This window comes from Thalassophryne amazonica, chromosome 15 (assembly GCF_902500255.1).
Source record: "Thalassophryne amazonica chromosome 15, fThaAma1.1, whole genome shotgun sequence".
NCBI classification, from domain to species: Eukaryota; Metazoa; Chordata; class Actinopteri; order Batrachoidiformes; family Batrachoididae; genus Thalassophryne; species Thalassophryne amazonica.
In genome coordinates, this window is record NC_047117.1 from 26,466,695 (window position 1) to 26,587,810 (window position 121,116).

The window sequence follows — 121,116 nt, forward strand, 5'->3', positions numbered from 1 at the left end:
CACTTTCTCAGCATGAACTCATATTGCTGCTCACAGAGCTTCACCTCCTTTCTAAGCCAAGCTTTTACTACCCTTTTCCCATAACTTCATGCTGTGGCTGATCACCTTTATGCCTCTGTAGTTACTGCAGATCTATACATCACCCTTGTTCTTAACAAATGGAATCCAAACACTCCTTCTCCAGTTCTCAGGTATCATCTCACTTTCCAAGACAATCTAGTTAGAAACTCCACTGCCATTTCTCCTATACATTTCCATGTCTCTACTTTAATGTCATCTGGACCAACTACCTTTTCACTCTTCGTGGCTATCTTATTTCATCTTTACACTAATCTCGTGTACTTCCTGATTTACTCTCTCCACATCATCCAGCCTTCTCTCTCTCTCATTTGATTCACTAATCATCTCCTCAAAGTACTCCCTCCACCTTCTCAACACACTCTCGTCCCTTGTCAGCACATCACCATCTGCATCCTTTATATCACCCTAACCTGCTGCACATCTTTTCCAGCTTGGTCCCTTTGTCTGGCCAATCGGTACAAATTTTCTCCTTCCTTGGTGTTTAGCTTCTTATAACAGCTCACTATATGCCTTTTCCTTAGCCTTTGCCACTTCTTTCACCTTATGCCAAATCTCTTTGCATTCCTGTTTACTTTCTTCATCTCAATGATTATCCCAATTCTTTGTCACTGACCTCTTTCTCCTTATACTTTCCTGAACATCTTAATTCCTCCACTAAGTTTCCTTGTCTTCCTTCCACTGTCCAGGTGTCACACCTAGCACCTTCCTAGCTGTCTCCCTCATCACATCTGCAGTCCTTTAACAATTGTCTAAACTCGCATCACCTCCAATCAGTGCCTGTCTCACCTCCTCCCCTGAATTTCACACAGAGAGTCTTCCTCCTTCAGCTTCCACCATTTGATCTTTTGTTGAGTTCCCACTCTTCTCTTCTTCCTCTTCTTCACTTCTAAAGTCATCCTACAAACCACCATCCAATGCTGTCTCGCTACAGTCTCCCCTGTCGCCACCTTACAGTCTCCAATTTTTTTAGGCTGTATCTCTTACAAAAAATGTAGTCCACCTGCGTGCATCTTCCTCCACTCTTATCTTATGTCACCCTGTGCTCCTCCTTTTTCTGAAAGTAAGCATTCACAACAGCCATTTCCATCCTTTCTGCAAAATCTACTGATATCTGCCCTTCCACATTCCTTTCCTTGACATCATGTCTACCTCTTACTTCCTCATCACCGCTGTTCCCTTCACCAACATGGCCATTGAAGTTAGCTATAGTCACCTCTCATTCATGCTTGGGTACACTCCACCACCTCATCTAACTCACTTCAGAAATCTTTTTTCTCCTTCAACTCACAACCTACCTGTGGGGCATATCTGCTGATGACATTGCCCCTTCAATTTCCAACTTCACACTCATCACCCAGACAGACACTTGCTGAACCTCCAACACACTCTTAACATACTTTTTCCACATTTTGTTTTGTTACAGCCATATTCCAAAATGGAGTAATTCTTTCCCCTCAAAATTCTACTCACTACACCCCATAATGACAACATGAAAGTTTTTATTATTATTATTATTATTGAAAATTTATAAAAAATAAAAAAAACTAAGAAAGCACATCTATTCATGCCCTTTGCTCAATACTTTGTTGATGCACCTTTGGCAGCAGTTACAGCCTCAAGTCTTGAATATGATGTCACAAGCTTGGCGGACCTATCTTTGGGCAGTTTTGCCCATTCCATTGCAGCACCTCTCAAGCCCCATCAGGTTGAATTGGGGACTGTCAGTGCACAGCCATTTTCAGGTCTCTCCGGAGATGTTCAATCAGATTCAGGTCTGGGCTCTGGCTGGGCCACTCAAGGACATTCACAGAGGTTGTCCTGAAGCCACTCCTTTGATATCTTGGCTGTGTGCTTAGGGTCATTGTCCTGCTGAAAGATGAACCGTTGCCCCAGTCTGAGGTCAAGAGCGCTCTGGAGCAGGTTTTCATCCAGGATATCTCTGTACATTGCTTCATTCATCTTTCCCTCAGTCCAGTCTCCCAGTTCCTGCCACTGAAAAACATCCCCACAGTATGATGCTGCCACCACCATGCTTCAGTGTAGGAGTGGTTCCTGGTTTCCACCAAACATAACGCCTGGCATTCACACCAAGAGTTCAATCTTTGTCTCATCTGACCAGAGAATTTTGTTTCTCATGGTCTGAGAGTCCTTCAGGTGCTTTTTGGCAAACTCCAGGTGGGCTGCCATGTAGTTTTCACTAAGGAGTGGCTTCCGTCTGGCTACTGAATTATACAGACCTGATTGGTGGATTGCTGCAAAGATGGTTGTCCTTCCTCATTCTTATTTTAATTTAATTTCATCCATGTTTTAAGGCCTTGTCCACACTGAAACTAAATTTCTGCTATACAGACTTTTTCTTTGTCATTTCTAAAAGTGTTCCTTCAAGAAATATCTCCGTTCTCACAGATCCAGTGAAACCGCATTAAAATGCTGTAGTAACATATGCCAGGCCTGTATGTGGCGCTGTAATGCTTCTACAAAAAAAATGGAGAAGAAGACGTGGGGCTAACAACATAACCTAACACTTTAGAAGCCAGCTCACAAATTAAATAAAGTCTTTTAATCTGACCTATTGCGAAGATTCCTTCATTACAGATGAAAACTATTCTCCACATGACACCCTTGTTTTGGAAGATGACATCTGGAAATGCGTCAGTAGCGGCTCCAGAGATTTTTTTCTGCAGGTGCTATGGGGGAGCTTGGTATTTTTATGAGGGTGCTATGGGCTCATGTGTCACGATGGCTTTCTACTACACCTCTGTCACATTCACAGGTGTGCGTACACATAGCACATTCTGATCTGCGACAGTCATTAATGACATACAGAATGACCAAAATCACACACACAAACCTAGGCTACTGTTCAGCACAAATATTCACAGACCTCACACATGTGGCCTATAGCCTCAGGAGAAAATGCTAAAAGGCAGGCAGAAAGAAAATCTTTCAACCTACCATTGATGCCTTTATAACAGCACAATGCTGTTGGGAAAGTGTAGGTACACGGACCCACAACAGGGGCGCAAAATGAACGGACAATGGAGTAGGTCAAATAACAACACTTACTGTTGTGAATGTGCACAACAGATACAACAGATTACAACAATAGACAAAAGTCAATTCTCAAAGGTGTCGTGTGGGCAGGCTCGAAGATAGGAGACGTCTGTCCAAAGCAGAACCGGAACCACACGATTTCCTCCGCCACCAGACCCCGGGAATACTGGAGCCGCCAAGTCCCGAACTCCCAGGCAGTGGCCACCTGCCTCCGCGTGTCGGACCTGGTACTGCTGGCGAGGAACACAAAAAGCAATTAAACGAGGGCGCGTTTTGCACCCAGGAATCCGTACGGCAGGAAAGCTACCTCCAACTCTCGTTGGAAAAGTAGTTCACAATACAACGCACAAAAAACAATCAGCTGAGGTACGTTACCTTCCAGGTAAGAACCGATATCTCGGCAAAGAGGTGGAGATGGACGTCTTGCTGTTTATTACCGATGCTGATCAGCTGAGTGGTGACAGCTGTCATAGGTGATGGAGTGTCAGCTGTCACCCCCGGTGCTTCCTGTGAGGCGGGCAGCGCCCTCTGGTGCCTGGAGCCCGCACTCCAGGCAGGGCGTCCTCTGGTGGGTGGTGGGCCAGCAGTACCTCCTCTTCAGCGGCCCCACACACAAATGCGCCTGTTGTTGTGGTTAAGAGCAAAAGCATCAATGATTTGGTTGCTGTCCAGAGGCTGTGTTCTCTGAGGGGTAATTGCCAGGAGTGACACCAGGTCAATGGTTTTTTTTAGTGCCTTCTGCTGTTCCTCAGGTAGTTCTTTAGGTGACACAGACTTCACTTCTTCCCAAATCTACTCATGGATATTTGAGCAGCAAAAACTGAAACATTTCAGCAACTGAATCTACACTCACTGCAGTACAACGTCATCATTGATTCTGGAAAAACTCGTCCATGCCTTGTCTCCTCTGGGCTTGACTACTGTAACTCCCTGCTCTTTGGGATCTCTGGAATAAACCTTCAAAGGCTTCAATTCATTTGAAACAGCGCAGCTAGAATTCTGATGAGAGTACGTAAACAGAAGCACATTACACCTATACTCCATAACCTTCATCACATACAGAAATCCATTTTAAGATTGCTCTCATCACCCACCAGTGCCTCCAGGCAATGCTCCCACATACCCTCAAAGACCTTCTCACTCCCCACAGATACTCCTGTTCCCTCCATTCATACAACACTAATCTTCTCTCCGTCCCCCTCGCACCAGACGTCACACCATGGAAGACAGGGCCCTTCTGTTCAGCTGTCCCTCATGTTTGGAACTTCCTCCCTGACCACCAGAGGGCTCCACAAACTGTGGAAGCTTTTAAAAAAAAAGCCTTGAGACATACCTTTTTAGACAGGCCTATCACAGGTCTCAATAATTTGAATCTGTTGCATCTTAAGCTGCGTTTACACATAACAACGGCAAGTCACGAATGCCACAAAGTATACATTCTTGGCCGCTGATCACAAATATGATGATATTAGGCAGAGGCGCCAGGTGTCCTCAGGAACTGATGCAACCTGTTACCAGGTTCTGTAGGTGATGGGGAGCCAGTGAAGGTTATGGAGTATAGGCTGACAAAAGTGACTCACGATTGACATTTTTCAATGGCTTTGAGAGGGTTAAGAAGTGGACTTGTTGCTTCTGAAAAGCAGCAAAGCAATGAACCAACAAAGCAGTAGATCAGAGCACTACTTCGTTGTTTCAAGCTTCAAAGTGGAGCCGTTACAGAAGCAGTTGATTACAGACCCACTGTAATCAATGTAAAGAAATGATCATTTTCCCGATAAAACACCCTCATAAAACAACAGCCGCTCTGAAGGACTGATTAAGGGAATTGTTAAGCAAAAAGGCTATTGATGTCGGTGATGAAATAATTTCTAATGATTCTGAAAAGAACCGGTTCATGATACCCCCCCTTGCGGTGTGTTAAATCCTCTTAAGTCATTCTAAAGTCAGTTTTAAACAGAAACTAGGCTGTTTTGAGCAGAAACAAGCCGATACTCTGTGACGCCTTGAAATTACCAACGCGCATTGAACACATCAGCCAGCAGCTTGTGTAGGTGCGGCACTCTGATTGCTTCCTCCATCTTTTATGATGAAATAATGCTACATTTATGTGGAAATGTTCGTTGTGCAAACTCTTCAGGTATCTGTTGCTGAGATAGATGATGACTGGAGTGTAGTTTTAAACAGAAACAACGTGATAGTTAGTGAACTGCAGCTAATGGCGCATGCGCAAGTGAAGGCAACGCGGGACTGATTTTTAGGGGGAGACCATTCGGTCAGCGACACCGGCACTCAGAATGTACTGGCTGCACACCCACGTTGCTGAGTTCTGGAGCACAGTCAGTACTTCATTAAAAACATTTTTTTTAACTGAACACTCCAAGATGTATGTTTTCTTTTCTTTTTTTCTTTTTTTTTTGGAGAAAATTTTACAGCTAGGTTTTAATGAAAACCACAATTTTCTTTTTCTTTTAAGAAGTCATTTATCAAATCATATGTGGTATTTTGCTGATGCACTGATAAAAAACAAACAAACAAACAAAAGCACATTTATCCAGTGGAGTGCTGGAGACTTACACAGGACTGTAGGTAGTGTCATTTCAAAACGTGCCAGAAAAAAAAGTGGAAATAAAATGTGAGAAAAGAAAGTATGATTTTGATTAATAAAACCAGCAAAAACAACAACAAAAAAAAGCCTGCTGTAATGATGTAGAACCAGAGTTTGTGTATGTTGTATCACAGATTTTTATATAATGTTAAAGGGCTTCTAATGAAAGGTTTGGTTGTTCAGATCTGCCCGTGTGAAATCTTTCAAATTAGTCTCTTTCTCTCTCTCTCTCTCCCTCTCTCTCCCCCTCTCGTGCCGCATGTGCGTGCGCGCGCTTTCCGCTATACGCTGGAATGCAGCCAGTCTCGGCTCTTTTGAATCCACACACTGCTTCCAAAACCCTTTGATCTTTTTTTCACGGAAGAACCCCTCTCTCTCTCTCTCTCTCCTCCTCTCTCTCTCTCTCTCTCTCTCTCCTCTCCTCTCTCAGCTGGATAAACGCACGCGTGGAAATGTTGGCTGGGCTCCACACTCGGACCAAATGTAGTCATAAAAGGAGAATGAGGGTGAGGAGGAGGGGGAGTCAGGGATGAAAGAAGCAGCCGCGCAAGATCAAAAGCAGCCGCGGCTCCGCCCCGCTAACCCCACCTCCTCGCTTTATAAAGATCTGCTTCCACATCCCAACTTTGATTCTCACGCAATCTCTGACAGTCGTACAGTGCGCTGCCACCGCTTCTCGTTCGACTTCTTCTTCCACACTGACTCAAACTTGGATTTTTTTTTTAAAATAGTATTTTCTTTTTTTCTTATTCTTTTTTTTTTGGCAGTACCTCTCCTGTTAAATATCGGTTCGTGTATGGAACTTGTTCAGAATACAAATATCCCACATTTAATAAATAAATAAATCACTTTTAGATGAATTTTTTTAATGTATAATCATTAAATTAGTTTTTTAAACAGCAAAAATAATACTTATTTTCAGTGCATCCCTCACAGTTATCATCTTTAGCAATTTTATACACAATTGTATTTTGGCTTTTTCACTAATTTGAATGAACCTTTATTTTTTATTATTATTATTGTTATTATTATTCAACATACTAAGTGTATATAGCTGTGTGTCTTATAGATGTGATTCAGACTCATTGAAACAAAAGGTGAGATTTCGTGAAGCATTCAGTTGTCTCTTAATTGGATATTTGCACCCCTGTTTTACACACACACACACACACACACACACACACACACACACACACACACACGCGTGTGTATATATATATGTGTGTGTGTGTGTGTGTGTGTGTGTGTGTGTGGTGTGTGAGTGGACTAGTGAATGTAATAATCTGAACATTTCCATCATTCAAAAGACAACCAATGAAAATTGAAAAAAATGAAAAAAATTGTTTGTTATTAATGGGGGTGGTGGTGGGATGATATGGAAAATTTATCACATTATTGTCATTTCGATAATAGGAGGAGCTCATTCTTAATTTGTTGGCTAGTAATGGAAAATTATTACAATAATGTAAAAGACAACCTATTAGCAGAGCAGGCATATCATAAATAAATCTCCCATGCTATGCATAAGGTTTAGACACATTTAAGATGCCTAAAATGTATTAAAAAGTAATTAAAAACGACTAAATATTTAAAATTTACAAGTAAGCAAAATGTGTGATACATTCTGTCTTTAAAACATATTTTTTACAGGTGCCCTTACAATTTATAAGAAAAACAGGTTCTATTTAATCACATTTTTGCATTTATTTTATTATTCAGTCATCATCAGCAACTATCTTTGTGTTGGCATGTAAAAGATAAAACACCTAAAATAAATTATAATTTATTTTTATTTAAAAATGAGGTTTGCAATTTAATAATGGATTGGTTTCTCTGATTAAATGATCATTTTTATTTTTAGGGAATGGGAGTTTTCAAGTTTAAAAGGAGATATTCTATACATGAAGGGAAAAAAATCACGTTTATCAAAATCTGACATGCTTAAAACGTATGTCGACTTTGAATTAATCAAAAAGCAATTAAATAAATGATGCAGCTTTTCTGAAAGTGGCTGAATTTTAAAATCCACTATTGTGGATTTTAAAATAACAATTTTCAACAGATGTTAAAATGTTTTTATTTGATTTGATTTGATTTCTTATTCTTCTGAATTAAGTATTTTCTGTTTATACTGAAATTACCACAAAATACTGCGTTTTTTATATAATTTTCCTCAGTAACCAGCCAAAGCTCCGGTCTGTCATGTTTTGTTTATTTTTTAATAATTATTATTATGATTTTTATTTTATCACTTTACTGAAGCTGTGCGTCAGTCTCCTCTTTTCTCCTCTCTTGCCCTTTTTTTGTTGTGTGAGCTGTGGATAAATCTCTCTCTCTCAGGGGAGTGTCAGTCGGTGCACTGTCAATCACAGCCTCGGCTTCCCTTTCATCTCTCCTTCAGAGGAGGCGGAGGAGGAAAGAGAGAGAGAGACGAGAGAGAGAGAGGAGAGAGAGAGAGAGAGAGAGAGAGAGAGAGAGAGAGAGAGGAGAGAGAGAGAGCCGCTACATTACTCACACCGGTTTCATTACTCCGTGGGAGCAGGGGAAGTCGGTCCACGGCGTTTTTCTCGCTGACTGTTTTCTGACTTTTATCCCTCTCTTCCGGCCACCTTTGAGGATGTATTTTGAAGTATGAACGGCGTTTTCCTTAGTGGGTTTTCGTCTTCTTTAAGTCTTACTTCCTCCACTTCCATCTGTTAAATTTTCACCTTCACTTTTTTTAATGCTAGCTCACATTTTTTCCTCATTTTTGTTCGCAGGACCACCGAGGAAATATTTTCGTAATTTTAATAGATGCACTTAAAAAAATCCGCATCGAACCAGTTTGTGAGCGTTTCGACTCATAATTTTAACTTTACTTTTTCTTCTTCATGACACAGACGCAAATTTATGACCTTTTGGCTTTCCATAGCAGACATCCATTCTGATTGTTTACATGTTTCACTTTGATCTGGTTTAGTTTTTTTTTTTTTTAAATCCCTTGTTTAGTTAAAAAAACAAAAATCCCAGCGTGTTTTTCCGCCGGGAAACAAGCCGGACACGTTTCGGTGGATTTTTAAGTTCTCTCCGTGTAGTTTCGTGTGTTTTAGTTTTTTTGAGAGCTAAAATGCCACAGTTGTCGGGCGGCGGAGGAGACCCGGAGCTCTGCGCTACCGACGAAATGATCCCGTTCAAAGACGAAGGAGACCCGCAGAAGGAGCAGATCTTCGCCGAACTCAGTCACTCAGAGAGGAAGGAGACCTGGCAGACATCAAGTCCTCTCTGGTCAACGAGTCGGAGATCAGCCCCAACAGCAACAGCCACGATGTGAGTACAAACAACGTGACCAGCAGGAAGCGTGGTCGTCAACAAAGACAAAGTTCATCGCTTTCACTTTTTAACTTTCATATGGAATCTGTCAGAAATGCTCAAAAATTAGACTGAGCATCATCTGACAGCCAAAATACAGCCGTTTTTGTGCTTCACGATTTTATTTATCAACTTATTTTCAAACGATGCTGGTTTGGTCTATTTAAAAATATATATGTTTTATATTAAGTGATGCTGCTGAAGCTTTGCAGCTCTGCAGGATGCGCTCAAAACACACAAAACCCTTAAAACACATTACAGTCGTCTTTATTGTTAGGCGTAAATCAAGTTTGTCGTTAAAATTAGATATATTTTTTAATGTATTGTAAGAATTGAGGCCTTGTCTAACTGATAAATGCCAGCGTAGATGCATTTAGGAAGCACACGTGGTTTTAATCTGTTGATAAATAACGTGATGCTAAAAATATTAACAATGTGACAAAAAATGCTTAAGTTATTTGGGTGTGGGTTTTGCATTTTCATGATCTTCTAATAACTATTACAAACATGGCCAGATCATGATTTTCATGAATGTGATAATTCCAAAATAATATTTTAATTTCTTTATCTCATTGACAAAGTCACTGCAAAATGACATTGAGACAGTTTAAAAATCTAATTTTAAAAGTAAGTTGTACACATTCATGGATAAAATTCCTTTTTTTAATACAATGTTTTCAAAAATGTTCAAAAAGCATCCGGACTTGCACTTAATATTCTGGTGCTGCAGTGACAAATGACATTTTATTAACGTGCACAGTCACAGAAAGCAGGCGTGGAATATCACGGAAATAAATTTGCATTTATTTATTTATTTTTTCCAGCATCCACTTTTCTCCTGTACTGACCTAAGGATGCAAGTCGCACTTTCCCTTTCCCAAAGATAACTGGCTGTTTTGTCATTAACCACGGTGTTAATGGAATTTTGGATACATCTTGAGCGAGACTGTACATATTCACCACCAAATATCCTGGAGACATATGAGACAGGGGCTGAATGTTAATTTGGAATCTGGTGAAGTTCCCTCTCTCAGCTTGAAGCCATCCTGAGGGGTCTGAACTCCAAAAAAAGGGGTCCTCTTCCCAATTCTGATTTGAAAAGGGAAATGAAATAGATTTGCAAATAGTAGAGGATTTTTTTTTTCTTTTTGAAGTAGAAAATGAAATCGTTTCTCCTTTTCATAGAATATTTATTGAGCATCTGACATAGCCTTTTAATTTAATAGGAACAAATACACCCTGTTTAAATTTAGGATGCTTCAGCTGAGATGAAATGAGAGTGGACTAGTGGAACTGAAAACAAGTTAATTTGTGCACTCCTTAAGGACATGGAGCTTAACTAAGTGGTTGTTTTGACACTTTTATGCAGGCTGCACTATCACCCTCTGCATAGATCGAGGCGCCTGTGTGTGACCTTGTTCTGTTTTTAGTGATGCACAAAAAGCCAGCATTCGTCCCAGCACCGTTTGGGTGTGTCTTCCTCCGTTAAGTGCATTTGATGGCCTTCCTAATTAACTCACCATCATTTCTTTTCTTTTCCTTTGTTTTTTTTTTTTGTTTGTTTTTTACAGGCAGCAACGCAGTCCCAAATACCGCAAGATTCATATCATGAAAAACAGAGATCATCCAGATGACAGTAAGTGACACAGTTTTAACGGGAGCAAAATGAACATAAAATTCAGATTTTCAAAATACTCTTTTGTGATGCCGTGAAGAAGCACTGCTTTGTTTTCTCCTTACAGAAGTGATCACTGTTGGCTTTGATTCTTATCAGATTGTATTTTCCTGCTGCCCAGACACAGATAATCTCTGAGCCAACTCGAGTCAGGACACGTTTTGCCTTTGTGGATAGTATTACCTCCCTCATAGATGGCGGTTCCTGCAGAAAGATTAAATACACACTTTTGTGATGTTTTAATTGATCATTCCATCATTGCGGCATTTTTGGCATGTTTCATCTACTTTGGTGTTTGTCATGAGAGACCAACTCCATTCATCTCCCTAAATTCACGAGGCGTCTGCTTCCACTGACGTGCAACATGTTGTTGCAGCTTGGGCTTCTTTAGACTGTTATAGCCTGACCCCTCTGCTGCAGGTCATGATTAGGGCTTTAAGGAGGCATGTGTCCTCTCTTTGTTCCCTTTCACTCGTGAATATAATCCCCTCAGACCAACACTGGCTTTCTTCAAACAACATTCATGTTTCTGCACCACAAACACCCCACACCAACCCCCGTTGCGCAGTGTGCAGTTCAGTGGTGAGTGTCGCTGTATTGAGGCCTCTTTTATAAAGCCACACTTAGGTCAAAGGCGTAGGAACAATTGGGCGTCTCCTGTTTTGACACAGTCTGTTGTTCTCCTAATTGGTGCTAATTGGCACAGAGGGGCTCCATTGTTCCTCAGTATAATGCAGACCTCCTCTCCAAGACGGGAAGAAAGGGTGCGAACAAAAGTCCGAGGCAAAATAGGGCACGGGTTAAAGTGTTCGACAGCGATATCATTACTGCGTCCAAGCAGGCAGGTGAACTTTGTGCTCAGCCTTGTCATTGTTTGTGGTTCAATTCACAGATGAAAAACTTTTAGAATTTCTACCACATGAAAATGCACTTGTGTTGGGTGTGTGTATATACATATATTTCTTTTATCTGTTTGCTAAGCTGTTGGTTTTTCTGGTCAGCATATCTGAGCTTTCTTTTTCTCTCCTTTACAAGGAAAGCACCAAGACCTCTACAGTAAAGGCCATCCATACCCAGGCTACCCAGGCTACATCATGATGAGCAACATGAACGACTCCTACATGAACAATGGCTCCCTCTCACCTCCTATACCCAGAACGGTCTGTAACAATATTTTTCTTCTAGATATTATTGCATCAGTAGAGTGGCATCATGACATGAAATGCTGTTGGTGTAACAATTCACATACCACAGACAAAGCAACATCAAACCTTTCCCAGTAGGAACAGGGGGAGAATCACAACAGAATCTGCAAGTCTTTTGCCATATTTTGAGCATGTATGTTTTATTTGCTTGTTGGGAATTGCTTTGACAGTACACTGCTTTATAACATTACATTATCATGTAGGGCAGTAACCGAAAACAAACAGTGTCACAGACTTTAACTTCACAGCAGACTTGCAGGTTTACACAAGTTCTGGCCCTATTGTAAATTTCACAGCTTAAAAACCAAAGTGTCTAAAACCATAAACCTTGACGGACCAAAACCACATCTGCAGGCACATCCTGTGCCCGAAATACAGAGTTGGAGGCTGAGGGAGAAGAGAGACATAAGCTGCATTTTATATGAAGGATTCCAGTCTGTGTGGAATCATTTTGATTGGTGGATACGGTCGGCCATGTATACGTAATGCATACATGGCTGTAATGAAAATGATCAGACGGATCAGATATCTATAGTAGTTGCACAAAACAACTGGATTGGCTATTTTGACATGTGCACCAAGCAGTGCCCCTGCCACACAATTTTATTGTTGTTTTGATACTCAAACTGCAGCAGTAGAAATTTTATTTTCAAAAAGAGAAAAGCAAAGCCACATTATTGTGCATTTTCTACTTCTTCCTCCCCCTCAGACCAGATTCGGTGACAGGGTTTGGGGATTCAGGCAAATTGTGGTACAGTTTCTCCTTCTTTGTTTCTGGTCATGGAAATAGTCAGTTGTATTTTTTAAACCTCTTTTGACATCTCCATATTCTCTTCCGTTTCCAATTCAGGGGGGAAAAAAAATCAGAGGACTTTTCAGGTATTTAATTGTCTGAAAAATTGTTGCATGTGCAGAGCGTTCTGCATGTCGGGAAGAATCTGATCAGGTGCTTACATGGCTCATATAATTCCATCTAAAGGATTATGAAAGAACTGAACAACCCTTGTTGATCTAGCTGGATGTTTGATCAGATCCACTTATTTCAATCTGATTACAGAATTTATGAGACATTTCCATTCAGATTCTCAGTCATTCTGTAAATTCTATTGTGGTTTTACACAACTTGTATGCAACAATCAACTATTCTAAACAGCTATTTCTGTGTTATGCATATATTGAGTTTAGGGGTGTAATAGTGGTCTTTTGTTATTGCGTTTGTTTAGTTTGAACTGTTAGCAAGAGGCTGCTTAAATGCCGTTTGGAGCTTGGTTTACACTGCATTCACCTTTTGTTGCAACTACTGATGCTCACTTTTGATGATGCTGAACAGGTTCGAAGTACAACCAGGAGGTACCTGACCTGCAGATAAATGATAGCTTTTGTCTGATTCATGGTCTTTGTCCATCGTTATAATTATTAGACGAGGAGCCGTAGTGTTCACAAACAGCAAACGCTGGTGCTGCCACATGGGCTGTGTCCTAATTCAGCGCTGCAACTCTTCTAAGGCTTCATTTGTTAGGCCGCATACAATCATCCGTGGCGCAACTAGGTCGTCCCATTTTGAAAGCTCCTTGGAATGCAGCCGACATGTTGCAGCCCCCAACCCCCCCCCCCGAAAACAAGCAAAAAAAAAAGAAAAAAAAAAATGCAATAGCTGATGTTTCTTCATGGCCAATCTCATGAGTTATTGCATGGTAGTACAGACAAATGGTAGTAAATTTAAACTAAAATAAATAAATGAAAGGACACTTTTATGTTCCATGTGTATATTACAAATAATGACTGTTTCAGTGTACTAGTAAGAAGAATGTTTGCATGAAGCTGAAAGATGGAATGTACCATTTAACAAGACATCAGCCGAGTTGCGTGGTACATTCCAAATGTCAACAATTCAAACGAAATCTTCCAGTGCACGAATAGATGACATTATTTGTTTTATATAACACCAAAATGGATCTGCACATTTTATTTATTTTATTGATATTAAATTTAGAGAGGCTTTTCATCTCAGAGCAGGAATGGGAGGGGCAGCAGGACCCAGACGTTCAGCTCTACCGACATACCACTGAGCAGTGTGAGAACCCGAGAGGCTAGCTGTGTCTGTGGAAACATGCATCTCCTTTCTTAAATTCAAGAAAGCAGATGTGCTGCACCTTCCTGAATGAAACATTTCATCTTTCACTTCATGAAATATTTTTTCCGTTGCATGTTTGAAAAAAGCATTCATTATTTGTGTTATATAACACCTAAAATAGATGCTTGTCATTTGATATTTTATTAATTTATAAACGAGAAAAGGGATTAAGTTTTTGTGTGCGTCAGTGGTCCAATGAGGTCAAGAGGTTCCAAACAGTCCAACACAAACTTTAAATAGCAGTCCCAATCCAAAATTGTTCATTATAGCAGTAAATTCCTTTGCGTAAATTGGCAAACATGATGATGTAGTCCATACCTGATGCCATGCATTGACTTCTGTGTGTACAGAGTGCCGTCTGGCTTTCATCAGTCCAACGAAAAATCACAACAGAAATTGAGTTTTTCATCTGACAGCGTCTCTACTTAAAGTAGAGACATCCCAGCGAATACTGAAAATTGCCTCCAGATGGCTTACGGCGTACTGGAATTGTGTTTTTGTTGGTAGAAGATGAGCACCATCAATAAGCTTGTTCAAATTGTACTCTGTCACCAAGACAAACCCCCACCATGGTTGTTTTTAAACTAAGCACTGTAGCCCTGGTCAAAGGGTGCAAGAGTGCTTGTGTGAGGTTTCAGTCCATCAGTGCTTGAATGCTTCATGCACGCAAATGCAATACGTACTGTTTTTTACATTAAGGTAGGTCGCGGCGTGCAATGATGAAAAGGTATGGAACCATATTGCAAATTGGAACAATGATCATATCTCTGACATACACACCACCAAGCCAAATGACAAGGATCTATTTTGGTGTTACATAAAAGCTAATGAAGGCATGCATAGAGTGAAACTGATGGACAAAAAAAAATGCACGGTAGTGATATCACCCATAAAATTGGACAAAATAATGAAATGTCATACAGTTCACCAGTCAAATGACAAGGATCTATTTAGGTGTCATATAATTCTAAATAAGAATTTTTCTAAGTATAAATAAGTACTGAAAAATGACTAAACTACTTGTTACACCCACTGCATTAGCTTGTTGCAGGTAAACGCTAATGACGCAACAGCAAAATTCTCTCTGGGCTAGACAGTTTCATTGAGGACTGCTGGTTCAGCTTCTGTTTGTCTATGAAGACCACATCTTCATGGGACGCGGGCTTAGAAGGGTGCAGCCCCTGAATTGGGACACAACCATGTGCTGAACGTCCGGGTTTCTTTGCTAAAGTTGCTCAGGGAAAACATGTTTACAGTGAGTTCCGCACACAGAGAAAAGTTTCACACGTGCATTGGTCGAATTTGTTTGGCGTAAATGCGTACCAAACTGAAAGGCCCATACCAAAATATTTCTGTACAAATATGTCTGCTGTTACTCCCAGAAATGAAATGACTGAAAATTACAGACATGTAGGTCTTTGATGCGTCTTGTGATAAACCTGAGGCTCATTTTCACATTTTTCCTTAACATCTGTTCTCTGAGACTGATGAAACAACAGACCAGAAGTGTTGTTGCAGTCTTTTCAGTCACACTCACTGAAGCTTATAAGTCTTTCAGAGTTATCAAGAAATTCTTAGTCGCTGCATTCATTAATCTTCCTCATACTCGGGCACAGTTTTTGAGGTTGCACTGCTGTCTGTGGATTCCCACACTGCCATTCTCTTTAGATTTCTTGATAATTGCTTTAACCTGAATTGTGAGGGATATTTAACAGCTAAATTCCACTCTTTGCCTTTTGTCCACTGACATAACAATAAAATACTGAGGGATTAACACACAACTCACTATCATATAGTTTGAAGTTGATTATCCAGTTATGTTTGGTCCCATTAAATATGTGAGACAACACACAAATGGTGTTGTAATGTGTGTGTATATATATGTGTATATATATTTATATATATATATATATATATATATATATATATATATAAGTGTGAGTGCTTGTGTGTGTGATTTTATTTAATAAGTTCAATGCAAGTACATAATATAATTGTAAATAGGTTAAATGTTACAAGAAGTGAAAACATTTATTTCCATTGTGTTCATTTTAAAAATCAAATGACAGAATAGAAGTAAAAATAAAATAATAATAATAATAATACTGAGAATAATAATTATAATTATGATAATAATAATAGTGGTGTATATGTTAACAAGAGCCTAAACAATGTAGAAATACATAAAACAGTAAATTGCCATTTAAAAAATTAAGGTAATTAACAGGAAATAAAAGGTGTTCTTCAAAAAACGGTTGATGTCTCAGGCTCTAAAATCATTATGGAATCACGCGCCATTTCCAACGCAATTATAGAAACTTTGCACAATTTATTACCACCCTTGAAAAATGTCAGCTACCTTTTTTTTTTTTTTTTTTTTTTTTAACCCTGCCCAATCTAGAGCCTGTGGATCCCCACGGGGCAATACACTAGTTACCTGTAATGATTGATTAATTACGAGGTCTGTTAAAAAAAGTATCCGACCTTTTTAGTTTTTGCAAAAAACCATATGGATTTGAATCACGTGTGATTGCGTGAGACAAGCTTGAACCCTCGTGCGCATGTGTGAGTTTTTCCACGCCTGTCGGTTGCGTCATTCGCTAGTCAGACGACATAACCGGATCTAAGACAGCGTCCCAGTTAGAAATGAACGGCACATTCCACTGTTACAGGAGTTTTTGTCATGGAAAGAGGAGCGGCTCCACCGCGCGTCGTGGTGGAGCTACATGGCGCAAAGCAACGCTGTGATGAAGCCTTCCAGGACATGTTGGGGCAGGTCCAGCTCATGCACAATCACAATCGGATAATCACACGACTGAAAAGCAACGACAGCCATCTGAAATCCACTTTTAAGCCGTCCTGTGAACCAACACCGAGGTGGTTTGTCCCGCGTAATGAATGGTTCCGTGGCGCGTCCCTCGCTCCTCTTTCCATGACAAAAACTCCTGTACAGTGGAATGTGCCGTCATTTCTAAACTGGACACTGTCTTGATCCGGTATGTCGTCTGACTAGCACAGGAATTGTGAAAAGAGTGGACATCAGCATTTTTTTTGGCACATTGAGACAAGACGTGCAGAGGAATTCCGCGCGTCGCGGTGGAGCTGCATGGCGCAAAGCAACGCCGTGATGAAGCCTTCCAGGACATGTTGGGGCAGGTCCAGCTCATGCACAATCACATATGGATAATCATACGACTAGAAAAGCAACCGGAATCCATCTGAAATCCACCTTTAAGAAGCCATCCTGTGAGACCAACACCAGGTGGTTTTGTCCCCACGTAATGAACGGCTCCGTGGCGCGTCCCTCCGCAAAACTCCTGTAATGGTGGAATGTACCGAAAAAATGCTGATGTCCACATCTTCAGCCTTTTTGTGAAAGGTCAGACGAGGGTCCCAATCAACAAAGCTTTCACGTTGGAAATTGATCGTGGTGTTCCAGCGGGGTCTCAGCCTGTCGATGGGGGCTGGAGCGCGCCGCAACTCTCAGCGTTGTGGGCGGTCTTTAAAACCGTCGGATCACTCCTTAATCTGTGTAATCCCCATAAAATCATCCCTGAAAGCCATATTAATTTTCCGAATGGGGTCCACCTGGCGGTCTCTCACAGTTTCTGAAAAAATTCTGATGGGAAAAAAAAGCCAAATCATTCCCGCCATTTCCTGACAATGAAAGTCCGCGAGGGGGTGGACCACTCCTCACTCAAAGCCTGCTCACAGGCGAATGATGCAACCGACAGGCGTGGAAAAAACTCACGCATGTGCACAAGGGTTCAAGCTTGTCTGACGCAATCACACTGATTCAAATCCATATGATTTTTGAAAAAAATAAAAAGGTCGGATACTTTCTAACAGACCTCGTAATTGATGTTTCAATAAGATGACAGTTCTTGGTTACAAGTTTGTAAAGAAACCTGACATTCCATCACATAATAAACAGAAAGTCAAATGGTTATGTCTATAAATGTAATATATGTTCTTAATCACCCTGACCTAAAAAAAAAAAAAAAAAAAACGGGGCTGCTGAAAGATAAACAAGAAGTTATTACCCCTCATTTTCAGCAGTTGTAACGATGACGCCTTGACAGTTTTAATATCATGCTCAAAAATCAAAATGCCTACCACATTCCCCAGAACATAACAAGAAATTTACAGTATTTCTCAAGTAGTAAAATTTTGTAGTCCCACATCTCATGTAAGATGTGTAACTAGCTTAGCGTGAACAATACTCCCTAAAAGCTATGTCACATTTCTGAGGCCCTCTTGCAGAGGAGTTTGTATTTCTGTCCAGAGGTGGCGTCCTGCATGTTGTTGCGTATGTTGTTCCTGTAATGGTATTAATTTCACACAGCTGCAGGTCTCTCACTGGCGGCTTCCTTTGTCTGCCCCATTTGCAAATTTGTCCTCATAATAGACATAAGTGTATGTGTACGAACAGCTGTCCAATCTAATCCTGTTTTGTGATTGTGTATGTCTCTGTATCACACTTGTAAAGACAGCCACTCTGGCTGTGGTGTGGTGTGGTACCTTGAAAAAACCTGTTCAATACAATCTCCTGGTCCCCAGACTAGACTGACACCCCCTCCCCTTCCCATTTTTTTTTTTTTTTTTTTTTTTTTTAATTTTAATTTTCTTGGACTATATGTTTTTAGTTTATTTCATCAGGTTAAAGTTGTGAAATATGGGTACTGTGCTATTAAAAGAACCAGTTTCTGAAGCAGATGTGATTGTTGGGGGGGCAGATGCCACATGCTGTGTGTAAAGGATTTCTCTCCACACGCAACTCTATCACAAAATGATGTTAGCATTGCACTGCTTTCCCTCTGCCAAAGTTGCAGAGGGTGAAAGTGACAGTGTGAAGAAAATTTAAGCCCAGTTCCTCTGCATTACACTCATCAGTTTCCAAATAGAGTGCCTTGTGAAATATGGGATATGATGCTTTCCAAATGATCTTTTATGGCTTGTTTTCTGGTTTCTGTTTGATCAATTATTCCGACATAGGCGCTGAAATAAGTGTAGAGGCCTGTATGGAGACCAGCTGCCTGTATGAGAGGAAATTACCCTTCACTGCAGATGAATTAGGCCATGCAGTTAGGCCCTGCCAAAAGTTTTAAAGAGTCCGTTTCATTTCGTTTATCATGGCTGCTTTCCTTTCGCCCAATTTCTCTCGAACCCTACTTCAATAAAAACGGTAGTCATTTTATATATGTTTTTGTCAATTATCCAATAAAAAGATCCAGGCTTGGTGGAAGGATCACAGAACAAGAGTCCTCTGGCTTTCTCACTGATGTCAGCTTGCTGCCTACTGCTGCTGGCCACCACAGCCCCAGTATCTGCAGGCCTGGGATCAGTTTTCGCTGAGATCAAAGACACATTCTCTTTCATTCTCTTCCATCTCCAACTCTACCACCGCCCTCGATCCAGTAGTTTAGATTGATTTCCATTGACCATGACATTCCCGCACATGCCGGCCAGTCATGACGGAGCTGTTGGGAATTGCTGATTGTCGGCAGATTTGACCAGTTCCAGCTTCATAGTTGGTTTCAAGTAGATATAAGAGCTGAAATTTTATGATTCACAACTAGATAGTTTGAACATAAAGTTAACGTATTAAATGGGGTTGGGTACCCCAAAGACTCGTGTCTTTAACATATATTAGTATTTAGTTAAATTTATAGCTGTTGTTTTTGGCTGACTCTGCAGTGCGTAATAACCAAAGGCTCAGCAAGCTGAAATCTGAAGTAGGTGATTTCATCATTATGAAGAAATGACCCACATCACCGCAATTTCTTATAAGCGGTTTAGGAACTATAACCGCTGTATTAACTTTCCTGATGTTTGGAATTCGTGTCATATTTGCAGAATTTTTTCACAAGCTTTGCATTTTGTGTGGCAGTAGATTTATTTAACTTACAGTTGGTAGTAGCACCTTGACTGACTGATGTGAAAGCTTAAGGACAAAGACGACATAGCCAAAGCCTGATTAATGGCTGAGGCTCAAATCAACATCCAGAAAACATCACAGTGTATAATTTAATAATGCTGCCAGTAACGCTGTGCAGCAAAGTTTCACTAAATGCTAATTGGTGTTCACACAACTGAGCCTTCATGTCTTTATTTTTATTTAGTTTCTAGACAACTAGACAAATCCATAATAGTCATGCTTTAAGTACCTGTAAGCATCAGTGTAACCCTAATCCTTGGCCAGAGGGGGTTCTAGGTTATGACACCCTGAGCAAGCACCCCCCCCCCCCCACCCTACACACATATTTGTTATCATCATGCTACAACCTCCATCACCACAAACTGTAACTCTTGATATACAGTGAGGAAATAAGTATTTGAACACCCTGCGGTTTTGCAAGTTCTCCCACTTAGAAATCATGGAGGGGTCTGAAATTTTCATCTTAGGTGCATGTCCACTGTGAGAGACATAATCTAAAACAAAAAATCCGGAAATCACAATGTATGATTTTTTTTTTTTTTTTTTTTTTTTATGTTACTGCTGCAAATAAGTATTTGAACACCTACCAACCAACAAGAATTCTGGCTCACACAGACCTGTTAATTTTTCTTTAAGAAGTCCTCTTATTCTGCACTCTTTACCTGTATTAATTGCACCTGTTTGAACTTATTACCTGTATAAAAGACACCTGTTCACACACTCAATCAATCACACTCCAACCTATCCACCATAGTCAAGACCAAAGAGCTGTCTAAGGACACCAGGGACAAAACTGTAGACCTGCACAAGGCTGGGATGGACTACAGGACAACAGGCAAGCAGCTTGGTAGAAGACAACTGTTATGATTATTTATTAGAAAGTGGAAGAAACACAAGATGACTGTCAATCTCCCTCGGTCTGGGATTCCATGCAAGATCTCATTTGTGGGGTAAGGATGATTCTGAGAAAGCTCAGAACTACACAGGAGAGATGACCTGAAGAGAGCTGGGACCACAGTCACAAAGATTACATTAGTAACACATGATGCTGTCATGGTTTAAAATCCTGCAGGGCAGCAAGGTCCCCTGCTCAAGCCAGCACATGTCCAGACCTGTTTGAAGTTCACCAGTGACCATCTGGATGATCCAGAGGAGGCATGGGAGAAGGTCATGTGGTCATATGAGACCAGAATAGAGCTTTTTGGAATCAGCTCCACTTACCATGTTTAGAGGATGAGAACAACCCCAAGAAAACCATCCCAACCATGAAGCATGGGGGTGGAAACATCATACTCTGGGGGTGCTCTTCTGCAAAGGGGACAGGACGACTGCACCGTATTGAAGGGAGGATGGATGGGTCATGTATTGCGAGATTTTGGCAAACAACCTCCTTCCCTCAGTAAGAGCATTGAAGATGGGTCATGGCTGGGTCTTCCAACATGACAATGACCCCAAACACACAGCCAGGGCGACTAAGGAGGGGCTCCGTAAGAAGCATTTCAAGGTCCTGGAGTGGCCTGGCCAGTCTCCAGACCTGAACTCGATAGAAAATCTTTGGAGGAAGCTGAAACTCCAAACCTGAAAGATTTGGAGAAGATCTGTATGGAGGAGTGGACCAAAATCCCTGCTGCAGTGTGTGCAAACTTGGTCAAGAACTACAGGAAACGTTTGACCTCTGTAATTACAAACAAAGGCTATTGTACCAAATATTAACATTGATTTTCACAGGTGTTCAAATACTCGTACTTATTTGCAGCAGTAACATACAAATAAATTATTAAAAATATCATACATTGTGATTTCCGGAATTTTTTTTAAAGATTATGTCTCTCACAGTGGACATGCACCTAAGATGAACATTTCAGACCCCTCCATGATTTCTAAGTGGGATTACTTGCAAATTGCAGGGTTTTCAAATACTTATTTTCCTCACTGTAATTTTTGACATCTGATGGCCAAATGTGTAGATCTAATATTTGCTATTTCAGTTGGCCTGAAAAACTGTCATCTCATGTATAAGCAACACATTTGCACAGCAAACAACATATCAAGAGCTGGTTAACATTAGCCCATCTTATTACCTACATCAAGTCAAGTCTGGGAGCATGCGCTGATGGTGCGCTTTGCCGCATCCACGACACCACGGAAGTGCCTTGAGTCCTGGATGGCAACCACCCAGGCAGAGAGCCATTTCATTCCCACATCTCTAATATAACCATATATCTACTGCAGCCAGGTGAAACGTGGCCTAACCTGTCATTATATACATTCTATCCCAGGGTGAGAATTCCTAGGCAGTTCATAATTAGATTTTTTTTTTCTACATGATTTTTTTTTTCTACATGATATCTCTCTCTCTCTCTCTCTGTGTATAAGTACGTGGTACTTTTTAAAGTGAAGTACTTGTAATAATCTGTAAAGAAGTTTTCCAATATACTTTTAACAGCTCAGCCATATTTGCACCTGTGTGGCTCTCATGCACTGATTCTAAAACCCTGGGGAGCTGTTGTAACCACTCCAGACAAATAAAACGTGCACTAATGCACTTTTTACTTGTTTCAGGATAACTCAAACAGAAACGCACCTTGTGATAAAAGCAAACTGCTGCTGATGTATCGACTCTCCACCTGGAACATACTGCACACAAACAGTCGTGTCACATCAGACATGCACTGCTCACTCTGTCCACATTATTTGTCTTTTTAAAGTAAATCTTTTACCACACTGTGATAGTTTCACAGTGCAGAATCAGTTTGGACTTTTTGTGTGTGTGTGTGTATGCGGTGTGTGTACGGGTGAGTTTATTTTTTGTGAATCTGCAGTGTGCCTGATGGCACCTACCTGAAGGCACCTTGTGTGAAGCGTTTTTACATATAAACTTAAGGATACATTAGGACTCACCGCAACTTTGTCCTTTGACATCATTTGTATAATCCAGAGCTGGAGTCATGGAGCTCTGTGTTGTGCTCGCCTGGTTGGAAAGAGGAGAAAGTGAGTTCTCTTAACTGCAGTGCAGCTTTTTAGTATAAGAAAGGAAAGGTCTCAGAAAGGAGCCTAAGATTCTGAATTTTACAGTTTACTAAAGAAAAAAAACTAAATTAACGGGCACTGGAACATAATTTAGATCTCTTACAAGTTTACTGTATTTTTCAGAGTATAAGTCGTGTGTTGTTGTTGTTTTATTTATTTATTTATTTTACTAGGTTGGGAGGTCCTGTGACTTACACTCAGGTGCACCTTATATACCGAAAAATCATGTTTTTGTATTCAAGAATAAATGCCAATAATAAGAAGTACACAACAATGCACAATGCTTTTTTTCTAACAGTTTTTTATTATCTAAAAAACATACAGTAAATAATTTCCTCATTCATGGGTGAATTTGTAAACTTTAACCATATAATCACAAATGTATAATCTCTGAATGGTACATTTAGGATGGTATCAAACGTTATTTGTCATATTTGTGTTTTTATCTCCAGTAGGCCATCACAGTAAGAGTAAGACACTGAAAAAAAAAGTCAAATGTCTGCCAGGAAAGGCTGCCAAACAGAAACATTTAAGTAAAATCCTACAAATTTAGTGAAAATAATAAATTTAGCATACATTTTCATTAATATTTTACAGAAACAGTTATTCTACCGATTTTTCTTATTATGATCACGCAACCTTCAATATAGCTATGGCACTACAAGTTCAACCACCTTAAATTACAATTTAAAAAATGTAAATTTATATATGAACACAAACATTTATATGATGAGATGCATATCTAATTTTACATAAATTGTATATAATTAAGAAAGCTGGTTTAAAATAAAAATGTAGTACTTTTTATATAAAATGGAAATTAGTTTGTCATAATGGTAACTTACAATAAAGTAATTAATGTACAGGTAATGACTATTTTCCCCAGCGTTTTAATCCAGTTAAAATAAAAAAGAAAGCTGCTATAAAAGTTATTTTGAGTGAAACTAGCATTTTATTTTCAGTACAGTGTAAAGACTATGGGAAAGAACACTACAAATCCATAGAGATAAAATATCAATAGAAGAAAATGGAAATGGATTAAATATATATTTCAGGAGACAGACTGGCGTCCTGTACCGGGTGTACCTGCCTCACGCCCTATGACTGCTGGAATAGGCTCCAGCTCCCCCCCACCACCACTGTGACCTTAATTGGAGTAAGCGGTTGAAGATGCGTGAGTGAGTGATATATTTCACAAACCTGAGAATATTTTCCTCAAGCATCTGCAGACAGTGCTGTCCAAGCAAGATCTGGAGGCACAGTATGCTAGATGAGCTTGGTAAGAACATAATGGATGGAAGCAAAAAGAACTGCCAGAAATAAAGACTGGCGAGGACCACGGTTGATGTCCTGTGGTCCTTCGATGGAACAAAGACTTCATGCAAGCCCATCACCTGACTACAGCAGTAAATTCAACCAGATGGGCTCTTTTGGCATGCAGCAGATACAGTGCACTGTTGTAAAAGCTGCTCATCAGAAAGTCCTTACTTTGTATGATTACCTATAATATCTCTGCTCTGTATCAGCCAGAGGTCACACAGAGTTGTAGCAGCACAGAAGGGAAACCTGGCCTTAAGACACCACATGAGGCCTGCTTCCACCACAGGAAGGCCTGCTACTCCCCACATTTTACAAATGTGTACAGAAACAGCCTGGTAATTAGTCTTCTCAGCTGTTGTGTCTCCACTGTAGTGAAGATCAGTGATGCCGGTAACGTGTTACTCTAATCTAACCACTTTTTTTTAGTAACGAGTAATCTAACAGCGTTAATCTTCCAAATCAGTATCAGAATTAAAGTTACTTCTCCAAGGTCACTGTGCGTTACTATTATTTTACATTGTGGGTCGATAGCAGCATTAAACTTGGTCCGTAGGGCAGGAGGTTGGGGTTCGACTGAACTGCCCAGTTTAAGCGAGCTGTGAGCTTTCATCCGCGGTTTTTTGCAGCAGCTACAACTTGTCCTCACCATCTTAAAGCATGGTGGACAACAGCACACCTGCACTGAGCTTTACAAAGACATTTTTATGCGTTTTTTTTTTTCTCCTCTATTTAGAATTCTGAGCTGAGCTGCTCTGTATCTGCTGCTAAAACAGCTGATCCTCCGCGACGCTGTCAACAACTAACACTATTTTCCACTGATATGCCCTAAAACTCTCTTTCTGAGGACCACATGTGAAAAACACAATAAAACTTTCTTAACCCGTAAATCTGGTCATGTTTTCTGCATAAATAAATGTTCATTCTTTGTGCTCAAATGCCAAAGCAGGGGCGAATCCAGATAGAATGGGAGTGTGGGGGCAGGGATGTGCCCCCCCCCCCCCAACACCCCTAGATTAAAGGTCCAGTTTTGAAGTTGTTTTTTTTTACTACGACTACTAATACTACTTAAAATAATAATAATTTCGACAAGTAAAATATTTAGAGAGAATTTAAATGTTAGAATGAATTTAATAGTTACATTTATAAACAATGTAGGTTAGAAATTGCAAGTTTTACTGTTACAGTGCTGTCAACAGTTAAATATGAGGGCAAGAAAGAGGTCTTTATTTTACTTTTGATAAAACAAGTATTTATTTTCATTGAAGTCAAGAAAGGGTGACTATAAAGTGAGTTTTGGCAAAACAGGTATCATTATCATTTTGAGGTGGCAGAGGGTTGTTGTCGGGGAAGTAACTAGTAATCTAACTTAGTTACTTTTCCAATTGAGTAATCAGTAAAGTAACTAAGTTACTTTTTCAAGGACTAATCAGTAATTGGATTACTTTTTCAAAGTAACTGTGGCAACACTGGTGAAGATGCACCAAACTCCCAGAGGCAGCAAGCATCTAATGCTAGTGATGGCTAGCAAACAATCTTTTAACCTTAACATGAGTGGCAGGGCCACATAAAAAACTGTTTGCTAGCTATCGCCTGTATCCAGTGTAAGGTGCTTGCCAGAAGGCCAAAGCTGGAGTAATTTGTTTTTGTTTTTTGCTTCCCATTAAATTGCTAGGTAATGCAAACTCTCAAAACATCCATATTTCATAAATTGTTTACCTGACTGCGGACTTCTTGAGTGCAACATTTTCAGTGAAATGTGCATTGTTGAACAAAAAAAGCAGTGTTTTTGTCCCCACATCGCTGGCACGCATAGGTCTGTGGCACTGTATTCTGTTAGTTTTGCGGTCGAGCCACTTTCATTGTTGTGATCGTTCAGATGTTAGCAATTCTGCATCAATACTTTTTTCCACTTGGCAGTTAAAAAAACTTTCTGGTATATATTCATTATGGGAGTATCCAGGTAAAGCGCTGCATTGGGATTGGGTCCCAACGCAAATATCGCAGGAGTGGGAGGTTAAAACTTTGCTGTGGGGCGGAATGAGGGCTAAAAAACACTAGGGGAAGCGGGAGCGACAGGATAACTTGGTTAACTGACATCGTGGTGAATGTGAGGCATAATTGTAAAGCGCTTTGAGCGTCTGATTCAGATGGAAAAGCGCTATATAAATGCAGTCCATTTACCATTTAAGAAAGGAGAATATGAAAGAAGTATGCTGTGTCCACATGCTATTTCACCACTTAAATACAGTGCATTTAACAGGAATGGCAGACGGAACAGCAACATGTACACATACAGAGACAGCCGCAGTGGGAGATACTGTAGCAACCCAACAGTCCCACTGTACTGCAATGCCCATCTATGGCACACATATATGACAAATAGAATATGAAACTGTCTTTAAACTAAATGAAAACAACGAAATAGGAGCGCTATTCCTGACCAGTGGGTTAAAAGACATACAGGGCAGGGCAACAAACAAACAGCCCCATGAATTTCTTTATTAATATTGTGCGGGCATAAATTCTCAGAGTTTTGGTACCAGTAGGCTCTTGCTTGCCCTCTACTGGTGGTGGCTCTCACTGCGGTATTGTATCACTTCCTGTTCCGGAGCACAGCGGTGTTTTGCTGTATCTGTTAGCTGTTTAAATCTGCGCAGTTAGATTGATCTAGATAACGATTTGTTTCACAGTGTAATCTTCACATGCCTTAACTAAAGCACTCCGTCTGCTGAATCACCTCTAATTATTTACACATATTCACTTTGTGTGTTTTTATGAATCCGCTAGGCTTAGCGCAGCTACTAGCTCTTAGCCGGTTTAGCATGGCGGCTTCTCCTGTCTCTCCCGCACTTTTCTGCTCTGGGTGTGAAATGTTTAGTTATTCCTCGGCCTCCTTTAGCAGTAATGGTACTTGTAATAAGTGTAGCTTATTCGTAGCTTTTGGAGGCCAGGGGCTGGCGAATTGGAGACTCGGCTCCGCACCGTGGAAAATTCTACAGCTAGCCAGGCCCCTGTAGTCGGTGCGGACCAAGGTAGCCTAGCCGCCGTTAGTTTCCCTTTCCTGCAGATCTCAAGCAGCCGGGGAAAGCAAAGCCGACTGGGTGACTGTGAGGGGAAGTGTAGCCCTAAACAGAAGCCCTGTGTACACCGCCAACTCCGTTCACATTTCTATTTAAGCTAAAAAGAAAAATAATATAGCACCTTCAACTGCACCACAGACTAAAACAGTTAAATGTGGTCTATTAAACATTAGGTATCTCTCTTCTAAGTCCCTGTTAGTAAATGATATAATAATTGATCAACATATTGATTTTATCTGCCTTACAGAAACCTGGTTACAGCGGATGAATATGTTAGTTTAAATGAGTCAACACCCCCGAGTCACACTAACTGCCAGAACGCTCGTAGCACGGGCCGAGGCGGAGGGATTAGCAGCAATCTTCCATTCCAGCTTATTAATTAATCCAAAACCCAGACAGAGCTTTAATTCATTTGAAAGGCTTGACTCTTAGTCTTGTCCATCCAAATTGGAAGGTCCCAAAAACCCAGTTTTATTTGTTATTATCTATCGTCCACCTGGTCGTTACTGTGAGTTTTCTCTGTGAATTTCATACCTTTTGTCTGACTTAGTGCTTAGCTCAGATAAGATAATATAGTGGGCGATTTTAACATCCACACAGATGCTGAGAATGACAGCCTCAACACTGCATTAATCTATTATTAGACTCAATTGGCTTTGCTCAAAATGTAAATGAGTCCACCCACCACTTTAATCATATCTTAGATCTTGTTCTGACTTATGGTATGGAAATTGAAGACTTAACAGTATTCCCTGAAACTCCCTTCTGTCTGATCATTCTTAATAACATTTACATTTACTCTGATGGACTACCCAGCAGTGAGGAATAAGTTTCATTACACTAGAAGTCTTTCAGAAAGCGCTGTAACTAGGTTTAAGGATATGATTCTTCTTTATGTTCTCTAATGCCATATACCAACACAGTGCAGAGTAGCTACCTAAACTCTGTGAGTGAGATAGAGTATCTCGTCAGTAGTTTTACATCCTCATTGAGACAACTTTGGATGCTGTAGCTCCTCTGAAAAAGAGAGCCTTAAATCAGAAGTGCCTGACTCCGTGGTATAACTCACAAACTCGGCAGCTTAAAGCAGATAACCCGTAAGTGGAGAGGAAATGGCGTCTCACTAATTTAGAAGATCTTCACTTAGCCTGGAAAAAGAGTCTGTTGCTCTATAAAAAAGCCCTCCGTAAAGCTAGGACATCTTACTACTCATCACTAATTGAAGAAATAAGAACAACCCCAGGTTTCTTTTCAGCACTGTAGCCAGGCTGACAAAGAGTCAGAGCTCTATTGAGCCGAGTATTCCTTTAACTTTAACTAGTAATGACTTCATGACTTTTCTTTGCTAATAAAATTCTAACTATTAGAGAAAAAATTACTCATAACCTTCCCAAAGACATATCGTTATCTTTGGCTGCTTTCAGTGATGCCGGTATTTGGTTAAGACTCTTTCTCCTCTGATTGTTCTGTCTGAGTTATTTTCATTAGTTACTTCCTCCAAACCATCAACATGTCTATTAGACCCCATTCCTACCAGGCTGCTCAAGGAAGCCCTACCATTAATTAATGCTTTGATCTTAAATATGATCAATCTATCTTTATTAGTTGGCTATGTACCACAGGCTTTTAAGGTGGCAGTAATTAAACCATTACTTAAAAAGCCATCACTTGACCCAACTATCTTAGCTAATTATAGGCCAATCTCCAACCTTCCTTTTCTCTCAAAAATTCTTGAAAGGGTAGTTGTAAAACAGCTAACTGATCATCTGCAGAGGAATGGTCTATTTGAAGTATTTCAGTCAGGTTTTAGAATCCATCATAATACAGAAACAGCATTAGTGAAGGTTACAAATGATCTTCTTATGGCCTCAGACAGTGGACTCATCTCTGTGCTTGTTCTGTTAGACCTCAGTGCTGCTTTGATACTGTTGACCATAAAATTTTATTACAGAGATTAGAGCATGCCGTAGGTATTAAAGGCACTGCGCTGCAGTGGTTTGAATCATATTCATCTAATAGATTACAATTTGTTCATGTAAATGGGGAATCTTCTTCACAGACTAAGGTTAATTATGGAGTTCCACAAGGTTCTGTGCTAGGACCAATTTTATTCACTTTATACATGTTTCCCTTAGGCAGTATTATTAGACCGCATTGCTTAAATTTTCATTGTTACGCAGATGATACCCAGCTTTATCTATCCATGAAGCCAGAGGACACACACCAATTAGCTAAACTGCAGGATTGTCTTACAGACATAAAGACATGGATGACCTCTAATTTCCTGCTTTTAACTCAGATAAAACTGAAGTTATCGTACTTGGCCCCACAAATCTTAGAAACATGGTGTCTAACCAGATCCTTACTCTGGATGGCATTACTCTGACCTCTAGTAATACTGTGAGAAATCTTGGAGTCATTTTTGATCAGGATATGTCATTCAATGCGCATATTAAACAAATATGTAGGACTGCTTTTTTGCATTTGCGCAATATCTCTAAAATTAGAAAGGTCTTGTCTCAGAGTGATTCTGAAAAACTAATTCATGCATTTATTTCCTCTAGGCTGGACTATTGTAATTCATTATTATCAGGTTGTCCTAAAAGTTCCCTGAAAAGCCTTCAGTTAATTCAAAATGCTGCAGCTAGAGTACTGACAGGGACTAGAAGGAGAGAGCATATCTCACCCATATTGGCCTCTCTTCATTGGCTTCCTGTTAATTCTAGAATAGAATTTAAAATTCTTCTTCTTACTTATAAGGTTTTGAATAATCAGGTCCCATCTTATCTTAGGGACCTCATAGTACCATATCACCGCAATAGAGCGCTTCGCTCTCAGACTGCAGGCTTACTTGTAGTTCCTAGGGTTTGTAAGAGTAGAATGGGAGGCAGAGCCTTCAGCTTTCAGGCTCCTCTCCTCTGGAACCAGCTCCCAATTCGGATCAGGGAGACAGACACCCTCTCTACTTTTAAGATTAGGCTTAAAAACTTTCCTTTTTGCTAAAGTTTATAGTTAGGGCTGGATCAGGTGACCCTGAACCATCCCTTAGTTATGCTGCTATATACTTAGACTGCTGGGGGGTTCCCATGATGCACTGAGTGTTTCTTTCTCTTTTTGCTCTGTATGCACCACTCTGCATTTAATCATTAGTGATTGATCTCTGCTCTCTTCCACAGCATGTCTTTTTCCTGGTTCTCTCCCCTCAGCCCAACCAGTCCCAGCAGAAGACTGCCCCTCCCTGAGCCTGGTTCTGCTGGAGGTTTCTTCCTGTTAAAAGGGAGTTTTTCCTTCCCACTGTCGCCAAGTGCTTGCTCACAGGGGGTCGTTTTGACCGTTGGGGTTTTCCGTAATTATTGTATGGCCTTGCCTTACAATGTAAAGCGCCTTGGGCAGCTGTTTGTTGTGATTTTGGCGCTATATAATAAAATTGATTTGATTTGATTTTGCGGGTGTGTGGGGGAGTGGACATACATGTCGCAGGTACGGGCGGCAATGCTCCGAATTCAGAGGGAGTGGTATGAAGAAAATAATCCCACGCAGGGCTCTAAATCCAGGTGGGCTGATGTCGATTTTCACATTCCTCTTGAGGATTCTAATCCTTGCTGTCCCTTATCTGTCCGCCTGTACCCCCCATCAGTCCAACTATCGGCTTTTCTCTCTATTGCGGTGCTTCTGCTAGTTTCTGCTTTTTCTCACAATTGCCGCTTAGTGTTGTCACCTTTGCTAACAGCGTTGTTCTATATCCACTCCCTTTGGAGAGGCAGGTGGAAAGCAGCAGCAGCCTCTTTCCATTTACAGCAACATGTTTTACAAAACAAAAAATGTATATATTATTTTTGGTTACTTTGCCTTAGTGTCTATGGTGTGTTTTTGGCTACAAGCTTTAATGTGTTGACATAAAGTCACGTTGTGATGACATTAACGTGCTTGGGCCCAGAATGTTTAACACCGTGTGAGGGCAGGCCAGAGGTGGAGTTGGGGGGGGGGTCAGTTGTACTTTGGCACGATACAAGGCAACTGGGCCTAGTGTGCGCACAGCCTTGGTGACTTGCACGCTTATTCTTTAGGACACCCTGGAAGAAGAAATTAAACGAACAAACAAATGATAGTCTCAACCTGCTGACGTCATAGCACTACTATCACCTAACTGACCGGTACATGATGCTGATGCAGCTGGCAAAGATGAAAAATGACAAGATTATAATGGGTCTTTCATCACATAGAACACTGGATGAACATATTGCGTGTTTGCCTGTTTAATTAAAGATGAGTTTTGCTGTTGTGACTGGAGAGCTCGCTCTCTTTTCCCCATGCATGCTCCCCCCCCCCAGTTGCAGACACTCACAGTGAGAGGAAAAAAAAGGGCAATGGTGGTGAGGTTTTGCTGTTCTTTACTTTTCCTTTGATGTAATAAGAACGTGACGGATCTGCTAGCCACTGTCTCACAGCGTGGAATCACTAACCCAGGCTTACCTAACTGGATTTGGTAAGACCGCTCTGGTGTCCCTCAGTGCCATGTGTGTCCTGAGCTCATGCCCTCAGCATTACCGTGGAAGATCCCTGTTAAAGAGAACACTACATTTACCAGCAGCCATCCATGTCCGCATATAACGTTCTAGATGACAGCTTATGGCACTTTGTGTAGGGTTTTTTCACGTCTCACTCCAGGGTGGACATGGTTTGTGAAGTTTACTAGAGTCCAATGCAGCTTTTTAGCTTTAAGCAGCTGAACTTCACGTGATCACTGTTCCTCCTGTTGTCACCTCGTTCATTATCTGTAGTAAACATAGCATATATGCACATTAAAGTCTAAAAATACTGTAGCTGTCAGAAGGCTCTATAATTACGCTGTTTTATGTCAAATACCAAATGAGTAAGTTTCTTTACTCAGGCAGCATATGTATCAAAGACGTATGCTAGCGTTGATGTCATCTGCCGTGCAGCTCGAACAAACGCTGACATATCTGGGTACATATGAAGTACAGCACGTAGACCTCACATAGAAGAAACACTTGCATCCTAGGCTCTTTGTAGTGCTGCTGGGTCTCAAGTGCTTTTGAACAGTCTCGTTTACACCAAGGTTTCTGTTGCTTGTTGACACATTTACTCCACATGCACCGTGCTCATGACACCTGGTGGTTGCAGTCACCTTAACACTGTTTCATCTCCACTGGAGCTCAGTAAAATAATTGTCTGCTCAAATCAATAGTTTGTTTTAAAATGAAAATCGTGCATCACATTTATGGGAGATTTTTTTTTGTGTGTTGTTACTGTAAATGCAGCTGCACGTAACAGCCTGCTCATATTGTTGAAAAGAGCCCAAAGCGATTGTCTCAGTTCGTTTCAGTAAGGTGGGAGTCCTGCAGAATTTGTTACTTTTGATTACCAATATTTTGTCAGCCACACAATTCTCATGTAGTGATTGATCAGCATGAGCACATTCTTTGACATTATTTCTTCCATCAGATACACATTTGAAATGAAAACAAACAAAAATTGATCACATTTGTTGTCCATCAATATTTTCATGTAGTGTAACACATTCCATGAGGGCAGGATGTTTTGTTCCAGATATGAGCTTGGGCCATTGAAAGAATCATACTTTTTTTTTCCAACCTGGTTCCACAGGGCTCATTTGATCCCACTTAGGTGAAGCATGTTGCTTATTTGCATGATTTCACATTAGATAAGGGCCCAGTCTGGGCGAAGGATAAAAAGTCAAAACATCACAAATCGTTGAGAAAAGGTGGAGGAAAGATCTTGTACTTTTCCCATCACCGAAAGCCTGCGGATCAAGAGCAAAAAAGGAACAAAACAAAATTTAAACTAACAAAAGAAAAAAGAAGCAAATGTCTACCTCAGCGCACGAAATCAAAATGAAACATCCACAATAACGTGACCAAAAGCGGGTATAAAACCGAGCACAGCCAGCCTTATCCTCATGTCCGTAGTACTTGCAGGTGCGGGATTTTGTTTGCCTTGACAGCAGGTGCGGGGTTTTGTTTGCCTTGACAGCAGGTGCGGGGTTTTGTTTGTCTTCACAACAACCATGTGTCTGCACACACAGGCCAGCCACAAATGATTGAAACGTGTGTACATAGTTAAAATAGTTGATAAAACATTCTTAACACTATTGTTTTTGTGTATGAAAATGTTGCTTTTTCATCCTAAACATGGACAATTCATTAGCAATACAAGGATGTTTCCTTCAGCTCGTCGAAGCTTTCGTTATCGATTCGTTCAAATATTGTCAGACTTGGGAGGTTGAATGAAGTTGGACGGACATCAGACGAAACGCTGACGTTACGAAAACTAAGCAAATGATAGGAAACCGTCAAGAAAGAAAGCAAGATGACATACGGACGAATTGAGGTCATTGTCTGTATTGGTTCAAATTTTTCAACAGTTTAAAAGAACGAAGCTGGACGAAGGTTAAAACAGTGTCTCTGAAAGTCAACAAAAATCCAGATTTCTTGTTTGTTTGGGCTTCGTTGTCCTTTGTTAGTGCTTCATTGTCCTTCGTTAGTGCCATAGTGACTGGGACTTTAAATTTGTTCATGCCCGTCCCCAAGACCATCTTTTGCGCTGTAACGTTGTTCTGTACTTGAGTCCACTTGCGCCATCCTGCCTCACAGTAGTTGTAACTGTACGTGCTTTTACTTACTTGTGAAATATTCCAGAGATCAGAGATGTTTTCTGTTTAATGTAGAGTTGTGATTTAGTTTCTTCAGCAGAACACAGAGATCTTTTCCCTGCCATGTTTGAAACAAGACTCTTGCAGAGTAATTGCATCACATCCCAAAAAAAAGTGGTCCACTTCCATGTTTTGGTACAGTTTGATTTACACTGTGAACTTATTGTACCCAAGTACATGTGAACTGCACTCAAGACCACCTTTTCAAGTGGACTCTGGCGCAGTTCCCTGATCCATGATCAAGTAGTACAGTGTTCACGCTAGTGGACTTTGAGGTCAAGTGTTCTTGATCCAGGCCTGAGCACCTGATGAAAGCCCCTCTGACTGCAGGCTGATTTGCTTTAAGCTGTTGAGGTTTTGGTATTAGTTTAAAATAATGTTTGTCTAGCTCACATTCTTTTGGTTTAAACCGTTCCACTGTACAGAAAGTAAGGTTGCAATTTTAAGATGTTGCCATTACATGAAAATTGAAAAACCGATGTCTTCTGTTGCTTTTTTAAAAGTGAACTACGTGGATGGAAAAGTAGCCGTAGAAAAAGGTAAAGTCATTAACAAGCGTTAAAAGTGTAACAAATGCGTGTTGCTATATGCGTTTGAGAAAACGAATTGAGAGCGTTATGGTTGTGAGCGTGACACTCGGCGTGCGCTTAACCTCTGTTGATGTTTATTTGAGTACGTATTACAGCTTAAAGCGAAGCACTCGTAGATGATGACACTTTCTTAGCTCCCTATCCTCCCACTGAATTGGATGAAGCTTAACCAATCAAGCTGTGCTGCCTGCAGCGTGCCAGGCTTCCATGAAATGAGCGTGCTGAAGTCACAACACCTGCTCACAGGGCTTCACTCTTCACTAGCAGCCTGCCGCTGATCTCCAGGGGTCAGCGTAGGGCTGTGCCAAGGTTGGCCCTTATGCACAGTTTTGTTTGACTGGGCTGGGCTGCACATCCTTTAAAAAAAAAGGAGGGTTAGAAATTCAGGTTGATGTGTTTGTAGTTATTTGTCTTGATGGTGCTGTTAGTTGGGACAGTGCATGAAAGTGGTGTCGATTTCTGAAGATGTCTTGTTAATATTAGGAAACTAAGGCCCGTTTCTGAGCTACAAAGCAGTGATTAGACCCTCAGAATCCTACGACTCCTTGTTTTGTATACATTCACTGAATATCTCCAAAGAACATCCAGCTTTCGAACCATTTTCATAATCGTAGAAACAATTTCTTGTGCTACACTCAGGTTGTATGCAGCACACATTATTCTTCAATAATTGGTTTTGTCTTTAAGCCATAAATGATCTGGACTGTAGTCCCTTAAGCGAAACGTATTCCTTTGGTGACCTTCATAGTCATGAGTAAAGACATAACTATTTTTATGGGAATGTTCCAGATAGAGCATTGGGAGAGCAGCAATTTGAGATGGTGCAGGCATATTTCAGATGGCTTCAGCACGGGGGAACAGTGGGACACAGGAGGTGCAACATGTGTGCAAATCTGCCGGCTGGGCCAGACGTCAGAGAAGCTGAAACAGTTCCCATTTTGTCCAGCTAAGGAACACAGCTTGGATCAACTAGCTGCTCTGTTGCATGACATTGGTCAGTCTGTGGCATGCTCCCTCCCTCTTTTTGCTCTTTCATATTTTTAGAAGCTCATTATTTCGTCCTGTTGTGGGTGTGATTGCTGGAGTCTCACATGCAGTGTGTATCTGACAGCGCTGAAAAATTAATGGTCTCCAGTGTAGGAGGTTGTGTAAGGCTCGCGTCGTTGCAGTACAAAGAGAGTCTTCTTGCCACCAGGCTTTATTAGCCAAGCTGTTAAATGAATAGATGGCTATAGCTCGTGCGGTTTCCTCATGCTTTCTTTTGTGTTTTCACACGAAAACATCAAACCGCTTTTCTTCATGTGACACTTTCCAGCATGTACAGTAAATGGCGTTAAACACACTCATACTCTGGATTGTAACGCGTGTGTGTGTGTACACACACACTTTGCATGTGCATGCAAAGCCTTCTGTAGGAGGATAAAGAGGAGGGCTCTGCTATCACTTCATTTTGTGTGGTCTTGGCCATAAAAACACCCAGTTTTTTTGACTGTGAAAAACTCCTGTCTTTAATTTTTGGGAAACCCATAAACGTTTGTCACTCCTTTCATATTGACTGTGCAATTGAAACAAATGCTACATTTTCCCCTCCTCGCCTTTGAACTGCCCAATTATGAGTTGTGAAAATAAAATCAGCCTGTAGATTCCTCCCTCCCATCTTTTTCTTCCTTCCTTCTCTCTACCCCCATTCTCCCTCTCTTTCCTCATTTGCCCCGTTTCCCCCCCTCCTCCAGCTCTTGTTTTTGAAGAAACCGAGGGGGGATCACTGATGTCAAAGTCAAAACCAAGAGCATTAAGAAAACTGGCGAAATGCAATACAGCTGCAATCCGACATGACGCTAGAAAATAGGGCTGAGGAGCAGAAAGCCTCTCTCCCGTATTCCCAGGGCACGCAACTGCTCCCGGCCTTGGCTTTGATCTCTTCAAAGCCTCCTGCCTCCTACTAGATGGAGAGTCTTGGCTGCTGCTCATGAGCGTCGGAGAGAGGCAGGGAGGGAGATGGGGTGTTTGAAGGGGTGCCGTCGCCTTTTCCTTTCCCGGCTGAAATCAATCACAGTGCCGTGGCAATTATGTGTAATTCAACCCCAGCCAGATTAGTGACTCTTGTTACCTGAGCGACCGGAGCTCTGTAATCTGTGAGACACACCGGCCGTCACTAGCAGAGGAGTAGCCAGGAAACAGGCGAGGGCACATGAGGGAAGAGGAGATTGATGTGGGGGGGTGTTGAAAAGCAGGCTGTCATGCTGCCGTCCAGCAGAGCAGAAAATCGGAGTACAATAGAGTGATTACACTTGCAGATTTAGTTGTATTTATGACGAGGTGGAGGAGAGCTCAGAATTAAAAGTCCTGATTGCCATGGAGCCGACTAGTTAGTGTGCTGACAGGGCCGGGCTTGTGTGTGTGTGTGGTGGTGTGTGTGTGTGTGTGTGGTGTGTGTGTTGAAACGTACGTGATGTCGCCTCCGGTGTGCTTCCCAGTCTTCCCCCACCATCCACCACCGCATCCCCCCACCAGTGTCATATCTCTATCTCTCATGCCCTACACAGTCGGCTCCGAAATGCAGGTTTGGCCGAGGCTCCTGCCCCAGGCGCCCAATTTAGTACGGCTGGAGAAAAACTCAGTGGCCCAAAGTCACAGAGGAAAACCGTTGAGGTTGAACGCTGCTCTTTCTCTGCTGTTACAGTTGGTCTCATTTGTGTAACTGTTGTGTTTTGACTCACGTCAGTGAAACACCCTCATGCTTCTTTATGGGACTGATGTCGAGCTCATAATTTATATCAATTTAGTATGTGTGGTAGGATGAGGGTTTGTGGACAGATACCACCGAGCACGCATTGGCGGATTATTGATTTGTGGTGTTTGTTTTTGGATTTCAGGAATGGGTCCATGAGAGTTTATCTGGGGTAGAGGAAAAATTGGAAATACATGATCAATCTGGCTTTGGTTCCTCCTCCTGCATTGCTCTCTCACGATAGAAAAATAAGGCTTGGTTTTTTTTTTTTTGTTTTTTTTTACCCTTCTTCAGCAGTCATTTGATGCAGGGATGATGAAACCCACAACTATATCTAGCAAGAATGTGTTTGCTTCTCTGATGGCTCGCCTTGTGCTCCTTTGCTTCTGATCATTGAACCATGATATTGGTGATGGGAAGCACTTAACTCATGGGAAACACATTAAATATATTGGATATTTTGCCCTGTTTTTATAACACAGTGGGTTGGTGTTTACTGTAGTTTTAGTAAAGAAGCCTGATGGGTAAAGGACACTGACTCTAAAAATATAACGGTCATGCTTAATGGATTATGTGGCATCAGGGAGACACTGTAAAGTTCAACAGGAGCCTTTAAATCCATGAGCGGCCATAACCCTCAACTCGGGGGCCAGGTGACGCTTTTTCATGTTCTCCAGTGGACAGACATCACAGAGGCAGCCTCACTTTGAGTTCCCTATCATCAAACAATGCATCAGAACATCAAATCAGTCCACCCCCACTGTACCCATATCTCCTGAGATGAAAGATCCGGCATTGTAAGAGCTTACCCCACTGCTGCACCTTAAATCTACATTGTCTCTGTTCCTCTGACAAACACTGGTGGTATTTTGACATAGATGCAACAAAATATTTGCGGTTGTTTGAGTACTTCAATAGTAGTTACCTGACAAGTGGGTTCACGACACGATTTGTGACCAGACTTTGACCTTTTTGTTGTTAAAGTGTAAAAATTTGCTTCTGTCATAGCATTACTATTGGATACTAACCCATTTTTCCTGTCTTGTGCCACTTGTTCATAATTCATAGGGGGCAACGGTGTCTTTGTTATGGTGTTGTTTACACTCACGTTGCTTGCATTTATTGCTAATCAATGTTGCCCTGCAGTTTTTATTTTATTTTTAAATCACAGATCAAACCTAAAGTATTGTTCAATGAAAACAAAAACCATTTTAAAACTTTGTGAGGATGACCGACGTTCCTGACTGACTAGAAGATATGAATCACTGACTGTACTTAAGCTGCTGTAGTCTCGGTGAACTGCTTTTTTTTTTTTACAAGGGATGTTGGAAAGAATGTATTATTGCAGTGAAAAAAATAATTGTATAATTGCATGAGTGAAAGTGTCACTAATTAAGAGTAGTTACCTTATTAGGCCTTCAGTCTGCAGCTTAGTTGCTGCTCAACAGGAGTTCTTTGTTTTTCTTGGTACTGGTGTAGCTCTCGATTGGGGTTAACATCTTTTTCCATTTATTCACAAAGTACAGAACACACTCTAGTGTACTTTAATCGCATCATCGTTAGTCAGGCTAACTTCTCCTTTCATGAATGAATGGAATGCATGTTACACTGCTCCCTGGTGTTTGGGTGAAATCCAGCTTGGCCTATGGGTATGATTGAGGTGCGAGTGGTCCTGGCCTGTAATCCTGGAGAAGCCCCCACATTTATGAAATCTGACTTGGAAACATAATAATTCAGTAAATCAGAATTGAATTTAGTAATAAAGTAAGTTCTCACATACAAGGAATTTGATCTGGTGTCATCGGTGCAAAACAATAAATGAAAATAGAGTAGAGTAACTTTATTGATCCCCAGGGGGAAATGAAGATGTCAAGTAGCTTACACAATACACATAATGCCCACATCAACATTTCAAGACACACATATACACAACAAGCATTAACACAGGTCAAAGTCAAGGGGAGGAAAAAAAAAGCAATTGTGCAAAAACATATCCCGTGAGTTGAGGTAGACAAGAGATTAACATGACCAAGAAGCAATGAGTGTTGACAGATAAGTCTATGATGTAGTATTGTGATGTAGAAGTTAGAAGAACTAAGACATAAATAGTATTCAACAAATCCTGGTAAGGTGCATGAAGACATTCAGCAAAAAGTTAAAGTGATCAAAAAGCAGTGTTAAGTGTACTAAGCAATGATAGGAGTGAAGATTTGTCAACCGTCACAACTTCACAGTCCAGTAAAAAGTGTATTGCACAGTCCACACACACACATGCCTAGAGGTATCCCGGGACTGGGCCAGCTAAGCAAGGAAGAAGTATGTCCAGTGTTCATGAGAGTTCCATAGTGCAGTGGTTATCCTAGATAGTGCAGTGCAGCCGACCCTGGTGGTGAAAATAGTGGGGTAAAAACTGTTCTAGTGTCTTGTAGTGAAAACTTAGCATCCTTGAATAACTGGAGGACATGGGGTCTTAGGCAGTCCAGTCCCCAATGATGATGTCCTTCTTAGTGTCCTGTGTGTTGTTAAACAGTTGAATGGCCCATGGACAAAGGACCTTCGTAGCCTGTCTGTCCTGCAGGAGAGGGCACGGAGTCTGTGGCTAAACAGACTCAGCTGGTTAGTGAAGATGGTGTGAAGGGGGTGTTTCTGATTGTCCAGTCTGTTCAGGGTTCTGTCCTCAGCTGTTGATACTTCTGTAATACTTCTGTAAGAAGTAATAGGTGCATAAACAACAGTTAAAAAGAAAAGGAAAAATACTTCTGTAAGAAGTAAAGGAGTCAAATAGACAAATGGTCAACACTAAGTTTACTGTCGATTTATCATTTCTTAGGTTTTTTTTTTTATAAATTTGCAAAAAATCTCCCAAATTTTTCCACATTTTCGTTATGGGGTATTGTGTGCAGAATTTTGGGGAGTAAGAGGATAATTTCAACCATTTAGGAATAAGGCTATAAAATAAAATGTGGAAAAAGTGAAGTCCTGTGAATACTTTCCAGATGCAGTGTATATTAATAATACCATGTAAACATACATTTCAGTCTTTTCTGGAAAATGATTTTTCTGTTTATTTCAAGTATGGAGGCACCTAAAGATGAATTTGGAAAGCAGTCACTGTGCCAACAGCAGAGAATTTGCATTCACACTTGAATTTTATTCACATAGAATTTCTGTATCAATCTGTTCACACATTATGCTTACAAAATCATGTGATGTCAGGGCCCTCACCTTTGTGTTTTCCCTCACTGTGTGTCTTTGGAACCCCTGCTCTGTTTATGGTGCACTGAGAAAAGCGCACTGCGAACAAAGTGTGCATGCCTGCACACAGATTAAAAATTCAAGCCACAAAGTTGTTTGCATGAGAGGTGTATGGGAGGTGTTGGAAAGACAGTGAGTTCACTGAGAGATATACCAGAGCTAGAAAGCTATAGTCCTTGAGCCTAAGTTGTTGCTATTGAACAGGAGGTATTTAGACTATCTGCTTTGGTACACTGAGCACGTAGTGCTGCGATGTACTGAGCCCACACTATTGCACACAGATGAAATGGCAGTCAAAAAAGTGATGGTAAATGATAATGACTAGACCGAAACTGTTTTGTAAGAAGTAATGGACTTGTGTCAGACCTGTTTAATTATTAGCCACTCCCATCTTTGTCTTTTATAGTGAGTGTCTTATCCAATGCGAATTGGCTACAAAAATGACAATTTCCTGTGGGAAAATTACATTATGCCACCTTCTCATATAAAATTAATTCAAGAATAGGGCATAATGCTGTAGCCAATCCTTTTATGGCAATGTTTCCATGCAGTGTCTGGACACAATTGGTGACAGAAATGATCCACAGGGCTGTGACAGATGTTGGAGGAAATATTGTTTCCATTAAACCTTTATAAAGTGAGAGAATAAAAACACCTTTTCCAGAAATTGTTGCTGGTATTTCTAAAACACTCCAACAATAATCTTATATTAACCTTCTGCATATAACTGTCATTTTGTGTGAGAACACTCAAATAAACACTATATAAGTTTGGTCATTGTCGGGTTGTGTGTGTGTGTGTGTGTGTGTGTGTGTGTGTGTGTGTGTGTAATGTATTAGGCAAATCTGTTTGATTCAAATGCAGTATGCCGCTGTGTTCGGTAAGGTACGTGGTATGACTCCTTCAGTCCCTGTTTGAGAAATTTGTGCCAAGATTGTCCTTCCTCAAGTTTCTTGTTTGCTTTTGTTTGGGTGTTACTTGTTGTCCAAGTCTTTTGAAATTCAGTAAATAAATATCCTGCTTGCGTCATCTTAACATAAACTGTAGTGATGGAACGACTTTGTCCAAATGCAAGAGTAAAGAGGCTGTTGAGGCTTGCTGGTGAGATGTAACAGCGACAGGTTGCCTGAGGACTCACTCCTGTTTTAGGTTGTGCAGTCAATACAACGCAGTTAGCATTGATGGATTGAGCAAGAGTGATTTCACTGATATGTAAGCATGCTTTAAAGACTAAGAAAGCTCATTCTGAACAAATAGCAATTATTTCTGAAGTTTTGTTTATAATGACTGTACCAAGCTAGGTTAAATATAAGAACATCCTGTCCATGAACCCCTCATCAGAGTGTGTTTACTGGAAGTTTTCCATCTGTTCATTTTCGATACCTACTTACTCCGTTAAGGGTCGGGGGGGGGGGGGGGGGGGTTTGCAGGGGAGCTGAAGCTTATCATAGGGTGTGAGGCAGGGTACCCCCTGGACAGGACGCCAGGCTGCCACGGGGCTACTGGAAGTTTTTGTCAGTATATTTTCCAAAACTTGTGAATTTGCATTTTTGTAGTCCAATCAATCAATCAACTTTTTTCTTGTATAGCGCCAAATCACAACCAAACAGTTGCCCCAAGGCGCTCCACATTGCAAGGCAAGGCATACAATAATTATGAAAACACAGTCTACGTCTAAAGCAACATAACCAAGGGATGGTCCAGGGGTCACCCGATCCAGCCCTAACTATAAGCCTTAGCGAAAAGGAAAGTTTTAAGCCTAATCTTAAAAGTAGAGAGGGTATCTGTCTCCCTGATCTGAATTGGGAGCTGGTTCCACAGGGAGGAGCCTGAAAGCTGAAGGCTCTGCCTCCCATTCTACTCTTACAAACCTAGGAACTACAGTAGCCCGCAGTCTGAGGAGCGAAGCGCTCTAATGGGGTAATATGGTACTATGAGGTCCCTAAGATAAGATGGGACCTGATATTCAAAACCTTATAAGTAAGAAGAAGAATTTTAAATTCTATTCTAGCATTAACAGGAAGCCAATGAAGGGAGGCCAACACGGGTGAGATATGCTCTCTCCTGCTAGTCCCCCGTCAGTACCTAGCTGCAGCATTCTGAACCAACTGAAGGCTTTTTAGGGAACTTTTAGGACAACCTGATATAATGAATTACAATAGTCCAGCCTAGAGGAAACAAATGCATGAATTAGTTTTTCAGCATCACTCTGAGACAAGACCTTTCTGATTTTAGAGATATTGCGTAATGCAAAAGGCAGTCCTACATATTTGTTTAATATGCGCTTGAATGACATATCCTGATCAAAAATAACTCCAAGATTTCTCACAGTATTACAGAGATCAGGGAAATGCCATCCAGAGTAACGATCTGGTTAGACACCTCTTCTAAGATTTGTGGGCAAGTACAATAACTTCAGTTTTATCTGAGTTAAAAGCAGGAAATTAGAGGTCATCCATGTCTTTATGTCTGTAAGACATCCTGCAGTTAGCTAATTGGTGCGTATCCTCTGGCTTCATGGATAGATAAAGCTGGGTATCATCTGCGTAAGCAATGAAATTTAAGCAATACCGTCTAATAATACTGCCCAAGGGAAGCATGTATAAAGTGAATAAAATTGGTCCTAGCACAGAACCGTTGTGAACTCCATAATTAACTTTAGTCTGTGAAGAAGATTCCCCATTTACATGAACAAACTGTAATCTATTAGACAAATATGATCAAACCACCGCAGCGCAATGCCTTTAATACCTATGACATGCTCTAATCTCTGTATTAAAATTTATTGTCAACAGTATCAAAAGCAGACACTGAGGTCCAACAGAACAAGCACAGAGATAAGTCCACTGTCCGAAGCCAAAGAAGATCATTTTTAACCTTCACTAATGCTGTTTTCTGTACTATGATGATTCTAAAACCTGACTGAAACTCTTCAAATAGACCATTCCTCTGCGGTTATCAGTTAGCTGTTTACAACTACCCCTCAATAATCTTTGAGAGAAAAGGAAGGTTGGAGATTGGCCTATAATTAGCTAAGATAGCTGGGTCAAGTGATGGCTTTTTAAGTAATGGTTTAATTACTGCCACCTAAAGGCCTGTGGTACATAACCAACTAACAAAGATAGATTGATCATATTAAGATTGAAGCATTAAATAATGGTAGGACTTCCTTGAGCAGCCTGGCAGGAAGGGGTCTAATAGCATGTTGATGGTTTGGAGAAGTAACTAATGAAAATAACTCAGACAGAACAATCGGAGAGAAAGAGTCTAACCAAATACCGGCATCACTGAAAGAGCCAAAGATAACGATACATCTTGGGATGGGATGAGTAATTTTTTCTCTAATAGTCAAAATTTTGTTAGCAAAGAAAGTCATGAAGTCATTACTATTAAAGTAATGGAATACTCAGCTCAATAGAGCTCTGACTCTTTGTCAGCTGGCTACAGTGCTGAAAAGAAACCTGGGGTGTTTTATTTCTTCAATTAGTGATGAGTAGAAAGTGTCCTAGCTTCACGAAGGGCTTTCTATAGAGCAAACAAACTCTTTTCCAGGCTAAGTGAAGATCTTCTAAATTAGTGAGACGCCATTTCCTCTCAACTTACGGGTTATCTGCTTTAAGCTACGAGTTGTGAGTTATACCCACGGAGTCAGACACTTCTGATTTAAAGCTCTCTTTTTCAGAGGAGCTACAGCATCCAAAGTTGTTTCAATGAGGATGTAAAACTATTGACAAGATACTCTAACTCCCTTAAGAGTTTAGGTAGCTACTCTGCTCTGTGTTGGTATATGACATTAGAGAACATAAAGAAGAATCATATCCTAGTATCATATCATAGTCTACCACTTCTTCCAGGTCTTTGAAATATTAAATTTAATCTCAAATAAACCTGTTCAAAGAATTTTAGGGCACTTTTAAAGAATGAATCATTCACGCCAACATCGGCTTTTTTTTTTCTGAACAAGAATGTAATGTATACAAGACTTTACAACAAACAGGCCCTATATTAGAACTGACCCTTAAGGTACCCTGACACTTGCACGACTTTGATCCACGCACCTGCACGCACATCGTTGTGATGATCTACCCGCTGTGTTCCCAGCCAGATGTCGTGCTTTGTTCCATTCGATGCCACGCACTATGTGCTGGACGCTGCATAAATAAAATAACTATTTTGTAGTGGATTAATCATTTTCTCTTTGAGTTGGCTCTTGAAAACGACTCTAATTGCTTCCAGAATCACAGAGGAGCACTCCAGCTGTGATTAATGAGGTGCGAATGTATTTGGGCAGTCTAAAAAGGTAATTATTTGTCATGTTTATGTTGTAAAGGCTGGTAAACAGTTGCATGTTCTTTTCTTCTTGCGTGCAGCTTAAAGTATTTATGATAGATTTATCTCATTATATCATTCAGATGAGCTGCACTCTGATGCAGTGCTGACGCAATCACACGTACTCATACAAGTGTTTTTGACTTGTTTGCGTAATGTTTATGTGAAGTTCACAATTAATGTTTGATGGGGACTTTGAACATTTCAAACTTTTCTTTGGGCACTTGCATGAAGCTGCGCACAATATACAATGGTTTACAATAGGTTTGAGACGAGTTTACTCTTGTGCACGGTAGAGTGCATGCAAGCGCGCGTGGATCAAAGTCGTGCAAGTGTCGGGGGGCCTTACGCAGTGTGCTCATTGTGTGGCTGATCATTTCAGATTCGTGGCATCAGGTGCCACAAGTGCGCTGAGGAGGTTGTCGGAGCCATATGTCCTGAGCATTAAAGAGTTCCTTTTGTGTTACAAAATTTCCTATTACCATTCTTTAGAGGTATCAAGGGATAAGTAGCCATTGTGTTACCATGTTGTACATGGTCATGTTTGTGATTTAAAGCTCCCAAAACCCTGCCACAAAGCTAATTTGGGGCGGAGATTTCCTGTGACCGTCCAGATCCTTGGAGAGCTTCTTGAAGTGTCCCTGCTTCTGTGGGATGAGAGAAAAGCCATTTGTTCAGAGGGATCAGAAATCTGAATAGCTTTGTGCTTCATTCAGATTTTGGAAGGGGCGTGTGTGTGTGTGGTGTGTGTGTGTTGTGTGTGTGTGTGTGTGTGTGTGTGTGAGAGACTAGCTAGAAAAACACTCTAAAATGTGTCGGTTTGATTAATGACTAATTCTGGGCTGAAAGGTGGTTGATGGTAGTCTTTACTAGTTAATCCCTTAAAAATGAGAACTGCACCCAAACAGCGGACTGTTGGAGTTGTTGCACAGTCTGCAATGTGAATGAGCCTTTAAAGTTTGCAGTGGGATGGCATCCCATGAATGGTTCGATTTGAGAAGGTTGCCTCATGTACCATGCATCCAGTACCACTTACTAGTTTAACTTCTTGTCAGATTGTACTCAGCCTGAGGAAGAGGGGGCAGGATGTGAACCGAGCTGAAAACATTATTTGTCATGTGACTTTAGAGTCAGAAGTTCAAATCAAGGCTAGGACACAGGTGTCATAACACCTGAGGGACCAACTTTGACCTCCTGCATCTTAAAAGACTGCATAACAAAGCTATGTGGCTAATACATAAATTGGTGGTACCGTCTAACCAAGCTGTCAATATTTGTGTCATGTCTATTCTTATGAGTATGGGTGGGTGTGCATCTGTGGAAACACAGAAGGAAAAACTAGGTCAATACTCTCCAGCTGAAGCAGAAACAACTCTTATTCAAATAACCGCTTTGTTCACATATTGTGTTGTACTACTGAAAATCTCTCTCTTATAGATGGTAACGACACCTCAGTTTACAGCTGATGCCTTGGTCCAGCTCTCACTGGCGAACATTTACCCCTTGCGTTCCGTGGGTGCAGTGGTGCTCTTTGGGGCTTAACGAAAAGAACACTGTCTCCAGCTCTCTCCACAGGTAGAGATGCACAAAGACCCCCACCAGACTCTATTTTCCCCCTCAGCTCTGAGCTCCCAAATCTAAACTGACAGCCATTCATGCCCAGAATACCTGGTCGAAAGCTGAGGTGGATCGGGAGGGGGGATTGGGGGGGTACTATCTAGGTGCAGCAGGCAAATCCGCTGTTGTTCAGCGGCTCTATGAAGCGCCTGCATAGTGCAACTCCTCAGCACTTTCTCCTCATTCTGTACTGTTTTCTCTCATGTTTTCTTCCCATTTCCAGTGTTGTGCCAAGGTGAAGGTTTTATAGCACTGGATGCACAGTTAGCTTGTGCTGCATTTTTATTTGTGTGCATCTCTCTGGGCCCGAGTGTTGTTGTTGAATGTGATTGTTGGAATGAATGTAACTACTCAGCAGACGAAAGCTGCCTGCTAATGATAAATCATGCAGTGTGTTAATGCAGCAGTGGGACAACTATAAATAGTGCTGGAGATGGATGCTGATTGAATCTGGAAGAAAAATAAAAGTGTGTGTGTCCCAACTTTCTGTTCGTGGTCAGCTTTAAAGCATGAGTTTCAAAATGTGATGCATAGCTAATTTGTTAAACAAGCCAATTGTGAAAATTACAAATGTACTTATTTTTAAAATAAGTACATAAAGTCTGCGTATAAATCAGGGTTCGATTTTAGCGGTTACCTGGGAACCCGTGGCACCCTACTTTGGGGGCGGGCACACAACTCTTTAGACTTGCATTCCCGACTGGAATCCACCTTTTTTATTTCATAACTGTACAGAAATCTATCAAATTTGTACAAAATTTGCGCAGAATTTGACTTTCTGAGAGCGACACATACACAAAACGTCATCAAAAAATGTTCTTCTCCTCTGTTTGTAATGCCGCGTTTTATTATACACAGATCAAATGGAGCATTTTTGAGGGAAGAGCAAACAGCAGCCAGCGGAGAGTTTTTTTATATTTCTCTACGTGCGCGCGCGAGCAAATCATCCGTGAAGATTATTTTATTTATTAACTACACAGATGTATAATAAAAGCAAATGGTGACTGGTTTATAAACACAATTATGACAGAGTTTTTGAGGGAAGAGCTGCTTTAGATTCTGAGCTTAATTCTGATTCTGAGTTAGAACACCTTGAAGTGCTGCAGAGAATGGCAAATGACCATGATGACTGCTAATAGATTTTCTGTAATCACAAGTGTAATCAACACTCATGGCAGCCATGATTGTTAATGGGCTGGATGTTTAAGAAAACATCGGCAGCTGAGATGACCCCATGCCAATCTGCCTGTGCATATTGGCATGGGGTCATCTCAGCTTCTGACAAGGTTAGAAAATTTTGAAATTTCAGAAAATATTACTCCAAAACACAAAAATTCCCTTCCATAATTTCATCCTGTCGTTGGTGTGTTATTAAAGGCTTGTTTGGGAGCTAACTGGCTGTGCGGATCTCTTTCGTTTTTTGTTCTTCCATAATTTCACCCCAAATCTGCCCCAGATATCACCAGAATGCACAATTTGCATCCTTTTATATCAAAATTTTGTGGGGGCATGCTCCCCCCTAGTTGCTTTGCCGCTATGCTGCGTAGCGGTAGGTTTGGTACCGAACTTTTCTGAGGGGCACCAAACCTTTCAGATTTTGGTGCCCTTAAGGCACACAACTATTTATTCTAAAAGGCAAACCCTGGTTATATCAGAGGTCTCAACATGCCTGTCAACTGGGCACCACAGTCTCATTTGAGGGTGGGCACTAAAGGGGTAAAATATGACACATATGATGTAATTTCTCTATTTCCGGGGGAAAAAAACACAGCATTTTCTATGAATTTTTGGGCAAATTTCATGCAAACAAAGTGAAAATGCAAAGAAAAGGTGACAATGTGGTGGAAAGTAGACACGTGTTGCGGTTTGTTTGTGACCTGGAACACAAATGTGTTGAGGCGGTTTTGCAGGCGAGAGAATGAAGCTACTCTGGTTAGCGGTGTAGGCTAACACAGACACGACCTCTCCCATTCGCCTCGTCTTTCCTTCTCCACCGGGAACTGAAAAAACACTTTTCACGACTGCTTCGGTGATTGCAGCCATGTGAAGTTATGCTGTGTATATATTGCACAATGGGAGCAGCTGTCCCTATAAGTGGTCAAATCCCGTGATATCACGCAAAGTTCATACGAGACTGCGGTGCCCTGTTCTCCATAAAACTAGATAAAGTTGGGCTAGTGCCGTAACTAAAATGGTATGGTTTGATAGGTTGAGGGGTTTTTAATTTGTTTATATAGTTTTATGATGGGCTCCAACCATTTCTCTGTTATGAAGCTTGTAAAGTTGAATCCCTACCTGTAAAGTAAGTCCCTTTGGCATCTCCCTTGTTTTTACGAAGGTCACCACAGCAGGTCAAAGGTGGAGGTGCATGTTGATTTGGCACAAGTTTTACACTGGATGCCCTTCCTGATGCAACTTCGTATTGGGAATGGGCAGGGGTGAGTTTCAACCGGGAATTTCTGCACTGGAAACAAGCACACTGAACCACTTGGCCACCACCCATAGTACATAATAGAGTAATGGCTGGGTAGTAGGCAGTGTTGGGCACAGCTAACCAAAAATTAGCTTCGATAACCATTAATCAGATAACTGAAAAGTTATCTTTTATGACGATAAACCGATAAACTGCTAAAAAATTTATCTTTATTACAAATAACCGCAGGGGCTTCTGGGTAAATTCAAGGATCACAAACACAAAGAACACACAAAAAAGCGGACTGTAAAAAATTAAGGCTTACAGGGATTGTTTCAAGGGCTTTAAGCCTTAAGCGACACATACAATAGTGACAGGTGCGCATTGTGCTTTTCAAATGCTCGAACGGAATTTATAGGCTTGAAAGTTGGCTGAAAACACACGATTGCAAGGCTCCGCCGAGTCCACCCACAGACGGAAAGAAGAAGAAATGTGGTTGTAAACCTCCATTCATGCTACACAATTTCCCCACAGAAAAGAAAGATCCAGATGGACGAAAAGACGGACTAAAATTGTAAGTTTCTTGCACACATTTATTTTGTCAATATCCTGAAACTGTGCCGAATTATAATGTGGCTGATGACGCCGTTTTTGTGCATCGGCTTATCAATCAATCAATCAATCAATTTTTTTTATATTGCGCCAAATCACAACAAACAGTTGCCCCAAGGCGCTTTATATTGTAAGGCAAGGCCATACAATAATTATGTAAAACCCCAACGGTCAAAACGACCCCCTGTGAGCAAGCACTTGGCTACAGTGGGAAGGAAAAACTCCTTTTTAACAGGAAGAAACCTCCAGCAGAACCAGGCTCAGGGAGGGGCAGTCTTCTGCTGGGACTGGTTGGGGCTGAGGGAGAGAACCAGGAAAAAGACATGCTGTGGAGGGGAGCAGAGATCAATCACTAATGATTAAATGCAGAGTGGTGCATACAGAGCAAAAAGAGAAAGAAACAGTGCATCATGGGAACCCCCCAGCAGTCTACGTCTATAGCAGCATAACTAAGGGATGGTTCAGGGTCACCTGATCCAGCCCTAACTATAAGCTTTAGCAAAAAGGAAAGTTTTAAGCCTAATCTTAAAAGTAGAGAGGGTGTCTGTCTCCCTGATCTGAATTGGGAGCTGGTTCCACAGGAGAGGAGCCTGAAAGCTGAAGGCTCTGCCTCCCATTCTACTCTTACAAACCCTAGGAACTACAAGTAAGCCTGCAGTCTGAGAGCGAAGCGCTCTATTGGGGTGATATGGTACTATGAGGTCCCTAAGATAAGATGGGACCTGATTATTCAAAACCTTATAAGTAAGAAGAAGAATTTTAAATTCTATTCTAGAATTAACAGGAAGCCAATGAAGAGAGGCCAATATGGGTGAGATATGCTCTCTCCTTCTAGTCCCCGTTAGTACTCTAGCTGCAGCATTTTGAATTAACTGAAGGCTTTTTAGGGAACTTTTAGGACAACCTGATAATAATGAATTACAATAGTCCAGCCTAGAGGAAATAAATGCATGAATTAGTTTTTCAGCATCACTCTGAGACAAGACCTTTCTAATTTTTAGAGATATTGCGTAAATGCAAAAAAGCAGTCCTACATATTTGTTTAATATGCGCTTTGAATGACATATCCTGATCAAAAATGACTCCAAGATTTCTCACAATATTACTAGAGGTCAGGGTAATGCCATCCAGAGTAAGGATCTGGTTAGACACCATGTTTCTAAGATTTGTTTTGTGGGGCCAAAATTTTATGGTCAACAGTATCAAAAGCAGCACTGAGGTCTAACAGAACAAGCACAGAGATGAGTCCACTGTCCGAGGCCATAAGAAGATCATTTGTAACCTTCACTAATGCTGTTTCTGTACTATGATGAATTCTAAAACCTGACTGAAACTCTTCAAATAGGCCATTCCTCTGCAGATGATCAGTTAGCTGTTTTACAACTACCCTTTCAAGAATTTTTGAGAGAAAAGGAAGGTTGGAGATTGGCCTATAATTAGCTAAGATAGCTGGGTCAAGTGATGGCTTTTTAAGTAATGGTTTAATTACTGCCACCTTAAAAGCCTGTGGTACATAGCCAACTAACAAAGATATTATGACTGTAATGTCGCGCCATGAATGATGTGGCGCGTAATATTGACAGGTTCTATAAACGAACTGCATGCATGCACATATCGAATGTCTGTCAAATTATCAAAACAAACGTGACACCACAGAGGTTATATGTGAGACCCACCTTCCTTGTAGTCATTACGAAGCTGGCGGAGTAGCGATTTGTTTCATCCCTGCTTAGCAAATATTCTGTGGTATTCACAGTTTCAGACTCTGGACTTCGTCTAACCATCTGTCAGTTGCCTTCAAGGGGTCAGAAATTTGTCTCCAACTATCAACAAGGACTGGTCATTTTCGACAGCAGCTCTCCCTTCCTTCTTTGTTGGCACAAATGGTAGTTTCTGTAACGATGCAGCATACGCAAGCGCAGCCAGCTCTTCTTTCTGTTTCTGTCCACTGCCGTACGTAGTACTGGTTGTAAGAGGCAATCCGTGGAGCTTACAAAAACGCTTTAAATCGTCAACTTTCCAGCGGTTGAAATGATCCAAATCATAGCACTCCTCACTGCTTTCCGCCGTCATAGCATGTGGATTGGTAGCCGAAACATTTAGTGTACCCATAATGCACCGCGCGGCCCGAGATGTGCACTTCGTTATTATCTGCTATTGGATTAGCTGAATTGTGCCCACCACTGGTAGTAGGTTCCTAACTGGTGTTAGTCCATACTAAATACTCGGGTACAGGGATTATCTAAAGTTTCCTTTTCACCCATGTAGCTGTTTGTGTCAGATCAGATCCCACCCACTGGAAATGTCCTATTTTTTATTATGGGAGGGGTGGCACTTTGCTATTGTGCAGGAGGTAGGACATGATGCAGAAAGTACAGTGCAGAAGTCTTACCTATCCAGTTTGAGATTTTTGTCTATTTTAATAAAAATAGCCCTCCTTCTTCTTTACTCTTGGATGTTTGCATTCTTCTGGATATGGACCAGTCACATGACAGAAACATCAACAAACCCTCTTGATTGCTGTGAATTCTCTGCACAATAACATGCTGTCTTTACGTGGGGGCTCATCCAGATATTTCACGGACTTGTGCTCAGATCCTGGCAGGGTAACAATGGTTTAATGGCTGGTCCAGTTGACTCGGACATTTGCTGCTCGGGGTAACGTGTAGACAAGTTCACGGTTCCAGTGCATGCATGAAAGAGACTTTGTATGCATTTTTCCCACATATTGCACATGTCACACTTGCTTGTTTTTTGTCAAATGTCCCCTTTTTGTCTGGAATACAGACTTGAGTATAAAAGTAGCATCTAAGGTTAGTGCATCTCATTTTATCTATCGCATGTGTGGAAAGTCTGGTTAGCTGCTGGAGTGGACTCCCAGGAAATGGGAGGGGGTTTTTTCGTTAATGTTGTTGGATTTGAGTAGGTTTAGGTTCCATATTCCATCCTTAGGGCTAACATTGCTTTTGTGACACAAATGAGCAAAATGGTTTTCCTTCAAGGCATTACGTAGTTTTCAGCCAGATTGTCTCCGAAGAACAGAGACGAATGATGGCACTGCATAAAGCAGCCAAGTGGCTGCTATGGCTGTGTACTTACTTGTGAGTGGCATTGTGTGTACAGGCCTGCTGACAGTGGCACTTCAGCAGAATGTTTGCCCTTTCCTCAGTCCTTTGATGTGACCAGGTCCTGCTGTGATAATGAGCCCTGTCCCTCGCTGCAAGGTGAACATCCTGCAGTTCGCCCGGGGCTCTGCCAGAGCAGCAGCCCAGCCCCCACCTCACACTCTGCCACACAACAGTGGAAGTGCCCGACCTCCTTTCAGCACTGATAAACTTCCATACGTGGCAACCCATCTTTTACACGGCGCAGCCATCCTTTGAGCTGTAAGATTCAGTCTTATATAGTCTTGCCGTTCCTACAAGCAGCACATTTGGCTCTACTGACGGCTTGTTACATATAAAGGCTTTAAAATGATGGCTAATTTGGTCCTGCAAAAGAACATGCTATTTACAGCTGTAACTCTAAAAGAACAAGCAGACTGATAAACTGAATCATTTGTGTGTAATGTTCTGTTGCTCCTTTTTAAAATAGCTCAGCACCATATAGAAATTAAGAGTTGAACACCTTAAAAAGCGGATAAAGTCTTTTCATCTTGGGCAAGCATATTTTACACAAATTATCCTCTTTGCACCTACAAAACGTCTGCATAACAGCTAGCGTGATCGGTTTGCTTGGAGCACACGTGCTTCATGCCAAGTGAAGGATGATGGGTAATCCATCCAGTTTTATTCAGCTCTGCAGTTGGTGGTAAAAAAAAAAGCAGACTCTTTGCTGTTAATAGCTGCCGTATATTCATTTGTAGCTTGTTAAATTGATCAAATGCATGATTATTGGGTTATCTGATCACTGTGTACCATGGCGCATTTTACAGTGTGTGTGTTGTTGAAGGGTTTTGTGTGTGTGCACGCATGCTCTAATGTGGATTGTGTTTATTGCCACACCTCACCTCACCTTTGGTGTCGTTGCTTCCCGTCACCTCCTGAACTCTGACTATCCTGGTGGGATTTATGATTTAAATGGAAGGAGGCAGAGAGAATTTGGTGAGCTTCACAGATGTTAATTTTTCTCCTGGGCAGGCTTTTCCTGTTATTCATAGCCTCCTCCACTTCTTCTGTCCCTGCAGTTGGCTTCGCCTTCTCATTTCATTACCCTGGGCGCACGGCGCGCCTTTGGTTACTGGCGGCCGCTCTTTCTTCTCAATTAATTGGGTTTCGTTACATTAAGCCCTCTGGCCAAAGGGCCATCCTGCCAATAAAACATTCCATTTTTAGCACTCCACTCATAGCTGGCAGAGTTCAACCCCACTCTGCGAATGGTAATTGGTTATTTATTTAAGCTTCCTCAGGTTGGTCTCTGCTGATTTTTGGAGAAGAGGGAGGTGCAGAGTAGTTTTTCTTCTGTGCACAGTGAAGCAGCAGAATGTTTGGTTTTATTCTGGAAAAAAATTGGACAACTCAAATAAATTCACCTGAGAATGCACAGGTGGCTTGGGTGCGTTTTTCATGCACTCCTGGTTAGTTTGCTCTGCAGTAGGACTTTCAGATTTATGGGGCTATTCCACAGAACGCTGTTCCTTTCCATTAAATCCCGAATAGCAAATCGGGTCATGCTTTATTTAAGTATTGTATTTATTATTTAAGTATTTAATTTTGATTACAACTTTATTTTTCTGTAAGACAATGTGAATGTCATTTGATTCTATTTTGTATTTGGATATTGAACATTTTGCACACCATTGCACATCTGAAAGAAATTAAACTATTTAATGTGTTTTATAAATGCAGTCTCCTGCCTGCTGATGTTACTTTCAAATAGTTAAATTAATGAGCCATACTTATACATCACTCTGTATGTAGAAGTTAATTAAAACATATTTATGAGTTTGCTACCCCTTTAAGGTTAAAAACTAGAATGACACCTGTATGATGTAAGATAATTACAAATAATGCTAATGATTGTGGGTACGTTACACACATAACAGTGTAGCCTATAGAATAATGAGGCATCTGGTGCTGAGGTGATGGTAGGGGGGCCCCCAAATGAAATTCTGCTTAAGGCCCCATAAAGGCTTGTGCCGGCCCTGGGGTACCTTCTGTGTGTTCGTAGTCTTAACAACTTCAGTTATGTTTGAACATTTTTAAACTGAGTATTCCTAGTAAGTACAGCTTGAAACTTGTTTGATCATGCTCCATCATGGTAAAAATTTGAAGCAGAAGCAGTTTGTTGCAGTTCTGGTCGAGGGTGCAGGCGGGCGCAGCTCCTTATGTTTGTTTTCGGGCGGGTTGCCAGGTCTGCACTTTATAAGCCAGCCTGTTAGGAGGCAAGCAGTTTTAAACAGTTTCATCCCGTTTTTGCTTTTTTTTTGGATCATGGGCAATCATAAGCCATTTTCAAGTTTAAGCGCCGCAGGGGCTGGGGTAAGTTCATAAGTCAAGTCATACAAACCACACATTCCCAGGATCACACAAAGCAAATGCATGAGAAAAAATAAAAAACCCAAACACGGTCATCATCTTTATCAAAAGCAGTAAATCGCAGTATTAGAAGTCACAGTTTATCTCTATTATATTTATAAACCTTAATGGAGCTAATGGCTCACTTATGTTACGTTCACAAACTCACTAAAAGTAAATACAAAATCAAATTGCAAACACTGTCATCATCTTTATCAAAAGTAGTAAATCACATAATTAATAGTCAGTTTATTGCTGTATTGTATTTATAAACCATTAATGTAACTAACGGATCACCTGTATTGCGTTCACAAACACATAACAAATGCACGCAAATAATAAATAAATAAAAATACTGACTATTGAACTGTGTACATACTGTTTTTGTCCACAGTGTAACTTATTTTGGCTCTTTAAGCTGTTGTGTTGCTTCAGAAACAGCATCTTCTTACCAGCGTTGGCAGTTCGATTGTATGCATTGACCTGTGAAGTGGAAGTGTTAGTTAGCTCTCCGCGCATGCGCACTGATAAACTCAAAACTGGCTTATAGAACAAGGCCCTGTAGAATAGGGGTGCTGGGGACCACATTATGTACACCAGCTTTTCTTCTCTATAACTGCATCCTCAGCAGAAACTAGGGATGAGGACAAAACCCCCTATATTGAGTGTGAGCCAAGACCAAGACCTTAATGAGTTGTGGCTGACTCAAGACCAAGACTTTAGGATTTTGGAGTGGTTGAAACCAAGTCAAGACTTTGGAGGAGTTGAACCAAAGTCTAGACCAAGATCCAAAAACCACAAGGCCGTACTTAGAAAATTTAGATTCTGCACTTTACTTTCTTTTGTTTTTGTGATTCATGAACCCAAATTTAATGGCAGCAGATTGTTTGTTTGCTCATTCTTGGCACTCAGTAGCACTAACGGATTCAAGAGAATTTTGCACTATGGTACCACCTATCAAATATAGAGATAACCTAACACAGTGTGAATTAATTTATTAATTTTGTTACTTTTAATTAATGTGTATACTTATTTTTAATCTGAGAATGAAGATCGAGTAGAACTGCTTCATCTCTGAGATGTGAGAGTCAGTGAAAAGTTGGTGTCAAGACCAAGACCTGACAATTAGTACTACAGTACTAGTGGAAACGTAGCCAGTGACCACACTTGAGGTCAGTTAGTCCTGTCAAGGTTTTTACAGATATGTTATTTATAAATGATTTTCCTGTTGGAATCCTGACATTTACGAGAGATGTACAAGGAAACGTTTGATGTTACTGTCTGGCACAGGTGTGCTGTCTTTTTCCTCGATTTTATTCACTGAATTTCTTGGGTCCTTATTTTCTCTGTGCCTCCTTTTCCTGTAGTGTAGAAAATCCTGTAAGCAGGTGAGGTTGGGTTTTGGAGGAGACTGGTGTGAGAAGGGTTTTCTTTAGTGAAGTGATTTAGCAGCATGGGAATCCATAGCGACTGCTTAAACAGCCATCTACCCAGCTGTTTGTGAACCACATGGTTTCTACACACTTGATTGTAGCGCAGGCATGAAGAGTCCTCATGCATATAATTACAGAAGTGGGAAGTGATTATTATAAAATTCCCCGCTTTCCTTTTTTTTCCCCCACTGTGCAGAAGTGGTATAATTGAGTGGAGGTACAAAGCTGTGCTGTGAGGGGGAGAAAAGGCGAGATGCTGAAAGGCCGTATGGATGGTTGTTCTATATATCACACAGACAGACTTGTGTTCGATAGCCACTGCAGAATGGTGATGGAATTTGACAGAACCCGAGCTCAAGTACAGTGGCATGCTTTTCACAAAAATATGCCATTACATTACAAAAAAGAAACAAAAATCCAACATTCCATTTCACACTCCCACCCCCCATTTTCAGACTTCACGCCAAGTCGCTGGCTCTCCCTGCTTATAACACACAACACACCGCAGAGTGGCTCCTCCACTGAGGGCTCTCTGCAGCTCCAGTTCTGCACAATGAATTTTTCTTAAAACCACATCTGAGGAGTTCTTTTAAAGGGCGGGCTAAAGCTGGATGTGAATTTTTAAGTCGAATATTCTTCTTTCAATCCTCTCTACCTCTCCTTTTTCACCATTCTTAAAATAAATATGAATAAAGCAACCCTAAGCCTATTATTCTCCCCTACAATAAAGAGGACTGCCAATATGGCCGGTCACAGGTACAACACTGCTTTTGCTGCAGGCTTTTAGACTCACATTGCTGTGGCATGTCATGGCCCGTATGGTTATGGTTAATTAAGTGTCGCCAACTAATTCTTCTGCCAAGTCATAAAATGTTAACTGGCCTTTTGTGTGTAAATGTGCCAAATTTGCAGAATGAGAAGGAGGGAACAGGAAGTCAACTCGTCACCATTTAGAAGACTTAAAATGATAGCGTCATGGTGCTTGCTTGCATGCAACAACTGGTAAGATTGAGGAGAATAATTTAAAATATATATTGGACATGATACAGCTTATCTAAATGTAGTATTTAGAACTATAAAGTTTTAGCTACTTGACAGAGAGAACACAGTATGTTAGGTTGGGGCAGGCAATTTCTGGAACTGTGCAAATGAGCAAATGGGAACGGCCCTCTCCCCTTTTCTTTTCACACTGTATATATCTGACTTCACCTACAGGACTCCAACATGTCATATGCAGAAATATTCTGATGACACAGCTGTGGTGGCCTGTGTGAGGGGAGGGGACGAGACAGAGTACAGGGCAGTTATCAAGGAGTTCACCAACTGGAGCAGGGTGCAACGGGCTGGTATTGAACACCAGCAAAACCAAAGGAAATGATAGTTGACTTTGGCAAGAGGAAAGCACAACACCTACCAGTCAGTATAGACAATGTGGGCATTGACGGTGGTCTCCACATACAAGTACCTCGGTGTCCACATTGACAATAGATTGGATGGTCGGTGCAGGTAAATGCAGCGTATAAAAGGGGACAGAGCAGATTGTTCTTCCTCAGAAGACTGAATCTGTTGATGTTGTAGCGATATGCTTTTCCTTTTTTATCAATCTGTCATGGTCAGCACTGTATTATTTCCTGTTGTGTGTTGGGGGAACAGCCTGTCTGTTAGGGACAGTAACAGACTGGACAAATTTGTCAGGAAGTGTGTGTCAGTGATGGGGAGGGAGGCCGGCCTCTGTGGTGTGAACTGGTGGAGTGTAGGTTGAGGTTGTATTATGAATTCCGTTAATAACAAATCTTATCCTCTACACGACACTGTGGTTGCTCAGAAAAGCAACGCAGCAGTGACAGATTCCTCTCCATGAGATGCAGGACTGAGAGGTATAGAAGATCATTTGTCCCGTCCGCCATGAGACTGTTTAATGCTTCTGTTAATGTAGTTTTATTCCATGTGTTTTTATATTTGTCTTATTTATTGGTATTTTATTGTATGGACGAATTGTGTATGTATGTATGCTCTCAGGCAGATGAATTTCCCCTTACAGGGGTATGAATAAAGAGTATTTTATCTATCTATCTATCTTTACATATTGCGTTTTTGCTCTTGCTCACATGGAAGTCATTGTGAATTGGTTTCATCCTTAGATCAACTGATCTTCACTCTACACCAACAAATCCTTCAACACCATAAACCATGGGCAGCATCTGTGGCAACACTTGTGTACCTGTAGTAAAACATGCCCTACTTTGGAGCATGTGCTAGTGGCTTGTACAAGTTCACTTCAGATGTACACTTGAGCCTTGTTTCCACCGAGCGTCGGGTCGGTATGGCACGGTATGGTATAGTTAGGAACGGTTAAGCTTTGCTTGTGTTTCCACTACCACCAGCAGTACCCTTTATTTTGTAGGTGCCGCATGGTAGATGTCGACATGCACGTCATCGAGGTGTAAGCTGTTGCGCAGCCCTGCCCCATCCACATGGAAACGGGTTTATACAGTTTGTGGATTAGCCATATCTGCATAAGATTTGTATTGTATTGGCATTTCATCCACCAAAGTATAATTTAAGGTAATTTATTTATTTATTTTTTGTCTTGTGGTTCATTAATGGGATTTGTTTTCATGGCAAACAGATGCTGAAGACACGTCAGATACTTGTGGGGAACACTGGTGTGAATAAATGGTGTTGTGAAGCTTTCAGCTTTTTAAAATGTTTTTTTTTTTTTTCTTGTTGGTGGGACAAAGCGCTTGGCGTCCAATGGTTCAAGCTGAGAAACACGCTGGAGTGTACAAAGGGACTTCTTTTAAAAATGTTGCATGTATTAAGTAATTTCCATGATAAGTAATTAAAGTATTTCCAGACATCATAACAGTTTTTGCAGACTGTGATGATCAATCTGGTTGAAACAATGCAACAGGTAAGAAGACTTTATATTTACTCATTGTGCAAATGGTTTTAGTATTTGAAACCATATAAGTTGTAACTGTGTGAATGGTCATGTGAGAACTTCACTGAAAGAATATAGGGTCTCTGTATTTATGTAGACCATCCTGAATAAGGATAATAAAATATATAATTATGTGTGCCTCTTTGTTGTGTAGCTTTTAGCTTTTGCTGCTGAGCCAATCAATTGGCAGCCGTGGGTTAGCACCTCCTTTTTGTCACCGTTCCATTATTTTGATACCCCAAGCAAATGTGGTATGGTCTAGGTTGGTTATTTTGGTACCTGTCCTTAAATCTGAATGGTGGAAATGCACAAAATAGCATTCTGTAGCATGCCGTACCAACCCTGGTCGTTCAGGGGAAATGAGGCTTGGAGACACAACAATGATTGGAAGGTTCTAGTTGACATGTCCTAGACCCAGTGCACTGGTATCAATAAAACACTTGCTGAGGAGGAAACTAACCATGTTACCAAGCTCCAAAGGAAGGATGAACAGCCTGAATAGTTACTGTAAAGAGAACTGAACAGTCTGCACTTCCCTGCTCATACTGCCTGATATGAGCTCCTTTATGCAGTGTGTGAAAACTGAGCCTGGTCCTGCACCATAATACCTGTGGAAGTTGGTTGCCTTGGCATCATCACTAGATCAACCATGTCCTTCCTGTCAAACACTGTACATTCTGAGAAAACTGTGTTTAACCATCCATTATCCCCAAGAGGAAGTGGAGACAGCATCCAGCTGCATTTGGCAATCAAGAAGACATGCTTGTGCTGATCAAAAATGCTGTTTGTCTGCTACCCTATTGAAATTGAACCAAGCAGAGAACATTGAAGTCTACTGCTTGGATCTCCTTGTATAGGCATCACACAGTAACATCCTGCTTGTGGTGGTGCCAGGAACTGTAGTTCCATTAGGCCCATTTCCAGTGTAGGAACTCTGCCTACTCCCCAAATAATTTTGCAAATGTTCATAGAAACAGCCCAATAATTGACCTTCTCACCCATAGTGTCTCAATTGTGGTGAAGACATACTGGGCTCGCAGTGACAGCAAGCATCCAATGCTAGTTATCACTAGCAAGCAAACTTTAACATTAACATTAGATGCAGGCAGCATAAAAAGGTTTACTTGTGAGTTATTGTTAGCATCCTTGAACACACAAGTTGGAAGGCAAAAGCAGGAGTGATCTGTGCTTATTTTTATTTGGCTTTCCACGAGATTGTGATGTAATGCAAACTCTTCAACCATCTGCCTTTAATTAATTGTTTACCTGACTAGCCATCTTGATTGCAATATCCTTCCCAGTGCACTGTCCATCATCAAACAAACAAAAGCAGCAAGTCTTTTGTCCCCACATCATCTGCGCACAAAGAGCACAGTGTCCTGTTGGTTTTGTGGTCTAAGCCATTTTTGTTGTTGTGAACATTCGGACACTTGCCCTGCATCAACACGGGTATCCAGGTAAACTGATGTAATATATATTTTTTTTGCATTCTTCCTTGAGGATTCAAATCCTTGCTGGATTTTGTCTGTCACCTGTACCTCCTCATCAGTCAATCTGTTGGCTTTTCTCTCCATTGCAGTTCTTATCTTTGTTTCTGCTTACTTGCTTGGTGGTGTTTTTGCCTTCTCCTGTGTGAGTTTGACCAATTGGCATCAAGCCCTGCCCAGTGGCATTTCAGGGCTGCTCAAAAATACACACCCCACAACAGGGACATGCCTGGCCTTGAAAAAGGTTCCAAAAAATCTTGTTTCAGGTGTGGTTTCCTGCGGTGGAGATTCACGAAAAGATGTCGGATGTCCTGAATAGCTTGCAAGTTCCAGTAGTGGAAACAGACTTTGATAGCTACCAAAACCACAGTAGTTCACCATCAATTGCTGAAGAGGGTGATGCCTTACAGGTGGAAGGTTAATCCTCTGTAAGTTATCCTTTGTAGTTAAAAAAAAAAAAAAAAAAAAAAAGTGTGAACACGTGGTTTTATGTGTTGAAAATCTGACCTGCTCATTAATCACGATAGGTACTTTTTTGAAACACATTTTACATTTTGGGGAAATGATGTTCACGTGGTTAAAGCTGTGGGCTTGTGACCAGATTACTGCGTAGTGCGCTCCTTTCATGGCAGCACCCTGACATCTGTGTGTGTGTGTGTGTGTGTGTGTGTGTGTGGGAGAGAGAGAGAGAGAATGTGAGACCTCACAGTAAAGCACTTTGAAATCTGGATGCTAATGCAGTCCATTTACCATTTTCTTTTTTCTTTCATTCATTTTCTATACCCGCTTACTCTCCAGTTAAGGGTCGCGGGGGGATGGGGGCTATCCCAGCAGTCTTAGGAGTGTGAGGCGGGGTACACCCTGGACAGGATGCCAGTCTTGTCAGTTTTATTTTATTTTACATCATCAACCACCAGTGGTGATATAAAGTTGAGACATTTGTGAAAATGTACATCCAAATATCCATACCCACTGTACTAGTCTCAGAAACTCCAGGTTGTTCCCTGTTGGATTTTTAATACTTTTGATGCAGAATAACAAGATGACAAAAATGGCATATGACAGCTGGAACCAGAGGAAAAAAAACACAAAGTATCCTGCTGCTTTTAAATGGCTCAAACCTGTACATTTTTGCAGTGACCACTGGTATGACTTTTGCCTTTTGTTTCATTATTTATTGCAGTATCACAATCTTTGTATGTGAGAGAACCAAACAAGGATAGTGTGGTTTCAAAATGAAGCAAAATCTTGTGCACTGGCATTGATTTTGCTTATTCGATACCATTTACTGCAAAGAAATCGAAAGGTGGGTGAGACAGTGGAGGCGGAGCCTGGATTGTGTCACTGTGATAGGAGGAAGACTGTCAGGGAGGACGGTGTCAGACTACTAGGCCAACTACAGGAGGTAAAAGAACATCACCCTCAACGAATCATGTGACGAGTGGGCCTCCCCAATCCTTCAAGGCACAAAAGTGTTGAATGGGAGAGATTACACAGACCTGAACATAATCTATTCCCCAACTTTATCCTAACGAAACTAATTTATTTTAGCTTCTCCTGTTTTTACTTTGGGGTATGTAGGTGTGTATATTTATATTACAGGTATAAATTTTCTGTACTTTAAATTATTTTGTAATCTGTGAAAGACAAATGAACAATTTGCTTTTTTTATTATAGTAAGTAAAATGCCCATAAGGGCAGGGGACACAATCTTCAAAAGTTAACTTCTGAAATGAATAACAGTCGGGACTTTGCTTCACATTTAAGCAGCTTTTGACACTATCTAGCGACTGATGTGACTATTTCAGGGCTTCTGGCACATTTCCTACTTTCCAAAATTCAGTAAAAAAAAAAAAAAAGAAAAGTTATTTCTAAGGGCCCCTTCACACATACCACAAATAAGTAGCAATCGGGGTGAAACAGCCCGAATGAGCGAACCCTGAAAACATCAAGCCGACGTCAGGAGGGACACATGGTCGGGCAGGCGTGAACATTCCCGCTGCGACAGCTTCGCGCATGCTCATGTGCGTGCACGAACATAGTGCGAGCAGCTGGAATGTGTGGAACCACATCGCACCGCTGCTGTGGAGAAACAAAACTAAAAACTACACCCCATAAAAAAACACTGCAATGTCCAATATTTAATCCCTCTTATCAAGCGGATACTACAAGTATGATCCCTCTGTGGCGTCTGTATATGACCCATGGTCACAGACATACAGTCATGAAATGACATGAATGAAGCAGGGCACTCTCATTATGTGTTATGTCCAGCTGGATATATAAATAATTACTACAATCACCGGACACAGATACATTAGATATTGGTGTATAATTAGTGAAAATCACTGGGTTGATATGAATAATAAATAAAAGGGGACCCAGTACAGAACCCTGTGGTTAAATAAAAATAAATGCCACTCGCGGGATTTGAACCTACAATTTACAAAAGCTCTGATTAACAGATGGAAACTTTACCACTGCGCTACAATCACTGTCTCACTTTTAGAATGATCTGGATGGCAATTAAACACTCACAATGGTTAAAGAAGAAATTTACTTATTTGGTGAAATATATTGGCAGTGTGTAGTGGACCAGCCCTCCACCCCCCCTTTTTATTTATTTATTTAATTATTATTATTATTATTTTTTTTTTTTTTACAAAATTAGCCCTCACAATGCCAGATGGCATATGAATCTTATTTAGACAGGAATAGGGAAGAGACTCATTGTGGGATATAAGATTATCAAATTGATATTTAGTCTGTGACTCTTCTTGCATTTGAGGATGTTGACCTATTTGGCCTGGATGCGCGCGCACACACATGAAAAGTACTACCCTGTGTGTTCCCTGTTGGGACATTCCCAAAAGGTGGAGAGAGGGATATGGGGTTTTAATTTGAGTGGTGCCAGTCTGTGAGAGGTTCAGGAAACTCGTACATTCCAGTCATCTCTGTGTTCAAGTAGTGTTTGTGTGCATGTGTGCAGCAGTGAGGAGGTGCGCCAGTTACCATTTAGTCCTGCTGGAATGTTGCCTTCTCACACTGGATGTCTGAAGTGCATCTAGGAAAGAACATTCTTTGACGATATTATCTCCTCAGAATTTACTGTTCGTACCAGTTTAGATTAAGCGTCTTAACCATCCATTAATCTTGTGATTGTTCACATGACGTGTGTCTGATTAGCTTCATGACATGACTCTCTTTGATTCACAGTGCGAGAACAGGTTGGTTTTAATGTTGTTGTAGGGTGTGGTTCACCAGGCAGTGAACTGATTTGTGTCTGTCCCAGCCATATGTCCATCAAGATGATATTTAAACTCCAGCTCCGTTATTGACTCATATTGTGAATAGTAGATTTAGCATGGCTAAGTATTGCTATGTGTTCGGTGTAGCTGAAGCATGTGAGTGCTGTTTGCTGCTGCTGTTTTTTCAGGCCTGGCTCAGTCTATTTTAGTTGTCAGGAGGCAGATCTGAGTCAGCCAGCGTTTGGGGGGCTACAGCCAGGCCACTGTTGACGTAATTACCCCTGCATTAAGTACCACTGCAGACATCTGTCTCACTTGCACTCTCTTTCTCACCATAGCCAGACCTCCTCCTCCGTCCCTCATCTCTCCTTGCTCTGTAATGAACTCTCCTTATTCACCAGCTAATGACTGCCTTTGATCTCCCTCCTGAGACCTCTGCACTTACTCTACCATGCCTCTCTTCACTCTATCGCTCCTGTTTGCTCCCACTCTCTCTGTCTCTCTTGTGTTGTCTCAAACATGCACCTCTTTGACTTGATTCTCTCTCTCTCTCTTCAGTTGATGGCGTTTGATCCGACACAAACGCAAAATGTTGAGGTGGTCATTTTTTTAAAGAAATGTAATACCTTTACTTGTCAGTAGTATTGGGCTTCACCCACAACATGAGGGTTTGTGTTCCGTAATCGACCTCTCGCACAGTATGGACTGTACCAGCTTCCAGATCATGCGACAGAGTGGGGCCACATTGCTCAGGGATTAATGCAGTTAACAACAGGGGTTGCACGACTTAACATTTTTAAAAGTCGACAGTTGCCATGAAAGTTGAATCAAGGTCAGTGAATCACTGATTACATCATTAATAAAATTACTGGAAAAAGGCATGCTTTATAGTCAGTGATGGTCTGTATCTGCAAAAAAAATGAATGTATATTATGAAAACATGGTTTATTAACATATTTTGCAGAAACAACCAACAGTAGTTGATGTCAAGCTTAAAATGTAATTTTTGAACTTTTAAGCCAAGAGGGGAACTGATGAACTGGTCTGTGCAACCACTAGTTCACATCGTTGTTGTTGTCGTTGTTTAAATCCACCTTTATGTTTCTCCTCAGTCCAACAAGGTTCCAGTGGTTGCAGCCGTCCCATGCAGTCCATCCACTTACCCCACTGATCACATACAGTGATGAGCACTTTGCTCCAGGATCTCATTCCGGCCATCACCCCCAGGATGTCAACAACAAAGGTACACACCAGCGAAGAAGACACAACACTCGCTACACGAGTTACATAGCAGCACAATGACAAGCATCTATATGTTCTCATAATGTTTGCTACAGTTAGTCTGATAGCCCAGTCACACGGCACACGACGATTCCTGAACGGAGGGAAAAAGTAAAAAACGTCAATTCGTTGAGAAAAGGTGGACGAAAGAGCTTTTATCACCGAACAGTCTGCGAAGCAAGAGCGCAAAAGGGACAAAGAGGAACTTAACAAAATCGAAGCTCACGATCTCGATGAAACGCGCCTGGAGCCACAGCTGGAGCAGTGTGTCTGCTCCAGCACTCGGCGCTGGGACGGAGCTCATAGTGCCTGAGTCCTAGAGAAACTGCAAACAGAATCTGTGGAGATCTGTGTGCATGTCAGTGGACCACCTGCGCTGGTTCCTTGTCCAGAACAAAAGAGGGATCATCTCCATCATCATCAGAATCCACACTGTCTCTCAACACTCTGCGCAGTCCGTCTTCCTCCAATTTAAAAAAAAAAAAAAAAAAAAAAAAAAAGTGTTCCGTGGTCACTGCTGTGTCACAGTATTATGGTCTAAGCCATATATATTGATTTATAACAGAAAACTGTCAAAAGGGAGAATAAAGATACAACCCCTGGCAGTAATTATGGAATCACCGGCCTGGGAGGATGTTCATTCAGTTGTTTAATTTTGTAGAAAAAAAGCAGATCACAGACATGACACAAAACTAAAGTCATTTCAAATGGCAACTTTCTGGCTTTAAGAAACACTATAAGAAATCAAGAAAAATAATTGTGGCAGTCAGTAACGGTTACTTTTTAAGACCAAGCAGAGGGAAAAAAATATGGACTCACTCAATTCTGAGGAATAAATTATGGAATCACCCTGTAAATTTTCATCCCCAAAACTAACACCTGCATCAGATCAGATCTGCTCGTTAGTCTGCATCTAAAAAGGAGTGATCACACCTTGGAGAGCTGTTGCACCAAGTGGACTGACATGAATCATGGCTCCAACACGAGAGATGTCAGTTGAAACAATGAGAGGATTATCAAACTCTTAAAAGAGGGTAAATCATCACGCAATGTTGCAAAAGATGTTGGTTGTTCACAGTCAGTTGTGTCTAAACTCTGGACCAAATACAAACAACATGGGAAGGTTGTTAAAGGCAAACATACTGGTAGACCAAGGAAGACATCAAAGCGTCAAGACAGAAAACTTAAAGCAGTATGTCTCAAAATTGAAAATGCACAACAAAACAAATGAGGAACGAATGGGAGGAAACTGGAGTCAACGTCTGTGACCGAACTGTAAGAAACCACCTAAAGGAAATGGGATTTACATACAGAAAAGCTAAACGAACGCCATCAACACCCGTAAACAGAAAAAAACAAGGTTACAATGGGCTAAGGAAAAGCAATCGTGGACTGTGGATGACTGGATGAAAGTCATATTCAGTGATGAATCTCGAATCTGCATTGGGCAAGGTGATGATGCTGGAACTTTTGTTTGGTGCCGTTCCAATGAGATTTATGAAGATGACTGCCTGAAGAGAACATGTAAATTTCCACAGTCATTGATGAAATGGGGCTGCACGTCAGGTAAAGGCACTGGGGAGATGGCTGTCATTACATCATCAATAAATGCACAAGTTTATGTTGATATTTTGGACACTTTTCTTATCCCATCAATTGAAAGGATGTTTGGGGATGATGAAATCATTTTTCAAGATGATAATGCATCTTGCCATAGAGCAAAAACTGTGAAAACATTCCTTGCAAAAAGACACATAGGGTCAATGTCATGGCCTGCAAATAGTCCGGATCTTAATCCAATTGAAAATCTTTGGTGGAAGTTGAAGAAAATGGTCCATGACAAGGCTCCAACCTGCAAAGCTGATCTGGCAACAGCAATCAGTGAAAGTTGGAGCCAGATTGATGAAGAGTACTGTTTGTCACTCATTAAGTCCATGCCTCAGAGACTGCAAGCTGTTATAAAAGCCAGAGGTGGTGCAACAAAATACTAGTGATGTGTTGGAGCATTCTTTTGTTTTTCATGATTCCATCATTTTTTCCTCAGAATTGAGTGAGTCCATATTTTTTTCCCCTCTGCTTGGTCTAAAAAAGTAACCGTTACTGACTGCCACAGTTTTTTTTTTCCTGATTTCTTATAGTGTTTCTTAAAGCCAGAAAGTTGCCATTTGAAATGACTTTAGTTTTGTGTCATGTCTGTGATCTGCTTTTTTTTTCTACAAAATTAAACAACTGAAAGAACATCCTCCGAGGCCGGTGATTCCATAATTTTTGCCAGTGAGTGTAAGTGTAAAGATGATTGAATATATCAGAGCAGTAAATTAATCAGTGCGTGTGAACACGCACATTGACTCACATGTGTGGTTATTCCACCAGCTGATCACTGTTCCACAACGTGAATGCTGCCTTCAGAACAGCTCTTTATATCATCATTTTGATTCATCTACCCGTTGCCACATGTACGGAAGGACTGGATTATCATTCCTACACTCATATTGTTATATTTAATGCAAAATAATCAGCGCACAGAGCAGCTCCTACTGCCGCTGATGCTGCATTCAAGTACCGTTGGAAATTACACAACTTTTTCATTGTTTCAAATTCAACAGTTGCTTGTGGCAAAATAATTAATTATATCCACACAAAAGAATAATTCTGGCCTATGTAATGTGCCTGAGCCTATTGAAGCTGCCCCCAACACAGATAAAAAAATCCAAGCAAGCAGGTTGAGTTTGCCCTGTAATGTTCCTACGGTACATGAATGCAGCAGCAGCCTCAGCGCTCACAAACCGGCTTCTGCACTGTGTGAAAACGTTCAGCTGCTCCAACGAAGTCAAATTAAACAATAACGTTACAAAAACTACACAAATGATTAAAAAACGTCAAGAACGACAGCAAAATGAAACACAGATGAACTGAGGTTTTCGATGCCCTTCGCTCAAAATTTTCAACAGTTTAAAAATCTTGACGAAGCGCCAGCTGCAGGAACGAAGCTGCGTGAAGGTTAAACGATGCCAACGACAGTCAACGAAAGTCCAGATTTCTTGTTTCGTCAGGTCTTCGTTAAGTACCGTGTGACTGGGCCATGAAACAAATCACTACAACCCCCCCCACCCACACACACACACACACACACACAGTCCTGATTATCTACAATTGAATTGTCCAGTTGACAGTTCATTAGATGTAATTATGGTGTGTGCGTGTTTAATTTATTGGTGATCTTTGATGATGACTTTTTTGATAGTGGAATAGCAATTAACACTCTTGCTTCACAGCAGGGAGGTCTGAGGTTTAAATCCACAAACGTATGTTTATATGTTGAGTTTGCACATTCTGTCTGTGTAGGTTTCCTCCTGGCATTGGTTTTCTCTTACCTTAAAAAAAACATGCTTATTAGGTGGGTGTTCCTTAAGGCCCGGTCACTCAGCACATGGCGATTGATGAACGAAGGAAAAGTCACAAGGTCACAAATCATCGAGAAAAAATGGACGAATGAGCCTTCGAGTACAGAGCGCATAAAAGAATGAAACAAAACTGAAACTAACAAAAGAAAAACGAAGGGAATGGCGACCTTGACGCTTCAAACAAAATCAAAACGAAACATTCTTGGTGACTTGACTTGACAGCAGGTATCAGACTGAGCGCCAGCCTGTGATTATTTCTGCAGCCAGCCTCTGCTCTCCATAGCACCTGCAACTGCGAGAACTGGCTGTCTTGACAACGTGTGTGTGCACATGTGCATGTTCCAGCCAGAGACTGCTGCAACGCGTGTAAATAGTTAAAGACGTTGATAAAACGCCCTTGCTGCTATTGTTTCTGTATGAAAACGTTGCTTTTCGTCCCACACATGGACGTTTCACATTCAGCTCATCTGAGCTTTAGTTATTGATCCAATTAGATATCATCAGCGTTCGTGCAAGACGTCAGACTTGGGAGGTTGGACAAAGTTGGACGACAATCGAACGGAACGCTGATGGTACAGGAACTACGCAAAGGATAAGGAACCGTCAAGACAGAAAGCAAAACAGAATACGGAAGAACTGAGATTGTTGTCGGGATTCGTTCACATTTTTCAACAGTTTGAAAATTCTGATGAAGCGCCAGCTACAGGAATGAAGCTGGTGTCGCGGCTCGTCTTTTTGGTCTTCTCAGGATGTCGTCTTTTAGATAACACAAACTAATTGCAAGTGATATGCTAGAAAGAGGACACAACACTTTAGAATAATTCAGCCTTAAGCAAGATAAAATGCACAGAGTTTTTAAGTTTATTTAAGCCTTCGACACAAAGCTTAGACAAACTGAGTCCTCTAGAGAGACTGAATATGACAACCGCGCTCGTCTATTTATTGGAGACCCGCGGGCATTGCTCCTCCTTCAACTTTTTTATTTATTTCATTCCTAAGACATGGTTTTCTATTGGAAGCGTCCTCTAGTGAACCCTAAGCAGGTGTTAGGCCATTATTTCAATGTGACAAATGCTCCCATTAAAACATGAAGGATTTACAACTGATTTTTTTAAAAGACCTTCAGCCACAGGTGCAGCTGGCCTGAGGCCCCCTCCGCACGTGGCCTCAGCCACACGTGCAGCTGGCCTGAGGCCCCTGCACGCGGCCTGCGGGAAAGCACCTAAAAGGCCTTGGAAAGCCCCTGACAGACTAAATGACTAATAGAGCCCTTTTTTTGGGTTGAACACCTGCTAGTTCAACCAGAGGACATACAGTTCGGATCAGGACACTTGATAGTTCATCACAGTTCAAATATGGACCTAAAAATTCTTCTACAGTCCCTCCTCTGGGACTCGAAAGAGTCCCATTACATCAACTATACTCTTGGGTTGTTTACTGACAAGACATCCTCATTTGTGCATTGCAATAAAAAAAGAAAAACACATCACTCGAGTTACTGATAACTCTGGTGCGGATATGAATATCAGTGATACTTCACACGGTAAATATATTGCAGTGCAGGTGAACCTACATACTAAGGCACAAGGTGAGCAATTAGCTGGATTATATCAACACAAGGTGACATTCAAACATTGAGTTTTGGTGTAATTCAGGGCACTTAAAATGGCCACATAAAACAAGTTACATCAACCTCTTAATCATGGCAAAGTAAAGGCTTCACATTGACATCAGTGCAACCAATCATCTTCTGGCATCTATTGACTCACTCAACCCGAGGCTCCAACCCATTATACTTGGTTCTACATATTATTTTGTTAAAGCGTCACACATTTATTATTTAAATGCATCAAATAACCCCTACGTTACCACTATTTAGTCAACCAATCAAGAAACTATTCTAAGGTTAGCGCAGCTATGTCTAGTTAAATGATAAACACAATAAATGGTTTCCCTTCATGTCCGTCCTTAAGTCATTTGCCTTAGTCAATCATATAATGGTTTTCATTATAGGCCATTTCTCAACATTCTCCACTTTGTTTTTCTTCTTTTTCAGCTTGTTTTCTAATGCCCTTTTTGGCCAGACGCCAAATTTAGGCGATGCATGTCTCTTGAGGCATGCTATAATTTAAGAAAAAGGGGTCCCTATGGTGCATTTTTACTACTAAATCTACAAACACGCCGTGTAAGGGTCCCCTTTTTATAACTTTGCAATGTGATATCTATGTGTATGCATTTAGCTTTATCTGTGTTACGCAGATGATGGTAAGGACAGACATTTACCCAACTTTCGTTACTAACATATATCCTTCTTTGTTTTTAGTTACACTCAGATTTCTGAAACCAGTCCGCAATTCAAACTCAAGAACCAAGATCATAGTCCGTGTTCAGTGCCATTACGTCAGTCCGCGCTCCTCAGCATTTACTCAGCATCTGAAGTTTTGGGAGAAGTTGGGGAACATGGGGAGGTTGGCCTTTCAGGGGTAGTGGGGGAAGGATCAGGAATTCTGGCTTTCAGACAGTCGTGCAGTTCTCTGATGGATCTTTCCAGCTCCTTGTGCTGCTTGGCCAGGTTGTACAGGGCCCCCAGAGAATTCTTGCCCACATTCAGGGTGGTGGTGGCCAGCCCTAGCTGTTCCCTTTCCATATGCTCCATCATGCAGGCTAGCATGTCCATACTAGACTGAAGACCACACAGTTGAGTATGGAGGCCCTCCTGAGCACAAGAGATGTTGGCATTGTCACGGTGTATCCTGAACAGGTATGCAGCTGTCTGACTTAGTTGTGGCATGATTTCCTCAAATAGCTCATGGGGAATGTGATTTGTGAGGGGCAGGAGCTGCTCCAAGGTTTTTGGAACAGACTCTTGTGGAAGACGAAGCTCTCGAACCAAGATTGCCATGTCCTGTGGGGTGACCATGACCAGATTAAGGTTGTGCAGTCCAGGGGACAGGAAGTACAAGGGGGAAGGCATTTCGTGTGTGGGGGGAGTATTGTTGATGTTGCACAGGCAAGTGGTTGGGACACTCTGGGCATTTAGTAGCCTGTACAAAGCTCCCCTCTGTCCTGGTGGGTGAGTTCGACTAAGGTCCACCCCTGCTGATCCTCCTCCAGAGGTACTGGGCTGATCAGAATATCTCTCCTGCCTTGGGGGTGGAAAGCTGGGGACAGGTCCTAGCAGTGAATTGGGTCTAGGATGCACTCGGGCAGTTGCTGCATATGGCCGACCTTGGCTGCCTCCCCTGGAGGGTATCGTTGCCACTGGCACATGTGACTGTCTCCATGGCATCTGCGGAAGGGGTGTGTTCCTGAGTCCAAAGGGTCCTTCAGGTGATGGTGGAGTCCTCGGGCCGACTCTTGCTGCAGGCAGATTCTGTGAAGCCGTCATCGCCAGGTGCTGGAACGATGAAGATCCTTCTGTTGCCAACTGGTTTAGCTGCTGGATGGAAGGCGGCTGTGGCGACCAATCATGTCTCGACCATCCCTCCTGCATATCCTCTTCTCCAAACAGTTCTGAGAGTCCAATCAGACTTGATAGAGGCAGATCAGGCATAGGTCCCTGATCAGGGGAGTCTGGTCTCTCAGCCATACTCCTGTGTCCTAGTAATATACATATACGTTCATTATTACAGCTCCATGTCATTCTTTCAGATATTGTCTATCCTATCCCTCATTTTTGTGGGTGCATGTGTGTGAATGTAAATGTGCGTGCATGTCTTCTTCCTCGTCTACAATATCACCCAGCACGGTCCATCCCAGTCCTCCCTATCTGGGGTGTACGCCACAATATTAGGGAGCTGGGGGCTGTCGGGGAGGATAATTGGTATTTCATCCATTTCCATATATTCTGGTTCTCTGTCTGTTTCGTTTGTGCTTTCTTCTAGGGCTCGGATGGCTAGCAGTGGGAGCTGTCCTACTGTGGATGAAATCAATTTATTGACCAGAAATTTTATCAAGGGAATACCACAACATATTACCAGCAAGACCGCCACCCCTGTTAGTGCCAAGATTACACCTATCTGGTATAACCAGTCTTTCCATGATATCCACCCTCTCCTTAGAGTCCCAAACAGTGAAAACAGTGGGCCAATATTCATTCCATTCCCTACAATGTATCCAGAATCGTCAGTTTAATTTCTCCCTCCTATGGAGTTACTTAACAGTTCCTGTTGCATCTCTTCAAGTGTGATTAAGAGCTCTGTCAAATTTCCGTCTTCCCCTGTACGCATGGGAATAGCTGTGCAACATTCGGTGGCTTTGATCATAATACAAACTCCTTGTTCATCAGCCATCATCATCTCAATAGCTAATCTATTTTGCATTGTCATTAGCGAGGTGGCGTGCAGTTGTTCGGTTAAGGCTCCTACTGCTGCCAATGTCCAGTTCAGGTATCTTTGTTGATTATACCACAAGTAATTAATCCACTGCACCTCCTGGAACCTAGAACGGATTTTTGGAGTAACCCCGAACAGAGCCAATGCCCATCCCCATTTATCCGCATCTTCATCTGCTTTAACTCTGCTACTGTCTATGGCTTCTAACTGTCGGGGTATCCCTTCTGGTATCCCGTTTCTTACTGTGATGTTGTAGTCTGTTTTAAACGTCATTATTCCTCTTTTCTTACGAAGTTTCTGTGGCATGGGTTGTATTGAATTTGGCATTTCAATTACTGTTATAGCTCCTGTGAGCATCACAGGAGCACAAAGGCCCTTCCAATTAGGGGACAGCGATGACAGGAGTTTCCTTCTTTGTCCGCATATCCAAAAGATGTCAGCTAAGGGTACCGTTCCCTTAGCTAAATTTGGAGTAGATACCCATGAAGCATGGGTGAGATTCAGTCCAATTACCGACCCCCCTGTGGCCGGTACTATTTGTTCACACTGTATGCCTGCTGCTGGCAGGGTGTGACAGACGGTAATGTTCCATGCTGTTTTGGCCGGTTTGTATTCTTGCTGCTTTTGCATACACTGTATGTGGTGTTTTGGCTGGGTCGTCCCTACCTGCCAATCGCTTATGTATTGTGCTACTAAGCCTTTAGCTATACAGAATGGGTGTATCATCCCTTTCTCTATTTTAATCATAGGTGGAACGGTTCCTTCTGTACTTAGGGGCACTGGACAAAGTTTACTGTCGGCAGCATATTTTTCATCACCTACTGCCATTTTCATAACACATTGTGTATAGCATTCTGCTTGGTCTGAGTTATGTTGGGGACTCCTATAACAGTTGTTGATATCAGGTAGGGGTTTAGCCTGAGGTATCACACCTTTCCGGTGACAGGCTATGCAAGGCTTTTCACTGATCTGCCTAGCCGAAAATTTCAACCATTGGTAAAATAAATTGGTCTTCAACCCTTGTGTGCGGGCTAGGTCTGTACTGGGATCCCATCTCCCTAAGTGACTGCTTGTTTCTAGGCTTATAATTGTCCTCTTTTTCCTTGGTTTGATTTTTACCCATTTTGTGGCTTCATGTACTGTAACAGTTACGTCTTGCTTGGTTTCCCTGCATCCTCTTTTATCACAAATTACCTCTATGTTGAGTGTTCCCTCCTCTTCACATTTGATGCTAATGGCTTCGCCTAATATGTAATCCCCCAGCTTTCCCTGTATTCCTATGTTCTTGTAGGCTTTTGATTTAATGTATACCAAATTATATGTTTTTCCTGTGTTTAGAATGCCTTGTTTAGCTGCTATTGCGGCCATGGCCACGGCACAGTCCGTTGTATGTTTTGGATGTCTATTTTCTCCCATACTGACCACCAGTAGTATTGTCAATCCCTTGAATAATTCCTTAATCATTGCTCTGATGACTGTTGAGATGTGCTACTAGATGTGCTACTAAGTGAGCCGTCACTAGATGAGCTGTCACTAGGGATGTGTGGTGTATCTGTGCTTTGTCTGGGTTGTACTTCCTGCGGTTCTTCTGTCGGTAAATCTACTGAGTTGCTGTCCGAGTCTGATGTCTCCTGTGGCCTGTCTATCTGTCGGTCTGTATTTCTGTCTGTCTGTTGGCCTACGTCTCCAGTTGTCTCTGAGTCTGCATCTGAGTCTGTCGCTGCTCTATCTGGCAGGGATCCACTACTCTCTGAAGCTGTGCGTCGTCTTTGTTCAATCAGTCTCTGTGAGCGCCTTGGCCGGTGTTCGCCTGGCTGCAGGGAGGCGTGGCCTTCCCTCGGTGCTTCTTCTGGCTGCAGGGAGGCGTGGCCGTCCCTCGGTGCTGCTGTAGGGTCTCTGGCTTCTCCTGCTTCCCCCCTTGGCCCGGCGGCTCTGCCAAGACGAGCTTGCCGAGGCCGCAGGGGCGCTGGGCCACCAACCCTACAGCAGTGGTTTAAATGAAACCAAGTGTCCTTACCGTCTACTTTGACTGCTGTACGTGAGGCAAGAATAACTTTAAAAGGACCTTCTCGGCGGGGCCTGTCCCACTTCTTTTTGAACACCTTGACGTAAACCAGATCACCAGGCTGGATGCTCTGATTTTCGAGTGGAATCTCTGCTTCTCTGTCTTCTGTAGCACCTTTGACCTGCAAAAAGATAGTTTTGTGTATTTGGGTTAACTGTCTCAGATAATTATGCCATTCGTCTTGTAGCTGCTCCAGCGATGGTCCTTCGTAGGGTCCTCTCAGGTATGGAATAGGCATCGGCCGACCTGTAAGAGCTTCAAATGGTGTCAAATGGGTTAGTCGGTTAGTTTGTGAGCGTATTGACAATAAAGCAAGCGGCAACGCATCCAGCCAGGTTAGTTTGCCATTGCTGTCTGCTATGATTTTTGCTAGTTTGTTCTTTAAAATGCCATTAGCCCGTTCCACCGCCCCATTTGATTGGGGGTGATAAACACACCCAAACTTCTGTTTGATACCCAATTGTTTGAATGTTTCTTGTGTAACCTTGGCTACAAAAGCCCTACCGTTGTCAGATGAGATAGTATCTGGAATGCCAAATCTTGGAAAGACATCTCGGCACAAGAATTTGGCTACCGTTTTATGGTCTTGATTTGCAGAGGCTACTGCCTCAATCCATCGGCTGAATCTGCATATCACTACCAAAACATATCTCATTCGTTTAACTCGATTTTCAGCTCCCATGTCTATGAAATCCATCATAAGATGTCTGAATGGCCCATCAGGGACCGGAATGTGGGCTAAAGGGGCTGTGAATGATTTCCGGACATTGTACTGTGCACATACCTCACACTCATTCAACAAACGGTCCACTGTTGCTGCCATATATGGTGACCACCAGACAGCTTTTAGTTTGTTCATAATTTGGACTCGCGAACAATGATCGGGTCCGTGGGCCCAAATGATTGCATGTCGTAATAAATTGGTGGGTAACACAAAATGTCCATGACTACTGCGCCACAGCTTGTCCGCTGGCCCCTGACTGCGTGTCTCAATAGCGCCTCGTTTAACCCACATTCGTTTTTCTTCTCCACTGGCCCTACTTTGAGCCACTATCAGTGCGTCAAGTGAAACCAGTGGGGCACAATCTTGGATGGTTAGCAGGGGAAACATATTTTCTCCTTGTGCTCCTTTGCGCGCTGCGTCATCTGTTAGGTTGTTACCTTGAGCTATGATGTTATTATTCTTTTGATGACCTGCACATTTAATGATGGCTACCTCAGACGGTAATTGGAGAGCTTGTAACAGTTGGGAAATCGCTTCTCCATGAGTGACAGGGGTGCCATCTGCTCTCAGGAATCCCCTTTGTTTCCAAATGTTTGCATGTACATGACATACGCCATAAGCGTAGGCTGAGTCTGTGTAGATATTAACACGTTGATCTTTAGCTATCTGGCAAGCCATAGTTAAGGCTTTGATTTCTGCCAGTTGGGCTGAACAAGGCTGATCAATTCCTTGGGACTCCAGTAATTCAAAGGTCTCGCCATCCGTGTTTAGTTTAACAATCCCCATACCCGCATGCAATCCCGCGGCATCCCGAAAGCATGAGCCATCCACGAACAGGGTTAGATCTGCATCTATGGCGTGATTATACAAATGTTCTCTGGCTCTCAAAAATTTCTCTGTCTCTGCCACACAGTTATGTGGAGTACCATCTAACGGTGTGGTCAATTTGGTGGCGGGATTCACCGTGTGACAACGTTGTATTGTTATTTCTGGAGCGGACAACACAACTTCATATCCAGTGCGTCTAGCTTGTGTTAAGACAAAACGTTGACTGGTTAGCAGGGCATGTAACTGATGCGACGTGTACAACGTTACTGCATGTCCCATGATTATGGATGATGCTTTTTGAAATGCAAAGGCAGCTGCTGCTAGACCCTGATAGCATGGTGGCAATCCTGTTTCAATGTTGTCAAGCTTTGTACTATAATAGGCCAATGGTTGTTTTCCTTCATTTGTTTCCTGCATTAGTACAGCACAAGCATAACCAGCTTTTTCAGTAACATACAAATGGAAAGGTTTCCCATAATCTGGGTTACCTAACGCGGGAGCAGATTGCATGTCTGTTTTTAGGGCCTCAAAAGCTCCCGTTGCCTCATCTGTCCAGACGAGGAGAGCTGCATTGCTTGTTTGCCCCACTGCTCTAATCATGGCACGCAAAGGTGCAGTTTTATAGCATAATCACAAATCCACGGCCGACTGTACCCTGCCATCCCAAGGAATGAAAGCATCTGTCCCACTGTTTGGGGTTTGGGAGCCTTGATTATAGCCTCCACTTGGCTTGGGGCTATACATCGCGTGGTCCCACACAACTGTCTTCCCAAGTATTCTACTTGTTGTTTGCAGAACTGCAATTTGTCCTTACTTACTTTATGACCTCCATCTGCCAATGCATGCAATACAATTAATGAATCTTTTTCACACTGTTCTTGAGTCTCTGATGCAATAAGGAGATCATCCATATATTGCACCAATGTACTGGGTATGTCAAGGTGTTGTAAATCTTCAGCCAGGACTTTGTTAAAGATGGCTGGGGACAGGTTCAGTCCCTGAGGTAGCCGTGTATACGTTAGCTGTTGTCCCAGAAATGTGAATGCAAACAAATGTTGTGAGTCTGGGTGCACAGGCACACTGAAATAGGCTGAACACAGATCTATTACTGTGTACCATTTTGCTCCAGCAGGGATGCTTGATAGTATAGTATGCGGATCAGGTACTATAGGTGCATCCATTTCTATTATTGCATTGATAGGACGCAAATCATGTACCAGCCGATACTCTTTGGTATTGTTTTTAGGGATAGGATAGATAGGAGTATTGCATGGGCTTGCAGTTTTTATTAGAACTCCAGCTGCCATTAGTCCCTTAATTACTGGTTTTATGCCTTCAATAGCCTGAGGTTTTAATGGATACTGCCTTTGGTGAGGCAGTTTTGCTCCCGGTTTTACTTTTATTTTTACTGGTATGGCTGTTTTTACTAGTCCTACATCCGTTTTGCTTTTGGACCACACCACTGGTGGTATTTGCTCTAACAATTTCTCTTGTTGGGCCGATAACACCATCTGTCCCTCTGGTCTAGGATTGAGCTCCACTTTTGAGCTATAGCCTCATCATTTACTTTTAAATTAATTCGTATAAACTGCTGGTCTTTTGACAGATGTACTTGTGGACTTTCCATGTTTTGCCATTCTTCAACTTCTGAGGCTGTCTTTACCATTGGACCTAGGTCATGGGATTCATACTTTTCTGAGACTAAAAGGGTCACATGAGGTGTGGCATTCGGCACTTGATACCATTGTTGTTCAGCTGAAGTTAGCTTGACAGAAGCTGCGGCCCCTTGGGGGCCTAAATAAATTTCTGTGGTGGTTATGTGAAACAGCCGTTGATTCATCAATACATCCCAGCAGCATGCATAGTCAGTTTGTTCTTGTTTGGCGTCGAACATCAGGGTGACATGTAAAGGTAAACTAGGTGTACATACTGCTTCATAGTGTTGTTCTGCCCAGGGCTTCCATTTTTCCCATTCCAGTTGGAGATTTGAATTTTCTGGTTGTAACTTCAGCCAGTATACCATGGGTTGCACAGGTCGGCCCTTGTTTTCCATGTCCATAAGCACCATAATGTTGGCGAGTGCTTCGTCAGGAAAGTGTATTTGCAGTCCTTGATGGTACACACTATCTGGGTTTGTAGCTTACATAAAATGTCTCTTCCCAGCAAATTCACAGGTGTATTTTGTGAGTATAACAGGGGTGCTTCAATTGTTTTTCCTGCAATCGTTACAGGAAGTGGGCGTGTAAACGGTATTATTTGAGTCTTCCCAGAGAAGCCGATGGTCTTAATTACAGACCCAGAGAGGGGGAGATGAGCGCCCATTTTCCCTATGCAAGAGTATGTTGCCCCTGTATCCACCATGAAAGGGAAATCTCTGTTTTGTATATTAACAGTGACGGTTGGCTCTTCCTTAGGTATCATCGAAATAGCCAATGCCACCGTTTCCCCCTCTGTCTTCTCTAGGCCTCCCTATTGCCAATAGGCAGAGGGTCCAACCCAAGGTCGGGCCGGACAATTTCTCATTCGATGTCCAGGTTGTCCACAGCTCCAACACTCATTAGAGGGTTGATCCCCTATTGGGGGTGTTGGTCCCATAGGCGGTCCCGCTTGACTGTTCCTGGGAGCTGAGTTCTGGAATCTGCTTCCACATGAAGGTTGGCGAGATCCTCTTCGCCACCCTCCTCTTTGACCTTGAAAGTTCCGTGACTCTCCTCTCCACCCATGACTGTAGGTGGGTCCATTTCCGGGTGTGCCAGTGCTATGGTAGTGATAGTGATGCTCCACTGGTGCTGAGACTTCTCCTGTAGGAGTGCTTCCTGCTGCTCCTTGGGGGCTCTGTGTGGCTGTTACCACAGGTGCCTGTATGGTGGCAGCAGTGTTTGCCGTAGGGCCTGTGCTTGCCGACTCAGAAGGAACAGGGGTCATCATTGGTGCCTGGGTCTTTGTTTTTTCTTTCTTGACTTTGGTTAGCTCTCCCAACTGCATCTGCACCAATTTTTTCGTCAGGGATTTTGCTGCATCTTCTTCTTTTTGTTTTTCTTCTTGTAGATTTCAAGATGGTGACAAATATGCTCAGAGTATAAAGCCCAATTCATTTTTGATAGTCCCACAACTCCATCTAGGGCTTTCTGAACCTCATCTGGTAGAGCCTTTTTTTACAGTTATTTTAAACAGGATTTCAGTTGCTGGAGAATGGTTCCATGCATTTCCTGTTTCCTCCGCCCATCTCTTCTGGAACCGGTGCAGGAACTTCTTTGGGCACTCTTCAGGTGTCCACTCCTCATCATCCAATTTAGAGGGATCCAAGACCTCAGGGTACTTTCTTCTCAGTCCTTCCCACATGGAGTTTCTATAGCGATTAAAGGGGACTTCATCATGTTGATTAGTGCCCATCATTTGTGTTAGTCCAACCTTTCCTGCTAATTCTTCAGTGTCATGTTTTCCCATGACATGCATTAGCAAGGCTTTTATGTCACCTAAAGACAAGGTTACCCCTGCAGTGCCTTCTTCTAAGGCAGTTATCCATCTCCCAGCTCCTTGGGTGATGTCTGGCAGTCTGTTGGCCAGCCCCACCATGTCTGTCCAGCTCCATGGGGTATACACATGATGACCATTTCTAACCACCAATGGGCATATGAGGTCTTCGTCCTCCTCTTCTTCTGTGCGGACTCCATACTGTCTTCCAGATCGAGTGCGACTGACTGGTTCCAGGCAGTCCATCCAGTCGGTTATATTCTGTTCTAAAGCCGCTATGTCTTTGGCTACACATTGTTGTCTTTGCCTGAGTCGGGCCTCTTTTGCAGTCTCAATGATGATCTCACCAGAAATTTTTCGGGTGGGTGGCTCTATAATGTGATTCCCTTGATTGGGCGTCGATTGTTGTAATATTCTTCTTTCCTCGGCGTCCCTATGTCTTTGTATTCTTTCCTTCGCTAGCCGAAGTTGCTCAGCTAGTTCTTCATTATCTCTTCTGGCCAGATCCAGTGTGTCACAGAAGCTCTTGTGCCACTCTTCGGAGCCTCTATAGCCTGTGAAGGTCCAGTCGGCTGACTTATGGTGGGAGGGGACGGTTTTCAGTGGACCTCGATGTGCAGGCGGAGCCTTCAGGTCTCTCTCTTTATCCTCGTCTGCCTCCGTGTCACTGTTATTTGTGGCCCCCCCTGCTGGTCGTGGTGTGCGACCACTTACTTTCGGACTTGGAGACCTTGTATGATCCATTTGACAGACTGAGGACCTGTCTCCTTGTGGCTCTCGAGCTTTTAGTGTCAGTGTGAATTTGCCCTCCACATCCATGCCTGGTCCTCTTCACGAGTTCCTAATACAAATTGTCCAGCTGTCTTCCCCATATCATGACGTTTATATGGGGGTGGCTCTGCTTCCCAGCTCGGTGCACTGGCTTTAGTCTCTTTGGATCTTTCCTCTGTCATTTTTCTCTTTTCTGCTGTAGCCTCTGTGCTTCCTGCTTGAACAAGGCCAAAACTTCTTTTTCTTCAGTGCGTTTTTTGTTGTTTTTACGTTCTTCTGCTGATCTTTAAGTTCTTTTTCTGTATTTCTACCGCAACTGCTTCACACATCACCGGATCAAATGATCCCACCAAAGGCCATTGCCTGCCCCCATGTGACCTTTTGTGCCACTTTCTCATACATTGGTTGGCCTTAGTGCGTTTTCCTGGATATTTTCTTAGTACTAAGTCTAGCGGGGTACTTCCCGACCTTGACCTTGAGCGTTACCCATGTAACCCTGACAAACGCTATGTGAGGTGTTTCTATGGTGTTCTGGTAGTCCCTCAGGGGCTGTCCTGATCCAGACCAATAACCTTGCTGGCTGTAACACCTGTTTTTGTATTTTAAACCCTTAAAAGGATTAAATTTCCAACTGCTATGCCGTCTTCTTTTTCTTTAACTAAATATGAAAATTTACCTGTTTCCCACTGAACCTTCCTTGGGACCACAGTCAGAGTCAACCTAGGAAACAGTTCTTCACCTGGATCGGTTGGTAGTGTTACTAAATGATTTAATGGTATGCTAAGTTCTTTATTAGGGTCAGCACAAAGCAGCTCCAGCCACGGGGTTAAACCCTGATGCCACAGACGTCTTATCAGCAGCTCCCAATTAATTAGAGGGAATTGTTCTTTCTTTTGCTTCAGATTGATTACCTTAGTAATCTGCCATAATTTCTGATTGATCTCTTGTTCTTCCTGCCAATGTTCTGCTCCTACCCTGTCAAAATAGGTCCTTTCCAGCCAAAAATGTGTCCTGATTCCCTGGGTTTCGATGTCTCCGTCAGTCAAGTAATGTTCTGGGAGTATTATTTCATCATCACTTAAGTCTCCCATCAATGACTGTCCCAAGCATTGATCAGTCTGTCAGCTTTTTCACTATAATCTAAGCTTTATCTCTTTTGATTATAACCAATTTTATTTATTTAATCCTCTTACAACCCTAACACCTCCTAATGTCTTTGCTCCCGACTTCTATTTCCCTTCTAATTTAATTTTTTTTTTTTTTTTTAACTTTCTGCTTCTCGTCTTTTTCTGCTATGTTTGTTTATTAGTTTTCTCTCTTTGAAATAATATCTACCTTCTCTGTATTTACATAGCACTCTTCTCCTGTCTTTTTCTTCACTGTCTGTTTCACACTTTCCTCTCTGCCTGTCATGCACCTCCCAAGTCCTCCTGTTGGGTCTAAATACCTCCCCCTCGTACTCTTTCACATTAATCTTGTATGTCAGCCAGCCTGCAAGTTCTCACAGCTTTACACAGATTACTCTCCACTCTCCCACACACCAATCTTCAAAAGCTTTATACACAAAAATTATTAAAAACAACTTTCTATATATCTCTATCTAGACTTCTGCACTTTTCACTCCGCGGCTTTAAACAACCTTTTATTCACTTAACACCAATGTGTTCTGTTTAAGCATGTATCTCTTCTTCACGTTAGACAGCTTCTCCGGCGCTGTCAGCAACTTCATATATTACTTTTTTCAAGCCCTCTTGAGCGTACAATATTTCATTTACTTCTACGCCTTACCGCGCCTCGCGTGCGTATCCTGTGCTTAATATATTATTTTTCACCAGCTCCTTTCTGAGCATACAATATTTCATTTATTTCTACGCCTTACCGCGCCTCGCGTGCGTATCCTGTGCCTTTCTGCACTTTCTTCTGCCTTTTTTTTTTTTTCACTTACTGAGCTCCTCGTGAGCTTAATGTGCCTTTGCACTGAAAATATTCTCTTTTTCTTTCTTATAAAAAACTCATTACTGTGTACTTAATTACTTATTCTTCTCCCACGCCCCACAAGCGTGTATTTGGTGCCTTACTGCACTATTTTCTGCTTCATTATTCTCATGTATTCTGCACTAACTCTCTATTTATTTTATTATTTTTTATAGTTTTTCTCTTTTCTTAAAAATGACGTCCTTTATTGAGCTCTTTTACTTACTGTCAGCTGTGCTTCTTTGCACTTTTCTCTTTAATCTCTTTATCACGTACGGTATTCTACTGCGCCCCCTCAGGCGCTTATCTTGTGCCTTCTCTGCACGTATTCTCTTGTTAAACCTCTTTTTTTCTCACTTATTTCACTTCAGTCTCTGGTTAAACTCTTTAAATAACCTTGTATTACCTTGTATCTATTTGTCAGTATACTCCCCTAAATTAACCCCTACAGCGCAAGCTATCAGCCGGCACGTTAGTAACGAATTTCAACACCAATTATTCCCCAAGCATCCAGGTTAGTTCTCCACGCACTCTTTCCGCACCAGAGTTCATGAACATTCCTGACCTTTCACTCACATAGACATTCTTTTTTCCCGGGAACACACACAACCTTCTGAGCATTTTATCTACAAGGCCTGATAATTTTCAATCTTATCTTTTTTAGTCTCTTATCAATTTCTTAGTCCAGGTTCTTTTGGGTAAGAGGCAATTAAAAATATCACCTGTCAACTGGGCGGAAATCCCGACTCACTCCTCCAGATCGTGCAGAAGTTATAAAAGGTTTCTGCTTACCTTTTAGTCGTGATCACTGTTATTTACGGTCTGGAGGGATGAGCTGGACTGCCCCAGGCTGCCGGAATGCCCCTGGACCCTCCTGAAGCTGGCTCGCCAAGTTCTGTCGCGGCTCGTCTTTTTGGTCTTCTCAGGATGTCGTCTTTTAGATAACACAAACTAATTGCAAGTGATATGCTAGAAAGAGGACACAACACTTTAGAATAATTCAGCCTTAAGCAAGATAAAATGCACAGAGTTTTTAAGTTTATTTAAGCCTTCGACACAAAGCTTAGACAAACTGAGTCCTCTAGAGAGACTGAATATGACAACCGCGCTCGTCTATTTATTGGAGACCCGCGGGCATCGCTCCTCCTTCAACTTTTTTATTTATTTCATTCCTAAGACATGGTTTTCTATTGGAAGCGTCCTCTAGTGAACCCTAAGCAGGTGTTAGGCCATTATTTCAATGTGACAACGCTCCCATTAAAACATGAAGGATTTACAACTGATTTTTTTAAAAGACTTTCAGCCACAGGTGCAGCTGGCCTGAGGCCCCCTCCGCACGTGGCCTCAGCCACACGTGCAGCTGGCCTGAGGCCCCTGCACGCGGCCTGCGGGAAAGCACCTAAAAGGCCTTGGAAAGCCCTGACAGACTAAATGACTAATAGAGCCCTTTTTTTGGGTTGAACACCTGCTAGTTCAACCAGAGGACATACAGTTCGGATCAGGACACTTGATAGTTCATCACAGTTCAAATATGGACCTAAAAATTCTTCTACACTGGACAACCGCTAAATGCTGTTTCAGAAGGTCAAAATTAAGTCCAGATTTCTTGTTTCGTTTTGGCTTCTGTGTCCTTCATTAGTGCTGTATGAATGGGGCTTTAGGGCAACGATAGCTGGACGAAGGATAAAAAGTCCAAAAGCCACAAATTGTCGAAAATGGTGGACAAGAGATCCTGCAACTTTCCCATCACCGAAAGCAGAAAGGAATGAAACAAAACCAAAACTAATGAAAGAAAAATGAAGAGAATGTCAACCTCAACACTTTAAACGAAATCAAAAGGAACCATTCACGATGACGTGATCGAAAGCGGGTATAAAACCGAGGGCAGCCAGCCTTGTCCTCATGTCTGCAGTACTTGCAGGTGCCGGATTTGGTTGTCTTGATAACGGGTGAGAGATTTTGTTTGTCTTCACAACAACAACATGTCTGCACATGCAGGCCAGCCACAAATGGTTGACACATGCATAAATAATTAAAGTATTTGATAAAATGTTCTTAACTCCTGTTTCTGTATGAAAATGCTGCTTTTTTATCCCTAAAAGGACTATTCATTAGCGATACAATGTGGCTAGATACCATAGAAAATACATAATGGAATGAAAAAGTAAAGCCAAAATTAAAGAATTGATAGAACGATTGTCTGAGGATGATGCTGGAACATTTCATACTATATTCGACACTGCAAATTAATGATGGCAAACTTTGAAACCTTTGACAAAATCCCTGTTGAAAACATTGTCCCGGAGTCGTATCAAAGGAATAAATGCTGAACACTGGCGCCTACTGGATGTTTCATGAATTTGCATCCATAACAAATGATGAATTGTATATTTAAAGGCTTCAGCGAGCACAGGGTCTGTACGTGCACTGCCACATACTGTATGTTGTTTTGTATTCCTTACTAGCCTTTGGAAAAGCCTAGTCAGGTACACTGTAAAACACAGTAACTGAATGAATAGACGGAGAGGCCTGTCTCCTCAGTTTAACTCTTATCAGCGCAATTGTGTGCAGCTCATAAATAATAGGTATACAATGTGAACAAACAAATTAATATTTGGCTAACTTTGAGCACCAAATCGATCAATAACAAAGTTTGTTTTGTTTATGTAAACAGCCATCTATCTTTCTGCCACCTGCTGGACATGTTGAGCTGGTTGCAGAGAATAATGTCATCGCACATGTGATGGAAGTTAGGAGTAGGTGTCATTGAAGTTGCATCTACCTTGAAATGTCTCGTCTCAATTTCCGAGACTTACAGTATGTTTGGTGAGTTGATGACTAAGGGCCCTTCCACATGGAGACGAGTTTAGTCGTATCAGCAAAAGTTTTGTATTGTATCAGTGTTTTGTCTACACGGAAGCGGTGTTTTTGGAGATCGAAGACACTACTTTTTGAAAACTCATCCTAGAGTGGGTAAATCTCAAAAACGCTGCCTTTGTGTTTTCGTGTATACAACAATATGCAATTTTTGTGAAACCGATGATGTCATAGCCCCACCCCTCTAACCTCAGCCTTAACACTGGCCGCAAGACGTCATGTAACAACATCAACAACGGCGAACTACAGATTGACAGTCATCTTGTGTTTCTTCCACTTTCTAATCAATAATCATAACAGTTGTTGCCTTCTCACCAAGCTGCTTGCCTATTGTCCTGTAGCCCATCCCAGCCTTGTGCAGGTCTGCAGTTTTGTCCTTGATATCCTTAGACAGCTCTTGGTCTTGGCCATGGTGGATAGGTTGGAGTGTGATTGATTGTGTGGACAGGTGTCTTTTATACAGGTAACAAGTTCAGGCAGGTGCAATTAATACAGGTAAAGAGTGCAGAATAGGAGGACTTCTTAAAGACAAACTAACAGGTCTGTGAGACAGAATTCTTGCTGGTTGGTAGGTGATCAAATACTTATTTAATGCAATAAAATACAAATGAATTATTTAAAAATCATACAATGTGATTTCTGTTTTTTGTTTGTTTTTTTTTAGATTCTGTCTCTCACAGATGATGTGTACCTACGATAAAAATGACAGACCTCTAGATTCTTTGTAGGTTGGAAAACCTGCAAAATTGACAGTTCAGATAGACAGATTAAATACTTATTTCCCCCACTGTGTGTGAGTATATAATATATATATATAATATGACAACATTTCAGTTGTTTTCCATGGTTTTGTGTGTACGCAGATGTTGAAATGGTGCTGTGTTTACAGTACACTTTTTGGCGTGGACAAGGTTTCAAGACTGCAGACTATTTAGCAGCTGTCAGTTATTTACACTCAGCTTGTTTTGAAATAACTGCCACGTGGTGTCCATGATCATTTCAATGTGGAGATGCATGACCACTCAGCTGTGTATTTTAAAAAGACCGAAAGACAGCATCCTGCTTGCATCAACTTTTCAACCATCAAAATAACAGAATGGCACTTTTCTTCTCAATGAACGGATCCTTACTGGAGCAGGGAAGCCTCACCAACAGCGGACATGTACCACGTTGCATCATTACTGAAATACTGCTTCTAACAAGTTACAGCCTAATGAAAATCACGGCTCTCACGATTTCAATTTTGCTCTTAAAAATATTGGTTTTGATAGTGTTCTTCATGAATAAGCTACTGAAAACAAGTCTGGATGTTCTTGTCATCCTGGTCAAACATGTAGTGCATCCATCCATGCAAGTGCATCCAGAAAGTACTCACAGCATTTCACTTTTTCCACATTTTATGTTCCAGACTTATTCCAAAATGGAGTAAATTCATTTTTCCCTCAAAATACTATTCACAACACACTATAATGCGACATATTTTTTTTTAATTTTTGCTATTTTTTTAAAAATCAAAACAAAATAACTTAGAAATCACGTGTTCATAAGTATTCACACCCTTTGCTCAATACTATGTTGATGCAACTTTGGCAGCAATTACAGCATGAAGTCTTCTTGACTATGATGCCACAAGCTTGGCACACCTGTCTTTGGGCAGTTTTGCCCACTCCTCTTTGCAGCACCTGCCAAGCTCCATCTGGTTGGATGGGGAGCATCGGTGCACAGCCATTTTCAAATCTGGAGAGATGTTTACTTAGATTCAGGTCTGAGGTCAAGAGCACTCTGGAGCAGGTTTTCATCCAGGATGTCTCTGTACATTGCTGCATTCAGCTATCCCTCAATCCTGACTACTCTCCCAGTACCTGATGCTGAAAAACATCCCCACAGCATGATGCTACCACCACCATGCTTCACTGTAGAATGGTGCCTGGTTTTCCTCCAAACATGATGCCTGACATTCATGCCAAGAGTTCAATATTTGTCTCATCAGAGAAGAGAATTTTATTTCTCATAGTTTGGGAGCCCTTCAGGTGCCTTTTGGCAAAGTCCAGGTGGGCTGCCATACAGGCCTGATTGGTGGATTAATGCAGAGATGGTTGTCCTTCTGGAAGGTTCTCCTCTCTCCACAGAGGAATGCTGGAGCTCTGTCAAAGTGACCATCAGGTTCTTGGTCACCTCCCTGGCTAAGGCCTACTCCCCCTCATTGCTCATTTTAGGCGGGCTTCCAGCTCTAGGAAGAGTCCTGGTGGATCTGAACTTCTTCCATATATGAATGATGAAGGCCGCTTTGCTCATTGGGACCTTCAAAGCAGGAGAAATGTTTCTGTATTCTTCCCCAGATTGGTGCCTCGAGACAATCCTGTCTCACAAGTCTACAGACAATTCCTTTGACTTAATGCTTGATTTGTGCTCTGACATGCACTGTCAACTGTGGGACCTTATATGTAGACAGCTGTGGGTCTTTCCAAATGTCCAATCAACTGAATTTACCAAAGGTGGACTCCAATTAAGCTGCAGAAACATCTCAAGGATGATCAGTGGACACGTGATGCACCTGAGCTCAATTCTGAGCTTCATGGCAAAGGCTGTGAATACTTATATATGTGATTTCTTAGTTTGTACTTTAATACATTTGAGAAAAAAAAAAAGCTTTTTTTCAGATTGTCAGTTCCGTTGAAGAAAAAAAGTTTAATCCATATTGGAATAAAGCTGTAATGTGACATGTCAAAAAAAAATTGGAGCACTGTGAATACTTTACTGATGCACTACACTTCAATTAGCAAATGAAACGTCCTTGCATTTCACGTTGAAGCTAGTTCATTGACTGAGAAGAGGATGCTTAATTCCATATATTGTAGAACTACTTGGAATGGTAAACTTTATTTTTTATATGTGTTTATGTCTTCACTAAAAAGCAAATGTGGTATTTTTCACTGCCTGCTGCCCTGAAAAATACCAATATTGCATTATTGTAAAGTGTGCAAGTGATACTGTTATTGCTCTTGTGGTTTAGGGATTATTTGAAAAATCTTTACTGTACTAATTTTGTCAATATGAACTGTGAAATTTTATTTGAAGTGAAATTCAAAGGTCATAAAATTGAGCTTCATCCTAAAAGGAAATGGGTTATTAAGACCTTCTTTATGCTTTTACATGTTTTGATTGTTTCTCTCCCTCTTTAAAAGAAAATGCTGAAATGTGAACACAGCGCTTGTTAAGAGGAACTGAAGGCATTGTTGGTCCTCAATCCACCAACACTGCTGGGTTTGAATAGAGCATCACAAACAACAATGTTGCAATGATAAATCATCTCTCAGATCTGCTCTAAACATGAGCATCTTTAAAGCATCTGTAAGACTGCTCACCAAGTTCTGCTGCCCCCTTTCTCTCTCTGTGCACTTCTTGCCTCTCTGTAACAACATCAAGTTACAGCTGTGACAGCTGCAGAGGTGCTCTTCAGCAGTGTGGATGAGCTCCTCAGCCTTGCACAGCTGTAGACTTTGGCAGCTCCTCACAAATCTGAAGACACGGGACTTCTGTAGTTTTGCCCTGCACCTCTTCTCTTCTCTTGGCTTTCTTCTTGTCAGCAGCCCGTTCATTGGAAAGGAGGAGAGGGAATCAGACAGAATGTAGGCTGGGAGGTTTTGAGGGACCAGCTATAATGTAGAAATGAACACAAGAGTACACAGCGCAGCAAGATGAAGGGAGTTGGGATATATAAAGGAACTGTGCACCACATATGTCATAAAAATCATGCATCACAAACATTTTGTTTAGTATTTTAGTAACGGATGCCTGCAGGAAGTGTAGCGTAATACACCTGAGGGAAATAAATATGCTGTGCAACATGAAAGTTTTTTTTTTTTTTTTTATATGAAGTACAGTATATGAAATCATGTGCTTCATGTTGGTCCTGCTACTTCTGAAGGGATCAAGCAAGTTTCTGACAAATAATGAGCTGAAATGGCCCACAGAGGCTTTTTTTTCTGCTATATTTGATCTTTGCTCTCAAAGCCCAACAGAAATCCATGTCCAACTGATCCAGCTGAAGAATTAGCGGCAAATTATTTCCCAAGGCATATTTATGTTAATGTACCACAAGGACTAAACCGAGGATGCTCAAAATGAAGTCTGCCTTATTTTCCCCACAGCCCCAGTATGGACCTTTTGCTGCTCTGCCTTCCTGAGCGGGCTCCAGACTTGATCTCCTTGTTAATTATGAAAAACAATCATGGATTTCTCATTATGAGCTTTAATATGCACGGAGCTGTAACGAGGGATTGAGCGTCCAGCAGGCAGATTTCAACAGTTTACATTTAAACCTTTGGCTTTATTGCACTTTGGGAAAAGTGTAAAGCGAGAGCAGGAATATTCAAATAGAGGTTACTTCAGTGTCAGCAAAGATAGTCGTGTCATTGCTGTTTGGAGATAAAATAGAAAGGTGAAGTAGTGCTTGGCATCACCAAGAAGGTTAGTAGTGTAATTATGGGACAATAGAGGTATGAGTGACAAGGTTATCACTCTGGAGCTCTTGCTCCACGTCACCCCTTCCCATGTGCCCCCGAGGAGGGCCCATAGGAGTGTGAGGTGGTGGATTAGTGGGCGGGGGTGTAGAGACGTGCACTCTGAATCCAGCGTTGCAACATTGGCTTTGGAGATATAAGCACTCCACTCACCCTGCCTCTCCAAGGAAGGAGCCCCTTTAGACCACAGCCTGGAGAGAAGGAAGAAGAGAAAAGATAGAGGCAGGGAGAAAATCCTGACTTGAGCCTGGATTAAATGATGGCGCTAATCTGGAGGCATTTGCACTCTGTGCATATGTATGTGAGCACTTTCTTGTGCCTGTGTGAATGTTTCCTGATATGCAATTTGGTAAACAAACTTATAGATGAGGAAACTAAATGGGTTATTATGGATGATGTTTTACTCCGATGACAACCAGACTTTCTTCTTATATTAAAAAAGGACCCCTTGACCTTGAAAAGCAGCAGGAGCAGGCTAACTGGAGCTGAAGAAGCTTAGTCCTGAAGATTCATTGGCAGTTAGTTCACATCAATCCCGTGTCTACAGGGAGAGGTGCAGCCTGTGCCACAAAGATGCATTCTCAATTAACCATCTTACACTGTAAAGAATCTCATTAAGCTGCTAACATATTATCCTGTTCTACTGCATGATAATATGAGGTCAACAGGCATTTTCAAAGGATCAGCATGGAAAGGTGAGGAATAGAAATGGACTTAACACAACCTTACTCATTTAATTGCTGTCTAACAGGAGTCTATGTTGTTCGTCTAGGTATGCCAAGGCATCACCCCGGACCAGACATGCCCAACTTCTATTCCCTGTCTCCTGGAGGAGTGGGGCAGATCACACCACCGCTGGGATGGTGAGTTGCAGACGAAGGCTAAAAAAGAATGAATAAGACAAGCAAACAAAAGCCACAAGGAAAAAAAACCCCACACCTAGTTTATTGTAGAAATCACACTTTTCTAATAAATGTATCGCATGAGATGATCCAGAAACGAGTGGGGGGGGGGAAAAAACAATGTGGCAACATGCAGCAGCACTGCATGCTCCCTTCTCTTAAGCTGGACATGATATAATATAACTCTGGCGATTGACAAAAAACATTCACCATATTATATAGTGTACGGAGTAGTAATGGGATTGCAGATGTTTGTGAGTTAGGAGTACATTGCAGCAGTTCATACATTGCATTTATGCAGTGCACAGAACTACATATATACTTATTACAGGCACACACACGTTATACATTCATAATACCACACATGCCCATCAGCAAAGACAGCACTAGATCCACCAGACTTTTAGAAACAGTATGTATGTATATATTATACAAATAATGAATGTTTGACTTCAGTGGTATGAATATTTCATGAGGTGAAAGCTGGAACATGCCATTCAACGAGGCGAAGCTGAGTGGAATGGTTTGTGCACGTGAGAGTGCAATGGTACCAAATGTATGGAACCAAATTTGCACTCTAAATGGAACCAAGCTGCTTTGTAAATGCAGTGCAACACAAATGGGATGAATGAATCCATGTTATGTGACATACAAAGCACTAATCAAATGACAAGGATCCACTCAGCCGTTTTATATATATTTATACCATGGTCAGTGAGAATTCCATGTCTAACTGGCGTGCATTATTTTCGTGTATACGCACACGTAGTTCGGCGAGTTAAGTCACTGTAATATCCACTCCGCTCTGGTCGTCACCATAGCAACGCGCAAATCAGTTGGCGCAGATCGTTGTGTTTTGACAGTGTGAATGACAGAAACGCGATAAAACATGGATTCCAAGTGAATTTAATATTTTTGGCCAAAATAAAACATTTGATGAATGGAAAGAGGAGGAGAGCAACGAGAGAAACAGCAAAAGCAACGGCGTAAAGATTTACGTCGATGAACTGGACAAGATTGACAGACGGGAAAGAAGAAAACGGTTTCTGTCCTTGCAGGCTGCCGAGTGCTCCACATCAAAACAGCGACGCGTAGTTTCTGGAGGACCTGTTTACAGAGTTTGCCACAGCTCCACACAGCAGAGAGGGGGCGTGTGAGTGGCCTGACTGCGGCGCAAGCCCGCAGACTTGGTAAAGCGCATCGGAAGGCAAAACATAAAATAGTCCCAAATACTCACACATTTTATCAAGTTCTGTTAACTTAATAAAATATTTGTGTGTTAGCTCACTGTGTGGGACCATGGTATAATTGGGATATTAACACAACTCGAAGCCGTGCATTATATGGTTTAACACCACTCCGCTTCGTGTCGTGTGTTTTAGACTCCGCGTCGTGCATTCAAACCGTGATAATGCACAGCTTCCGTTTGTTTTTATATATATATATATATATATATATATATATAAAATATACCTGAAAGATTTGGAGATCTGTATGGAGGAATGGTCCAAAATCCCTGCTGCAGTGTTTGCAAACCTGCTAAAAAAAATTACAGGAAACGTTTGACCTCTGTAATTGCAAACAAAGGCTACTGTACCAATTATTAACATTGATTTTCACAGGTGTTCAAATACTTATTGCAGCAGTAACATACAAATAAATTATTTAAAAAAAAAATCATACATTGTGATTTTCGGATTTTTTTTTTTTTTGAGATTAGTTCTCTCACAGTGGATGTGCATCTAAGATGAAAATTTCAGACCCCTCCATGATTTCTAAGTGGGAGAACTTGCAAAATTGCAAGGGTGTTCAAATACTTATTTTCCTTACTGTATACTGATGCTCGAATCTTAGCTGGCTTCTCAGCACCTGTCTCACTTATGGAGATATTTGGCTGTGGCTGACCATCTTGCATCTCCATCATGGTTTCTATTGGCTGTGGGATTTCCAGTATTTGAAGCTGTCCTGTATGTCCCCTATCCTGCCTTCTGGCAACTCCACCCTCTCAGTCCGGATCACCTTCCCTCTCTTGCCATAATTCGGCCACACTTATCCAATCCGAATGATATCCCGATATCCTCACTGTAGCTCCCGGTGACGTAGATCAGTGCGTCAATGTCATGGCATACAGCTTGATGTCATCCATGTTCATGAGGTGGCTGATGGTTACTCATTCCTGAAATGATATCCATAGAGACTCTTTGTGATGAGTTGGCTGAGGGGGTTGATGCCTATGCAGAACAGCAGCGGGAGCAGTGTATCACCTTGCTATATTTCGCACTTGAATGGTGACTTGTGCAATTGTCTTGAGTTGGCCTCAAGTGACGTCTTCCACAGTCCCATTGAGTTCCTTATGAAGGTTATCAGTGTACTGTTAGCCTTTCATAGTGCCAAGCACCTCCAGTTCCATGTTTGAGGCATTGATTCATAGGACTTTCTGTAGTCAGTCCAGGGTTGGCTCAGGTTGACGCCTGGTCTTTGAGTCCTGGTGTACTGCTCCGGCGTAACTATTAGCTGGTTCTTCAACCTCTGGTATTGTTTTCCAATGCCCTTCAAAGCTGTCTCATGTGCCTACTCAGCTTGGCTGCTGTGATGCCTGGTAGACTGCCATGTTGTGGAGAGGCAGGTAATTGGCTGATAGTTTGGTATATATCAGCACCTGTAGATTGCTAATTTTCAAAAGGTGGAGATGGACCAGCTGTTTATGTGTCTGGATGGCTGCCACTCAGGAATTCAGGTGGTATAGTGGTGTCATGGAGGCAGCAACGCATACTCCCAGAGCTCACCTGACTTGTTAAATTTATTTAATCTAACTACTTCATCATATCGACTCATTTTCTTCAGGTCTAGCTACTGTTTCTTTGGACCTGTTAATTTAGTCAATATCACACCGGCTCAATACTGTGTGCACAATATTTTTATGTAATTTGACAGATTGATCTTTTAGGTGATGAAAAAGTAAGTTAACATAACCATCTACAAACAGTTCGTGGATTGCGACCAAAACCATGAAGGGCCCTGCCCTCAATTGAACTGGCTCTTTCACATGTGATTCTATTGGCTCAAATGTGCATCATATGAGACAGTAATGGGACAGGTCCAGTTATTTCCCGTGATATTTATTTCTTACTGTTTAAGTTTGATGTTGCTCAAAGGGGTTTTTAAAACAATCCCAACAACCACAATTAGTTTTAGGATCCAAAATTAAAGCAGCTACACTTAGACTTTTATCTTTTGCAGTTGTACAAAATTGGCATGTTTTGGTTCACATAGCATGCACATTGCATAGACCTTCTTTACTGATCAAAAGTAGTTTCAGAACAGCTGTTTGCAGTTAGAAGATTCAGTGTGTGACCCCACCTCAGCTGTGGTAACACAGATGGGGGCAGATTTTTGCCTATGTCATCCTGTGTGCAAAGGCTAATAAAGCATCTGCAGCTGCAAAATCCACACCATTACCCACAGGAAAACTGGCAACGCATAGGAGGTCTTTGGCAGGTTCGTATAAAGAGCAGGGCAAATTGACTTATCTGAAATCCCAATTTCTTTAGTTAGAAAATGGTTTCTTACCCGAAGCAGGGGCAAACAACTCCCACAATGCATGTGGGAAAGCTCAGAAATTAACCCCCTCCATGAAAGTGTGAAACGTTCAATCAAAGTTCTTGAATCTGGCATACAACAATAATATACTTGTGTAGACCATAATCCAGTTTGTCCTTCTTGTTGTACCAACTGGAGACAGCTGAATTATTTTTGTATTTTTGTTGTATGCAGCTGCTGCTCTCAATACCAGCGGTGTTGGACTTTTCCACTGTCCTCTTCGTTGAAAATGGAACATCTGGTTTACCGTCTGCTGCATACCGCCAACATGTGAATGCAGCATCAGAACACTTTTGGGCTCATCTGTGTTTGTATTTGTGAGGGTATAACTAACAGGGTCGGCTTTTGAGCCACAACAGTAACACTGAGCAGGGCAGAAATAGAACCAGGAGATACACTGCCCCGATTAGCAGTCAAGAGCCAAGAGCTGTGGCATTTTATTTTTTAGCCTCTATTTGAAAACATATAATGAATCACTGAATAATCTGTTGATGTTTAAAAAACATAAAAAAAAAAACTATTATACTTGGAGTGGGCAAGTTAGGCGGCAGGCAAGACCATACTGTGCTTCTGGTTATAGTTTTGATACGGCATCAAATAGACCCTTGGAAGTGACAGGGATGATTCATAGTAATAAGTTGTTACATGATAATGAAACGAGATATGACATGGTGATCATGGATTAGTGATTTTGGGAGAAAATCTATTTTGAGAACTTTGATTTCACACTTTGAGCATATCATTCTGTGGAAGACAATTTAGTTGTATCAGTAACCCCTATGATTCAATTTCTCCCAGATGTGTTACCAAGGGTTAAATGATTACTAGAAATATTATTTTGGATTATTTTCAATTCCAGCCATTTTCTTCCGCTTTATCCGGAGTCGGGTCGCGGGGGCAGCAGCTCAAGCAAAGCTGCCCAGACCTCCCGATCCTGACAGTTGTTGATGTCCACATTAATGAAACTGGTAGCTTAACTCCCATGCTGTCCACAGAACGATCAGTGAATGAGTGAGTGACAAACTGCTTAACAACTGATTTTAAAAATAAAGTCCAACTATGTACGTAATACTTTAGACATATATCATCATGGTTGCTTCTGTTTGTTTTTGGACATGTACCTGGTAACCTGCTAACTGTACAACAATAAATGCTTACACACTTGATACTTGTTTTAGGGCATGTATTTGCTTATTAATGATGAAATTATTTATATTTGTGAACACGTTAACTCAATATGCCCAGAAGGCACTTGATGAGCTGATTATCTTTTCAGATTGTGTGGTACATATTTTTGAATATTACCAGGATTAAGTGATTATGTTAAGCCATTACTCAATGTCAATTGTGCAATATTGAATGTGGAATATAAAGTACAATGTGCATTTCTTGGCTATGTGCAATGTGAGATACTTGATCCCATCATCCCTTTGGAATATGTGTCATATTATTTTATCATAAATTTTATTTGCATAAATCTGTCAGATACTACTTCAAAAATTTCAGTGTTAAGTCTCACTGTGAACTGTGCAAATGACACATAAAAAAAGTTTGTGACTTTTCTCATGAGTTAGTCATGGTTTGTGTCCATGTCCATTATGGATTTTTGACATTATGGACGTGCTCCTTGACATCTTTAAACCTCTATAGTTGATCATGGACACTGTCTCTGCTGTTACTGCAGGTTTTCACACCACATGGTGCCAGGCCCACCCGGCCCCCACGCCACAGGGATCCCCCACCCGGCCATTGTTAACCCACAGGTCAAACATGAACCTCCGCATGAAAACTGACATCATGCATATGTGAGTCCTGCAAACAATGTTCCTCAATTAAACACTCATACACACTCCTCAGAGATCAAACCTCTTCTTCCCTCTTATCAGCAGTATTCTGAGACGACATACTTCCAGGTATTTGTACACCACCACCACCACTGTAGACCATCGCTGAACAAACCCTCAGTCTTGTTCCATTTCCCTTGATGTGGGCAGATAAGCAGAATGGCCTATGCTGCACTGATAACAGGCCTATGCTTCATTTGGCCTCAAGGATCACAACATACTTAGCCAGCAACCGATACAGGTCTGAGATTAGTGCTCGGATGGAGTGAATTCACATCCCCCGTGTGCAGTTGGAAGTGCTTCTTCAGCACCCTGAAGTGGTTGTGGCTGATATTTCCATTATTCATGGGCCTTCCTCATGCCAAGACTGTATTACTATCAAAAAGGACATTAGAAAGTATGTTGATAGAGAGAGCGGAGTGTCCTTTATTGTGAGAGTTTAAGCATTTGGTTCTAAGTAATTGCCAATGTGCTGTGGACACGAAGGTTTGGTTGCCATTATGGTGAAGTAATCTCTTTGCTGTACAACTGCACATGATTAAAGAGCTGGAACAGGGTCCATAGCGTGGCGTCCCTCTTCACGCTGCCTCACAACTGACTGAGAAAACCAAACCCTCAATGCTTTATGTCGCTATAGCAGCATCACAACTTTCCTTCTTCGTTTGCCTGATCGGTTATCAGCCCACCACAGCATGGAAAGGGTACTTCCATTTGTTCATCCCGCACATATGTCCAGATTATTTGGCGTGAGCTACAATCTAAATGCTGAACAGAACTGCATGGAATTTGCCAGGATTTTCAGTTGTGCATTTGCCACCTCCTATTATTGACTTCAATTCTCCTGAATGTGCTACACAAGAGGGCACCCCAGTCTTGTTTGAAGCCTGCGTGATATCGCGGGATTTGACCACTTACAGGTACCCAGCTGCTGCCGTTGTGCCAGTATATACACAGCATACTTCACACGGATAAATGGTGCACTGTTTTGTTTTCAGCTGCAACCACGAAGCAATCGCGAAAAGTGTTGTTTTTGTTTCGGGTCCCAATGGAGAAGGGAAGTTGAAGCCGTGTCGGTAAGTGTTAGCTTACATAGCTAACCAGACTAGCTCCATTCTTCACCTGTAAAACCACCTGGACACGTTTGAGCTCCGGTCATAACTACAACGCGTTAACTTTCCAACAGCATCGTCACTTTTCTTTGCATTTTCACTGTATTTGCGTGTAATTTCCCAAAAACCCATTGAAAATGCCGTGGTTTTTCCCCCGGAAGTAGAGAAATTACGTCGTATGTGTCAATTTTACCCCTTTAGCGCCCGCCCCCCAAACGAGACTGCTGTGCCCTATAAAAGTGGTTTTAATGTCATCGCAGTGGCAGCTACATTCAGACCTTCTGTTGTGGAAGGATATCACTGGTGCTTGAGCTAATGTTGCAACCCCAGTTTTGATGGCGGGAGGAAATCCACGCACCCGACTGAAACCCACAGAGACTCAGGAAGAACACTCGAACGCCATGTGTGACGATCATTAGATTATAAGGAAACAAAGTTGAGAATATCTCAGATGGGGGATATTTACTCAGATGTTATCTTGTTTTTGGTTTGTGTAACTACGCATTTGTTTCTCTTCTTTGTCTTTAACCTTGTTTTATCATTCTCTGACAGGAAACCCCAACACGAACAGAGAAAAGAGCAGGAGTCCAAAAGACCGCACATCAAGAAACCGCTAAACGCCTTCATGCTGTACATGAAAGAGATGCGTGCAAATGTGGTTTGCCGAGTGCACGCTGAAGGAGAGCGCTGCCATCATCAGATTCTAGGACGGAGGGTTGGTCACCCCGCTTCATTGTTCTGATACACCTGTCTCAACCTGCCACTCACTTAGTGTTGAAACAATTTAACTGCCCAACAAATATGGCTACAAATATGGCTACTATTAGTATATTCTGGGCTGCTGTTCAACAACTGTAACCAAATATGGACGTATATACTATGGCCCTATACACTGACCTATCCTGACTAAATAGATCAAATCAGTTTTTAACTAGTTTTTTTTTTTTTTTTAACCTGAGCTGGTCCTAACCTCTCTAGGGACCTTAAAATTTTTTGATAAGGGCTATCCTACCTAATCTGTGAGACATAAAGAACAAACTATTTACCACAATCACTACATTTCCCAGTGCCCCCAGTACAATCCATCCCTTTAAAATAGCTTGTTTATCTGCCCACCTAAGGAAAAATAGATGTGAACCAATGACGTGTAAACAATCAGACTGGGTATAAGATTGTTGACGTGTTCTGTCTTCTTTCTTATTGTTACTGGTTATAACAATAAGACTTTGGGGTTTTTGTGATATCACTGTTAAACTGATAATTTCAAAACTGTGCTGGTACCTAAAGTGATTGTTTAAAAAAAAAACATGTAGGCTGACTATATGAAATAATGGCATTTTTTTCTAAGGCAAATCTGAATGTCAAATTGAGCAATATATTAACTCATTACAGATATAAATAAAAAATAAATACACAACATATTTACACAACTTTACATAATAAATAAAACCTAGCCCAGCTACAATAATTTTATGCTAACTAAGATCGTCATAAACATTGTGTTGAGAAACAAAGAACATATGAGAACTGAACACTTACATTTTAACATTTGAGGTATAATAAATACATTTTAATCTAATGTGGCAAAGAGAAAGAGTCAGAAGCCATTTGGAACAAATCAGATATTTGATTGACATGTAGCGATGACCATAAGCCCTTTTATGCCTTTAGTGGCTTTTATGTTTGAATGATATGTTACCATTTACCATTATATTGTTTTTAAGAATGAGTTTTTGTTATAAATTACATGAAAATAAAACAAGATTCGTAGTATATAGATTATTTGAAGGGATTCAGATGTTACAAACCCCACACCCACCCTGTGGATCTTCCCCTGAAACCGTTCATTTAAACATTCCACACACAGCACAGATGATGAGATCTTATTCGGCTTAATGACTTTCTCAAACTTAATCCAAATTGTGGCAAAATTTATCTGTGTTCACCTCAAGCTGGATGTTTGGCATCATAATCGTCACCATTAAGTTACTGACATTTACTGTGATATGACGGGAAGGCGGGGCTTCTTATTTGTGGGCCCAACCCACCATGCGGCCTGATTTTCTGTTTTTAAAAATTGCACACTGTGGATGAAACGGTTCAGTGCATTAAAGCCACTTTAAAGTGTGTTTTAAACCTTTTTGTATTTACAAACTGAACTGCTCTAAGACTGGACTTGGATTTGGTTTTACTTTTTATCCAACACAATTTGAATGTCATTGTATGTTAGATATAAAATTTGAAACCATGTAAGATGGTAACTTTACTGTTACCTGACATTTTTATACACATTTGATTTATTGTTAAAAATCTGTCAATGCATAATTACTTGAAGACCTACTCTTACTATAGTTTAGGTTTTTTTTATTCAAGTTAGATCACTAAGTTGTCAGCGTTCACCCCATATTTTAATCAGGCATGATACATATATAATGGCCTGATGTGTTTAAAATATAAATAAATAAATAAATTTCCCTTTTCTATTCACTCTTTTATGAAGTAGTTGTAATTACAGCCTATCTGAGTGACATTTAATCAAATTGGCTTTAATAAAATATGCCTGGATAATGGCATGCTTGGAAATGACAAAATTTGTTCCTTTTGAGGATTGGGGAAAGAGTGGAACCACAGTCATGTTAAAAGCCTTAACGAATAGGCCTAGCGGTTGAGGCATCCGACCACAGCAAAGCCGGTTTGTGGTCTGCGCGGAATAATTGCTCACTGACACAGTTTGAATAAAAAGCTCTGCTAAATTGGAACCAGTGTTTTGATATCAAATCAAAGTTGTTGTTTTTTTGTTTTTTTCATGCTCGCTGACTCCGGTGCATGTAATTTCTTCATCATGTTCCTCTTTATCCTTTTTCTTTCTTATGCAATTTATTCAAACCACATGTGCAGAAATCTTTTTTTTTTTTAAACACAAAACATGGCTGTGCAGAGGACATGAAGCTGCATGCCAGTAATTGACAGTCTATTTTTTTTTCCCCCCTAATCTGCTTTGTACTGAAACAGTGGCATGCTTTATCTCGGGAAGAGCAAGCTAAGTATTATGAGCTAGCCCGCAAGGAGCGGCAGCTCCACATGCAACTCTACCCAGGCTGGTCTGCTCGAGACAATTATGTAAGTACCAACAGTACAGATTGGCAGAGGTGCGCGTGCGTGTGGGTGCTGATTTATGGTGTTTGTTTGTCTGCATTGCGTGTGACGTGTTCTTTAAATGGAGGTGCAGTAATGATGCGTAATTCACACTAGTCCACTCGATGCTAATGGGATCCATTTGTAGACCTTTTGTTTCAGCCTAATGTGTAATTCATAGCTCTGCGATTCACCATTATATTACCACCCACACTAAAATGGACTACGGAATCACATACACACATACATGTTATTATTGGGACAGTGAGTGAAAATTGCCCGGTAATGGTTACGCTACTCTTTGATGTTCCATATCAGCGTGAGGCTTTGCATGTAAAAAATCAGCCGTTAGACACCAATGAGGAAGCTGGTTCATACATTCAGCAGCATCGACCTTTGCTCGCGCGGCAGCTCATATTTATTTGTTAATGTGGGAAGTTCAGGTGGATTTAAGATGCAGTCTGTCAACAGTGTGTGTCACCGGTGTGCACGAATGTGTCTGGGAAGTTGTTCAGAATGTGTCTCCAAGCATGTGGCGTGTATGAAACTGTGAGCGCGAGCACCAGCCTTTCGTAAAAGTGTGGCTCCAGCACTCACATTCACTCCACCACCAAAGTGCTTGTGGTGTTTATCTGCCTCCCCTCGGACACCGACAGCATCCCTCCCAATTCTGCCTCCGCTGCTGCGCTGCCAAAGCGCCTCGCCGAGGGGAAGACTGCTCCACGACAGTTAGCTCAGCTACCATTTATGAGCCGGCTTTGTTACTGTGAACATGTTATCAGGCAGATGTTTCTGTTTGGATTAATAATAATATAAAAAAAATACAGGAGATGTTTGGCGTTAAACATTTTAAACAAATACAATTAGAATCCCTTGGATGAAGCTGTGTGCGGCATTCCGTGGCCCAGCCCACAAATTATTTTTTCTGTGTACAAGGAGCAATTCATGCCTCGAAACACCCAAATAGGTAACACATTGGCATGGAGAGTGTGTAGCATTCATAGTTTTGCGGCGGATCCCCTCTCTCCTCACCCACTCTCCCATAGTCGCCCTTCTCCCTGTTTGCCGCAGCAGTTGAAGGCAGATTAGCTCATGAATAAGTGGATTAGCAGACTTTGCAGCAGGAAACCAAAGTGCTGCTCATATTTGACTAGGACGACTCTACGCTGCTATCTATACCTATAGTCTCCCCCCTGGGGATTTAGCATAAGCTATAATTCCTAACGCACTCCCACCAACCATCGCTAGGAAAAAAGTGGCTCTCTTCACTTATTGACCGAGACCGGCCTAATTACAGCCAACGTTTCAAACCGTGTTTCATATTCATGGTTGTCATTGAAGGTGCTTCACATGTAGTGTCGGTGATGAAATGTGACGATGGTAACAGTGGTCACAACACAGATATGGCCAAAAACATTTTTGAGACTCCCCTTCATACAACAATCAAGTATAAAATGGGGCCTTCAAATCCACATTTTTGGCCTTGTAGCATTTTTTTTTTTTTTGTTGTCGTTGTTTTGAAACAGTAATGTTGAGTGGACTACATTTATGATGCTTCACATTCAACCGTTCATACGCAAGGTCATGCAGGGTGTCAGGGTGCAGTCATTCAAGGTCCTCAGCTGAACACCAAGTGCAATTTTGGGATTATAGACCTTGCTCGAGGGCACTTAGTCATGGAAGTGAAAGTGAGTGCTCTTTCTTTCACTTTCTCCACCCACATTTTTCTGTGGTCAAGGAATCAAAACTGGGACTCTCTGGTAACAAGGCTGCTTCTATGACCTGTAGGCCATCATACCCCCCCCCCCCTCCAAGTGAATAATTATGACGTATCCCTTTTAAAACTGTAAATACCAGGTAGAACCATCAGATTACCATAGCAGCAACATGTGGCTCAAATGTTCACAGACGCCACATCAGCAACCCTCGTGCACGGTGTTGTAGCTTCCTGGTCCTCCCCCCTTGGCGTGGCAGTTTTGCGGCGGGCTGGAGTCCAGGGGATGCTCGTTGGATGCCCAGCAGGGGATGAGTGAACATGGCAGTGAGCAGCTGGATATCAGAGTGGTCTAGTGAGCGTGAGTGCTGGAGCCACACTTTATGTGTTCCTCTGTATATTTTGTAGGGAAAGAAGAAGAAGCGGAAGAGGGAGAAGATGCAGGAATCGGCCACAGGTGAGACTTGTGTTCTTTCTCTCTGTGTTGCATGTTGAAGTTGTGAGCAGTTTGGTTGTCTGGTAGAAAGCACGTTCTTGCTGTAGTTCAGCTGATGTGATGTTTACACCTATATGGAGACACTAACAGTAAATAGCGGGCACTCAGAGAGTGCATACCTCTGCCAAGGCTCAACAGTCCTGGTTATCATTCAACTAAGAGGGGCAGGTTTTCACCAAATTGCCAGTAAGAACTCGATAGGAGAACCATCATGGATCTGTAATCTTGAGATTCTCTTCTCAGCCCAAAACGTACCACTAACAAATTATACAAATTCCAATAATTTAATTTTTGAGTATAAATCTGATGTCACAAATAGACTTAGATACATTATAATAAACTTGTATCATTTATTCTCATCCCGCTGTCAGTAAACTGACTTGCTCGGCTGTTTACTATAGTTACTTCATCTGTTCTTGTTCAACTTCTATTTTTTCTTTCGTCTTGTGCATCTCATTCTCATCCCCGTCTTCACATATTACACCTACTTTGGGATTAGTCTGTCCATTCTATGCGACTACTTACTAGTTCTGGGTTCTGCACTGTTTGTTTGCTTGCTGCACTACATTATGTTTTCCTGCTGACCTTGTTTAGCTGCGCCTTAGAGCCGCCTCTTAGCACTGCAACTGTAATCCATTGCAATCTTTAATGCAATGTCACTATTTTGGTCTGTACACTGTAGGCCAAAATGGACAGTTAAGATTTGCACTGTCCAGATACCTCAAATTTTTAAAAGAGATGCAATTCTCTGCAGGTACAAGCCAGAGAATGAAAACGGCGTACATCTGAGAAAATGGTAAGAAACTTCTATCGCCTCCCTGTCTGGTCCACTTCAACATATGTCAGTCTTTTAAAACTGCTCAACACTGATTTGAGAGTATGTACTCACAGACTAATCCTAAAAGGGTCCACCCTAACCGCACCATAGTCATTGTGTCAGTGGTGTTGAGGCCTGAAGAGGGATTGTGCATTGTGTGCTGGGTTTGTTTTAACGGACTCTGCACAATAGCATTGGATTTTCTGTGTGAATGTGCATGCGTGTGAGGTGGGCCGCTTCAGTGTTTTTGTGTGATCACCAGCAGATGAAGTCAGATGTCGTGTCAGAAAATCATTGGTGCCAAGCTACATTGTCAGCTCAGACTCACAGACTTCATGCTTCATGTCAAGTGTTCACAGCACATCACTTTTTCAATGTTTTATGTTACAGCCTTATTCCAAAATGGATGAAATTCATTTTTCTTCCTTCAAATTCTACACACAATCATAATGACAATGTGAAAAAAAGTTTTATTATTATTATTTACTTATTTTTAGATTTGTGCACATTTATTAAAAAAAAAAAAAAAAAAAAAACAACTAATAAATGACATGTACATAAGTATTGACAGCCTTTGCCATGAAGCTCATAATTGATCTCAGGTGCATCCTGTTTTCACTGATCATCCTTGAGATGTTTTCTGCAGCTTAATTAGAGTCCACCTGGGTAATTCAGTTGATTGGACATGATTTTGAAAGGCACATGCCAGTCCACATATAAGGTCCCACAGTTCAACTCTGAATCTCCCTGAGTGGCCCAGCCAGAGCCCAGATCTGATCCATTGAACATCTGAAAATGGCTGTGCACCGACGCTCCTCATCCAACAAGATTGTGGTGTGAAATTCAAGAAGACTTGAGGCTGTAATTGCTGCCAAAGGTGCATCAACAAAGTATTGAGCAAAGGCTATGAATACGTATTACATGTGATTTCTTAGGTTTTTTTATTTTTAATAAATTTTGCAAAAGTAATTTTTTTTTTTTTACATGTAGTCATTATAGGGTGTTGCAAGTAGAATTTTGAGGGGAAAAAGTGAATTTACTGCATTATGGAATAAGGCTTAACATAATGGTGGAAAAAGTGAAGAGCTGTGAATACTTCCTGGATGCACTGCATTAAATGTATGTCAGATAGACTGAACTAATTTAACGCAATGTTTTGTGACTCACGCTGTTACACAGCAGTTTAGGGTTGCATGCAAATTACACACAAAATTTCAAACATGCTTGAAATTGTGATGCTGCCAAGTAATACAACACAGATGCAGCACAGATACAGTGAGCGTGTTATGTTGCATCAGGGCTCAACATAAGCACATGCACATACATGTGTTTTGACAAACACAGAATGAAATAACTGTTGATATTGAGAGATAATTTGTGAGGTTGATGGCTGCATTATCTGCTCCATGCACCAAGTCAGCCCAGAAGTAAAGTTTTATCTCATCTGTGGCAGGAAAATCAGGGTTATGTCTGCCTCTTAGCTTGGGAACGCTCCTTCAGAACCACTGTATCCTAACACATTTTATATGGCGTGAAAAGCAAAAGAACCTGGTATATATTACCTACTGTATTTTATGGATACTTTTCCCTCAAAAGTACCATACAGCTAAAACTTAGAAGTGGAGGGTTACAGTATGTTCATCTAACTATCCTCCTCTGTGCCAGACACATCTCTCAGTCCCTGAGAAGCAGCAAAATTGCCACACGCAGCAAAGTACCATCGCTATAATCCTCTCCTGCACAGTGCTCAGATTGGTGGCGGTCATATAACTGCGAATAAATCCACCTAATTGCAGAAAACCTGCTACACCTGCACCCAACACAGAGCTGTGCTCCGCAAAATGTATGAAGCCTGAGACAACCAACAGTGCAGAAAAATAAAGCCAATGTGGAAGTGCAAAAACTTGCAATTCCTTGAATAGGCACTTGAGGCTGGCTCCAAAAGTGAGTAAATTCTCCTGCAAGCCCATGTTAAAATGTCCAACTTTATAGCAGAAACAAACATGTTTACAGTCTGGTAAAACAAAAACAAAACTGTTTTGGTGTCAGTGGCTAGTATAAGAAGGATATTAGAGAGGAAAGCCACCAAGTCACCCAGACATCTCTGAAGATTTTGGTCTTTTGTGTGAGTAAATGCATGTGTGTTTGCATGTGTGCGTGAACTCCCGCCCACCTCTGCTTCTGGTTGGCTTACCATGAAATTCTACACTTCCTTAGCCAATCACCATCACGTATGTGTTGTCCCCCCCCCCCCCCACCAAAGGGGGGTGTTGTGTGGGTGTGTGAAAACAGCTTCAATAAGCTTAATTATAGTAACTTGCCATATTTTATTGTCAGTAATGATAACAAGGATGTAACGATGGAAACAGTAGTTAGTTAGATTACCCGTTATAGGCTGACGCCCATACCACCATTCACTAGTGTAGAACTGGATGTCTTGGACGGTCACCACACGTCACAACAGAGGAGGAAGTGCAAACAGTAAACGCTGGGCTGTACTTCTCACCTGCATGTCCACAAGAGCTGTGCACATTGAGCTCATTGAATCAATGTCAACATCCAGCTTTATCAATGCACTGAGAACATTTTTCAGCATCCGTGGACCTGCTCAGATACAGGAGGAATATAGTGATCAGCATGTCTGTCCGTCCGTCCGTTTTCACATTTTAACGCGATATCTCGAGAACCAGTTGACCAATTTAATTCATATTTAGCATAAGGGTGTACTTTGGTGATCCCCCAACACCAGTTGATTACAGTGCCCTTGGGATCCTTTTCAAGGTCACAGTGAGATATTATTGATATTTCAACAACCTGCTGACCAGTTTCAATCATATTTACTATATGAGTGTACTTGGGTGATCCCCAACACGTTGCATTACTGATTTGTGGGAACTGGGAGATGTCATCTCCTGACTTGTTTGTATAACTTATCCATTTTAATTATGTTAAGATATAAAGTTATCATTAATTAGATGCATTTTTATTTTGAGTGACAGCTAGTGTGCTGGGTTGAGGTCCCCACGAGCAGTGGTCACTATCTGTTTTCGACTCGACTGTTTTAGTCCTTTCTGCGGATTTTAGTACTAATATCTGAGTTAATATGGCTTACTAATGCAGTTAATAGTACTGTCAGCCACCAAAGAAGTCTGTGCACCAGTATTTCTGTTGAGTAAAATTTTAGTATAATTTAATTTGTATGTTAGCATTGTTAGCACTAAGTAGGAGGTATTGATAGCATGGATAGTGCCACAGGTATAGAGGCAATATGGCGATCATTGTTTTTGAATACCTGCACCCAAGGCACCTGTTATAAGACCCGTCACCCTGGACACACAAACTGTTAGTCATCTGAAATCAGTTGGCCAGGCCTGTTGGTAACTTTGAGGTAGGTGGATGTGTTCTGGCTTCATTCAACCCACTCAGGCCACATTGTTCTTGCCCACACTCCACCTCTTTACCCATTTTGGGCTGGCGCGACGTTAAGAAGAGTCAGGCGACATGGAGATCTTGTCATCCAGTCATCAGAAAATCTATGGGTGATGTCGCAGAGGGTTTGTTCAGAATACATAGTTATCAACAATAACAGGGTCTGTGCTGCATCTAGTCAACTTGCAGTAGCATAAACAGAAGGCAGACGCAATGTCGAGTGTATGGCCATCTTAAGTGAAGTAGGGCCTTTTTTTTGGCTCACAAACCTAATGAGATGCAACAGCTTAATACGATTTTATGCTACCTGGGGTTTCAGGGTATCTTCATAACAAAGGCAGCTCTTACTTTCTTTTTAATTAAAGATATATGACATCAGGTTTGACTGTCACCTGTCTTCTTTTGAACAAAGATGATTTTGTCCAATGGAGGTGATGCAGCGCTCCTTCCTTTTTTCACTCTTCCTTACACACACTCTGTCCCTATCCTTCACTCACTCACTCACTCCCCCTGTGGGTCTGGTAGCATCTTGTTATTCCGCTCCCTTTCGGCAGGAGAAAAAGCCAGGCAGATGTGACAAATCTGGTCTTATGTTGAAATCACCCCAACCAGACAAAGGTTTTCCACTTGATCGATTCCTGACCCAGTGGCTCTCTCTGAACCCAAAATTGGGCTGCTTTTATTTTTTTCGCCACAGCCGCTTTTCAAAGCACAGAGAGTGAGCACTAAGAAGCACTTTATCTCTGATCCAATAATTAGCAGCGCCTAGCCACAGCGGGATGGACACTCTTGCTGATTCTTAGTGACAGCCTTAAACTAATATGCATAATACAGAGGATACTGCCACAACTCCCCAAGCCTTCAATTTATGCAGATCCCAAAGAGCTGGATTGAGGTTAGCTTGGTGTAGATGCTAAAAAACATCGTTATATTAACTTGTCTATTTCGTTTGATCTGCCCTTGCGTTTACCTAATCTTTCTTTCTGTGTGTGGAAAAAAAAACTTAAAATAAATTTGCTACATTGTGTTAATTAGTTAATTCGGAAAGCATGTTGTGTTGCATGGTAATACACGTCGTAATGACTGTTCAACATACAGTGAAATACTGTAGGTACGTTTTCAGAATAACTCTTAAAGTAACACCTTTATGAATTTAGTTCAAGTTTTTATGTCTGTGAGGAGAGAAGTAGGAGCCGAGTTGTTGAATAGTGTTTTATGCCTGACGTTGGGTGTTTTTGTTATCTTTAGCGTGTCAAATGCAGCTGGCTCTCAACGCCGTGAAACAACAATCTGACAAGTTTTTACTCTGACATTCTGGAATAAGGTTTCTGTTTCCTCCTCCTCACTTCATTCCCCATTCGTTTGTTTTCATTCACTAACACCAGCTATGCAGTGTTACTCATCCTACACTGCACTTTCTGAATCCATCATGCTGCATCTTTCCTTCTTCCTGTGGTGTTGTTAGCCTTTTGTTTAACTAAGCCTGCTGATTCAGAGCCTTTTTTTAAAACACTTATCTGACTGAGACACATACATGCCCCCCAGGCTTTCTCCCTTTTCAGACACAGCACTTTTTTCATGGCAAAAACACTCTAAAAGGGGGGAAAAAAATCCCTCTGTAAATCATATTGCTTTGTTTGATGAGTTGACATACATGAATTAAGATACATACATACATACAATTAAGATTTGCATGCAGTTGCACAGCCACTCATCTATATTACCATCTTGGCTCATACTATTCCATAAATTGAGATGACCACACAGAAATTAATTCCTATATGTGCACAGATTGACCAGTAAAAGGAACAATGGTATTGAGTGGGTGGAAGTGCAAAACATCTAAAACTGATGATAGTTGTCATATTCCGATGTTGAAATCTTCTGCCCTACCAAAGCATGAACTGTTTTATGAACAGACCAGTATAAGATTTAGTCACGTGCAATAAAATACAAGAATGTCCTACACTCCCCGTATTAATTTGGAATTGGCTAGGAAGGGTACAACAGTTTACTGATGCAAAGTGGAAAACAATTTCAAAGTCGAAGATACAACTTCATCAATACAGTGATTACGGACTAGATCTAAATGTACTATGAGTCGTCAACTGTTCAATATTAATGTTGTAAATGGGTTAAGTTGCTATGCTGCTACTTCTTGCCTTTAAATTCTCATGAAATTTCCAAAGTCTTTGAACTTTATGTTCGGTTCACAGTTTATAATTGCTGTCATACCCATTTAGACATGGAACGTTAACCGATGATGTTCATGTTTTGATTAAAAACAGCTGGATTTTTTTCTGGTTTTGTTCTATGCTGTGCTTTCTGTATCTGAATGTGATGCTGCCCCCAGCAAAGCAACACCTGTGCGCTGCAGTACACTAGAAAAAATTTTGAAAAAGGTCCCTGGTTTTTCATGAATTATGTAGTTCAGTGATGCATGGAGTCTAATTTAAAATTCAGATCACATCTCTTTTGGTTGTAGTCTAAATTCAAAATACTAGTTTTGGCTTAATTTATCATAGAAGATGAATGTTACATTAAACAAAGAGTTGTATCAGATTCCACTGAATTGGAATCAAATCTTTAAAACCTATTGTCACTGAGTTGTATTTTAGCCCAGATATCTAGATGCATATTGGACAGTTTTATAAGGGAGTGATGCACCCTCTTGACTTGTAAATGACTATTATGGCTTCCTCATCGCTATGCTCCCCATGTTAGTTTATGGTGGATGCTGTCATAGTAACTAACTGGACATGTACACTCAACAAAAATGTTGCGTTTATATTTTGTTGAGTGTAAAAATAGAATTCTGCCCTACAGAACTATAAAGTGTACTAAAAACATACACATATGATTATCAGTCACTTGTAAAACTGGAAAGTATTTTTCGTTTTCTATACAGGCTTACTCCAGTCAAGCGTCACAGGGAGCTGGAGCCTATCCTAGCAGTCATAGGGCAAGAACACGTAAACTCCACACAGAAAGTGATCCCAGGACTTATTGCTGTGAGGCAACTGTGCTAACGACTAATCAGTCATGCTTTTGAAATAGTTCACCCTTACAATTGTAATATACTTGTAGAATTCAAACAAATGTGAGTATGCCCCTACGCAATGTCACTGACATGTCAAATGTTTCCAAATTACAAGGGTTATCAATAACTGCATTACATCTAGGTTGAAATATATATATTTTGTCATTCGTATTCTGGTATTGTGGAAGCTTCCCTCAAGTGTTATGTTACAGCCTTATTCCATAATGGATGACATTCATTTTTCACTGAAACCTCTACACACAATACCCCATAAGGACAATGTGAAAAAAGTTTACAATATCTATCTATAGATATAGATATTTGCAAATTAATTAAAAAACACTTAGAAATCACATGCACATAAGTATTCACAGCCTTTGCCATGAAGACCAAACTGAGCTCAGGTTCAGCCTGTTTCCACTGATCATCCTTGAGATGTTTCTACAGCTTAATTGGAGTCCACCTGGGGTAACTTCAGTTGATTGGACATGATTTGGAAAGGCGCACACCTGTCAACATATAAGGTCCCACAGTTGACAGTGCATGTCAGAGCACAAACCAAGCATGACGTCAAAGGAATAATATGTAGACCTCCGAGACAGGATTTTCCCGAGGCACAAATCTGGGGAAGGGTACAGAAACATTTCTGGCACTTTGAAGCCCAGTGAGCGCAGTGGCCTCCATCATGCACACATGCTAGAAGTTCAGATCCACCAGGACTCTTCCTAGAGCTGGACACCCATCTAAACTGAGCGATCAGGGGAGAAGGGCCTTAGTCAGGGATGTGACCAAGAAAAGAACTCAATGGTCACTCTGTCAGAGCTTAACCATTTCTCTATGCAAAGAGGAGAACCTTCCAGAATAACAACCATATCTACAACAATCCACCAATCAGGCCTGTATGGTAGAGTGGGAAGCCACTCCTCAGTAAAAGGCATATGGCAGCCCACCTGGAGTTTGCCAGAAGGCACCTGAAGGACTCTGACCATGAGAAACAAAATTCTCTGGTCTGAGACAAAGATTGAACTCTATGGCGTGAATTCCAGGTGTCGTCTTTGGAGGAAACCAGGCACCATCCCTACAGTGAAGCATGGTGGTGGCAGCATCATGCTGTGGGGATGTTTTTCAGCAGCAGGAACTGGGAGACTAGTCAGGATTGAGGGGAAGATGAATGCAGCAATGCACAGAGACATCCAGGATGAAAACCTGCTCCAGAGCGCTCTTGACCTCAGACTGGGCGACGGTTCATCATTCAGCATGACAATGACCATAAGCACACAGCCAAAAGGAGTGGCTTCACAACTCTGTGAATGTCCTTGAGTGGCCCAGCCAGAGCCCAGACCTGAATCCGACTGAACATCTCTGGAGGGATCTGAAAATGGCTGTGCACCAACACTCCCCATCCAACCTGATGGAGCTCGAGAGGTGCTGCAAAGAGGAATGAGAAAACTGCCCAAAGATAGTGTGTCGAGCTTGTGGCATCATATTCAAGAAGATTGACGCTGTAATTGCTGCTGACGGTGCAGCAACAAAGTATTGAGCAAAGACATGTGATTTCTTAGATTTTTAATACATTTGCAAAATTAACCATGAGGTTTTCCAGACATGCACGGTTGTGCTGTCGTTATACTAAAGTGACTATTTTTACACACATCACATCGTACATGTCTAGCATTTTACATCATTAAACAGTGTGCTAGAACACATTCTGGGGCAAGCGTGATGTCACTCTGTGGTTTGTGATGGTTATAGACTGTGACTATTGCATATCCTGGAAAATGACAATGGCGCAAAAGCTAATAAAAGTGGTTTTGTTGCTCCCTCACAACAGCATTAACCAAATACTGAAAGCTCCACGGAAGCATCTTAGAACTTCTTTCTTCTGCAAAAGAGGCAGCACTCAGTTAATGGTTTCATTATTTGAAGAAAGAAAGGAAAAAAGTAATGAATAAGATGAATTAAATTGGCCTTCAGGGTTACAGCTTGAGAATTAATTTAGATATCTTGTGTATCTGGTGCGGAAGGTGAGAGGGTCATTTTTGCGTGCATGTGTTTTTTTTTTTTTTTTAATGACGTCTTTGTTCAGTGTCTTGAAAAAGGGGTTGCTGAAGCCTTGTGGCTGCTCTCCGTCTCTCTTCTCCTCTCACTGTGTCCTGGTTCTGCTCCCTCTGATGTGTGCAGCCAGAAGTCAGCTGTCAAAAGGCTGATGAGTGAGGAGGGTAAGGGCCAGGAGAAAATCCCTCTTTTTAGAGCGTTCCGGGTTTACCCAATCTCACTCAACTGCCACTCATCTTTCGCAGCCTCCATCCCTCCTTTCTTTTCCTTTTTTCCTCTCCATTTCTTGCCTCTCGCCTCCTCTTTCAGACCCTCGTTTCTTTCTTTGCACATTTCTCTTGCTCTGTCACAGGCAAACACACAGCCGAGCAGTCAGCCGCGCACTCCAGCCGCAATTAAGCCAGATTCGGCGTCTGCCTCCATTTCCCTGAGTCGTTTCAATTTGGCACCGGGCCTCCAGGCTCGGCGTGGCGCAGCCCAGTGCCTCCACACCCTGCCTTATTAGTGACCTGGGATAATTGGGGAAGGAATTTGGATCACAAAAAGTGGCTCTTGGTCTTGCTGTGAGGGGCTCACAGGAGATGAGAGGATGTCTTTCAAAGTGTACTTTGCCAAAAAAAAAAAAAAAAAAAAAAAGAAATTTGGGTGGAAGGCACAGCAAAATTTTCGGCATAAATCAGCATGACGGCCCAGCTAATGTTTCTGTGGGGAGGAAATGGAATCGGAAATGATCTCCCCCCCGGCCTCCCAGTCGCTCACTCCTCTGACCTCCACAAAGACGACTCTGTGAAGAAAAACGAGCCTTCCGATGCTCAGAATGCGGACTTCCAGGGGGCGGCAGCACGTCACACTCTGTGTAATTTAAGTGCGCAGATGTGGATGGAGCTTAAACGCAGCCATCTTTCACGCTGAAAGGGTTTGATCCTGGATTTATTTGACAAATGGGAAACCAAAAAAAAAAAAAAAAAGGTGCAGATCGGATATAACCTCCTGAAAGACGTGTTTACGTGTGAGAAAAAGCAGTGTTTCCATTGTTTAAACGGGCTCTGATATTTGTTTTGATTGAGTCACAAGTCTATTGTGTTGTGGCCAGCTGGAGAAACAGCATGAGGGTCCAGATTTTTGTCATGTCTTCTCCACTTCCTCTCTCTAACACCCACCCCCGCAGCAGCTCCCGGTGCAGCCGTTCATAAGAGCCGATAAGTGATCTCATAAAATACCCCCCTTGTTGTGACATGCTTATCTCAAAATGAAAGTTCCTCAGGTACGATGGGGTGAAGTCAGGAAATGGGCAGCGCGGCTCAGAAACAGTATTTATTTTATTGTATTTCGTGCAATCTGGCTGTTGTTAAAGGAGGCAAGAGCTCCAACTTTTTCCTAATGCTCTTTCCTTCTTTCACTCAGTTTCTGCCTTTTATACCCTTCTGCTTCTCTTCTTCTCCGTCCTCATGGTGCATGTGAGTGGCGGCACAGACGCCTTTGAAGTGAAACCACACCAGAAGGAGCAGTCATTGTGCGGGCTCTTTGAATGTGCCGCAGCGCCCCTGATCTCCCCCACCCTACCTCCCCCCGCTCCCCCCCCCGGCCCGCAGCAGCTCAGACTGTGCCGTGCGGGGGCATGAGGCGCTCGGCCAGACTTCAGCTGCCCGGCCCCCCCAAGCGATGCCGGCTTAGATGTGGGCAACACCCAGCACCCTCATCCCCTCTCTCCCACTGGCGCCCCCTCCTCCCACACCCTCCTGTGTTCCTCCGGTCTCACCCACACATGCCTGAGGTTTGTGGTTTTGGTGACTTCCCCTCTGCTTTCCCCTTTTGACCACAGCCAAACCCCCCCTCCAATATTGCACACAGGCCTGTCCTCTAGTCTCTCTCTCTTCCTCGGCCCTTGTCTTATTTCTTTTTTCATGGGAAGTCCCTCTTGACTCGTTAGTTTTTGGGAACTACAACAGAGACCCCATATTCAGACGTCTGTGTTTTGGACTGGAGAGGGGGTTGGGGGGGAGTGCTGACAGAGCCAAACATTTTTTTAAAACTGTGCTTTCATTTGAAGGTGTTTTATAAAAACTGATTTCCTCCTGTGTCTTTAAAGGGGTCATATTATAAGTCTTTTCAGTCAATGCGTGTCTTAAAAACAGATATTAAAGATGCTGGAAATGATGAAGTGGCACTCGATGTCACACTAGAACCAAAATCTCAACCCCCCCCCCCCCCCCCCCCCCAAAAACACTGCAGCCTCCCCAATCCTTCCTCCTCACCCCTCTCTCCTCACATCTGACAGAAGGAACGTCATAGAGTCCTTATGCCATATGAGGGAGTCTCTGTTGATTCTTGTCCAACCACATTCTGGTTAGAGGTCTTTTCAGCTGATGAAAATAGCTTTTCAGTGGGGAAACTTGTTCCTGTCTCCCATGTTGAATTCACACAGCCATGTGGGTCTTCACTCCCAGGTGTTGTCACACTGTGATGCATATGAATTAGTTACGTATTTAAATATTTTGTTGAGTGGCAAAATCACGTAATCCACCAGTCTCCGTGGATTTGGGGCTCTGAATGACAGATGATGTCACATTCCAACTGGCAACACAGAGAGCTGCATGTTGCTGCATCGGGTCCTCTCTTCATTTGTGCAGAATTCAAAACCCCGTCGGAGCTTCGGCCGATCAGAAGCCCAGTCTGAAGCGTCGGACAGTCACAGGATATAAACGCTCAGTGGGTGTACCCCGCTGCTATTACATATGTAAAAGAAGGCAGAAATATACTTGCTCTTTAATCAAGTGTTCACATGAACCAACTGTGTTAAACGTGCTCGTAATTGTACACAGACTTGCCTATTAGCTACGTGTGTTACCAGAGGCTTTCACCAGAGGACACTAGAGCGGCACACAAATGTACTTGGACTGTGTAAAACTTTGTATGCTGTAAACCATGAATAGAATTTTTTACAGATCTCTTCCCAGCTGTTCTGACAGTCATTTGTCACAGTGCAACAGCAACAAACTTCATATACATGTGGGTAATGCGAACTTGGTTACACAACTTCTCTTAAAATCTTTCCGCCATTGTTCGTTGCTGCTGATCGTCCTTCCCCTACTGCTCGTGTACATCGCATCTTGCAGATGCATTGTTTATTTCTGAGGACATACACAACAGACGCATAATACATGAAGCAGACAGCATGCACACATGAATGTGTAGGTAAAAGCAAATATATTTACACCCTAAAACTAGCCCCATCAGGCCAAAGTTTTGTTTGTAGTAAGTGAGTTTGTACATACATTTAGAATAATTAATTTCCATTGGGGGAGGTGATGATTTGGGATTTAGCGAGGCTGACCAGGGGATCCGCTGTTTGATTCCCCATCTGGCAAGAAATTCACAAAAGTGCTTTGGGCAAGGTTCTTACCACTGAATCCTGGCATGGCCACACCCTGACACCAGTTTGTAAAGCGCTGAGTGTCAACATCAGATGAAAAGCACAAGAGAAATGCAGTCCATTTAAAATCAGATCCAAATTATAAGTAAAAGGTTGGCACAACTAATTTTGCATCGTATGACCCCTTGAGGAGCAGCACGGGGACAAAACAAAAGGCAGCCATCATGTTGAGACAGAGGTCACCGCTCCAAGCTTTAATATGAACGTGTGGAACTCTCAGCTCTAAGAATGAGCCAAAACTGCTGTGAGGCGAGTGCACGATACAACGCAGAGTTTATTACTAAATTTCAGGTTTCAGCATTTATACAATCACACGGATCAGTCTGCAGTACAAACTACTGAAACCACTTTTTGCTGCCTGACGTTGACCTGGACTGTTTTGTTCATGAGCCAGACCTTCACATATCAGTTTTTTGTGCTTGTGTCACTTCCAAATGTCTGACCCTCAACCTGCGCTGGAGACTCGTCTCGCTACTTGGCTTATTTTTAGAGTAATTTGTCGGCGCTATTTTCCTTTTGAATGGCACAAACAGAAACCCCGGCACTCTGTTGGGAGGGAGCACGATGGGTAGGTGGGAATTTAGGGGGCTAGAAGGCAGGCGGGACCCAGCTGCGGGCACTTTGATTTGGTCTGGGAGGTGAAAGCAGCGATTGAGGCATGAGACTGTGCCAGTTATCTTAACCTCCCACACTTCAAAGGCCAGGCGAGAACTTGTCTGACTCTTTCCTCCTCCCTTCATCCAGGAGAGGGAAAGGAACTGGGGGAGAGAAAAAGGCAAAGAGGGGTGAGACTAAACCTCCTCCAGCCTTCTGAAACAGAGGAGGGCTTCATTTCCTGCAAAAAAAAAAGAAAAAAGAAATCCAACTGGCATTCCTGAGCACTAATGTGGAGGGAGGAAGAGGAGGAGATGAAGGGAGACTTGGGGGAGGGGGGTCAACTTGCTCCTGAATCCCAGTGTTTGTGTCGGCTGAAGCATGTGAAGCGCTGGCTCGATGCCTCCGCCGGCCCGATGCCTCCGCCGGCCAGTGTCCACGCAACACACACCCCCGCTGTTAGCGCCAGCTCTGTAAAACTTTCACGTGCGCACACAGACGATCAGCAGCAGCAGCCCCTCAGGCCTCTTCTCCAGGCAGGAAGGCCGCCGCTTTTCATGTCTGCACTGGGGGAAGGAAAACGCTCCCCAGGAAACTAGGTGCAAGGCCGAGCATGCAGGTCGGCTTTGAGATCTTGCTCAGGGCCGGCTCTCCCTGGGTAAGGTGGACTGTGTGTCCCGTTCCCCGTTAGCCACATGTGGTGAGGCCGCGTGGAAGGTGGCATGTGCGTCTGTTGGTGTTGAAATGCAGCGAGCATCACGGCTCAGCTGACTGCTTGTCTACAGAAACAGTCTTGACTTAGCCGCAAGGGAGAAGCAACTAATACATTTCTTTTCCTTTTTTTCGTCTTCACAAAACCCATCGTTTTAGTCACAGGAGACCTCCTCCACCTCTGTCTCTCTCTCTTTGATCACACATTCTATTTGATACGCGGTCTAAAATAACTCTCTTTGGCTTGTCAATAACTGAAACAAGCGTTATGTTAGATAAAGCCTGGATGACGCGCGTGGGGGGGGGGGGGGGGAAACACTTCTACAGTTGACAAACTGTTTCCTTGTCAGGAAAAGTGTCCTGTGAAGTGACTCAAAAAACAAATGCTTTTACTTCAGGGAATTGTTGGGGTAGTTGGAGAGACTTTGGTACTTTTGACAGCTGTCCATGTAAAAAAAAAAATAAATAAATAACAGCTGGTCAATGTGTCACCTTTTCCCACAACACACCTGCAGCCTGAATATTAAATACAAGTTCCACAACTGGGCACCCGCCTCCAGAGAGCGAGAGCAGGAATGAGTCAGAAGAGGGCAGAGGAGCTGGAGGTCATAGCTACTCCCATGTTGGACGAGATCAAAGCCAGCCTGCCCACATCCTGTCATTGACCTGTAACCCTTCTGTACTACACTGTTCAGTCGGCTCAACACTGTGGCGAAGGCCACGCGTACTTCAAAAAGCTGAAAGACCAAGAGAGAAAAACTGCTGATGCCTCAACCCACGGCCCAAATAGAACACCAACAACTTTGCATCTTTCACACAGACAAAATCGTGCTCCTCTTGTCTGTTTACTCCTTACATTCCTTGACAGCATTCAGGACAGTGACACAGCACACAAGTCATCATTTTCTCAAATGTTTTTCATTCTCAGAGACTGTACTGGTGTTTGTGGTGAATCCACTCATTCACATGCACTTCTCTTTTACTAAAAAAATACATCTCTATCTGCCATCTTTTCCCATCATAATCAATTTAGTCAGCACCTGTTTTCAGGGTTCTTCTGCGTAGCATCTTACTTTAGTTTTTATCAGGTATGGGCAGGATGGCAGAGTCAAACACAAATAGGGACGACACCACAAAGGACAATGTGACTGCATCATTAAAACGCTTCAGTGAGAAGGTTACTGAGGAGACAACACTGGTGTGCTGTTTGGCCAATACATTAGAAACACAAATATAGTCTGGTAGAATCAAAGAGTGAGTACATAAACACTATGAACAGAAATGGATCATTTTAAAGAAGCTGCTATTTGTATATAATTACTTCTGCCAAGGAGACGGTGTCTTCAGTGTTGTCTATCTTGTTAGAAGAATTACACAACTACTGAACCATTTTTTGTAAAGCTTTGTGGAAGGGTGAGTATGGGCCAAGTAGAAAACTATTTTGGTAGCACTCAGAACAAAAAAGGGTGTGGTCCTTTTCGGATTGAGATTTTGGCACATATCCCCAGTTGTTCATTGGGCTCCCATTAGAACAGTTGAGTTATCCTGCCCTAAATGATGTGTATACTGTACATGTCAGACAGATCCTCTACTAATGGGTACCTCTCGGCACACTTCGTGTTGCTGGAGGTATGCGCTCTCCAAGTACCGTTCTAGTCTTTAAATTATCAGAGACCACACTTTCGCAAACATTTGGTAAACTTGCCCACAAAATGTTTCTTACATAATGTTTTCCATTCATTTCTAATTAATAAATGGAGAGTGACATCATTTACTGAACAGGCTTCCTTGATGAGGTTGAATTATAATGCTAATCAGGCCAGTATCTTCACCGTCATGTACATGTGCATGTTTTTGTGTATGTGACGTACATGTGGCCACTGTTTTGTTGAGCTTTTTTTCCCCACTGATGAGGGAAAATTGGCTCTCTTTTGTGTACAGTTGCACTTAATTGAAAACTTGTGCATGTGAATGAAGTGTGCTTTTGTCCCTGTTGTTGTTTTGCAGGAGGAAAACGGAACAATTTCTCCACATGCAAAGCGAAGGCAGCAGCTACAGGCTCTCTTCTAGAGATGGAGGCCTGTTAGATTCCATGAAGACCTTTTAAAATGTCCAAACTGAAACCTCCAGTTCTCAGAGGACCACAGTCCCCCCGTCACATGCCGCTCCCCCAACCACCAAAAACTCTTCACACCCTCCCTGAAGACGCCTGCTGTAGAGACAATGAAGACAATCGCCCTCACACCATCACACTGTCACAGAAAACTTTTTTTTTTTTTAAAAATACGATCAGCTTTACTGCACTGAGAAGTAGCAGTGATTTTTTTTTTTTTTTTTGACGTGTGCATAAACACTCCAAACACCTGTTTAAGTTATTGTAAGTTATTTTTCCACTTCCTGTGTGTAGCCGTCTCAGCTGACATTTACTCCCTCGGCATCTCTACCCTTTTTTTTTTTTCCTCACTGGACTTTTGAGACCATTTGGGCTTTTGCCCGACTGACCAAACACCTCTAAAGATGGAGCGATTTCATCGTTACCTGCGAAACGTTCTCACTGTGCCATTTGGTTCCGCTGACCAACTGGTGCAAAAATGATCATTTCAATTTCCTTTTAGACTGAATTTTATTTTGAATGCTTTTTATATCTTGAACCCTTGTTTCAGTTTTTTTGTGTATATTTTGTTTGTGTTTTTTTATATAGTGGTATATATTAAATAAGCTTTGGACACAGGAAAGCCATTTTTTCTTGTTGAAGCATCTTGCAGAAAATTTAATCTTAAGGCTTCTTTTGATAACTATTTGTAACAAATAGTGACCTCAAGTCTGGCTCAGATGTAAAATAATGCTCAGTATGTGTACTTTTTAAAACTGTCAGGATAATGTCGATTTTCTTGGTATTTTTGCAGGCAACATTAGGACAAAGGTGAGAGTGATGGCTCAGAGGCCTATATTTTATTGTTGGAAACACGACAAATGAAGCAGATATATATATTTACCCCAGCACTTGACAGTCTTTATTGCGATGGGCCACTTCCTCATGCCAAGACTGTATTACTATCAAAAAGGACATTAGAAAGTATGTTGATAGAGAGAGCGGAGTGTCCTTTATTGTGAGAGTTTAAGCATTTGGTTCTAAGTAATTGCCAATGTGCTGTGGACACGAAGGTTGGTTGCCATTATGGTGAAGTAATCTCTTTGCTGTACAACTGCACATGATTAAAGAGCTGGAACAGGGTCCATAGCGTGGCGTCCCTCTTCACGCTGCCTCACAACTGACTGAGAAAACCAAACCCTCAATGCTTTATGTCGCTATAGCAGCATCACAACTTTCCTTCTTCGTTTGCCTGATCGGTTATCAGCCCACCACAGCATGGAAAGGGTACTTCCATTTGTTCATCCGCACATATGTCCAGATTATTTGGCGTGAGCTACAATCTAAAATGCTGAACAGAACTGCATGGAATTTGCCAGGATTTTCAGTTGTGCATTTGCCACCTCCTATTATTGACTTCAATTCTCCTGAATGTGCTACACAAGAGGGCACCCCAGTCTTGTTTGAAGCCTGCGTGATATCGCGGGATTTGACCACTTACAGGTACCGCTGCTGCCGTTGTGCCAGTATATACACAGCATAACTTCACAC

The 121,116-nt window shown here is 41.8% G+C and overlaps 1 protein-coding gene across 1 annotated transcript; it reads left to right on the forward strand.

The window, feature by feature from the left end:
• Window positions 1-8,206: 8,206 nt before the first annotated feature.
• Window positions 8,207-120,380, forward strand: lef1 (lymphoid enhancer-binding factor 1). Its single transcript, XM_034188524.1, is given in 16 exon segments — window positions 8,207-8,961; window positions 8,964-9,046; window positions 10,660-10,703; window positions 10,705-10,724; window positions 11,799-11,923; window positions 65,452-65,472; window positions 65,474-65,582; window positions 91,367-91,457; window positions 96,781-96,879; window positions 96,881-96,901; window positions 98,602-98,710; window positions 98,712-98,742; window positions 98,745-98,764; window positions 101,062-101,169; window positions 103,307-103,355; window positions 119,481-120,380. Coding segments are annotated over 16 exon segments (1,125 nt in total). The 5' UTR covers window positions 8,207-8,846; the 3' UTR covers window positions 119,561-120,380.
• Window positions 120,381-121,116: the final 736 nt, after the last annotated feature.